At 46.7% G+C, this 115,070-nt stretch overlaps 1 protein-coding gene across 6 annotated transcripts; it reads right to left on the reverse strand.

Annotated features, from left to right (window-relative positions):
* Positions 1 to 5,443: 5,443 nt before the first annotated feature.
* Positions 5,444 to 95,748, reverse strand: STON2 (stonin 2). Of its 6 annotated transcripts, none has more exons than XM_040332159.1 (7): positions 94,255 to 95,748; positions 71,584 to 71,691; positions 68,723 to 68,935; positions 63,433 to 63,603; positions 11,280 to 13,097; positions 8,979 to 9,181; positions 5,444 to 6,089 (listed from the first exon to the last, which is right to left on the reverse strand). In XM_040332159.1, the coding sequence occupies exons 2-7, from the start codon at positions 71,648 to 71,650 to the stop codon at positions 6,006 to 6,008; spliced, it is 2,556 nt and encodes an 851-aa protein (XP_040188093.1). In that variant the 5' UTR covers positions 71,651 to 71,691; positions 94,255 to 95,748; the 3' UTR covers positions 5,444 to 6,005. The 6 variants fall into 6 exon arrangements, with proteins under 6 accessions (XP_040188093.1, XP_040188094.1, XP_040188095.1 ...); XM_040332160.1 differs by lacking the exon at positions 94,255 to 95,748 and adding an exon at positions 92,380 to 92,675; XM_040332161.1 differs by lacking the exon at positions 94,255 to 95,748 and adding an exon at positions 86,109 to 86,199.
* Between the last annotated feature and the right edge of the window lie 19,322 nt (positions 95,749 to 115,070).

A 115,070-nucleotide genomic window follows, 5' to 3' on the forward strand; every position in this document is an offset into this window, starting at 1 on the left:
GGGTGGCACTGATGGTCACTGATAGGTGGGCACGGATGGGCACTGATAGGTGGCATTGATGGACACTGATGGGTGGCATTGCTGGGCATCACTGAATTAATTTGTTCCATAATGGTGCCAGTCAGTGCCCATTTGTGGGCACTGATTGGCATAGATTGGGCATGTATTTGCATATGTGGATGGCCATGGGGGATGTACCTGGCCATCCACATGTTAGTAGTGTGAGGCTGTGTTCACACTACTACACTACTTTCATCCTACTTTGCTCTGCTACATTGGTCCTACATCCATCCTACTTTCATGAACAGGATACTACTTTGGTCCGACATCAATGATATTCAATGGGCCTGAAGTAGGACCAATGTAGGACCAAAAGTAGTACAGGGAGCATTTTCAAAGTCGGACCGACTTGTGTAGGACCAGTTAAGACGCCTCTCATAGGGAAACATTGATTTTCACACGTCATGCTACATGAGGCTCCCAATGTAGGGCCGTTTGTCGGACAAGTGTGAACCCAGCCTCAGGCTGGGTTCACACTACTACACTACTTTCATCCTACTTTGCTCTGTGTTCAATGTTTCCCTATGAGAGCGTCTGGTAGCGTCCTACACAAGTCGGTCCGACTTTGAAAATGCTCCCTGTACTACTTTTGGTCCTACATTGATCCTACTTCAGGCCCATTGAATATCATTGAAGTCGGACCAAAGTAGTATCCTGTTCATGAAAGTAGGATGGATGTAGGATAAATGTAGGATAAATGTAGGACCAATGTAGCAGAGCAAAGTAGGAGGAAAGTAGTGTAGTAGTGTGAACACAGCCTCATAGCCAAAGCTTGATTGAAAAAAGCTGAAGTTAGAAGCTGATTGGCTCCCATACACAGCTGGACCAGATTCCGAGTTCACCGGTTTTGGTAAATCTCCCCCAGTGTCTGAGCAAATCAGTGAGCCAATCACACAAGCGGGAAATTATATTTGTGGGGGCATTCCGTACACTGGCTGTGTAAAGAACGTCTCCAGGTTGCCGTATTGTAATTTGTTTTAGAAAATTTCAGCGACGGGATTGAAATAGAAAGGTCATTTTTAATCACATGGTTTGTGTACGCTATATTATTATTATTTTTTTTGAACAAAGTTGAAGTTGTTTTTTAGACGCACTATATAGAGGACAAAGGGACAGATAAACTATTGTCAGCAAATATTTGGCACACAGAAACCTGCACAATAAGAGGATGATGGCGCAAGACAGTTACACATTCTACTATGTGCCAAATAAATGATATGCTCTGCAACATAAGGCCAATATTTTTCCCACGGGTTGCAGGAAAGAAATCTTTGGCATTCGGTGCACCAAAGGTCACATGGGACATTTTGCATTCCTTAACAACCGTCAAATCTTCGTTTATCTGGCTTTGTGTCTATCAGCTCAAAGGAAAGGTGGAAGAATATCCCCAGAATGCTGACTCTAAAGCCTCGTACACACGGATTATCGGATTATCCAACGCAAATTGTGTGGTGACAGGTTGTTGTCGAAAAATCCGACCGTTTGTATGCTCTATCGGACAATTGACAGATTTTCCGCGGACAAATGTGGGATAGCATGCTTTAAAATTGTCCGCCAGCAACTGTGTGTTGACGGATTATCCGATCGTGTGAAGTAAAAACACGCATGCTCAGAAGCAATGCTCACCATAACACAGGGTTTGACAAATTTGCTTGGAATCTAGGAGCCAGCTAAAAAAGTTAGGAGCCAGAAAACGCGCCCCGTCCCGACGAGCTTGCGCGCAGAAGCGAACACATACGCGAGCAGAGCCCGCATATGTAAACGGTGTTCAAACCACACATGTGAGGTATTGCCGCGATTGGTAGAGCGAGAGCAATAATTCTAGCCCTAGACCCCCTCTGTAACTCTAAACATGCAACCTGTAGATTTTTTTAAACGTCGCCTATGAAGATTTTAAAGGGTAAAAGTTTGTCGGCATTCCACGAGCGGATGCAATTTTGAAGCGTGACATGTTGGGTATGAATTTACTCGGCGTAACATTATCTTTCATAATATTAAAAAAAATGGGGATAACTTTACTGTTGTCTTATTTTTTAATTTAAAAAAGTGTAATTTTTTCCCAAAAAAGTGCGCTTGTAAGACCGCTGCGCAAATACGGCGTGACAGAAAGTATTGCAACGATCGCCATTTTATTCTCTAGGGTGTTAGGATAAAAAAAAATATATATAATGTTTGGGGGTTCTAATTAGAGGGAAGAAGATGGCAGTGAAAATAGTGAAAAATGACATTAGAATTGCTGTTTAACTTGTAATGCTTAACTTGTAATACCAACGGCCACCACCAGATGGCGCCAGCTCACACAAGGAAGAGCTGGGGACTTCACAAAGAAAAAAAAATGTTTTTTTTTTTTGTTGCCCACATTCAAAGCCAAGTTGCCAGGGTGCTATTTCTAGTCGCCATGGTGACCTGGCGACCGGCCCTGCCATAACACAACACGGTGAGCATTGCGGGCTCCCTGGACAGGTAAGCGTCCTTATTAAAAGTCACCAGCTACAATGTTTCTAGCTGTTGACTTAAAAAATAAAATGTGGCTGGAACTCCGCTTTAAAATCATCCAGGGGGAATATTTTTTCCCAACAAAAGTGGAGTTACACTTTAAATAAGAAATGTAATAGCAGGCATTCTACAGTGTCTGCTCTTAGGCAGGACATTTACTTGTAAAAGTTGACAGCAAAGTACAGGATTTTTTGTGCTCATTACAATGTGCTGAGAATAACATTGATGGGTGATTTTCACACCTAGGAACCCACACGCACATGCAGACACACGCACCACAGTTTGCGGTATATGTGCATCGCCACCCCAACTACACATACACAGTATAAACAAACGCTACTGCCCTTGTAAGCACCATAATGCACAGATGTTAATGCAATGTGAGTTGTGGCGTGCTGTGTTGCTAATAAAATAGGGTATGATTTGTTTTATTCATATGTTAAGGCTTGTAAAAGACCCATTAAAAGGGGTTTTCCACCCATTTTTTACGTTTATTAAAAGTCAGCAGCTACAAAAAGTGTAGCTGCTGGCTTTTAATAAACAGACACTTACCTGCTCCAGCGGCGCGCCGGCCGGGGCTCCGCTCCTTACCCCCCCTCGCCGGCCGGCGTCTTCATTCTCAGTGTGGGCACCCGGCAGTGACAGCTTTCGGCTTCACGGCCGGGCACCCACTGCGCATGCGCGAGCGGCGCCGTCCGATTGGACAGGCGCTCCCCTACAGGGAGGGGCTGTGAAAAGGCGATTAAGCTAATCGCCTTTCCTGCCCCTCGGCGGAAGGAGGAAGTGGGACAGGAAGCCCCCTTCTCCTGAAGCCCCCACTCCCCCCCCCCCCAAAAAAAATTACATGCCAAATGTGGCATGTAAGGGGGCGAGGAGTGGGTTAAGCGGAAGTTGCACTTTTAGGTGGAACTCCGCTTTAAAGTAAATGAGCTGCTTTAACACAACATGCGCTTACATGCCTGAGGGCTTATTCACACCAAAAAGGCAGTGTGCTGCATGCATTCTAAATAGTTTTTTTTTTGTGACGCAGGGAAACCGAGCATATGCATCCGTGCAGTGCATTAAAACACAGGTGCGTTGCAGTGCACTGTGAATGCTGGCAACACACATCCATGCTTTGTGCTGTGAATAAACCCTAAGGGGTCTGTTTTAAAAACTATTTGCTGGGCGAATGTTACAAGCAACCACCCAGCCACCATGAGTTATCTCTGTATTTTGTCTAATATGAATATTTTCTTTTGATTTTCAGTGCCATCCAGTGGCCATAATGTGGCATTTTCCTGGAATACCATGATCAGAAAAATACCAGATTATGGGGCCAGATTCACATACAGGCGGCGCAGCGTAACGTAACGTAACCCGTTTACGTTACACCGCCGCAAGTTTTCCGATTTAGTGCCCGATCCACAAAGCACTTACCTGGAAAATTGCGGCGGTGTATTGTAAACACGTCCGGCGCAAGGCGGCCCAATTCAAATGGGGCGGGTACCATTTAAATTAGGCGCGCTCCCGCGCCAGACGTACTGTGCATGCTCCCGTCGCAAATTTCCCGACGTGCTTTGCGCAAAATTACAAAGTGCTGACGTTTTGTGAATCGCGACGTCAACAAAGCACTTACGCCGGGAAAAATAAAAAATTAAAAAAGAAATTCAAAAGCGACGTGGGAAAGACGGCATACTTTAACATGGTGGAGTACTTTTACACCATATTAAAGGTGCCCTATCTTTGCGATGAAAATCTAACACTTGCGACGACGTAACTGACGGGAAAAACCTTTGTGGATCGCAGTAACTCCTAATTTGCATACCCGACGCTGGTTTACGACGCAAACTCCCCCCAGCGGCGGCAGCGTTATTGCATCCTAAGATCCGACAGTGTAAGTCCATTACACCTTTCGGATCTTCTGGCTATCTATGCGTAACTGATTCTATGAATCAGTTGCATAGATACGCTGAGAGATACGACGGCGTATCTGAGATACTCCGTCGTATCTCTTTTGTGAATCTGGCCCATGGCCACTAGATGGAGTTGACAATCATAAGAAGTAAAAATATTCGACAAATTGCCATGGTTATTTGTGATGGTTGGGTGAATGGTTGTAGCAATCGCTCAGCAAACATTTAAATAAGCCCCTAAATGATTCCCAACCTTATTGCTCAGTTGGTCATTTTTTTAGCAGGAAAAGCTGTGATAATTACTGAACCTGTAAAAAAAAATGATTGCATCATCTGAGCAAGGTGAGGAAAATCATGAAAATATGGCCCTGCTTGGGGCTACTGAGGATGGGGGATATCACCGTAATGTGAAGGGCTTGAGGGTTTAGAATGACTGTAGGTGACGATGCTGTTGCAGTGATAGCACACAGCAAGCTCAATTCACAAAGCTTTGACCCAAGGCACTCTATTTTTCAGCCACGTGACTAAAGTTTTCATATATCAAACTGAAAAGAACTGTCACTTTAAAAAAAAAAGTTAACTATCCTGATGTGTAAACTTTGTGAAATGAGCCTAGTGTTGGGTGTGAACAACAGTCCATTTAATAGCTCTGCAGCAGGGAGGACAAGGGAGTCGTGCCCATGGCCGTACCCAACTCACAGCTGAGTTTCTATGACGAGGAGGGTCCGGAGAGGAATGGACTGCATTAATAATATCCAGTGTTTGTGGAACAGATGATGCTGGACACATAACAGACACTGATCCATTCACAGCTGGGCCGTGATGCTGGCCGAGTGGGTGTCGGTGCACAGAGCAGCCCTTGATAAAGGTCAAATGATATTCCAGAGTGAAGTCACCCAGTACAATGTAACAAACCTCACCCAATAAAACCCTGTTACTGAGATGTAGATGATGGTGCTACAATCTCACCAATAAGTAATCTGATCTGTAAATCAAGAGATAATTCAGCCCTTTACTGCAAATCCCTAAATATTCCCTAATAAAATATGAAAAAACTTCTGTGCAAATTGATTCTACAAGAAAAAAAAAAAAAATCTTTCCCTGTGTTTTCCGACGCAGGATGTCATTTAATTGTCCTTGAAGGTTTGTTTTCTGTGCATTCACAGATAAAATGTCCGCACTGTGCCGAGAACAGGTTGTGAAATGGTCCGAACTTTGGAAATGGTAAAAGAGGTGATCGAAGACTGACTTCATATCAGACAACCAACACCGCAGGAACCTTCATGGAGAACCTAGACCACAGTCTGTGGTGGTAGAACGGAGATGTGGTCCACCTCCGCCATCATGTAGAATCCCAAAAACTAGACTTCTAATGTTTCATCCACAATGATCCCGGGGTAGAAGTCCAGAGAAAAGGCCACCAACAAAATGTCACCATATTTGTAAATCCAGCTATAGGAAGTATTTGTTCCATCACTGCCTGGCAAGTCTGGTGTGTGTGGTCGGAAGTCATGATGACCAGGTTCATCCTCTGTTTATTAGTTCCCAGAAAATTTACTGAGTGACACATTCCAGAGGGTTGTCTACCATTTCACTGTCCATGTCTGGGTTCAACGTCTTCTTCTGTTCAATCTCCACCTGGCCAGAAAAGAAGAATGGTAATTACTGATGGCCCAATATATCAATTCATCAAAGTACAGATGCAGCGATTGTCATAAACCGCGTGAATGAGAATTTAGAGAAAAACAACAAATCCAACTGAGAGATCTGCTAAATTCACAGGCCTAGATTCACGTACGGCCGCCCTACGTTGCGCGGGCGTAGCGCATCGTATTTACGCTACGCCGCCGCAACTTAGAGAGGCAAGTGCTGTATTCACAAAGCACTTGCGTCCTAAGTTACGGTGGCGTAGCGTAAATGGGCCGGCGTAAGCGCGCATAATTTAAAGTAGGCTGGTAGGGGGCGTGTTGTATTTAAATGAGGCTTGACCCCATGTAGATGCATGGCCGAACGAACGGCGCATGCAGGCCCGGATTTACTCCCTTTGCCACCCCAAGGCCGGGTCCTTCAATGCCGCCCCTGCAGTGGGGGACATTATCCGCCAGGGGACTTTTTTTGGCAGGACACTGAGAAGTGGGGGGGTGCTGACATTGAGAGGCTGGGGGGGGGGCTTGCTGCTGAAAATTGCAGAAATTGAGAAGCGGGGGGTGTTCACCTCCTCTTCCCTCAGTTTTATCTCCTCTCACAATCTGTGACATGACAGGGGGGAGCTCCCGAAATGAAAGTGAAAGTGGTGAAAGTGTCCTCTCCTCTCAGCCACAGTGCCACCCCTGCACCCTGCACCCACTGCCGCCCCGAGGCCTGGCCTTGTTGGCCTTGTCTGGAACCCGGCCCTGCGTGCATGCTCAGTATCACGTCGTATTTACGCCCAAAGATACGTCGGCTCAATGCCTGTGACGTGAACGTAACTTACACACAGCCCTATTCGCGTACGACTTATGCAAACGACATAAAAAGATACGCTTGTTCCGACGTCCATACTTTGCATGGGATGCTCCACCCAGAGACATGCTTTATCTTTACGCCGGCGTATGTCTTACGTAAACGGCGTAACTAATTGCGACGGGCGTACGTACGATCGTGAAACGGAGTATCTTGCTCATTTACATATTCAACGCGGAAATCAAGGAAGCGCCACCTAGCGGCCAGCGTAATTATTGCAACCCAAGATACGACGGCGTAGGAGACTTATGCCGCTTGTATCTTGGCCAAATCTATGCGTAACTGATTCTATGAATCAGGCGCATAGATGCGACGGCTGCCATTCGGACTTACGACGGTGTATGTGGAGATACGCCGTCGTAAGTCTTTGTGAATCTGGGCCACAGTGTTCTGTGTACAGCACCACCGAATATGTCAGAGCTATAAACGTAGCATGTAACTGTGGTACAATGTTAGACTGTAAGCTCTTCTGCTGCAGAGATTGATGTGATTGGCCAAGTGTTCTTTGTACAGCACTGTGGAAAATGTCAGAGCTATATAAATGTATAATTATAGCGTAACTGTGGTGAGATATTAGAGTGTAAGCTCCTTCGCTGCAGACTGATGTGACTGGCTCAGTGTTCTCTGTCCAGCACCACAGAATATGCGAGACATATATAAATATATACAGTAATAAATAATAATAGTGTGTGACTTTGGGGGGTCATTAGAGTGTAAGCGCCTCTGCTGCAAAGACTGATGTAAATGGCTCAGTGTTCTCTGTACAGCACTACGGAATATGTTGGTGCTATATAAATGTTTAATAACTATAGCATGTTACTGTGGTACAACCTTAGACTGTAAGCTTCTCTGGTACAGAGACTGATGTGACTGGCTCAGTGTTCTCTGCACAGCACTGCAGTATATGTCAGAGCTATATAAATGTATAATAATAATAATAATAATAGTGTGTGACTGTGGTGAGATATTAGAGTGTAAGCTCCTCTGCTGCAAAGACTGAAGTGTCTGGCTCAGTGTTATATAAATGCATTATAATAATAATAATAATAATAATATTGTATGACTGTGAGTGTAAGCTCCTCTGACGCAAAGACGTGACTGGCTCAGTGTTCTCTGTACAGCACTATGGAATATGTCAGAGCTATATAAATGTATAATAATAATGGTGTGTAACTGTGGTGGGATGTTAGAAGGTAAGGTCTTCTGGTGCAGAGACTGATGTGACTGGCTCAGTGTTCTCTGTACAGCACTATGGAACATGTCGGTGCTATTTAAATGTTACATAACAGTAGCATGTAACTGTGGTACAACGTTAGACTGTAAGCTCTTCTGGTGCAGAGATTGATGTAAATGGCTCAGTGTTCTCTGCACATCACTGTGGTATATGTCAGAGCTATATAAATGTATAATAATAAGAGTGCGACTGTGGTGGGACTCTAGAGTGTAAGCTCCTCTGCTGCAGAGACTAACGTGACTGGCTCAGTGTTCTCTGTACAGCACTACGGCATATGTCAGAGCTATATAAATGTATATTAATAGGACAAGACCGTGGGGTAACATTAGAATGTAAGCTCTTCTGGTGCAGAGATTGATGTAAATGGCTCAGTGTTCTCTGTACAGCACTACGGCATATGTCAGAGCTATATAAATGTATAATAATAAGAGTGTGACTGTGGTGGGACTCTAGAGTGTAAGCCCCTCTGGTGCAGAGATGGATGTAAATGGCTCAGTGTTCTCTGTACAGCACTACGGCATATGTCAGAGCTATATAAATGTATATAGGACAAGACAGTGTGGTAACATTAGAATGTAAGCTCCTATGGTGCACAGACTGATGTGATTGGTTCAGTGTTCTCTGTACAGCACTACGGGATATGTCAGAGCTATATAAATGTATAATCATAATAGTGTGCGACTGCGGTGGGACATTAGAGTGTAAGCTCCTGTGCAAAGACTAATGTGAATTTTGCCTCCTTTTATATCATAATATTTTCCCCATAGGAAATAAATCTAATCAGGTCTCACCTTGTAGAGATAATGGGCGGAATAATTCACCCACTTTTTGATTTCTGTCCTGTCCTCCACAGAGATGGAACGCACAGCGATCTTTGATGCCGAGGCTGCTGGCATGTGGTATTCTACCTCCACGTGTTTTGCAAAGGTCCGTGGCACTTCCCGGTCAGATCCGAGCTCCAGGCGGCAGTAGAAGCAGTGGGGATGACCCGATCCTTAAAGGAACAACAGAAGTCAGTGATACTCTGCACAAAGGTATGATAAAATATTACAAGTTGTTTTTTTATTTTTATTTATTTTTTATGAACAATACAGGGATCTGTAAATAATCTTATCAGCAAATTATTAGTGTAGTTCAGCGGGAACACGGGGGAACACAGTTCTGGCACCTCCAACACTGAATGTATGTAATAGCAAGGGGTGCTGGGGTGAGAAAAGAGAAAAGGAGAGTAAGAATGAGAGAGAGAGAGGGGGGGGCAGGGAGAGGGGGAGAGATAGAGGGAGGGAGGAGAATAGGAGAGAGAGGGGTGGAGAGAAGGATGAGGGGAGGGGGGAGGTTGAGAGAGATAGATGGGAGGGAGGGAGAGATAGAGGGGAGAGAGACAGGAGAATAGGAGAAAGAGCAGGGAGGGAGAGATAGAGAGGAGAGAGAGAGGAGGGAGGGATAGAGAGAGGGGAGGGAGGGAGGGATAGAGAGAGGGGAGGGAGGGAGGGAGGGATAGAGAGAGGGGAGGGAGGGAGGTAGGGAGAGATAGAGGGGAGAGAGACAAGAGAATAGGAGAGAGAGAGGGGTGGGGAGGCGGGAGAGAGGGATGAAGGGAAGAAGAAAGAGGGGGAGGGGAGGGAGATATAGAGGGGAGAAAGAGGGAAAAAAGGAGAGAGCGAAAGAGGGAGAGGGATGGAGAGAGAGAGGGGGAGAGGAGGGGGTAGAGAGGGGAGAGGAGGGGGTAGAGAGGGGAGGGAGAAAAGGAGAGAGAGAGAATTATAGAGAGAGGGAAGGGGTGAGAGAGGAGAAAAGGGGAGAGAGAGAGAGGGGGGAGAAAAGGGAAGAGAGGGAGGGGAGAAAAGGGGGGAGAGAGGGAGCGGGAGAGAGAGGGAGTGGAGAGAGGGTAAAAGGGGAGAGAGAGGGGGGGGGGGAGAGGGAGAGGAGGGGGGAGAGGGAGAGGAGGGGGAGAGAGGGAGAGGAGGGGGGGAGAGAGGGAGGGAGATAAATAAAAACAAAAATCTATCTACACTGCTCTCTCTGTTCTCACGGAAAGGCTGAAATATTTAATAATACTTGTTTTTTCTGCATTGTGGGCATTTAAGAGGGTCTCCTGAGGTTATCTGTGAAAAAAAGCAAACGCTCATAACTGCCACTAAACGCGCATAAACGTGGTATGTAAAAGCGGCAAACCTGACGTTTTTAAACGTTGGTTACTAGCTGTCAGGTTTCCAGCATTCTGAAGAGGTTTTCAAACACCCTGTGTACATAAAGCCTTAAAGAAATGGGCTATGGCAGTGTATGGCAGTGTTTCTCAGCTCCAGTCCTCAAGACTCCCCAACAGGTCATGTTTTCAGGCTCTCCATTATTTTGCATATGTGATTTGATCAGTTTCACTGCCTTAGTAATTGCCACATCGGTTTCATCTGAGGGAAATACTGAAAACATGACCTGTTGGGGCGCCTTGAGGACTGGAGTTGAGAAACACTGGGCTATGGGACTGATCCTGTTATCTCAATAGCCAATCTGCAGGGATAATAAATATACTGCCTAGTATATAGATGACCACTAGAGGGAGACTTGCATTTCAGGAAAACAATTGGGTGTATGTGGGAATATGAACAGTCAATGTTAAATGAATCAGCCGGTGCAGGCTCACTCATGAAGAATGTATTCTTTGCTCCCTTTATGTAACCTTATAACTCTGCTTACTTTGTCAGAGACTAACACATTAGGCCTCACGGTCCTGGGTCATCTAAACTCTGACAATTATTGGTCTGTTAACTGCCTGACCCACTGTCTTTTGAAAGTGAATTACAGTTTCAGATAAGACCTACACATAAGAATGTAAACAGCTATTATGCACATTCAGGAGCTGGTGGATAGTGTGTTGACAGTACAGCAACCGTCACACATTAGATAACCTCTGACTGCTGACTCTCAAGTTGAAGAATCAGACTCAAAGTAAGTTAAAGCCCGAAGATGAGAGTCGGGCTTTAAGGATAAATACATACAAGTCTCAGGAGATTTACATACCAGAAATTAAAGTGTACTTGTAATACAAGTAGTAAATCAAGTATTGGCAGGAATCCCAGAACAAAGCTTCTCACCTGAGTTCTTATCTGGCAGTCTGTTTATCCTCCACACGATGGCGCTATAGGCATGTTCGTACTTGGCTGTTCCCAGTGTTACTCTCATGGCTGGCTCTGTCCCAGATAAGCTTGGAGAACCGAAGCTGGCCTCCCTGTTGACTTTCGCCTTCAAGGACTTCTCTCCCAATACACTGTCTCTCCGGAAATAGTTCACCCACTCTGGTGGTACTGGGTGCCGAATAGTGATGTTCTCACAAGGGACCTGCGACAGACTGTCTCTGTTGGAGGAGAAGCCCGAAGACATGACCAACCAACTCTGTAGCTCAACCTCGGCCCCACGAATGCAAGCCATGGTCCTGAGCGTGAAAGGCAAAGTCTTTTCAGAAAATATTGTCCTTACCCTCATTAGTTCAAACCTACAGGCATCCAACGGGGTGAACATCACCATTCTGGAGCTGGGAAATGCTTCCTCATCTACAGACGAGTGGAATTGGCAATCATGGAGTCTCACCCACTTGGTGGTAGTGGTTGGCATAATGTCATGTCTGGAAACAACTTCATTGCCTTTAATAAGGATGTCATTAAGCCCTAGGCTACAGTCCGCCATACCTGAGATAAAGCTAAGAACTTGGACGCGTGTGACCACAGAGTGTTCGAGAAGCTGGCTTTCCCCCTTACCAAGGATTCCACGGAATTCATCTTTCACGTCCACAGTGATCTCCTCCTCTATGTAATTTTGGTGCACAGTGCTAAGGTCTACTATGGCCGGAAGGCGGAAGAGGACATCCTGGACAGAGGCGGTCATGCTTATGAAGTCTGAATAGTCTGTTGTCCCCAGTTTGACCACCTGCTCTCTCTCCCCTGTGTGACTGACCAGAGGCATTGGCTGGTACTTGCGTTTCTCTTTGTACAGCACCCGGTCAATACGGACAGTGTGAATCCTGCCATTTTCATCATAGTTTTGAAGTTTAGAATCTGCAATCTCATGGTTGACTTCTAATTTAAATTCCCTAAAAGGCTTTTCCAAACCCTTTTCATAAAAGAGCTGCAGAAACCCAGCTTCGGTGACTTTGACGTAGATAGGGCCCCAGTGCCTAGAGGACATAATGTTCTTTTTCTCCGGAATCCTAAGCATCATTGGCCAGCCATCCTTTGGCTGGGGCTTGGTAAAAGTCAAACAAGGGCCAAGGGGTTCATCGTATTTCAGAGGGTCGTCTGGCAGAGTGGGGCTACCAGGGGAATCTGGGTCTTCAATCTGAATCTGTTTGAGATGTTCTACAGCATCAGCTTGCAAAGCCTTCTTTCTGTAATCCTCAAACTGATCGGTATCGAGTTCTTCAGCAAGAAGGGAAATGGAATTCCTTTGGCTTGAGTCCGGGCCACTGGATACCGAAGAGTGTTGAGAACGCCGTTCTTGCTCCTCAAACCACGAGCTGAACGGATTGATTGGTGACGGCTGGACATCTTTCAGGGACTCATCTAAAAACGGGTTGGGAGCCTTTGTTGGGGTGGAATTTAACGAGAGCTGCCTGTGCAAAGATGAAATGTCAAGCCTTTGTGTCCTGTTTAGGTCAACAAATGAGCTCTTAGGCCTTTCCCTTTTTTTTAAGGCTCCAACAGGTTTAGAGACAAAGTCCGTTGTTGAAGGAGATTTTGGGCTCTCTGGTGGTTTTTGAGGAACGTCCCTTGGGGAAGATGGAGCAGTTTCATCTTCAAAAGTGACCCAACTGGGAAAACGAGAAGTGGTTCCGGTGTGACCATTAACTGGACAAGTGTTGGATGGCCAACCGACGGTCTCCATGTCTAGCTCATCATCATCTTGGAGAGAAGAGTTATCTGAAGGATGAAAAAAAATATTAAAGATATAACATGAGGCAACAAAGATGAGAGTAAAGTGTCAAAAAATGTCTACTAATGGAAACTTTATAGGAATAAAAAAGTAGGTAAAAGTTGATATGGAACTCTAGCCAGGAATGTTTGATGCAGGTCATGGCCATTCCCCTTCCTGAGCATGTCATAGCTGAGCAGCTTCTATGATGCAGTAGAGGGATATAAAAAGAGACACTTAAAGGTGTCATTCCCAAGACTTTAAAATTGGCTGCACTCCCACCGCAAATCAAAACAGTTATATATAGTGATGCCGACGGCCTTTACAAATGTCTTACCTTTTAATGAGCTCTTTGACGTCCTGCAGGCTGCGTACTATATAAACAGGACGCCTGTGTTTTTTTGCATGCTGCTTCCCAGAATCTCTGGGGCTGAGAATCGGCATTGGCGCTGACCGCACAACGGCCGGAACCAGGAAAAGGCTGAGATAAGAGTCTCGCAACCCTCAGCTGCAGGAAGAACCCCTGACACTTACACCCAACTCCCTTAACCCTTTACACTAAAGCACTGGCACAAAAATAAAACAAAACAAGAGCACACCAGTAAGACCCATTTTACACTGAAGTGCCGCTAAAACGCCGATTATTTTTGTGGTGCCTTTGCGGCGGTTTTTGGGCGCTAGCTGGTCACTTTTTTTAAAGGTCTCGTGACAACGGGACCTTAAAAAAACAAAACAATAAAGACCGATCTTTATGCCGCTTTCTAAACGCTTTTGCAGCGTTTTTTGGGCGCTAGCAGGTCGCTTTTTTTAAAGGTCTCGTGACAACAGGACCTTAAAAAAAACAAAAACAATAAAGACCGATCTTTGTGCCACTTTCTAAACACTTTTGCAGCGTTTTTTGGGCGCTAGCGGGTCACTTTTTTTTAAAGGTCACGTACAACAGGACCTTAAAAAAAAAAAAAAACGTTAGAAGCGCTACCCATTAATTTTAATGAACAGGGGCATGTTTGGAGCACTATTTACAGTATGCTCCAAAGATGCTGCTTGCAGGACTTTTTCTACCATCCCGCAAGCGCACCGCCCTAGCGTGAAAGCACACATTCAAATGAATATAAGGGCAGTTTTCAGGCGCTTTTCCGGCGCTATTTTCAGCGCCTGAAAACTGCCTCAGTGTGAAAGGGGTTGTAGTGTGCACAAAACACCCTTTAATCAATAAATTGTAGACAACTTACAAAGTAACTGGATCAGAGCATACTGTATAACCAGGAGCATCAAATCCTTTTGGATGTCAAGTCCCTAGTGCAGATCCAAAAACGACCACTTCCAACAGCCGCCAAAATGGGGACACCCGATGTCAGGGAAGACTCTAATGGGGACACTTGATGTAAGGGGGGACTCTGATGGGGACACTTGATGTAAGGGGGGACTCTGATGGGGACACTTGATGTAAGGGGGGACTCTGATGGGGACACTTGATGTAAGGGGGGACTCTGATGGGGACACTTGATGTAAGGCGAGTACTCTGATGGGGACAGCTGATGTAAGGGGCGACTCTGATGGGAAATTCGATGCAAGGGGGGACCCATTCATACAGGGCCGGACTGGCCTAGCGGGACAGCGGGAAATATCCCGGTAGGCTGGCTGCTGTGAACAGGACTCGGGGCTGGATGAGGAAATAAATTCCAGCAGCAGAGCGGAGGTCTGGAGGAGCACGTGACTATCGTGCGGCAGGCACTGTCAGGTCTGTGTGCTGTGGAGGAGGATAATGCAGGAGGGAACACATACTGGGTGTTCTCTGGCCACTGGCCAGTCATTTCTCTTGTAGGGAACCCACAGCCAATAGCGCTGCATAAAGGAGTTCAAGGGAGGACCTGCTCCTCCTCCGGTCCATCCACAGCCAATCAGCAGGCAGTGTAGCTCTTCCCCCGCTCACATTTGATTGTAAGTGTTGGAGTGAGGCTGAATGGGGCACGCTAGGAGGGAGATGCAGGAAAGGAAAGGTAGGATGACAACAATCCATGTTCTGCAGCCTCAGGACACACAAATCTGAACAGTAACATGTTGCTGGCCGGCTGCAGTGTCTTTCAGATATGTGATCAGGCAGTGTGCAGGTTATCAATCAGCCTCCCCACACACACACCTCTTGTCTCCCTGTTTCTGCCTATAACCTGACCTGCACATTGTCTGATCACACTGATAAGATCTCTGGAAGACGCTGCAGCAGTGTTCTATGAGACCAGGGACACATTTAACCATTTCAGACTATAATCAGCTATCTAGGCAGAGCTCTGTGTGTGCTGCACACATTGTTTGATAGGAGTTTGTTTTTGTTGGAGGATTTACTGCTGGATGAGGCTAAAAGCTTAACAGACCAATTAACTGGTTACTGTCCTCCATTAATCCTGAGCAGTTCAGTTTTTGCAAGAGAATTTGTATTTTAGAAATTGGATGTGATTATTTCTTCTGTCACTTGGTTGTACTTTCAAAGGATAAAGACTGCCTTGATCCTGCAGAGATAGTTTAAATAGAGTGGAGCAACCCTGCAATACTATATACAGTACCTGTACATTGAGTTCATCTTTAAATGCAGCCTCTGACCATCTCCTGAATCAATCATGTCTGCAATCCTTAACCGTCCCCTGTACCATGTCTGCAATCTCTGACATTCTCCTGTACTATAATCTGCAGTCTCTGACCATCTCCTGTCCTGTAACTACAGTCTCTGACCATCTCCTGTAATATATATCTGCAGTCTCTGACCATCTCCTGTAATATATATCTGCAGTCTCTGACCATCTCCTGTAATATATATCTGCAGTCTCTGACCATCTCCTGTCCTGTAACTACAGTCTCTGACCATCTCCTGTAATATATATCTGTAGTCTCTGACCATCTCCTGTAATATATATCTGCAGTCTCTGACCATCTCCTGTAATATATATCTGTAGTCTCTGACCATCTCCTGTAATATATATCTGCAGTCTCTGACCATCTCCTGTAATATATATCTGCAGTCTCTGACCATCTCCTGTAATATATATCTGCAGTCTCTGACCATCTCCTGTCCTGTAACTACAGTCTCTGACCATCTCCTGTAATATATATCTGCAGTCTCTGACCATCTCCTGTAATATATATCTGCAGTCTCTGACCATCTCCTGTAATATATATCTGCAGTCTCTGACCATCTCCTGTAATATATATCTGCAGTCTCTGACCATCTCCTGTAATGTCTGCAATCCCTGCAGGAGAGGGTACACATATGATACACACACACTGTACACACTTCCTCATCTGCCACAGCAGAATTATATTAGAGCCCCCAGTACAGAATGAGGATGCTTTATGGTGGGTGCTATGGCCATGGCACATTTTACATTGAAATCCATCCTCCCCCATAAGACAATCATTCATTGGGTGCAATATACATATAGGTGTAAATACATACACTGTGCGTGTGTGTGTGTGTTTAGATATAGAGTTGAGAGAGGAAAAAAACAAGGAGTAAGAGAAGGAATTAAAAGAGGGGGATAAAGAAAGAAAACGAGTGAGAAAGAAGATGAAAGATGGATAAAGAGCGATAGATAGGGGGTGGGGACAAGACATTAGGATAGAGAGAGATAAAAGTTAAAGAAAGGAGAACAAAGAGAAAGAGTGGTACATCCTAATGCCACGTACACACGGTCTGATGGACCGTTTTCATCAGACTAACCGATCGTGTGTGGCCCCCATCAGTTTTTTATCCATCAGTTAAAAAAATAGGAGCTTTGTTTTAAAATTACCTGATGGTTAACTAACCGATAGAAAAAAACGATCGTCTGTGGGCACGTCCATCAGTTAAAAATCCACGCATGCTCAGAATCAAGTCGATGCATGTTCGGAAGCATTGAACTTAATTTTTTTTTTTCAGCACGTCGTAGTGTTTTACGTCACCGCGTTCTGACACAATCGTTTTTTTAACTGATGGTGTGTAGGCACGACTGATGAGCTTCAGCTTCATCGGATATCTGATGAAAAATCCATCAGACCGTTTTCATTGGATGAACCGATCGTGTGTACAGGGCATAAGGGGTTTAATACTGTACGAGTGGAAGGGACTCGGCATGCTAAATGTCCGCGGGTTAGGGGTGCAAATTACTTGCCTTGGGTGCTGACAACCCCCGCTACGCCACTGGGGCTGCTATGAAAGAATTTCCAGGGCTGGTTTTTATGCCCAGTCCGGCCCTGCATTCATATATAGACCTAATATTCTTTTCAGCCCACAATTATTATTGCACTTTTTAATGTGGTCCTCGTAATGAAAAGTTTGGCGCCCCCTGCTTTAGACCTTTTGTACTACATATTTGTAGGTGGATGTAATGAAGATTGTACAATCTGAGTGTAATGTGCGCGTGTGCGCAGCGACTCAGGAGAACAATGATCGCGGCTGTCACAGAGCTGAAGGACGCTCCTAGTTGGGGATCACAGATACAATGACATCCTTTCCGATTGTCACTTTATTAAAGGACACACGGAAGTGATGAGGGACAGCAGATTTGGTGACAGCAGCGTTGGCGGCGGAGGCGTGACTCCCGTTTCCGTGTCTGTTTACAGATGGGACATGAAATGCTGAGCGATGACTGAGATCTGAGACAGCTGCTCCTGTTTAGAAACCCATCTGTGGATCAGACCCAATTTTTGGTATAAATAGATTGTCAGCTTCAAGGATTACAGAAAGGGACCTCCCCCATCACACGGGAGATACAAGACTCATGGATCAGTGAGATCAGTCGTAACATTGTATAAGAAAAAATCAAATCTGACTTCCAGCCTTCCCCTCAGTCTAGCTTCTCTCCTGGGCTGAAATGGTTTACTGTGATTTCCTGCACACTGTGAGCTTCTTACAATGTGCATTAGAAGCTACAGCAACACACCTCATTTCCTGGCTGGAGGACTTCCAGCATCACCCTTACTGTCCCTGGCCCACCCCTTTCAATCATTGGATTGCAGTTTTTTTCAATCATGGAGGCTCAGCATCACATTTAAGCATGACCTAGGGCAGTCGGCATGCAAATTCAGCGTGCCTAGAAATGCCAACTCCTCCAGACTCACCTCCACCCATATTGGCATTGCATAGCTCCAGAGGCGTTGCAAGGGGGGTGCGGTCCGCACCGGGTGACACCCGCTAGAGGGGTGACACCATCCCGTTTTTTTTTTATTCTTTATTTTTTTTTTAGCCGACATGCCCAGCCTGCCCTGTGCAATCCCAGCCTGCCATGTACCACCCCAGCCTGCTCTGTGCCACCCCAGCCTGCCCTATACCACCCCAGCCTGCCCTGTATCACCCAGCCTGCCTGTACCACCCCAGCCTGCCCTATACCACCCCAGCCTGCCCTATACCACCCCAAACAGCCCTGTACCACCCCAGCCTGCCCTGTACCACCCAGCCTGCCCTGTACCACCCCAGCCTGCCCTGTACCACCCCAAACTTTCCCATGCCACCCGACTTGCCCTGTGCCACCCTAACTTGCCCTGTACCACCCCAATCTGCCCTATGCCACCATAACTTGCCCTATACCACCCCAATGCCACCCTAACTTTCCCTGTACCACTCCAACCTTTCCCATGCCATCCCAACTTGCCCTATGCCACCCTAACTTGCACTATACCACCCAACCTTCCCTGTACCACCCTAACTTGCCCTATACCACCCCAACCTGCCCTATGCAACCCTAACTTGCCCTATACCACCCCAAACTACCCTATATCACCCCAACATGCCCTACACCACCTTAACCTGTCCTATACCACCCCACTACACCAACCTGTGACTATACCACTCTATACTGCCCTATACTATCATTTACAGGGGCTGGTTTGGGGTGCGCCCCGTGCCCATGCGCTGCCTGCTTGGTGCTGGGCAGCCTAGACAGAGGGGGGGTGACACCATGTTTTACCGCACCGGGTGACACCAACCCTAGTGACGCCACTGCATAGCTCCCAACTGTCCCTGATTTGGAGCAATGTCCCTCATTCCTCCTCCTTTGTCCCTCATTTTGGTCTGATCTATATGGTTGTATATAAAATGCACTTTTTATCTATCAAAAAGTGTTTCCCAGTGCTAAATCTTAATTTGTTGTACAATTCTCCGTTAAAGGGGTGTGGCAATGGGGGTGTGTCCTATGCCTGCATACTTTTGCAGATAGGTGTCCCTCATTCCCATCTCAAAAAGTTGGGAGGTATGCCGACACAGGTCGGCGCTCCATTAAAGATCTGAGGTATCCTATGAGATCAAATGTCTAAAAAGCAGGCCAACAGGTATACTGGCGCGTTTCATCTGCTCCAGGCCTTACTCCTAGCTCATTTTACTGCTTGCATCTGGGTTGAGGGCTCCTAAGAGGAGTACTGAGGCTGGGTGCTGTAATGTGTACAGTACCCTACTAGCCCCTCCCAGCATTTATATTCTGCTATCAGAATACAATGACACAGGAGGGGGATTGCCGCATCCACATCGAATGTGAGGATGGTGAATCAAATCAGGTTATTTTTGGTCAGTCCATTGGCTGAATGAAACAAACAGAACCATGTATGACCAGCTTTACAACACTCACTGCTCAGTGAAGCCTTCTATGTTGCCCAAACATGTAGTTAGACTTGTTTTGCTTGATCGCTGTTCCTTCGCGGGAAACCTTCCGGGAAAATCTCTACACCCAGGTATGTTAACTACTTGCCGACCAGCCGCCGCAGTTCTACGGCGACAGGTCGGCTCCCCTGTGCGATAGCCCGTACTATAACGTTGGCTCTCTAAGCGGCCACTAGGGGCGCGTGCGCGCCCCCCGCTCGTCTCTGACTCCCGTGTGCGTGCCCCGCGGGCGCGATCGCCACCGAAAAACCCGCGATTGCTCGTTACAGAGCGAGGACCGGGAGCTGTGTGTGGAAGGGGAGAAATGCCTGACCGTCTGTTCATACAAACGTTTATTGCATTTTTTTTTTACAGGAAATATGTAGAAGAATAGGTATCGGCCCAAACTGAGTATTTTTTTTTTATATTTTTGGGGGATATTTATTATAGCAAAAAGTAAAAAATATTCATTTTTTTCAAAATTGTCGCTCTATTTTTGTTTATAACGCAAAAACTAAAAACCGCAGAGGTGATCAAATACCACCAAAAGAAAGCTCTATTTGTGGGGAAAAAAGGACGCCAATTTTGTTTGGGAGCCACGTCGCATGACCGCGCAATTGTCAGTTAAAGCGACGCAGTGCCGAATCGCAAAAAGTGCTCTGGTCTTTGACCAGCAATATGGTCTGATGGGTTAAGTGGTTAAAGAGTCAGTCCACCCAAAAGTTGCATATAAAGGTAGAGCGTGGTATGCTGAGTCGGCCCTTACTTCTTATATGTCTTGGATACTTTAACCCCACCAATGTTTCTACACAACTAGGATTTTTTTTGTGTGCTCCGGCATACCGTGGGGTGTCCTTGCCCACCTGTGTGTGCGTTCTTATGAACTTCTGTTACATTCTTCATAATATCAAGCAAAAAACAAGGATGGTGGGAACCCCTTATAATGGGTACAGCGGGTGTACAGACTAGGGAACTCAGCACAGAGATGGTGGGAACCCCTAATAATTGGTACAGTGGGTGTACAGACCCGGGAACTAAACACAGGGAAGGTGGGAACCCCTTATAATGGGCACAGCAGGTGTATAGACCTAGGAACTCAGCACATAGATGGTGGGAATCTCTCATAATGGGCACATCAGGTGTACAGACCCGGGAACTCAACACAGGGATGGTGGGAACTCCTCATAATGGGTACAGCCGTTGTGCAGACCCGGGAACTCAGCCCAGGGATGGTTAAAACACCTCATAATGGGCAAAACAGGTGTACAGACCCAGGAACTAAGCACAGGGATGGTGGGAACCCTCATAATGGGCACAGCAGGTGTGCAGACCTGCAAACTCGGCACAGGGATGGTGGGAACCCTCATAATGGGTACAGCAGTTGTGCAGACCTGGGAACTCAGCCCAGGGATGGTTAAAACCCCTCATAATGGGCAAAACAGGTGTACAGACCCAGGAACTAAGCACAGGGATGGTGGGAACCCTCATAATGGGCACAGCAGGTGTACAGACCCGGGAACTCAGCACAGGAATGGTGGGAACCCTCATAATGGGCACAGCAGGTGGACAGACCCAGGAACTCAGCACAGGGAAGGTGGGAACCCATCATAATGGGCACAACAGGTGGACAGACCCAGGAACTCAGCATAGGGAAGGTGGGAACCCTTCATAATGGGCACAGCAGGTGGACAGACCCAGGAACTCAGCATAGGGAAGGTGGGAACCCTCATAATGGGCACAACAGGTGGACAGACCCAGGAACTCAGCATAGGGAAGGTGGGAACCCTTCATAATAGGCACAACTGGTGGACAGACCCAGGAACTCAGCATAGGGAAGGTGGGAACCCTTCATAATGGGCACAACAGGTGGACAGACCCAGGAACTCAGCATAGGGAAGGTGGGAACCCTTCATAATAGGCACAACTGGTGGACAGACCCAGGAACTCAGCATAGGGAAGGTGGGAACCCTTCATAATGGGCACAACAGGTGGACAGACCCAGGAACTCAGCATAGGGAAGGTGGGAACCCTTCATAATGGGCACAACAGGTGTACAGACCCAGGAACTCAGCACAGGGAAGGTGGGAACCCTTCATAAAGGAAACAACAGGTGTACAGACCCAGGAACTCAGCATAGGGAAGGTGGGAACCCTTCATAATGGGCACAGCAGGTGTACAGACCTAGGAGCTCAGTGCAAGGATGGTGGGAACTGCTTGTAATGGGCACTATAAGTGTGCACACCCAGCACAAGGATGTCACTAATACAGTCCTTGAAACCCCTAATTCTTTGGCACCTACACTGAAATATCAGTTTTGGGTAAAGTGACCCTTTAGGATGAATTTAGCATATTCTAATACTCATCCCAGGTAAGTGCTCCAGTCTATCTCATACATGAGGGGACAATATACGATGATCCCCCGCACACTGCCATTATACATTGAAGATTCTGCACATTTTACGGTCATTTGGATGGAAGAATTCACGGAGGACACAATGGGGGTCTCGGAGGAGATCGCTGAGCGGAACGTTCTGCGGTTATCGGCACAAAGGTCTCATCTCCCAGTGTCACTGCGACGCGTCGGGCATGGCGGCCAGATGTGACACTTTCCTATGGCTTCCCGCTGCGATGCGGTCCCCAAATAAGAAAGCAGATTAATTAGCAAGCGGAGGACTTATTACAGAAAAATCAGGGATATTACTATAAATTACACACATGTGACACAATTTCCCTGGTCGGAAAATCTTCTCGCTTCCACGCCACCGGATTTCTCATATCGGTGTGTATTGTCGCTGGCTGGGACAACATCTGATCGTTTAACTTCGCTGATACAAAGAGGTGACACGTCGCCCCCCGCTCCCAGCAGATGTCAGCGTGGACGGTGGCCAGAAAATAATTAAGTGTGACAGTTGTGACTCCAGGAACTTGCGGTGTCACAGTTTGAACAATTATCCCCTTTCCCAGAGTTCTTTGCTGCATCTGCTCTTGTTCAAAGGCAACCAGCCGAATCCTAACTCGGAGCAGTGATTTATATAACGATCTTTCAGGGTAATTGAATTCTTTGTGGGCCAGATCTAAAAGTTTGCATAGATGTTAAAGTGCCATCAAACCCTCGTTAACAATTTTTATCTGTACCGCCGCACCTAAGGCACTTCTGTTGTTGATGTGCCCTTTGTCTTTGCAGCACAATCTCGCTACAAAATTGATGAATCTGTTATTTCCGCCTATAGGGTGTTTATGCTGCCATACAAGTAGGGTTGCCACCTGTCCAGGATTCACCCGGACAGGTCGGGTTTGGAATCATGCGTCCGGACACAAATAGGTAGATTCAGAGAGAGTTAGGCCGGCGTATCAGTAGATACGCCGACCTAACTCAGAATCTGCGCCGACCTATGTTTAAGTGTATTCTCAAACAGAGATATGCTTAAACATATCTAAGATACGACAGCTTGCGCCGTCCTATCTTAGGTTGCAATATTTCTGCTGGCCGCTAGGTGGCGCTTCCATTGCGGTCGGCGCAGGATATGCAAATCACTAGATACGCCTATTCACGAACGTACGCCCGGCCGCCGCAGTACATTTACACCATTTACGTAAGAGATAGGCCGCCTAAAGTTATAGCTAGGCCCTAGGTGGCGTAGCCAATGTTAAGTATGGCCGCTGTTCCCGCGTCGAAATTCTAATTTTTTACGTCGTTTGCGTAAGTCGTCCGTGAGTACACTAAGGTAAATCAGGGTTCTCAGAGCACCCCTAGCTTTAGAGTTCCCTTTTACACCAGAGGCCACAGTGTTCCCCCTTACATGAGAGCCCTCTCCGTTCTCAGTGTTCCCCCTTAAATCAGGGTTCCCAGAGCATCCCTTATGTTAGAGTCCCCAGAGCTCTCCCTGACATCAGAGTCTGCAGAGTCCCCCCTTACAGTGAAAGGGAACTCTGCATATTCAGATGCAAAAGGGGAACTGTGGCCTCTGATGTTAAAGGGGACTCTTGTGATTAACTTCATATGATTAGAAATGTTATTTAATTGCAAAATATATGTATAGTTTATACTGTAAAAAAATATATAAATGCCGTGCGCCACTAAAGTGTTTGGGTTTGACTTGAAGAAAAGGTGGCAACACTACATGCAAGGTCTTCCTGAAGCCCCATTGTAGCCACCCTGATATGCCCTCCTGGTTGGGACGATGAAGGTTTGGGTAAAAGGACCGGTTGAAGCTCTGTTAGGATGGGGATGCATACACATTATGGGTTGGGCATGAGGAATCTTCATCTGCCTGAAGTTCTGCTGCAAGAACATGACAGCCATTTCTGGAGGGGGCAGCGATGGCCCATTTCTTGTACACTCACATGAACAGGCAGTGAGGGGAAGTCTTTCCAATGGGGTACAAGCGTGACAAAAAATTGAACTCTTGAAAACAAATCTTGGCTGGAGTTGGCTTCTTCCATCACAACCAAATGGTGCCCTGAGCATGAAAAACAGTATTTTTTATGCAATGTCTATCTACCTGAGAGATACATGTGGCCCCCTAAGGCAGTGGTCATCAACCTTGTCCTCAGGGCCCACTAACAGGCCAGATTTTATGTATTACCTTGGGGAGATGCAGACTAGAATTCTGCAATCACTGAGGAGCAAATGATATCAGCTGTGATGTATTTCAGTTATCTTGCAAACCTGGCCTGTTAGTGGGTCCTGAGGACAGGGCTGATGACCACTACCCTAAGGAACAGGAGAGAGACAAGGACTAAGCTATGACCCCCTAAGGGAAGCACTGCCATCACAACCAAATCAGGCCATTGTCCTAGGATATAGAGCGGTATAAGTGCCCCTCCAGGGAGTCTGTGTCTGAAAGGTGGAGGATCTCCTTGCGGGGGCCCTGGCTGTGACACAGACAAAGGGGGACCTCGATGAATAGAGCCGCCTTCAGTACAATGGTGGGATGAATCCCTCTAGAAGAAGATGAATGTGGGATACAGAGCATTAAATCCATGAGGCAGTGAGGCAAAGGAAATGAAAGATCTTATTGAAGCTCCAAGTTCCTCTTAAGCCTGGAGGGCCAACACACAATGGTTCCTAATGGCCCTCCAACATTCACTTTCCTACAAGAGGCTAAGCATACTAAATGACTCAGAACTGTTCTGTGAAGGGTTAATCTGCCCTCCATGTACGAGGAAAGGTTAACCTACCCTACATGGACCGGGAAGGTTTATTCTGCTAACATGGACAGCAAAGGGTTAGCTCTCCATGCACAGGGAAGGATCAATCTCTCCCCCCCCCCCATGACAGGGAAGGGTTAATATGATTTTCATTGACCGGGAAGGGTTATTCTACCCATCATGAACAGTGGAGGGTTAATCAGCTCTCCATGCACAGGAAGGGTCAATATGCTCTCTGTGAACAGAGGAGTATTAATCTGCCCTCCATGTACAAGGAAGGGTTAATCTGCCCTCCATGGACAAGGAAAGGTTAATCTGCTACCCATGGGCTGGGAAGGGTCAATTTGCCTCTATGGACAAGAAAGGGCTAATTTGCCCCCCATGAACAGGAAAGAGTTAGTCTGCCCGCAATGGACATGAACAGGGGCGGACTGACAACTCATGGGGCCCCCGGGCAATAGATTATGGGGCCCCTGGGCAATAGGAGATTATGGGGCCCCCGGGCAATAGGAGATTATGGGGCCCCCGGGCAATAGGAGATTATGGGGCCCCCCGGGCAATAGGAGATTATGGGGCCCCTGGGCAATAGGAGATTATGGGGCTCCCAGGCAATAGATTATAGGGCCACATAGCATACACACACGCATACAGTATACACACACAGACACACAATATACACATATTATACAGGTATCTGCACCCCCTTCCCCCCTGAAAGGTGCCAAATGTGACACCGGAGGGGGGGGGGGAGGCTTCCGAAAAGAGGAGGTTCCATTTTTGTGTGGACTTCCACTTTAAAGCGGGAGTTCACCCGGAAAAAAAATTTAACAGTAGATTGGGCCTAATTACGGGAAGCAGAATCGGGTGTTTTCATTCAAATCAATGCCGTACTTACCTTTTTTGAGATAGATGTTCTCCCGCCGCTTCCGGGTATGGTCTTCGGGACTGGGCGTTCCTATTTGATTGACAGCCTTCCGACGGTCGCATACAGCGCGTCACGAGTTGCCGAACGTCGGTGCGGCGTTATACGGCGCCTGCGCACCGACGTTCGGCTACTTTCGGAAACTGGTGACGCGCTGTATGCGACGGTCGGAAGGCTGTCAATCAAATAGGAACGCCCAGTCCCACAGCCCATACCCGGAAGTGGCGGGAGAACATCTATCTCAAAAAAGGTAAGTACTGCATTGATTTTAATCAAAACACCCGATTCTGCTTCCCGTAATTAGGCCCAATCTACTGTTAAAAATCAATCATATAATGTACCTGTAGTTTCAGTTTCGTTTTTGCAAGTTATCCTGCCTCTGTGCTGTATAGAGCCATAGAGAAGTGATGGTTTGGAAAACGCAACTAGAAGCTCTCAGTACTGTGGTCATCAGGAAACAGACAACCAGGAAGTGTCCAGAACAGAGCAGAATTACAGCAACATCAGAGCAAAAACGAACAATGAGGACATGAAACCAGGACTGCAGTAAGGTAAAGGAAGCTATTTACCGTATTTATCGGCGTATACCGCGCACTATTTTGCCCTGAAAATCAGGGCAAAATCGTGGGTGCGCGATATACGCCGATACCCGCGCCGAGTTTGAATACTGCGCCGACATATACCGAGCGCAGTACACTCGTGTATAGTCGGGCAGTCTCGGCTACACTCGAGCTCAAGTCCTGTACGTCCAGGACGTCAGCGCGAGCATTGCCGACTATACGCGAGTGTACTGCGCTCGGTATATGCCGGCGCAGTATTCAAACTCGGCGCGGGAAAGCGGGAAACGAGGACGCCGCAGAAGGACGCCGGACTCGACGAAGAGGACACCCGAAGCCGCAGACGGACGCCGGACCCGACGAGGCCGCCGATGGACACCGCGCAAGACACCAAAACTGTAAGTACTAAAATCTTTTTTTCACAGGAATGTTGGGGCAACTTTAGAGGTGCGCGCTATACGCGGGAGCGCGCTATACCCCAAGAAATACAGTAGCTAAAGAAATAAATTTCCTTTAGTGACCCTTTAGGGCTCCACTATTGTAACCCTAAAGTCATGCGATTTTGCGGAAATTTTTTGCAGTGATTTTGATGCAACTTGAAGCAATGTCTGTGTATTCTTGAGGTTTATGGAGCTCAAGTCACATCAAATTTGGACCAAAGTAGTGCAGGGAATACTTTGAAGTCGCTGCAATATGAACGGTACTCATTGGAAATCATGGGGTACGACTTGTCATGCGACTTTAGAGTCCAAAGTTGCATGACAAGTCGCACTAGTGGAAACGTAGCCTAAATCCCATTTAAATGATCATGTTATGTTTCACATAGATTTTGCAAAACAAGTTTTCAGAAAATGATGTTTTTTTTGAAAAAATAAACTGATTATTTTTCTTTCTGGGACAGGTTGTCCCCTTTGTAGAATAATGAGACCAGAAGCGGCCGTCACACCTCCTTGCAGACTCTCCTGCAGCACAGAGGGTCACTGTCTGTATACAGAGAGGAGGCCAAGCACACACTGTCCTCTTGTTGGATCTCCAGAGACAGGACGGAGGGACAGGCCGCTGCACTCAGGAATGGCGTGATGTATGAGAGAGGAACAGATGGAAGAGGACCGGGGACCACATGTCACAGACAGAACTTATCACCGATAGGAAAATACAAATATTATCAAATATAGGATTGTGATCGCGCTGTCACCTTGCATTAGTGCATGCATGCTATGGTGCCCGTGACGTTAAGGCATTCATTTGCATGGGCTGCCAAATGCACCAAAAAAAAAGAGCATTGAATATTTTGGGGAGCGCAACTCATTGGAGATACAAGTGAGAAGGTGCAGTGTGAACATCACCTAAATATCACAGATAGAGAACTAAAATTATCAACGCAGATTTATTTGTAGTCCTATAGCGCTTTCCTCTGGGGACTTGAAGCAATTAGGTGAGGCACCATCATGTGCGCACTCAATTGAGGCAACTAATCTACCAGCATGTCTCTATGGGAGGAAACCCACAAAGTACATGAAAACTCTATGCAGGTAGTGTCCTGGTTGGGATTTGAACCAAGTACCCCAGTGCTGCAAGGCAGAGGCACTAACCTATAAGCCATTGTACTGACAAGCTTGTTACAGATAGAGAAATATTAAATATCATCATCATAGGTGTGCGCACAGGTGCAACCTCTGCCCCACTGACACCATCCACTGCTCTACTGATACCAAGCTCTGCCCCACTGACACCATCCACTGCTCTACTGATACCAAGCTCTGCCCCACTGACACCATCCACTGCTCTACTGACAACAACATCTGCCCCACTGACACCATCCACTGCTCTACTGACACCAACCTCTGCCCCACTGACACCATCCACTGCTCTACTGACACCAACCTCTGCCCCACTGACACCATCCACTGCTCTACTGACAACAACCTCTGCCCCACTGACACCATCCACTGCTCTACTGACACCAACCTCTGCCCCACTGACACCATCCACTGCTCTACTAACACCAACCTCTGCCCCACTGACACCATCCACTGCTCTACTGACAACAACCTCTGCCCCACTGACACCATCCACTGCTCTACTGACAACAACCTCTGCCCCACTGACACCATCCACTGCTCTACTGACAACAACATCTGCCCCACTGACACCATCCACTGCTCTACTGACACCAACCTCTGCCCCACTGACACAATCCACTGCTCTACTGACACCAACCTCTGCCCCACTGACACCATCCACTGCTCTACTGACACCAACCTCTGCCCTACTGACACCAACCTCTGCCCTACTGACACCAACCTTTGCCCTACTGACACCAACCTTTGCCCTACTGACACCAACCTTTGCCCTACTGACACCAACCTTTGCCTGCTCATCTGTAACCCACCAGGCAATAAAGAGGCCCTGTCACTTACTATATGTGATATTAGGTGGGGTATTGCAGAGTCCTGATTCATGATAATCTCACTTCTTGTCGCCTGCACATCCATGATGAGAATCTCCCGTTTCACCAAAATCCCAAAGGTGCCCTATTGGATGAGATCTGGTGAGTGTGGAGGCCATTGGAGTACAGTGACCTCATTGTCCAGTGGTGAGATGATTGGAACTTTGGACATGGTCAGCAACAATACTCAGGTAGGCCGTGGTGATTAAAACAATGGTCAATTGGTACCAAGGGGTCCAAAGTGTGCCAAGAAACTATTTCCCACACCATTACACCACCACCATCAGCCTGAACCGGTGATACAAGACAGGATGGATCCATACTTTCATGTTTTTTATGCCAAATTCTGACCCGACCATCCGAATGTTGCAGCTGAAATCCAGACTCATCAGACTAGGCAACGTTTTTCCAATCTTCTATTGTCCAATTTTGGTGAGCCTGTGAGAATTGTAGCCTCAGTTTCCTGTTATTAGCTGACAGGAATGGCTCCCGGTGTGGTCTTCTGCTGCTGCAGTCCATCTGCTTCAAGGTTCCATGTGTTGTGCGTTCAGAGATGGTATTCTGCATACCTTGGGTGTAACGAGTGGGTATTTGTTTTACTGTTGCCTTTCTATCATCCGGAACCAGTCTGCCAATTCTCCTCTGACCTCTCCAAGGCATTTTCCTCCATACAACTGCCACTCACTGGACATTTTCTCTTTTTTGGACAATTCTCTGTAAACTAAAGAGGTGCTTGTGCATGAAAATCCCTATAGATCAGCAGTTTTTAAAATATTCAGACCAGCCTGTCTCGCACAACCAATGCCACGTTTAAAGTCACTTAAATCCCCTTTCTTGCCCAATTCGATGCTTGATTTGAACTTCAGCAAGTCGTCTTCACCACGTTTAGATGCCTAAATACATTAAGTTGCTGCCATGTGATTGGCTAATTAGCAATTTGTGTTACAGAGCAGTTGAACAGTTGCAACTATATAGTGCTATATAGAAAGCCATAATGCCCAATGATACCATATACTGTTATACAGAACAATATACAACGCAATGCCCTATATACTGCCCTGTAGGGTAATATACCATTCATTCATATAGTGCACTGCAGAGTTATACATAGGCTGTCCCTATATGTGGTGGCTGCATTAGTTTTCTTTTTTCCTGTCTTTTCTTTACTTTAATTTCACATGCTGATCCTGCAAGTAACACAGGGGGCCAGATTCACAAAAGAGATACGACGGCGTATCTCCTGATACGCCGTCGTATCTCTGAGATACGATTGTCGTATCTATGCGGCTGATTCATAGAATCAGTTACGCATAGATAGCCCTAAAATCCGACAGGTGCAACTGTGTTAGACCGTCGGATCTTAGGCTGCAATTCTAGGCCGGCCGCTAGGTGGCGTATCTATTGCGGTCGGCGTAAAATATGCAAATGACTAGTTACGCCGATTCACGAACGTCCGCTTTGCCCGTCGATCTAAATTTATGTTGTTTCCGTAGAGATGCGTCGCGTAAAACTAAGGCTGCCCTCTAGGTGGTGTAACCAATGTTAAGTATGGCCGTCGTTCCCGCGTAAACATTTTAAATTTCACGTCGTTTGCGTAAGTCGTCCGTGAATGCCGCTGGACGCCATTTACGTTAACGTCGAAACCAATGATGTCCTTGCGACGTCATTTAGCACAATGCACGTTGGGTAATTTTACGGACGGAGCATGCGCAGTACGCTCGGCGCGGGAACGCGCCTAATTTAAATGGTGCCCGCCCCATTTGAATTAGGCGGGCTTGCGCCGAGCGCAAGTTTACAGGTAAGTGCTTTGTGAATCAGACACTTACGCTGTAAACTTGCGGCGGTGTAACGTAAATGGGATACGTTACGCCGCCGCAGCGTAACGTAATTCTATGTGAATCTGGCCCACAGTTCCTGTCCTACAGTGAAATTCCTCATTTATCCTACTGTCTCTATGGAGAAGCAGCATTGTCATCCTAAAAAAAACACTTTCAATGGTAAACTGAACACACCAAAAGGAAGCAAACAAGAGAAGTTTGTGGTCAGTGTTCGCTATATACTGCTCTGTATATATCCCTCTAAATTGCATCTTTAAAAGTAGCAGCCAAATACATCATAAAGTCATGGATGGGTAGTCATGGATAAAGGTTAAATGCCTCCTTCAAAACAAACAAAAAAAAAAGAATAACGGTTGATTTATATTTATGGAGCAGGACGGCGACTGGGATCATCCCTTAAAAGCCCAGCTGGCGACTTTGTACATTGTGTCGCACCATTACAAGCTGTTCGGGGAAGGTTCACGCAGAGGCTGTGCACCTCGTGTTCTCTGGTCACACGCAGCCTAAAAGTTGTGTGAGGTCAGATGGGCAGAAAGAGGGGGTGAGTCTTCTGATCTCCCCAGAGGAGGGGTGCTGTGTGCTGATGTATCCCCCATTTCATTGTACCCAGCTCTCCTCCCTCCCCCATCTTCACAATACACAGATACAAAGAGTTAGGAATAAAACCAACAGTTACCATAGCAGCACAGGGACCAAATCCAAGCTATGCAGGAGACTGGCAGACCCACCAGATCTAGCCGGAGGCGAATACAGGGACAAGGAGAATGCCCAGCTGTCCCTGTTCAGGACCCCAAACTCCTCTGTCCTTCTCCCCTCCTTGTCTTTCTTTTTACAGTTCCCCAAACTCCTCTGTCCATCTCCCCTTCGTGACTGTCCCTCTTCAGATCCCTAAACCATGTCCCTCTTCAGATCCCTAAACCATGTCCCTCTTCAGATCCCTAAACCATGTCCCTCTTCAGATCCCTAAACCATGTCCCTCTTCAGATCCCTAAACCATGTCCCTCTTCAGATCCCTAAACCATGTCCCTCTTCAGATCCCTAAACCATGTCCCTCTTCAGTGCTTTAAACCTCTCTATGACTGTCTCTCTTCAGTTGCCCCAACTCCTGTGTCTATCTCACCATCATGACTGTCTCTCTTCAGTTCCCCATACTCCTCTGTCTCTCTTCCCTCCATGACTGTCCCTTTTCAGTTTCCCATACACCTCTGTCCCGCTTCCCTCCATGACTGACCCTCTTCAGTTCCCCATACTCCTCTGTCTCTCTTCCCTCCATGACTGTCCCTTTTCAGTTCCCCATACACCTCTGTCCCTCTCCCCTCCTTGACTGTCCCTTTTCAGTTTCCCATACACCTCTGTCCCGCTTCCCTCCATGACTGACCCTCTTCAGTTCCCCATACGCCTCTGTCTCGCTTCCCTCCATGACTGTCCCTCTTCAGTTCCCCATACTCCTCTGTCCCGCTTCCCTCCATGACTGACCCTCTTCAGTTCCTCATACGCCTCTGTCTCGCTTCCCTCCATGACTGTCCCTCTTCAGTTCCCCATACTCCTCTGTCTATCTCCCCGTCATGGCGGTCTTTTTTCAGTTTCCCAAACTCCTCCTCGACTGTCTCTCTTCAGTTCCCCAAATTCCTTTGTCCCTCTCCCCTCCTTGACTGTCCCTCTTCAGTTCCCCATACTCCTCTGTCTATCTCCCCATCATGACTGTCTCTCTTCAGTTCCCCAAATTCCTTTGTCCCTCTCCCCTCCTTGACTGTCCCTCTTCAGTTCCCCATACTCCTCTGTCTATCTCCCCATCATGACTGTCTCTCTTCAGTTTCCCAAACTCCTCCTTGACTGTCCCTCTTCAGTACCCCAAACTCCTCTGTCCCTCTCCCCTCCTTGACTGTCCCTCTTTAGTTCTCTAAACCTCTTCAAGCCTTCTTTAGGTACCCAAACCCCTCTCTTATGCATGATTGTTCCTTCTCAGTTAGCAAACTCTTCTCTCCCTCTTCTGTTTATGATTGTCCCCTTCAAATTCCCCAAACCTCTCTACTTTAATGATTGTCCCTCTTTAGTTTTCCAAACCCCTCCTTCCCTCTTCACTCCATGACTGTCCCTCTTTAGTTCCTCAAACCCCTCTCTACCTCTCCCCTCCATGACTGTCCCTCTTTAGTTCCCCAAAACCCATTCTACTTTCACGATTGTCCCTCTTTAGTTCCCCAAACCCCATTCTACTTTCATGATTGTCCCTCTTTAGTTCCTCAAACCCCTCTCTACCTCTCCCCTCCATGATTGTCCCTCTTTAGTTCCCCAAACCCCTCTATGATTGTCCCTCTTTAGTTCCCCAAACCCCCTTTGTTCTCCCCTTAATGACTTCTACTGGACTTATTCGAATTGTGTGGTGTCTCGTTTTTCATATTGGGATCAAAGTACTCCAGGGACCTTCAAGGATACCCCATGTAACAGAGAGCTGCCTCTCAGCACAGGGAAATCAAATGTGATCTTTCCAAGGTGCTTCAAGGTGTCCCTCCCTTTTTCCAATCAATGACCCATTCATGTTTTTCTAGATATCTCAGATCTGTTCAGAAGATGACTCCAAGATCAAGGACATTTCCAGGGACTAATCCCCACATGCCGTAGCTCTTCAGTTGAAATTTGGCACTACTGGCCATTATGCCTGAAGCATGATGAGGTTTACAGTCCTCACTGTGGAACAGAACACAGATAAGGACCTGAGTGTGATCATTCTGATCTCCATGAAATAATTCCATGTTATCATAGATCAGGGGTCTCAAACAGGCGGCCCTCCAGCTGTTTGAAACTACAAGTCCCATGAGGCATTGCAAGGCTGACAGTTACAAGCATGACACACACAGGCAGAGGCAGAATGGGACTTGCTGTTTTGCAACAGCTGGAGGGCCACCAGTTTGAGACCCCTGTTCTAGATGCTTGGACACATAACATCAGAAGATGATAACCCCGCCTGGGCCCTGAACAAAATCCAGGGCCCCCTCACAGAGGTGAAAGAGAATTGCCATTTTCATTCAGTACTATTCTGTGATTCCGGCAGTGAGGGGGTTAACGGGAGGCCTCTACCTCAGGCTCTGGGCGCAGTGTACATTGAAAAGTCCCCAGAGCAGGAAACGCAGCTGTGATTACACCCCTTCCTAACAGGTGACATCACCGCACAAGCTATGATGTCACCATTGCCCGGCCTGCCAAGTAGATGACTACAGCGATTAATGACCCATGTGTCACCATTGCCAGGATTTAGGGTATATGTTAAAAATTATCAGACAAATCAGAGAGAATCCCTGCAAATTAAGAGAATTCTTTGGGAACCCACAGGTCACCAGAACTAGTGTCCCCATTGGAAGATTTCCACTCTATTACTTTCCTGGGGACAACCCAAAATTCTGGATTTTCTTTTACTTTCAATGAGAATGGAAAAAATGACAGATGGAGAGGGTGAATCTCCCTAACGGGGGAACAGACGGCAATAAAAACTGTCTGGGGTTCTAATCTACCTCCACTCTATCCAACACTTAAAAAAAAGTTTTGCCTTTAGTTATGTGTTGCCTTGTGATGTTTTTTTTTTTTGCTATTTGTGTCCCATTGGGGAGAATTACTTTAACTTCCTGTTATGTAGACACAACAGGAAGTTAGAGAAATATCTGTGATTAAAATCCCCTCTTAGCCAGTAGTACAAAAGGCCAAACTTCTTCTTTTTTTTTTTTTTTTTTTAACAGAGTAATTGAGGATTGTAATTAAATTTTTTTGCCTTCTGTGTCCCACTGGGGAGATTTCCCTTTACTTCCTGCCCCATGGCCAAAACAGGAAGTGGGAAGAAATCCCCCCCAAGTGATGGAATCCTTGGTCGTCACACAAATAAGTGTCCCCATTAGAAGATTTCCCCTATGTTCCTGTTCTGGTGACAACCCAAAATGTTGGGGTTTTCTTTAACCATCGGTGATAACGGTCACCAGGAGGGAGAATCTCCCTAGCGGGAGCACAGGCTACGATGGAGACCTGAAAGATGTTTTAATCCTTCATTACTCTATCCACAACTAAATAAAAGTTATACGTTCAGTTATACATGAGCAGGTGTCCCCTTTTGAAGATTTCAACTCTCTTCCTGTTTCGGTGACAACGCAAACATTTTTAGACGCTCAGTCCCAGAGGCAGTGGTCACCCAGACAAGAATGGCTTTGCAATTTTGGCCCGGAGTGTATCGCTAAATTCTAATCTCAGGTTACATTTCACCTGCGCTGACCTGCAGTCATTTCACAATAAAGCAGAGGTAAGAAGAACTATTACCAGTGCAGACACCTGGAGTGAGTACAGATGCCACCCGCCAGGCCTGAATTCCCCAGAGGAGGCTGCAGGAGGAGAGACAAGCCTGGACATGGGGGGAGCGCAGACACAACAACAGGCACTGAGGCTGCGCACATCGCCTGTTAGGGACACACACACACGAGGAATGCAAACAATTCCCACTACGAAAGCAGAGCCAGAGATCAGGAAGCAGCTTGAGAGGGCGATTTATCCTGATACCCCGGCCAGGTCTTCCACGGCCTACGCCAAGCGGGTAGTGCGCCAAACAGGAGACGGGTCACTATCTGCGTTATCTGTTCCGACTTCCTGTGACTCCTCGCCCAGATGCTCAAACTTACACAATTCAGGCAGTCGTTTATATTTTATCGCCGTTCGCTCGTGAATTGGGCCGGCACAATTGGCGTCTTTTTTTATTTATTCCAGTTACAGAATTATTTTCAGGTGTCTTGTAGGCAATTCTGCCCACGATCCCAAATCGTGCGGTGATCACTAGCGCAACGCATGTTTGGGTGCCATTACCCCTTAATGGCACCTCAAACCAGATGCGATTCTGCGCGCCATTCATAGTCGCATGAAGCTTGTCTCACAAAAAAAAGAGCAGGGGCTTTTTATTTCAGGTGACAATACAAAGTAGTATACCCCGCTAAAGTAAAAAAATAATAATAAGGCCCCTTTCACACTGCCGCGATTATGCAGTGATTTGGCGGTGCAATTTTGCCGCGATTTCAGGGAATGCCTGGGTAAACGTAAGGTCTATAGACCTCAACTTGCATGAAACTCGGACCAAAGTAGTACACTGACTACTTTGAAGTTGTCACGACTAGAAGTTGCACAGATATGAATGGTTATCATTGGAAATCATGGGGAATGACTACTTGTCATGCGACTTTGCAGTCCCAAGTCGAAGGACAAGTGGCACAAGTGTGAAAGGGGCCTAAGTGGAAGCAGCAACAAACCATGTGAGATAAAAAAAAGTAAAATAAACAAACAAAAAGTCGCGCAAGTCAAAGTGATAAAAATGCAAGTATTAAGGCAAAATGACCCAATAAAAAGGTACTGAAATAAACCCAATATCCTTAAACTTGCACTAAAATACACAATCAAGTGAAATGGCAAGATACAGTTGCAATAAAAAGTATGTGAACCCTTTTGGAATGATATGGATTTCTGCACAAATTGGTCATAAAATGTGATCTGATGTTCATCTAAGTCACAACAATAGACAATCACAGTCTGCTTAAACTAATAAAGAATTAAATGTTACAATGTTTTTATTGAACACACCATGTAAACATTCACAGTGCAGGTGGAAAAAGTATGTGAACCCCATAGACTAATGACATCTCCAAGAGATAATTGGAGTGAGGTGTCAGCCAACTGGAGTTCAATCAATGAGATGAGATTGGAGGTGTTGGTTACAGCTGCCCTGCCCTATAAAAAACACACACACCTGTTCTGGGTTTGCTTTTCACAAGAAGCATTGCTTGATGTGAATGATGCCTCGCACAAAAGAGCTCTCAGAAGACCTACGGCTAAGAATTGTTGACTTGCATAAAGCTGGAAAGGGTTATAAAAGTATCTCCAAAGGCCTTGCTGCTCATCAGTCCACGGTAACACAAATTGTCTATAAATGGAGAAAGTTCAGCACTGCTGCTACTCTCCCTAGGAGTGGCCATCCTGTAAAGCCTGGCCGTTGATTGGCTACACTGGATGGATTGAAAGCAGTGCAGCCACTGGCTGGCGCTGCTGTCAATCACATCCAATGACGCGTCGCGCTGGGGGGGCAGGGCCGAGTGCTATGGCCGCCACTGTATCACGGGAGCGCGCCGCAAGAGCTTTCCACCATGCAAGCTCGCTCGCATGAGGGTGGAAAGCTCTTGCGGGGGGGTAGCCATGACAGCCACCGAGCGACCCCAGAAGACGTGGATCGGGGCCACTGTGTACAAAACGAGCCGCACAGTGGGGGTAAGTATAACATGTTTGTTATTTTTTTAAGAAGAAAACATTTTACTTTAGTGTTCCTTCTAGGATGCAACAGTCGGCTTCCGGGCCCGCTCCTTAGCAACCACAGCCACAGCCACAGCCACAGCTATACACAGTAGGGTAGATTCAGGTAGGGCTGCGCACTCTTACGGAGGCGCAGCGTTCCGTTTTTACGCTACGCCTCCGTAAATTACTTGCGCTACGCTTCATTCACGAAGCAGTAGCTCCGTAATTTGCGGGGGCGTTTCGTAAAAGTGGCCGGCGTAAGCGCGCGTTATTTAAATGATCCCGTAGGGGGCGTGGATCATTTAAATTAGGTGCGTTCCCGCGCCGAACGTAGTGCGCATGCTCCGTCGGGAAACTTTCCTGACGTGCATAGCGGTAAATGACGTCGCAAGGACGTCATTTGCTTCAACGTGAACGTAAATGGCGTCCAGCGCCATTCACGATTCACTTCCGCAAACGACGTCATTTTCAAAAATCCCGACGCGGGAACGACGGGTATACTTAGCATTGGCTGCGCCTGCTAATAGCAGGAGCAACCTTACGCAGAAACCGACGAACGCAAACAACGTAAAATTCGAACGCCGGGCGCGCGTACGGTTGTGAATCGGCGTGAGTATGCAATTTGCATACTCTACGCTGACCACTACGGGAACGCCACCTAGCGGCCAGCGTAAGAATGCAGCCTACGATACGACGGCATAAGAGCCTTATGCCAGTCATATCTTAGACTGCAGTCGGCGTATCGAGCTTTCTGAATACAGAAAGTCGATACGCCGGCGCTACTTAGCAATTACGCTGTGTATCTATGGATACGCAGGCGTAATTGCTACCTGAATCTACCCCAGTGTATTAAAGTGAAACAAAAAAGAAAAGGAAAACGCATCAAAGGTGTTCAAAAACGCAAAACGCACCGCAAAATGAGCCTGAAAAATGCATCAAGCGTAGCCTGCATTGATGTGAACCTAAACTTAAACGAGGGGCCCGCTCTACTCACACCCATGTAGGGGCCCGCTCTACTTACACCCATGTAGGGCCCCCTCGTCTCACACCCATAGGGGCCCCTGGCAAAGTGTCCCCAGCCTGAATAAAGTCTCCCCAGGACTGAGACTGGTCACAGGAGAAATGTGTGAAAAGGAGGAAGATAAAGAGGAACAGATAGAGGAAGGAGTGTGGGAAATGGGAGGGACGCCAACTCCTCAGAGACCTTTATCAGCACGAAGACTGCAGACAGCGCCTATTGTCCCTGACCGCCAACTGTCCCCTCCCCCCCACTGCAAGACAAGTGCCATCACCTTCATTCTCCCCCGACGCATATTAGGACACCTAAGAATTCCAATATACTCCCCATAACTGCCAATCACATTCCAGATAGTGAAGGAAAATAGAAAAAACAGAATTCATTGCCATAAAGACCACAGCATGGACCTCTGTGTGCCCCTCTGTATCATGATCTCTACTGCACTGTCATCATTTATAAACCACATTGCAGACTGGATACAAAAGTACAAAACATTTCTCAGGACATTTCCTTTCTTCACACACAATAAACTGTCTGGTCTATAGAGGAGTACAGAGTCTGGGGGCCACAACCTGCTATAGTAAAAAGAACTCAAGGAGGACACAGCCTGCTGGGGCAAAGAGAACCTGAAGGGGGTCACAACCCGCTGGGGTGAAACAAACCCGAAGGGGCAAAATCTGCTGGAATAAAAAGGACCTGAAGGGGAAACAACTGGATGGGGTAAAGAACACCTAAAGGGGCCACAACCTGCTGGGATAATTGGAACCTGAAGAGGAAAAACCTGCTGGGATTAAAAGGACCTGAAGGGGAAACAACTGGCTGGGGTAAAGACACACTAAAGGGGCCACAACCTGCTGCTGCGGTAATAGGAACCTGAAGGGGCCACAACCTGCTGGGGTAATAGGAACCTGAAGGAGCCACAACCTGCTGGGGTAATAGGAACCTGAAGGAGCCACAACCTGCTGGGGTAATAGGAACCTGAAGGAGCCACAACCTGCTGGGGGTAATTGGAACCTGAAGAGGAAAAACCTGCTGGGATTAAAAGGACCTGAAGGGGAAACAACGAGTTGGGGTAAAGACACACTAAAGGGGCCACAACCTGCTGCTGCGGTAATAGGAACCTGAAGGGGCCACAACCTGCCGGGGTAATAGGAACCTGAAGGAGCCACAACCTGCTATTATAAAGAGAACCCGAGGGGGCCACAACCTGCAGTGGTAAAGACAACCTGGAGGGGCCACAATTGGATGGTATAATGGGAACCTGAAGGGGCTCCAAACTGTTGGAATAAAAAAGACCTGAAGGGGAAACAACTGGTTAGGAGAAAGACAACCTGAAGGGGCTATAACCTACAGGGGTAAGGGAAAACCAAAGGGGCCACATCCTGCTGGGATAATGGGAACCTGAAGGGGCCCCAACCTGCCATTGTAAAGAGAACCTGGGGGGGGGGATACAACCTGCTGGTCTAGACAACCTGAAGGGGCCAAACCTCCTGGAATAAAAAGGGACTGAAGGGGAAACAACTGGATGGGGTAAAGAACACCTAAAGGGGCCACAACCTGCTGGGGTAATAGGAACCTGAAGGGGCCACAACCTTCTATCGTAAAGAGAACCTGAAGGGGCCCCAACCTGCTGGGGTAATTGGAACCTGAAGAGGAAAAACCTGCTGGGATTAAAAGGACCTGAAGGGGAAACAACTGGTTGGGGTAAAGACACACTAAAGGGGCCACAACCTGCTGCTGCGGTAATAGGAACCTGAAGGGGCCACAACCTGCCGGGGTAATAGGAACCTGAAGGAGCCACAACCTGCTATTATAAAGAGAACCCGAGGGGGCCACAACCTGAAGGGGTAAAGACAACCTGAAGGGGCCACAATTGGATGGTATAATGGGAACCTGAAGGGGCTCCAACCTGTTGGAATAAAAAAGACCTGAAGGGTCTGAAACAACTGGTTAGGAGAAAGACAACCTGCAGGGGCTATAACCTGCTGGGGTGAGGGAAAACCAAAGGGGCCCCAACCTGCAATTGTAAAGAGAACCTAAGGGGGATACAACCTGCTGGGCTAGACAACCTGAATGGGGCAAAACCTCCTGGAATAAAAAGGACCTGAAGGGGAAACAACTGGTTGGGGTAAAGACAACCTAAAGGGGCCACAACCTGCTGGGGTAATAGGTACCTGAAGGGGCCACAACCTGCTATCGTAAAGAGAACCTGAAGGGGCCACAACTTGCTGGGGTAATTGGAACCTGAAGAGGAAAAACCTGCTGGGATTAAAAGGACCTGAAGGGGAAACAACTGGTTGGGGTAAAGACACACTAAAGGGGCCACAACCTGCTGCTGCGGTAATAGGAACCTGAAGGGGCCACAACCTGCTGGGGTAATAGGAACCTGAAGGAGCCACAACCTGCTATCATAAAGAGAACCCGAGGGGGCCACAACCTGAAGGGGTAAAGACAACCTGAAGGGGCCACAATTGGATGGTATAATGGGAACCTGAAGGGGCTCCAACCTGTTGGAATAAAAAAGACCTGAAGGGTCTGAAACAACTGGTTAGGAGAAAGACAACCTGCAGGGGCTATAACCTGCTGGGGTGAGGGAAAACCAAAGGGGCCCCAACCTGCAATTGTAAAGAGAACCTAAGGGGGATACAACCTGCTGGGCTAGACAACCTGAATGGGGCAAAACCTCCTGGAATAAAAAGGACCTGAAGGGGAAACAACTGGTTGGGGTAAAGACAACCTAAAGGGGCCACAACCTGCTGGGGTAATATGAACCTGAAGGGACCACAACCTGCTATCAAAAGAGAAGCTGAGGGAGCCACAGTCTGCTGGGGTAAAGACAACCTGAAGGGGCCTCAACCTGCTATCGTAAAGAGAACCTATTATCATAAAGAGAGCCTGAGGGAGACACAACCTGCTGGGGTAAGGTGAAATTGAAGGGGCCACAACCTGCTGAGATAAAACGAACCTGAAGGGGCAAAACCTGCTGGGGTAACAAGAACCTAAGGGGGGCCAAAACTTGCTGGGATAAAAAAAACTTGAAGGGGCCACAACCGGTTGGAATAAAAAAGACCTGAAGGGGAAATAACTGGTTAGGGTAAAGACAATCTGAAGGGGCTACAACCTGCTGGGGTAAGGTGAAACCGAAAGGGCCACATCCTGCTGGGATAATGGGAACCTGAAGGGGTCCCAGCCTGCCATCGTAAAGAGAACCCGAGGGGGATACAACCTGCTGGGGTAGACAACCTGAAGGGTAAAAACCTGCTGGAATAAAAAGAACCTGAAGGGGAAACAACTGGTTGGGGTAAAGACGACCTAAAGGGGCCACAACCTGCTGGGGTAAGGTGAACCAAAAAGGGGCCACATCCTGCTGGGATAATGGTAACCTGAAGGGGCCCCAACCTGCCAATGTAAAGAGAACCTGAAATGGCCACAACCTGCTGGGTAAGGTGAACCCGAAAGGGCCACAACCTGCTATCATAAAGAGAACCTGAGGGGGCCACAGCCTTCTGGGATTAAGACAACCTGAAGGGGCCACAACCTGCTGGTATAATGGGAACCTGAAGGGGCACCAACCTGCTATCATAAAGAGAAACAGCATTGAGAGCCAATCCTTTTTTATTGGCCTTCCTGAAGCAACGCACGTTAATACGCAACATAACGCACCACGGGGAAGTTAAAGGGCCCTAGAAGTAAAAGATATCCGCGACTTACGGTAAACCGATCTCCTTTAACATTTCCACCTTCAAAACATCAGACCAGAGTTTTTCCTCCATTCATACAAACATGAGCAGGAACAAAGTTGGAGGTGGGAGGGGCCCAGACACCCTGCAGATAATTCCGCCCCCCATCTGCCAGCCAGCAAAGAGGAATGGAATTTAAAGCTTGCTTCTGCATTGGGTAACCCGTGATCTGCATCACTTTCCTGGCTGCAGGCTCAGCTGCACCTTCAGCAAACACAGGACGTCATGCCTTCGCACTCACTACTCGGGGGGGGGGGGGGGGGGGGGGGGGGGGGGGGGGGGGGGGGGGGGGGGGGGGGGGTGTGTCCTTTAAGGATCTCTCAGTGCAGATTAAACAGACAGAACAGGTTTTTCCTCTAAGAGGTGAATGGGAGGCCTGTAGTACAATCAGACTCAGGACTCGGCCATCTCCAACAACAGATTCATTCACCTCCGACCAGAGCGCAAATAAATAACGACTACAACAAATAACCAACAAATCACGATGCATGTCCCTGCGAAATGCGACACGTGCATTGGAATAGCATTATTCAGCGCAGGCGCAATCAAACTGCATCCACGCTAACAGTTTACATTTTTGGGAACTACATGTCCCAGCGTACCCCCTCAGGGAACTACAGGTCCCAGCGTACCCCCTCAGGGAACTCCAAGTCCCAGCGTGCCCCCTCAGGGAACTCCAGGTCCCAGCGTACCCCCTCACGGGAATTACAGGTCCCAGTGTGCCCCCTCAGGGAACTCCAAGTCCCAGCGTGCCCCCTCAGGGAACTCCAAGTCCCAGCGTGCCCCCTCAGCGAACTCCAAGTCCTAGCGTGCCCCCTCAGGGAACTACAGGTCACAGTGTGCCCCCTCAGGGAACTACAAGTCCCAGCGCGCCCCCTCAGGGAACTACAGGTCCCAGCGTACCCCCTCAGGGAACTACAGGTCCCAGCGTACCCCCTCAGGGAACTACAGGTCCCAGCGTGCCCCCTCAAGGAACTACAGGTCCCAGCGTGCCCCCTCAAGGAACTACAGGTCCCAACGTTCCCCCTCAGGGAACGCTAAGTCCCAGCGTACCCCCTCATGGGAATTACAGGTCACAGTGTGCTTCCTCAGGGAACTACAAGTCACAGTGTGCCCCCTCAGGGAACTACAGGTCACAGAGTGCTCCCTCAGGGAACTACAGGTCACAGCGTGCCCCCTCAGGGAACTACAGGTCACAGCGTGCCCCCTCAGGGAACTACAGGTCACAGCGTGCCCCCTCAGGGAACTACAAGTCCCAGCGTGCCCCCTCAGGGAACTACAAGTCCCAGCGTGCCCCCTCAGGGAACTACAGGTCCCAGCGTGCCCCCTTAGGGAACTACAAGTCCCAGCGTACCCCCTCAGGAGACTACAGGTCCCAGCGTACCCCCTTAGGGAACTACAGGTCCAAGCGTGCCCCCTCAGGGAACTACAGGTCCCAGCGTGCCCCCTTAGGGAACTACAAGTCCCAGCGTACCCCCTCAGGAAACTACAGGTCCCAGCGTACCCCCTTAGGGAACTACAGGTCCCAGCGTGCCCCCTCAGGGAACTACAGGTCCCAGCGTGCCCCCTCAGGGAACTACAGGTCCCAGCGTGCCCCCTCAGGGAACTACAGGTCCCAGCGTGCCCCCTCAGGGAACTACAGGTCCCAGCGTGCCCCCTCAGGGAACTACAGGTCCCAGCGTGCCCCCTCAGGGAACTACAGGTCACAGCGTGCCCCCTCAGGGAACTACAGGTCACAGCGTGCCCCCTCAGGGAACTACAGGTCCCAGCGTGCCCCCTCAGGGAACTACAAGTCACAGCATAAACTTAGAAATCTGGTTAATGTTCTGCCATATTTCGATGCTCCATAAATCTGATACTCATTTAACACCGGTAAAAGTTGTCCCCCTGCCGCTTGCTTTTACTGCAGCGAGTCGCACACGTGATGCGCAAACGATGACAACATTTCGGGTGCCAGATGGCTCGCACCGTTGATGTATTTTTACATGCACTGTGTGGACATATGTCACCGAATTCGGAGTCCTTCATATGAACAGAGAGAAGATGAAATCCCCTCCCAAAGAAAAGCCGAAGATTTGCCGCAGCGCATTGAGCCTCAGCCCCGGGGCGCTCGTCCTGCACAAGACGCCTCCTCCCATTATAAAGTGTAGCTGGCAACGTCTTTATGGTAAATGTTTGATAAATGACGTAAAACACACGACTGCATGTAAACGCAACACGGCTGAAAATAACGATATAAAAAAAAAATTTTTAGTAATTATTTTAATCCTTTCAGGGATCTGTTGCTTCAGAAAAAAAACGCATGCCAACGCGCATTACAAAACAAATCAGCACAGCGCGCATTAAAATGCATGTTAAATGCACATCAGCACACATGCATTTTTAATGCACTGCAGTGAGTTTTTATGTTCCTTAACCCCTGTTCACACCGGTGCGACTTTTCATGCGATTTGTGCATGAAGTCGCAGATATCCATCTGTGCATGAAGTCGTACATAGTCGTCTGTGCATAAAGTCGCACATAGACGTCTGTGCATGAAGTCGTACATAGTCGTCTGTGCATAAAGTCGTACATAGTCGTCTGTGCATAAAGTCGCACATAGACGTCTGTGCATGAAGTCGTACATAGTCGTCTGTGCATGAAGTCGTACATAGTCGTCTGTGCATGAAGTCGTACATAGTCGTCTGTGCATGAAGTCGCACAGAGACGTCTGTGCATGAAGTCGCACATAGACGTCTGTGCATGAAGTCGCACATAGACGTCTGTGCATGAAGTCGCACATAGACGTCTGTGCATGAAGTCGCACATAGAGGTCTGTGCATGAAGTCGTACATAGTCGTCTGTGCATGAAGTCGTACATAGTCGTCTGTGCATGAAGTCGTACATAGACATCTGTGCATGAAGTCGCACATAGACATCTGTGCATGAAGTCGTACATAGTCGTCTGTGCATGAAGTCGCACATAGTCGTCTGTGCATGAAGTCGCACATAGTCGTCTGTGCATGAAGTCGCACATAGTCGTCTGTGCATGAAGTCGTACATAGTCGTCTGTGCATGAAGTCGTACATAGTCGTCTGTGCATGAAGTCGCACAAAGACGTCTGTGCATGAAGTCGCACAAAGACGTCTGTGCATGAAGTCGCACATAGACGTCGGTGCATGAAGTCGCACATAGACATCTGTGCATAAAGTCACACATAGACGTCTGTGCATGAAGTCGCACATAGTCGTCTGTGCATGAAGTCGCACATAGACATCTGTGCATGAAGTCGCACAGACGTCTGTGCATGAAGTCGTACATAGTCGTCTGTGCATGAAGTCGTACATAGTCGTCTGTGCATGAAGTCGCACATAGACGTCTGTGCATGAAGTCGCACATAGACGTCTGTGCATGAAGTCGCACATAGACGTCTGTGCATGAAGTCGCACATAGACGTCTGTGCATGAAGTCGCACATAGACGTCTGTGCATGAAGTCGCACATAGACGTCTGTGCATGAAGTCGCACATAGACGTCTGTGCATGAAGTCGCACATAGACGTCTGTGCATGAAGTCGCACATAGACGTCTGTGCATGAAGTCGCACATAGACGTCTGTGCATGAAGTCGCACATAGACATCTGTGCATGAAGTCGCACATAGACATCTGTGCATGAAGTCGCACATAGACGTCTGTGCATGAAGTCGTACATAGACATCTGTGCATGAAGTCGCACATAGACATCTGTGCATGAAGTCGTACATAGTCGTCTGTGCATGAAGTCGCACATAGTCGTCTGTGCATGAAGTCGCACATAGACATCTGTGCATAAAGTCGCACAAAGACGTCTGTGCATGAAGTCGCACAAAGACGTCTGTACATGAAGTCGCACAAAGACATCTGTGCATGAAGTCGCACATAGACATCTGTGCATGAAGTCACACATAGACGTCTGTGCATGAAGTCGCACAAAGACGTCTGTGCATGAAGTCGCACATAGACGTCTGTACATGAAGTCGCACAAAGACGTCTGTGCATGAAGTCGCACATAGACATCTGTGCATGAAGTCGCACATAGACGTCTGTACATGAAGTCGTACAAAGACATCTGTGCATGAAGTCGCACATAGACGTCTGTACATGAAGTCGTACAAAGACATCTGTGCATGAAGTCGCACATAGACATCTGTGCATAAAGTCGCACAAAGACGTCTGTGCATGAAGTCGCACAAAGACGTCTGTACATGAAGTCGCACAAAGACATCTGTGCATGAAGTCGCACATAGACATCTGTGCATGAAGTCACACATAGACGTCTGTGCATGAAGTCGCACAAAGACGTCTGTGCATGAAGTCGCACATAGACGTCTGTACATGAAGTCGCACAAAGACGTCTGTGCATGAAGTCGCACATAGACATCTGTGCATGAAGTCGCACATAGACATCTGTGCATGAAGTCGCACATAGACGTCTGTGCATGAAGTCGCACATAGACATCTGTGCATGAAGTCGCACATAGACTTCTGTACTGGAAAAAGTCGGACCTGTTCTATGTTGTTGTCAGCGCACATCAGCGCAGCACACAATTGGCGTGCGTTGATGGACGCATGTCAGCTCATCTGGTGTGAAAGGACCCTGAAGTAAAAAAAAAGCAGCAACAAGTGATAAAAGGGGCCCAATAAACTCAGTGGCCAACATTAAAATAGTGCAGATGGCGAGATTTTTACTACTGCGATGTATAAACGATAAATTTCAATGCACATTCCTGCAGAATGCGACCCAAACAGCAAAAATAGGAAAATTTGTGACACTTTGCCCAAACGTTTACAATAGGGCCAATAAGATACAATATCAGCGGTGTGACATCACAATAGCGCAGACAGCGACATTTTTACTACTGCGGCAAATATAAGAAGATTCGCAATGCATGCTCTTGGTGCGTTGGAAAGAGGAAAATGTGCGACATGTCGCCCAAATTTTTATGATTGGCCCCATAAGTTATCATTTGGAAACATAAATTATCTGCGGTGCAATAATTAAAAACAGCGCAAATTGCGACATTCTTAATGGTGCGCAAAATAATGGTTTGCAATGCATGTCCCTGTGGAATGTGATCCGTGCGGCAAAAATAGCAAAATCCTTATTTGTTACACTGCGCCAAAATTGTTCACAATGGACCCGAAAAATTCTCAGCGGCACGACATTAAAATAGCACAGATTGCACCATTAGGACTAATGTGACCAATAAGCAATGATTTACAATGTATGTTCCTGTGGAATTAGACAGGTGCTTCGGAAATTGTAAAATTTCTATTTGCGACAATTTGCCAAAATTTCTACAATGGGTTTAGTAAACTATCAGTGACGCCACCATAAAATAGCGTTGACTGCGACTTTTTAGTAGTGTGACCAATAAGCAACGATTGTATGTTCTTGTGGAATTCGACAGGTGCTTCAAAAATTGGAAAAATTCTACTTGCGACAATTTGCCAAAATTTCCACAATGGGCCCAATAAACTATCAGTGGCATGACCATAAAAAAAAAAACGCACACTGCGCCATTTTTAGTAGTGTGACCAATAAGCAAGATTTACAATGTACGTTCCTGTGGAATTAGACAGGTGCTTCGGAAATTGTAAAATTTCTATTTGCAACAATTTGCCAACATTTTTACAATGGGTCCAACAAACTATCAGTGACGCCACCATGAAATAGCGCCGACTGCGACTTTTTAGTAGTGTGAAAAATAAACAATGATTTACAATGTATGTTCCTATGGAAATTCGACAGGTGCTTCAAAAATAAAAAAATGTCTATTTGCGACAATTTGCCAAAATTTCCACAATGGGCCCAATAAACTATCAGTGGCGTGACCATGAAAAAAAACGCACACTGCGCCATTTTTAGTAGTGTGACCAATAAGCAAGATTTACAGTGTACGTTCCTGTGGAATTAGACAGGTGCTTCGGAAATTGTAAAATTTCTATTTGCAACAATTTGCCAAAATTTTTACAATGGGTCCAACAAACTATCAGTGATGGCACCATAAAATAGCGTTGACTGCGACTTTTTAGTAGTGTGACCAATAAGCAACGATTGTATGTTCCTGTGGAATTCGACAGGTGCTTCAAAAATTGGAAAAATTCTATTTGCGACAATTTGCCAAAATTTCCACAATGGGTCCAACAAACTATCAGTGACGCCAGCATAAAATAGCGTTGACTGCGACTTTTTAGTAGTGTGACCAATAAGCAATGATTTACAATGTACGTTCCTGTGGAATTCGACAGGTGCTTCAAAAATTGGAAAAATTATATTTGCGACAATTTGCCAAAATTTCCACAATGGGCCAAATAAACTATCAGTGGCCATGGCATGATAATGAAAAAAAACGCACACTGCGCCTTTTTTAGTAGTGTGTCCAATAAGCAAGATTTACGATGTATGTTCCTGTGGAATTAAACAGGTGCTTCGGAAATGGTAACATTTCTATTTGCGACAATTTGCCAAAATTTATACAATGGGTTTAGTAAACTATCAGTGACTCGGCCATGAAATAGCGCCGACTGCGACTTTTTAGTAGTGTGACAAATATACAATGATTTCCAGTGTATGTTCGACAGGTGCTTCAGAAATTGTAAAATTTATATTTGTGATAATTTGCCAAAATTTCCACAATGGGTCCAACAAACTATCAGTGAGTGACATGACCATGAAAAAAAAAAACGCACACTGCGCCATTTTTAGTAGTGTGACCAATAAGCAAGATTTACGATGTATGTTCCTGTGGAATTAGACAGGTGCTTCGGAAATTGTAAAATTTCTATTTGTAACAATTTGCCAACATTTTTACAATGGGTCCAACAAACTATCAGTGACACCACCATGAAATAGCGCCGACTGCGACTTTTTAGTAGTGTGACAAATAAGCAATGATTTACAATGTATGTTCCTATGGAATTAGACAGGTGCTTCAAAAATTGTAAAATTTCCATTTGTGGCAATTTGATGAAATTTCTACAGTGGGCTCAATAAACTATCAGTGACTCGGCCATGAAAAATAAAAAATGCACATGTGCGTAGGGCCAGTCCATTCATTTGAACTATGCGACATGCAGAATCGCTGCTCCAGACAAAATGCGAATCTGCTGCGAATGTTGCGCGATTATCGTTCCTCTCAAAACCGTGGGAAGCTTGTCGCTGGAAAAGTAGCAGGGGCTTATTTTCGGGGGACAAACGCGTGTAGGGTCACCCCCATTCAAGTGAAAGGGCTGGCCCTATGCGACACGCAGAATTGCTGCTTCAGACGAGATGCGATTTTGCCACGAATGTTGCGCGGAAATTGCGCCTCTCAAAAATCACATGAAGCTTGTTGCCTGAAAAGGTGCAGGAGCTTATTTTTCGGGCGAGAAACACACGTAGGGCCGGCCCTATGCAACACGCAGAATCGCTGCTTCTGCCACGAATGTTGCGCGGGAATCGCGCCTCTCAAAAATCACGTGAAGCTTGTTGCCTGAAAAGAAGCAGGAGCTTATTTTTCAGGCGAGAAACGCGCGTAGGGCTGGCCCTATGCAACACGCAGAATCGCTGCTTCTGCCGCGAATGTTGCGCGGGAATCGCGCCTCTCAAAATCATGTGAAGCTTGTTGCCTGAAAAGAAGCAGGAGCTTATTTTTCAGCCGAGAAACGCGCGTAGGGCCGGCCCTATGCAACACGCAGAATCGCTGCTTCTGCCGCGAATGTTGCGCGGGAATCGCGCCTCTCAAAAATCACGTGAAGCTTGTTGCCTGAAAAGAAGCAGGAGCTTATTTTTCAGGCGAGAAACGCGCGTAGGGCCGGCCCTATGCAACACGCAGAATCGCTGCTTCTGCCGCGAATGTTGCGCGGGAATCGCGCCTCTCAAAACCATGTGAAGCTCGTTGCCTGAAAAAGGAGCAGGAGCTTATTTTTAAAGCGACAAACGCGTGTACGGCCAGCTGATTCAACGGAATGTGCTGGCCCTCTGCGATACGCAGAATCTCATGAAAATCGCACAGCAGCGACGCTCATTCCCGCTACACGATAATGCGAATGGGGCCGCTGGGGTTTCTTTTCAGTGCTTGTCGCACTGAAAAGAATGGGCTGCCCTACATGCGACGCTCAGGAACGCACAACCGCGCTCAGTCGCACCTGCAGACGCAAACCGAGCCTTCCGTTCCTTTCCATCTAGGGACAGCGTTTTCCAGGGACATGCGATGAAAGTCTGGGACTGTTCCAGCAAATCAGGGACGGACGGAAACCAAATTGGAGGTGAATCGCCCCTCGCTGCACTTTGCATGTATGAAATAAGCTGCAAAGTCGCCAAAATTTTAACGAGATTTATAAAAAAACACAAAGCAGCCGGAGAGAACCCCCCCTCCCCTCCCCCCTCTTTTTGGCACAGACACCTCGTGCCTCATTGCACAACGGCGAGAAAAAGTTACCACTCACCTGCGTCGCAAGTCCTCCCGAGTCCGAGCCCCCCCGACATCGGGCGCCGAGCCCAGAGCGGGCCACGGAAGGGGAGAAGCTGCGTCTAGCGGGGACGGAGGAGAGGGACGGAGAGCCGGACGCAGACACCCCGGGCGGTGTGTGAGCGGGGAGAGGTATGCATTGTGCGTGTCTCTGCAAGAAGCCTGTCAGTCAGGGGAGGACTCTGCCTTTCATGTGTGTGTGTGGGAAGGAGCAGGCTGCACCGAATAATTAAACAGGGAGAGCCCAAGAAACCGCGCCGCTCCGCCAAGACGCTGCTCCAGAGATCGCAAGCTCTTGGGCCCACTCGGGTCAGCGCAACCTCATCCGTCCAGAAGGGCTGTAATGCAACCTAACCCCCGACCTCGCAGTAACTGCCAGACCCAATTCTGACATTTGTTGTTTACAAGAAAAAAATCTGTATTTTTTGCTAGAAAATTACTTAGAACCCCAAACATTTTGGGCCAGATCCACGAAGCGTTTACGCTGGCGTATCTATTGATACGCCGCGTAACTTCTAGTTTGCTCCGGCGTATCTTTGTTTTGTATCCACACGCCTGAAGCTGGGCTAGATCCGACTGGCGTACGTCTTAGTACGCCGTCGGATCTAAGGTGCATATTTACGCTGGCCGCTAGGTTGCGCTTCCGTCGATTTCCGCGTCGATTATGCAAATTAGCTAGATACGGCGATCCAGGAACGTACGTCCGGCCGGCGCATTTTTTTACGTCGTTTCCGTAAGGCTTTTTTCGGCGTATAGTTACCCCTGCTATATGAGGCGTATCCTATGTTAAGTATGGACGTCGTTCCCGCGTCGAAATGTGAAAATTTTACGTCGTTTGCGCAAGTCGTTCGCGAATAGAGCTTTGCGTAGAATGACGTTCACGTCGTAAGCATTGGCTTGCTGCGAGTTAATTTGGAGCATGCGCACTGGGAAACCCCCACGGACGGCGCATGCGCCGTTCAGAAAAAAATTAATTTACGTCGGGTCAAGTAAAATTAACATAAAACACGCCCACATCTTTATCATTTGAATTCCGCGCCCTTAGGCAGATTTACGCTACGCCGCCGTAACTTTAGAGGCAAGTGCTTTGTGAATACAGCACTTGCCTCTCAAAGTTGCGGCGGCGTAGCGTTACTACGATACTCTATGCCGGACTACAATTACATACGCTACGCCCGCACAACTTTAAGCCGCCGTACGTGAATCTGGCTATATATATATATATATATATATATATATATATATATTTAGCAGAGACCCTAGGGAATAAAATAGCAGTCGTCCCAATATGTTATGTCGCACTGTATTTGCGCAACGGTCTTCCAAACACAATTCCCCCCCCCCCCCCAAACATTATATATATATTTTTTTTAGCAGAGACCCTAGAGAATAAAATAGCGGGTCCTCCCAATTTTTTACGTCACACTGTATTTGCGCAACGGTCTTTCAAATGCAATTTCCCCCCCCCCCAAACATTTTTTTTGACAATAATGCACTTGAATGAATAAAAAAATAAAGAAAAAAGCAGTAAGGTTAGCCCAATCTTTTGTAGAATGTGAAAGATGAAGTTATGCCGAGTAAATGGATACCTAACATGTTGCGCTTTAAAATTGCGCACGCTCGTGGAATAGCGACTCCATAGGCAACACTTTAAAGGTCTTTACAAGTTACCAGTTCAGAGTTACAGAGGAGGTCTAGGGCTAGAATTATTTCTCTCGCTCTAACGACCGCGCTGATACCTCACTTGTGTGGTTTGAGCGCCGTTTACATATGCGTCCGCTTCTGCCTGTATTGCATAGAGAAGCACAGAGACCTAGTGATGATGTCACTGAGTCTAAAATAAGGTAAGTAATGAGCGCCTCTAGGTGCGCGGGAAGGCAGGCAAGGACTGCGGGGGTAAGATCTCACCAATAGAAGTGGCAGGACGGATAGGACTGTCGCAGGTGACTCCGCCCCCTCCAGACTCCACCTGTAGTTGATAAAAACAATGGTGGCTGATCTGGCTGTGAGAAGCGGACATTTTCCAGCACGCGGGATATCTTTGTGACCACTGGCCTATAATGGTGGGAGGCGGGGGCTCCATGCCTCTCACACAATGTCTGTTTCTGGATTCCCGCTGGAAGAGTTCACACCTGAGAGGGCAAAGGTCACTGGAGGGGGTAGCTCCGCCCCCAGGTGACACCTGTGAGTGACAGGTGGTAAGCACCAAGCTCCGCCTCCTCTGGTCAACTCCGGATAATACTCTATATGGGAAAAACAGCTGAATCAACATCAACAGTGTGCTTGGAGTGTGAGCTCTGAGGTCCAGCCATGTATAAAGAGGGGAGCGAGGAGTGAGAGGATTGTAGATCATCCACTAACCCACTACTAACCATACCACTAACCACCTACTGACCTCACCACTAACCACCTACTGACCTCACCACTAACCACCTACTGACCTCACCACTAACCACCTACTGACCTCACCACCAACTACCTACTGACCTCACCACCAACTACCTACTGACCTCACCACCAACTACCTACTGACCTCACCACTAACTACCTACTGACCTCACCACCAACTACCTACTGACCTCACCACTAACTACCTACTGACCTCACCGCTAACTACCTACTGACCTCACCACTAACTACCTACTGACCTCACCACTAACCCTCTACTGACCTCACCACTAACTACCTACTGACCTCACCACTAACTACCTACTGACCTCACCACTAACTACCTACTGACCTCACCGCTAACTACCTACTGACCTCACCGCTAACTACCTACTGACCTCACCACCAACTACCTACTGACCTCACCACCAACTACCTACTGACCTCACCACCAACTACCTACTGACCTCACCACTATCTACCTACTGACCTCACCACTAACTACCTACTGACCTCACCACCAACTACCTACTGACCTCACCACTATCTACCTACTGACCTCACCACTAACTACCTACTGACCTCACCACCAACTACCTACTGACCTCACCACCAACTACCTACTGACCTCACCACTAACTACCTACTGACCTCACCACCAACTACCTACTGACCTCACCGCTAACTACCTACTGACCTCACCACTAACTACCTACTGACCTCACCACTAACTACCTACTGACCTCACCACTAACTACCTACTGACCTCACCACTAACTACCTACTGACCTCACCACCAACTACCTACTGACCTCACCACCAACTACCTACTGACCTCACCACTATCTACCTACTGACCTCACCACTAACTACCTACTGACCTCACCACTAACTACCTACTGACCTCACCACTAACTACCTACTGACCTCACCACCAACTACCTACTGACCTCACCACCAACTACCTACTGACCTCACCACTATCTACCTACTGACCTCACCACTAACTACCTACTGACCTCACCACTATCTACCTACTGACCTCACCACCAACTACCTACTGACCTCACCGCTAACTACCTACTGACCTCACCACTAACTACCTACTGACCTCACCACTAACTACCTACTGACCTCACCACCAACTACCTACTGACCTCACCACTAACCCTCTACTAACCTTACCACTAACCCTCTACTAACCTTACCATTACCTACCTACTGACCTCACCACTAACTACCTACTGACCTCACCACCAACTACCTACTGACCTCACCACTAACTACCTACTGACCTCACCACTAACTACCTACTGACCTCACCACCAACTACCTACTGACCTCACCACCAACTACCTACTGACCTCACCACTAACCCTCTACTAACCTTACCACTAACCCTCTACTAACCTTACCATTACCTACCTACTGACCTCACCACTAACTACCTACTGACCTCACCACCAACTACCTACTGACCTCCCCACCAACTACCTACTGACCTCACCACTAACTACCTACTGACCTCACCACTAACCCTCTACTAACCTTACCACTAACTACCTACTGACCTCACCACCAACTACCTACTGACCTCACCACTATCTACCTACTGACCTCACCACTAACTACCTACTGACCTCACCACCAACTACCTACTGACCTCACCACCAACTACCTACTGACCTCACCACTAACTACCTACTGACCTCACCACCAACTACCTACTGACCTCACCGCTAACTACCTACTGACCTCACCACTAACTACCTACTGACCTCACCACTAACTACCTACTGACCTCACCACTAACTACCTACTGACCTCACCACCAACTACCTACTGACCTCACCACCAACTACCTACTGACCTCACCACCAACTACCTACTGACCTCACCACTAACTACCTACTGACCTCACCACCAACTACCTACTGACCTCACCACTAACTACCTACTGACCTCACCACTAACTACCTACTGACCTCACCACTAACTACCTACTGACCTCACCACCAACTACCTACTGACCTCACCACTATCTACCTACTGACCTCACCACTAACTACCTACTGACCTCACCACTAACTACCTACTGACCTCACCACTAACTACCTACTGACCTCACCACCAACTACCTACTGACCTCACCACCAACTACCTACTGACCTCACCACTATCTACCTACTGACCTCACCACTAACTACCTACTGACCTCACCACTATCTACCTACTGACCTCACCACCAACTACCTACTGACCTCACCGCTAACTACCTACTGACCTCACCACTAACTACCTACTGACCTCACCACTAACTACCTACTGACCTCACCACCAACTACCTACTGACCTCACCACTAACCCTCTACTAACCTTACCACTAACCCTCTACTAACCTTACCATTACCTACCTACTGACCTCACCACTAACTACCTACTGACCTCACCACCAACTACCTACTGACCTCACCACTAACTACCTACTGACCTCACCACTAACTACCTACTGACCTCACCACCAACTACCTACTGACCTCACCACTAACCCTCTACTAACCTTACCACTAACCCTCTACTAACCTTACCATTACCTACCTACTGACCTCACCACTAACTACCTACTGACCTCACCACCAACTACCTACTGACCTCCCCACCAACTACCTACTGACCTCACCACTAACTACCTACTGACCTCACCACTAACCCTCTACTAACCTTACCATCAACTACCTACTGACCTCACCACCAACTACCTACTGACCTCACCACTAACCCTCTACTAACACTACCACTAACTACCTACTGACCTCACCACCAACTACCTACTGACCTCACCACCAACTACCTACTGACCTCACCACTAACTACCCACTGACCTCACCACTAACCCTCTACTGACCTTACCATCAACTACCTACTGACCTCACCACCAACTACCTACTGACCTCACCACCAACTACCTACTGACCTCACCACTAGCTACCTACTGACCTCACCACTATCTACCTACTGACCTCACCACTAACTACCTACTGACCTCACCACTAACCCTCTACTAACCTTACCATTAACTACCTATGACCTTACAGATAACTACCTACTAACATTGCTACTAACCTTATTATTAACTATCTGCTAACTTTACCATTAACTACCTACTGACCTTACCACTAAGAACCTACTAACCTTACTGCTAAGTACCTACTAATCTCAATACTAACTACCTACAACCTGTGCCGTATGTCTGGTCTTTACATTTTCCCCAGTCAGCCTGGACAAAGAGAAGAGCAGTAAAGTACAATCACAGTGTAGCGCCATCGGAAACTTGCATCACCCCACTCAGGATACATCACCCCACAGAGGATACATCACCCCACAGAGGATACATCACCCCACTCAGGATACATCATTCCACTGAAGACAATACACCCCACCAATCCCACCATTACCCTACAGAGGCCAGATCACCCCACAGAGAATACATCACCCCACCGAAGAGACATTACTCCACTGGGAAGACATTACTCCACTGAGGACAAATCACCCTACTGGGGGGACATCACCCCACCGAGCACACATCACTCTACTGGGGAGACATCATTCCACTGAAGACAATACACCGCACCAATGTCACATCACCCCACTAAGGACACATCACCCCACTGGGGAGACATCACCCCACTACTGAGGACACATTACCCCACTGGGGACACATCACCCCACTGAGGACACATCACTCCAATGACTCTTCATCCCTCTGAGGATACATCACCCCACCAATGCCACATTACCCTACAGAGGCCACATCACCCCTTTGAGGCCACATCACCCCTTTGAGGCCACATTTCCACACTGTGTACTTCAAACGTAAATGTTGAAATGGCTGTGCATCAAAGTGGGTGTTGTAGTGACCATGGAGGCCACATCACCCCATGGAGGCCACATCACCCCATGGAGGCCACTTCACCCCACAGAGGTCACATCACCCCATGGAGGCCACATCTCCCCACGGAAGCCACATCACCCCACCAAGTTCACGTGGCAAAGACGCATATCATACCCTGGACGTTGGTGTCCTCGGTATACTCAGCACACATCATCATCCTAACACTTTACTGTCAGTGTGCCAACCCATCACACACCCCCGAGAAAACCCAAACAATGTCTGCGGAATAGAGCCGGAGGATATATAATTACCACCTGATTCATAGCGTTATATGTGATCAGAACACGTATTCACATGTACATACACCGCATGAGCCAAGATCATCAATCAGTGACATTCATAAGGGAAAATAATGAGAAGTGATGTCACAGGTGTTGGATATACCATCACGGTGTATGACAAGTTTTGGTTAAAGCCCTGATTGGCTGTTATAGGTTCCTATAGACAGCGTTAGTAAATAAGCCCCATAGCATCACCCCCAGTACATAAATGATACATTGTATTACCTGATCGGAATCTCATGGCTTCTCTCTGGTCTGTAGATCTCTGTAGAGTGAATGTCCACAAAGTGGTCAATGGGCTCCAGACCCCCGAGACCTCCTCCCCCTCCTATGTACAGTACTAAAGAGGGCTCTGACCCCTCACCCGCAGGAGACCCCCCCCCCCCACCCCAGACCCCTCCCCCCCCCCTGCACAATGCACACAGCTGGGTTATCACTTATCACATACAGCACAATGAGACCCCCAACCTGGTGGGACATCTTATGGGTCACCTCTGCCAACCATAAATGTAATCACTTTCATTTTATATATAAATAAATGAAATCCCACAAATTCCCCTGAATGTTGAATGAACGAGCTAAGCAGGTATCTGCATAACACAGACATAACACCCTTCACCCCAACCCACAGAAACTACTGCTATGTAAATCCCAACTTTCCAAAAGAGCCTCGGGGGATGGTGGCTGCAGGGATTTTAAAGCAGGTGAAGTTTCTTCGAAAATTCACTTTTTCCTATTAAAAGCCATAAATGATGAGCCGGCAGGGGAACGGTCATTTATCAGCCAATGGTATTTCTTTCCTTTCCTTTATAAATGTCGCTTTTGCTGTAGTACTTTTTTCAGGTGTTTTTTAATGTATTTTTGATGCATTACAATTGCGTGTTCAATGTGTTTCAGTGCGTTTTTGGTGTGTTCCAGTGTATTTTTGATGTGTTTTAGGGCCAGTTCACACCATAGAAACGCAGTCCAGATGCATTCCGGATGCTTTTCTACATGCGTGTTTTTGTTGCATTTTTGGTGCGTTTTTAATGCAGTCCAGTGCAATTTTTTCCCTCTTTTTTCTTAACCTTAAATAAGGACATGCATTTTTGTTGCGTTCCGGTGCATTCCAGTGATGCGTTTTACATCGTTCCAATACAGTCTATTTCCGGAAAAATGAAGCATGTTCTACTTTTTTTCTGGAACTGGAACTCACTGGGACTATGCCTTTTAAAACAATATAATCTGCGTTTTTTATGCAGAAAAAAAAAAGTAACAGGTTACCTGTTTAGAATTACAGAGGAGGTCTTGGGCTAGAATGGTTGCCCTCGCTCTAACGTTCGCGGTGATACATGACATGTGTGGTTTGAACGCCATTTTTTTTTTTTTTTATTGTTTATTTTCTTAGAATTTTTTTATTTTTACACTTTCCCTTATATATAAAAAACATTATTTGATCACTTTTATTCCTATTACAAGGAATGTAAAAATCTCTTGTAATAGGAATAGTGCATGACAGGTCCTCTTTATGGAGAGATGTGCAGTCAGTTTCAGTGTGTTCCCTGCAACTGACTGTACCGGAACACTGTAAAACACACTGGAACGCACCAAAAACACACTGGAACACACACGTCCTTACTTAAGGTTAAGAAAAACTAGAGGGGAAAAAATGCACCAAAAACACATCAAACGTTAGAAAAGCGCATGCAGAAAAGCATCTGTAACGCATCCAGACTGCGTTTCTATGGTGTGAAGTAAACTGGCCCTTCTACTTTTTTTTCTGGAACGCACTGGAGCTGCAAGCACTGGTGAACTATGCCATTGGAAACTACCATATTAATCGGCGTATAGCGCGCACCCCTAAAGTGGACCCGCATTCCTGTAAAAAAAAAAAGATTTTAGTACTTACAGTTTTGGTGTCTTGCGCGGCGTCCATCGGCAGCCTCGTCGGGTCCGGTGTCCGTCTGCGGCTTCGGTGGTGTCCTCCTCGTCGGGTCCGGCGTCCTTCTGCGGTGTCCTCCCCGCTCGATCCCCGCTTTGCGCGCGAATATACAGAGCGCAGTACACTTGTGTATAGTCGGGCAGGCTCGGCTCCTCTCGCGGTCACATCCTGTGCGTCCTGTACGTCCAGGACGTGACTGCGAGAGGAGCCGAGCCTGCCCGACTATACACGGTATATGCCGGCGCAGTCATTCAAAATTGGCGCGGGAAGTGGGTATCGGCGTATATCGCGCACCCACGATTTTGCCCTGAATTTCAGGGCAAAAAAGTGCGCGGTATACGCCGATAAATACGGTATATAACCTCATTTCCATTGCGTTTTTGATGCAGAAAAACATGTGGGCTGCATGTGGTGTGAACACTGAGCTGCGGGAATGAAGCTGCGCGACTTCAGCTGAACTCGCGCGATTTCACTCCCGCATGTCAGTCACGGTTTCGGCTGCGATTTCAGAGACATCCGTGCAGGTTTCTGTAAATCGCAGCCCGAAATCGCAAAAAGTAGCACAGAAACGACTTTTTGAAATCGGTGCATCGTCGCAGATGCAACGTCGCACCGTTTAGGATGGTGCCATTGACGCCGATTTGACAGTGTGAACCAGGGCTTGGAGTGTATGACCTGGTGCAGCTCTATAAGGAAACCAATCAGCTTCCAGGTTTTATTTTCAAAGCTTAATTGAAGAATCTGAAGTTAGAAGCTGATTGGCTCCCATGCACAGCTGCACCAGATTTTTCTCTCTACAGTTCTAGTAAATCCCCCCCACAGTACGGGGTTTTTTATTTTGCACGACAAGCACCTTTCATCAAAGGGGTTAGGCCCCATGCACACGAGACGCTGCTAAACTCGAGTTCAGGGGCATTTGGGCATTCTTTTCAACTGCCCCTGAACACATTTAATGTTATCCTATGTGTCCATGCACACAATCACGTTTTTTGGCGTTTTAAAGCAGTTGGGTTTATGTCCGTTTTTTCAGACGCAAAATTTTGGGTTCAGAAGCGTTTTATTTTTGCGTTTTAAACTTTGGGAGGGTCTACAATGTCTTTGAGATTTGCAAACGCGGTAAAACGCCGCTAATCGCGGCAAAACACTGTGCAATTCGCGGCAAAAACGGGCGTTTTAAATGCCGGTTTTTGCCTTTGAAAACGTGAGTTTAGAGGTGTTTGTAATTGCTTCTCGTGTGCATGGGGCCTTACTCTTGCGTTGCTAAGCGCTTCGTAATCGCCCGTATAGTTTGCTGTCAGTTTCACGCGGTGGAGTATTCCGGTTCGAATGTTCCCGCAAAAGGATTTTCCACCATGACTGAGACGGTTAACGCTTCTTCCCTAATAAATAATGACAAAGTGACCTGAAATCCTGCTGGCGCGGTGACCGATCTCCCAGCATGCTCTCCTCGGTCGGGTATCCTGGCAGCGGGCTCACCCAGCATAGCGGCAGGATTTCAGGCAGATCCAGCTGGAGTCCCTGACAAAACACATTGTTGGTGGGAGAAGGGGCCATCACCCAGGAAACCGTCCCCCTCCCCACCGCCCGTGCCACGCCATGCCCAGGGCTGGCCCCCACCAACTCCAGGGGCCCGGGAGGAAGGGGGGGCAATACCAGCCCACCGAATACACAGAGCGTCTCCGGGCACGGCGGGCGATGCAACAACCGCCATAGAAATTCAGCTTCCATCAGGGTCACCTGCTTACCGCAGAGTCTGCCGACTCAATCCCTGTGTATTAGGCCGAGTGATTGGTAAATACAAAAGATAAAAAAGTAACAAAAGAGAAAGAAAAGAAAGTAACAAAAGAGAAACATTGTTCTTCCTTTTCAGTTGTTTTTATAAAAACACAGAGCATTGTTTGTAAAGTGCAGACACCCACCTAGGGAGCGCAGACGAGATCCGTGTAAACACGTTACAGATAAAATAACAAACAGCAGGGGGCGCACGGTAAATATTTTCTCTAATTAAAGAGGAACTCCACCCTTCCCTGCTAATATTTTACTTATGCTTGTGTATAGAAATGGAAATGGAAAAAACAAACAAAAACGTAGTAATCCATGGAGTCTAGCTTTGCCTCTTCGAGCCCAATGTTATTTCTCCAGGCTCTGCTCCTGCGGGTCTCTGCCAGCCTATAGGACTTTACAAGACTTGTGTCGTGTCTGCGCATGCGTGGGGTTTAAGGGCAATTAAAGTTTGTTTTTGTTTGTTTTTGTTTTTTAAACAAACATGTCACACTTATCTCATCTGTGCAGTTGGTTTTGCACAGAGTGGCCCCGATCCTCCTCTTCTGGGGTCCCTCAGAGGCACTCTTCTTCTTAAGTGCCCCGTTGGAGAGCCGCTGTCCCTTGGGGCACTCACGCGGGCACGCTCAAGTGTCCAGCTGCTGCATCTATTGACACAGACAGCAAGACTCGGCCCCGCCCCCACATCGTTGGATTTGATTGACAGCAGCGGGAGCCAATGGCTGCGCTGCTATGGACCCAATCAGGACCCAAGACACCGGCTGGTGTGCTGGAAAGACCGGGTTCAGGTAAGTAAAAGTGGGGCTCGGGGGGGCAGCTGCATCACAGAATGCATTAAGGTGAAAAACCTTGAGGGTTTATAACCCCTTCAACTGAGATTTAATGGCGGCCGGTGCTAAACTTTGGGGGGGGGGCAGTAATCTCCCCCCCCCCAGTCCGCACTCACCACTCCACGGTCCCTCCACGGCTTCCTCGACTTCTCCTCCCTGCCAACACGATCCGCCTCCTGTCCTGATTTGCCGGGAGGAGAAACCGGAAGACAATAGCGAATATTGATTTGCTATTGTCACAAGTGGGTGGGCTCGCTGCGCCCCCAAGCCCAACCTTTTTCAAGCCATTTAGAGCCTCAGGCTCTAATAACGTGCTTGAAAAGGAAATAAAATAACTCATACAAAACGTATGAGTCCCGTGCTCTCGCATGCTGCAAACCAAACGCGGACACGCCCAACCCCCCCACCATCACCATCCACACACACAGTTTTTCTACCCATAAACCATACTAAACCCCTGTGCACAGTGCTGGGACAAGGTCATCTAGAGCCCAGGGTGAACATGCCAAACTGCGCCCCCCCCCCCCCCCCCCTCAAAGATGCATGAGCATTATGGGTCAGCAAAACTCCCAAGTGCTAAAAACTGAGAATCTTTATAATTACACCTAAGAAAAATCCCCCCCCCCCCCCCCCCCGAGTACAAATGACGTATTTTTTGTTTTAACCCAGTAAAAAACATTCGATCAGCACAAGAAATAGCTCAACAACATTCGCTTTTTTTTTTTGCAGAGAATGAATGTACATGCACTTTCACCGGGCGAATATCTGAGGATTTTTTTTTTATTATTAATAGACCACATGGGGGAGTCTATTCTTTTTTAAAGAAAGTTGAGAAGCGGGGGGAGGGGGTGTTCTGCTGTCGGAAATGACATCTTACATTAAATTGAGAAGCTGGGGGTGCTGACTTCTTACCTCTTCTCCCATGCAGCCAGTGAGTTGAGAAGCGGGGTGAGGGGGCGAAAATGACTTCTCACCAGGCCCGGCCTCTAGTAATTTGGGGGGCCCTTTGCAGCTTTGCGGGGCCCTAAGCAGCTTGCACAGTGAGCCTATAGGGCGGATCGGCCCTGCACACAGGCATACCCCACTTTTAAGTACACAACGGGACCAGAGCATGTATGTAAAACGAAAATGTCTAGGGTGTGGTGGGGGGTCAGGAGCTGTAGTTGAGGTCTCAGGGGCTGTAGTGGGGGTGTCGGGGGCACACTGGAACAGAGCAGGCTATGCTCTCGAAGCTTCAGCTCCTTCTACTGTGGCTGCAAAATGTCTGTACAGTACTTGTAAGGCACTTCACATACACTCGTATGTATGCCCCTACTCACGAGTGTACGTAAAGTGAGTGTACTTAACGTGGGGTATGCCTGTATATACATACACACACACACACACACACACACACACGTGTTTGAGCTTTGGGTGTGCACCCTAATGCCATGGTCTGTGCACACCTATGGCCTAGGCTTATGACATCATGCACAGCTGTCTCTCACTCTAGTGAGTGTTTACCAGAAAGGGAGGGGGGATGGGTCATAAGAGGGCCAATGAGAGCTGCAGAGCTGGAGGTGTGCCCCTGTGTGTCTGTAAATCCAGGAAGTGAACAGGCAGCAGCTCCAGCTGCCCACAGTTAAAATGGTTGCAGCCAGACTCAGTGGAGGGAGATTTCTGCAGCATATTTGGCAAGTACAGAATTGCAGTATATATAAAATAATATGCAAAGTGGTTGGAGGGAAGCTCCAGAATGGCAAAGATGTTTTTATTACAAATTACGTGAGCAGGCTGCAGTTCCTCTTGAAGTTATAAGCTGATTGGCTACCATGCACAGCTGCACCAGATTCTGAGTGTTCCAGTTTTAGTAAATCTCCCCCATTGTGTCCCTTTAATGATTTAAGATTTCATGATATTGACTAATTCTGTGAAGAATCATTCGATGAGATCATTACACCTATTGCCACCATCAGAGGCATGTCTATAAAATGAAATATTGTATCCATCTTATGATTGTATCTGATGTGTGTGCTCCGCTATACAATCCCAGTTAGGATGGATGGGGCATGCTGGGACTTGTAGTTCCCAAGCCATCGTGGTCACCCCAGGCTTTCAGCTACTGGTGTCTGTTTCTGGCACAATGCATTTAGTCCCTTACCTGCAGAGCCGGTCCCTGAAGCATCCTCGCTGGCAATGTCTGTGTAGGGGGGCCCCATACTCGTACCGCTGTCTTCATAATTGGCCTCTGAGCTGCTCTGCGATGGCAACGCAGGGCGTCTGTATGGGCTGCGACCGGGGGAACGCCATTCCGACACTCTCGAAGGGGAGCCTGATGTACAGAAATATCACAAAGAAGCGCACTTTAGAACCCGTTAGAACAAAATACAGTACTTGCTAAAATCTTCTTCATCTAAGAGCAACTGGCAGTTGTGCACAGTGCAAATAACAGCAGCCTCGGGAGACAATCTGTGAACAATGAGAAGTAATTTTCCGCCATAACAACTGCAACAAGGCTTGAAGCATCAAAGTAATTACAAACATAAAATGAAAAGATAAATGAAGTATGATATGGTGATTTGTTCAGTTATTTGTAAGGCCATTGGTGGTCAGTGGGTGGGGCTATGGTGTCTTTATCCCACCCCTACTATGAATATGTTAGCTCCTCCCTTTAATAACACCCAGAATTATTTGTAAGGCCATTGGCAGTCAGTGGGGGAGCTACAGTGGGGTAGATTCAGGTAGCTTTGCGCTTTTCTTACGGAGGCGCAGCGTACCGTTTTGCCGCTGCGCCTCCGTAAATTACCTGCGCTACGCTTGATTCACGGAGCAGTAGCTCCGTAATTTGCGTGAGCGCTCCGGAAAACTGCCCGGCGTAAGGATAGAAACAGCCATGATAGTGGTGGGCCACCTGGATTAAGGGGGCATTTAGCCCCTACGGGATAGGAGTCCTCGTAGGACAACAAGCCTCTCTGTTGGCTGGATTCCATCTCTAATGCCACTTTGTTTTCTCCTGTAAACAACCATCGGTACTCGTTTATCACTAAAGCAAAAAACAAGGCCGCAATACGCCGCATATCGCCTACGCAAAGGTGTGAATGCAGCCTTACAGCGGTTTTTAATTAATTTCAATGGAGGGGGCATGGGGAGCGTTTTATGAGCATTTTAATAGCGCTATTTTTACCGCGAAAACGCGGCAAAAACGCGGCAAAAACGCACCAGTGTGAAAGGGCCCTAAATCTCAGGACTGGCTGACCAGGAATACGAATCTTCTGCAGATAAAGCAGAACCCATACATGAAAGGTGTATTCAGCTGTGTGTCCAGAGTTCCCATTTTATTTCCCTGGCAGAAACGGTAACAATATTTTGTGACCAATGAGGGAGGGGGTCTGAGCGAGACGCGGCACGCATTTATGAAGTTCCAGCCGGCGAGTTCGTTTAGCTGAAGGTAATAACAGGCTGAAAAATTACTGCGCGGGATATATTTATATGTTTCTATCTGTCCGCCATCGGCACACGCCGTCCTATAACTGCAGCGGCATTTTTATCTACAATGTAATTTCCTGATGGCGTCTTGGATGGCGCGGGCGGCCATGATAATGAGATCGCAAAAAAAAAAAAACAACAATCTTTCCTAAGGAAAACTCGGTATTCAACCTCTTTTTTGCTCAGGCTGGAGTTGGGGGATTTCCAGAACACGTTATGTAGGGGCTTATTGACACCTCCCAACGCGCATTATTGTGAGCGCAGCACGTGCGCGTTGTTAATTGCATTTCACTGCTCGTTATTTTCCCTTCTTGTTTTATTTCTGTTGCACACCTTGACGTATATTGTGGGGCGTCTCTGTGCTGCTAAACAATGCAGCATGCTTCCATTTCTCCAACGCAATGCTTTGGTCGGCCTTACAGACAACAATTGTATTTGCTGTGTCTTTGATCTCATCGACCGACAATAAAAGGGATTTATACAAAATCTGCAAAGCTATTCATCTCAGGAAACTGCAGGTTTGGAACCCTTGTTCTGTGTGAATGCCGGCAAAATCAAAACTTACTAGGCTATTTTCTCTCCAGGTCAGATGTTCTTCATATAAATCAGTGATCTCCAAACTGTGGACCTTTGCTTAGTTATATCCAGACCTTGGGGCACAATTTCATCCATTGACACCGACAATGGGGCAGAATTCCTCACACTGACACCAACGACGGGGCACAATTCCTCACACTGACACCAACGATGGGGCACAGTTCCTTTCAATGACACAAACAATGGGGCACAATTCCTTTCAATGAAACCAACGATGGGGCACAATTCCTGCCACTGACACCAACGATGGGGCACAATTCCTCCCACAAATGATGGGTCACAATTCCTCCCACTGGCACCAACGATGGGGACACAATTCCTCCCACTGACACCTACCATGGGGCACAATTCTTCCCACTAACACCAATGATGGGGCACATCTTCTCCCAGTGACACCAACGATGGGGCACAATTCCTCTTACTGACCCAACGAAGATACACAATTCCTCCCAATGATGGGGCACAATTTCTCACACTGATACCAACGATGGGGCACAATCCCTCTCACTAACACCAATGATGGGGCACAATTACTCCCAGTGACACCAAAGATGAGACACAATTCTTCCTACTGGGCCATATTCTCATAGAAGTTACGATGGAGTAACTCAGGATACTCCATCGTATCTCCCTTTTTTGGCCCGTGTATCTATGCTCCTGATTCTTAGAATCATTTTCGCATAGATACACTTAAGATCCGCCATCTGTAAGTCACTTACACTGGCGGATCTTAAATGTAATGACGCCGGCCGCCGCTAGATGGCATTTACGTGAAGGACTCATTTGCGTATGCAAATGATCTTTCTACGCCGATTCCCGAACGAGTTTGCGTCGCGTAACCGTCGCTAACGTCGTTTGCGCAAGCGGAAATTTAGTCCTGCTATATGAGGATTACATTTCCGCAAGTCCCACGTAGGCCATGTTACGGATGGCGTCGGGTCCGCGTCGTGTTTTTTCGTCGGGTACGTCGTTTCCGTAAGTCGTTCTTGAATACGACTTTACGTCAATGACGCACACGTCGGCGTCATTGACGTTTTCCGCCGAGAACTGAAGCATGCGCACTTGGCTTTTTGAAGCCCGGCGCATGCGCAGTTCATTAGAATCGGGGGCGCGCTTAATTTGAATACAAGCCGCCCCCTTGGAGATCCGCCAGGCTACGCCGGGGCATTTACACTCCGCCATCCCAACTTACGGAGCAAGTGTTTGGGGAATACAACACTTGCTCCTGTAAGTTGGGACAGCGGAGTGTAAATGCCTTAAGCGCAGCCCACGGATTTTTAGAGAGAATATGGGCCATTGACACCAAAGATGGGGCACAATCCCTCCCACTGACACCAACGATGGGTCACAATTCTTCCCACTGACACCAACGAAGGGACACAATTCCTCCCAATGATGGGGCACAATCCCTATCACTGACACCAACGATGGGACACAATTCTTCCCACTGACACCAACGAAGGGACACAATTCCTCCCAATGATGGGGCACAATCCCTATCACTGACACCAACGATGGGACACAATTCTTGCCACAGACACCAACGATGGGACACAATTCTTGCCACAGACACCAACGATGGGGCACAATTCCTCCCACTGACACCAAAGAAGGGGCACAATTCCTCCCAATGACGCCAACTGTGTGGCACAATTCTTCCCACCGACACCTAGGATTGTTTTTCCCCACTGATGTTGAGACCAATAACCACAGTCTGGCCCCCTCAAAGTCTGAGGGCCAATAAACTGGCCCCTTGTTTAGAAAGTTTGGAGACCCCAGATATATATATATTAGATTCGGAAATATACTTTATTACATCCAGTAAATCGCACCACATTGACTAGAAAGAGGAGGCAGGTCCAGGCTGCTAACGCCTTAAAAGTCCACCTTGGAAGCTGGTAGTTCGGTTCTGGGTGAAAGCCAATCTTTGTATCAAGATTCTACGTATAACTGAAATACAGGTTTTGGGGTTCAGACTTTGCTGGCATGCCCAGAGCTCTAGTGTATGTTGTAGAATGTTCTCCTGTCCTCAAACATGGTTCAGGTTGGCCATAGAGAATTGCAGGTGATTTAGGGGCATGTACTGCGGTCATGCACAACAACTAGGCTTGACATCTGTAAGGGCAAGAGAACACTATGGCAGGAGGCTGTAACTATCAGGCATGCCGAGCAGAGCTGGAACCTGAAGTCTGTTCCTCTATGGTAAATCAGGAGGAGGGCCCTTACACAGCTTCAGGCATGGGTCCCCTGGAGCAGAGAACTGGGGGGGGGGGGGGGGGGCGGGGGGATTTGTGCTGCCGCCTCAAATTGAGAAGCGGGGGGCTGCCGTGAATTGAGAAGCGGGGGTGCCGCCGCTAATTGAGAAGCGGGGGCTGCCACGAATTGGGGGGGGGGGGGGGTAGCCCTGGGGACCTCTGGGCCCCTTACAATGAAAAATTATTATTAAAAAAAGGGGGGTAGCCATCCCCTTTAATAAAAATATATATATATAAAAAAAATGAAAACATTTTTTTTTATAAAAAAGAAAAAAAAAGGGGGGGGGTCCTGGGGACCTCTGGGCCCTTTAATAAAAACAAAACAAAACAAACAAAAAAAAAAAATATATATATATATATATATATATATATATATATATATATAATTTCGTTTTTATAAAAAAAAGGGGGGGTTGCCATCCGGGGGCCCTGGGGACCTCCGGGCCCCTTACAGGTGTACTGCCTGTACCCCCCTGATGGCGACCCTGGTGCTGAGGTCAGGAACAGCATGGATTTAGTTCAAACATTGGTGTACAATAATCCATCACTAGTCCATAATCAGACGTCAATGGGCAGGTAAATCTGGTTGTTACAAATCTCTGGACCTCCAATATATCAAAAAGTTCCTTTTTCTGACCTCCAGAACCCAGCACTTCAATCACCCAGGATAGAAACAGCCATGATAGTGGTGGGCCACCTGGATTAAGGGGGCATTTAGCCCCTACGGGATAGGAGTCCTTGTAGGACAACAAGCCTCTCTGTTGGCTGGATTCCATCTCTCGTGCCTCGTATACACAACCGGGGTTTTCTGACGGGAAAACTGCGAGGAGAGCTTTTGGCCGGGAATCCCACCATGTGTATGCTCCCTCGCAGTTTTTCCGACGGGAAAACTGCCAAAATCCGCCGGCAAAAAAAAGAGAACCAGCTTTCTTTTTTTCCCATTGGGAATCCCGACTGACTTTTTCCCCGTCGGAAATCCCGAGCGTGTGTACAGGGCAATAAGGCCATCTGATCCTAATTCTGTATCAAAATAAAGTCCATTCTTTATAAGAAACTCCATCTCACCCAAAGAAAGACCTCCTGGAAACACCAACACCTATCTGGACTTATTACCTGCCTTACTTTTCCCCGGGGAAGGGGGATGGTGAGGCTCCTCAAAGTGAACCCAGGATGAGACATCGGTCCTTATGGGCTTTGGAGATCCGTCTGCTCCATCAGATTGGTGAAGGTGGGAGGAACCAGTCCCAGCGGAAGCTCCACTCTGTATCTCTGCAGCTTTCTCTTGCTCCGTTGATTGGCGGCTCGGTTGGTGTTCCTTTTCATCACCTAAAAAAAATAGACAAAACGTTCATCTCACAGGTCCACATTCAATGAAGAACAAGACACTGGAACACTAAGGCCCGGATTCTCGTACGAGTTACGCCGGCGTATCTCCAGATACGCCGTCGTAACTCTGAGTCCGAGCTGTCGTATCTTTGCGCCTGATTCTTAGAATCAGTTACGCATAGATTTGTATTAGATCCGCCCGGCGTAAGTCTCTTACGCCGTCGGATCTTAACTGCATATTTACGCTGGCAGCTAGGGGCGTGTACGCTGATTTACGCCTAGAAATATGTAAATCAGCTAGATACGCAAATTCACGAACGTACACCCGGCCGACACAGTACAGATACGCTGTTTACGTTAGGCTTTTCCCGGCGTAAAGTTACCCCTGTTATATTAGGCGTAGATGAGGCATACCAATGTTAAGTATGGACGTCGTTCCCGCGTTGAATTTTGAAAATTTTACGTAGTTTGCGTAAGTCGTTCGCGAATAGGGCTGGGCGTCATTTACGTTCACGTCGAAAGCATTGGCTTCCTGCGGGTTAATTTGGAGCATGCGCACTGGGATACTTTCACGGACGGCGCATGCGCCGTTCGTAAAAAGCGTCATTTACGTGGGGTCACATTAGATTTACATAACACACGCCCACATCTACCACATTTGAATTAGGCGGGCTTACGCCGGCCTATTTACGCTACGCCGCCGCAACTTTGGTTTGAGAATACGGCACTTGCCTGTCAAAGTTGCGGAGGCGTAACGTATATAGGATACGTTACGCCCGCACAAAGATACGCGGTTCTACGTGAATCCGGGCCTAAATATGTCTGAGCCCTTTCATCCTGGCTGGTGCTTATACCAAACCTTAGGGGAACATCCTCTTATTGGGTCCAGGGAAGATATGACTGGACTCAGGGCCGTCCCTAATGTTGATTGGACCCTGGGCAAAATTTTTCTTGGGGCCCCCCATGCAATTTTGCTCTCCACCTGCTCTGAGACATACAATAAATATCAGCTAGACTTAAAATCAGTTTACTGTATCAGATCAGGCGATGATTGCGATTGGTTGCCAGAGGTTACAGCACATCATTACCATTATGGCTCAGGCCTCGTACACACGAGGGGACATGTCCGATGAAAACGGTCCGCGGTACGTTTTCATCGGATATGTCCGCTTGGAGATTTCTGTCTGATGGTTGTACACACCATCAAACAGAAATCCGGGCGGACAGGATACGCGGTGACGTGGCCGCACCGTCGCGGCGACGATGACGCGGCGACGTGCGCGACCCTGGAAGGTAAATGCTTCCGCGCATGCATCGAATCACTTCGACGCATGCGAGGGCTTTTCGGCCGAGCAGACATGTCCGGTGAGTCGTACAGACGACCGAACATGTCTGACGGACAGGCTTCCAGCAGACAGGTTTCTTAGCATGCTAAGAAACATTTGTCCGCTGGAAACTGTCCGATCCGCCAGACCAGTTTCAGCGGACATGTTCGGTCGTGCGGTTATTTACATGTAAACACATGGCCTGCAGGTGAGTCATCTGTACAAAACAATAGGGCAGAGTTGGGCAGCATTAGTAACAGCACTTCACACTGATCCCAGTTTAAAGGGGTTGTAAAGGTACAATTTTTTCCCCCCTAAATAGCTTCCTTTACCTTAGTGCAGTCCTCCTTCATTTACCTCATCCTTCAATTTTGCTATTAAATGTCCTTATTTCTTCTGAGAAATCCTCACTTTCTGTTCTTCTGTCTGTAACTCCACACAGTAATGTGAGGCTTTCTCCCTGGTGTGGAGTGTCGTGCCCGCCCCCTCCCTTGCACTACAGGAGAGTCAGGACGCTCTCTACGTTGCAGATAGAGAAAGGAGCTGTGTGTTAGTGGGCGTCCTGACTCTCCTGTAGTCCAAGGGAGGGGGCGAGCACAACACTCCACACCAGGGAGAAAGCCTCGCATTACTGCGTGTAGTTACAGACAGAAGAACAGGAAGTGAGGATTTCTCAGAAGAAATAAGGACATTTAAAAGCAAAATGGAAGGATGAGGTAAGTGAAGGAGGACTGTACTAAGGTAAAGAAAGCTATTTAGGGAAACAAAATTGTACCTTTACAACCCCTTTAAACTGGGATAGTTGGCAAGTATGAGGTAGCTGCTTTGGTCCCCACAACAATGACAGGGCCCAGGGCAGCTGCCCCCTTTTGCCCTGCCTTAAAGACGGCCCTGACTGGACTGTGTAAATTACCCGATGGCCGTAATCTACCCGCGCTGCTCGCCCCCAGGAAGTGACGGGATCTGATTTATATTTTGTATGTCTGTACAAATTATAACTTTCTTGCACAACTTCTTACAATTTAGCCATTGGGCCCCTCAGAAGATTGTACATTGCTGACTTACAGGTCCTCTGTAACTGGAGTCCTCCAAGATGCTTATTAGAGAGGGGCCAGATGATTTCCCTACACTTGACTAGGCAGCTAATTTACATCGTCCAGGTTCCCCAAAAATTTGACAAAATTTGCCTTCATTTGTCCCATTGGGACTGCTTAGACAAGGTTTGCTTGAAAATACAATCACATGGCTTTGTTTTCTAACGAAGCCTTGTGAACACCATTTCAGTGAACATTATGGTGATATGGACTGCTGGAATCTCCTTACCTTGTAATTTGGTGTCATCATTAAAGGACACCCACTGCGACTTCCGAGTGGCGACAGTTTCAGTCATTGTGTCATCTTGCGGCCTCAGTCATGGTGAGAGGGAGAAAGCTGGAGGAATAAAAGGATGAATGAATGAATGAATGAAAAACTTATATAGCGCGGCACATGCGAACTAAATCGCCTCTAGGCGCTCGTTGTTCCTGTCTCTCTTGATATCAAAAGAGATGAGTTTTGATCAGAAGAAAGAAGGTCAGGTGGTTTTTCTCCAACCGAATGCTGGTTGGTAAAGCATTCCATAGTCTGGGACCTTGGAGCGCAAATCTTCTTTCTCCTTTGGACTTGAATTTGGCTTTGGGTATCTCAGATGTAGCAAATATATGAATAACAACAGTAATAATGTAACAAACGGAGAGGCTCCCCATTCACCATCACAGGGTAGTACAAGGGTAAGTTAGTATTGTTGTAGGGTGAGTTGATCTGCCGAGTCACTGCTGGAAGACGGAACAGGGGGCGCTGAGTAGCTGAATCACTGCTGGGAGGGTGAACTGATCTGCTAAGTCACTGCTGGCAGGGGGTGCTGATTTTCTGAGTCACTGATGGAAGGGGGAATGGCTGAGCTTCTGAATCATTGCTGTTGTATGGTGACATTAGGTAGAGGGGAAAAGGGAATCAGAGTCTCTTTTATGAAGTGAAAACAGGGTGAGTTAAACTGCCAAATCACTGTTGGGATGGGGGAAGCTGAGCTTCTGATTCATTGCTGGGAGAAAGGGAGCATGGTGAGCCAAGCTGCCGAGTCACTAATGAGAAGGGGGGAGCTTAGCTGCTGAGTCACTGTGAGAAAGGGGAGCTTAACTGCTGAGTCACTGCGAGAAAGGGGGAGCTTAGCTGCTGAGTCACTAATGAGAAGGGGGAGCTTAGCTGCTGAGTCACTGTGAGAAGGGGGAGCTTAACTGCTGAGTCACTGCCGAGAAAGGGGGAGCTTAGCTGCTGAGTCACTAATGAGAAGGGGGAGCTTAGCTGCTGAGTCACTAATGAGAAGGGGGAGCTTAGCTGCTGAGTCTCTGCTGAGAAAGGGGGAGCTTAGCTGCCGAGTCACTGCGAGAAAGGGGGAGCTTAGCTGCCGAGTCACCGATGAGAAGGGGGAGCTTAGCTGCTGAGTCACTGCCGAGAAAGAGGGAGCTTAGCTGCTGAGTCACTAATGAGAAGGGGGAGCTTAGCTGCTGAGTCACTAATGAGAAGGGGGAGCTTAGCTGCTGAGTCACTGTGAGAAAGGGGGAGCTTAACTGCTGAGTCACTGTAAGAAAGGGGGAGCTTAACTGCTGAGTCACTGCCGAGAAAGGGGGAGCTTAGCTGCTGAGTCTCTGCTGAGAAAGGGGGAGCTTAGCTGCTGAGTCACTGCGAGAAAGGGGAGCTTAGCTGCTGAGTCACTGCAAGAAAGGGGGAGCTTATCTGCTGAGTCACTGATGAGAAGGGGGGGCTTAGCTGCTGAGTCAAGCCAAGTTTCACAACTCGCATTCGGCGCTCTATAAGTATTTATTCCAATCCAATCCAATCCAAAAAGTGTTTCCCAGCGCTAAACCTTTCATCCAAATGATAAATTGCTGCATTTGTAAATGTTAAAAGCCAATATAAAGGAATAGCAGTGGTAAAAAAAAGCACTTGAGGATTTAATTAACCTTTTTTTTTGCTATTTTCCCTTTAAGGAGGTGTGGCAGGAGGCGTGTCCTATGCCTGCCTACGTTTGCTAGTAGGTGTCCCTCATTCCCATCTCAGAATATTGGGAGGTATGATATAGTGTATAACGGTGTGATGTTAGAAGTACTGTAGCGTGTCCAGGGCGGTCTTAATGAGAGGGCACACCAGGGCACTGCCCAGGGGCCCCAGGTGCACGGGGGGCCCCTGCACTTTCCCCAAAGCAGCTGGTCCTTGAGCCCACGCTGCCCCAAAATTGTTGGCCCTATGATGGCACTGAGAGAGATAGATGCAAAGGGGAGGAAGTCTGTCTCCTACCTACTTAATGTCTGTTTACCTGCACTGTCATCATTGTAGGGGCCCCAGAGCATTTCTTTGCCCAGGGGCCCATGATGCTATTAAGACGGCCCTGAGCATGTCAGGTTGGCACATCTGTAGGGCAGGGAATAAGGTATTTTGACTTATTACCCTATCATTGGACATAATAGGAATTTTACCCTTGAAGGGGGGGGGGGGCACTGCAGGGGTAGGTTGGCACCACTCTAGGACAGTGCTGGTTTGGCCTGGCTGTGCTACAATGCGCTGTATTGAGCTCTGGCACCTTGTGGCAGAGTGGGATTGCTGGGCGAGGTGTCACAGGGCAGACATTCAGCAAGGAGCGTCTCTAAGTTTTATATTGATTTGGGCAGACGCCCCCCCAGGGAGGGACACCATACCTCCACACCACCACCAGCGGTGCCCCAGGGAGCCTCTAACCTTTCCTGCCAGCGCTCCAATTAATGCGTGCGGAGGTGGAGGCGGAGACCCCAGGGCCTGTTGTAATGCCAGATAGGCCTCAGCTCTGTGCTCGGCCGCCTTGTATTGACACATCCGATATTGACTGAAAATGCCAACACTGCTGAGCGCACGGAAGGCGAGAGAATAAATATTTACCGCAGAGCGAGGAATCTCCTGACTTATACAGTATGTTATGTGCTGCGCACAGGTCTGAGTACATTATATATACTGTAAATATTCACTCGTGTCAATGCCGATCTGACTCATGCCGACCGCCCGCTGGTGATCCGCGCTACGCCTGCAGAGAATACAACAGTACAAGGAGAAGATTGCGGAAAACCAAATACAAACCCAACACAAGAAGGATACAGATTGTCTGCTACTCTTCAGATTTTCTCCTGGCATCTAGCGTACTATAAAGTGGCATTAACCCAAAACAATAAAATGTTATATATTTTGGATCTTACCAATCATTGGATGTGGTGGCTGCATTTCTTTTCTTTTCTTCAGACTTTGTTCTTTTATTTTCCCCTGGTGATTGGCTATAGTAACACAGCTTCTGTATTAGGGTGGCTACAATCACTCCTCCGCTGTATCTATGGAGGAGCAACAGAGCCAACCTTGGACAGCAGCATTGATCATCAGTGGAGAGGGTGGTGTTGGATAGACTAGTAGATTTTTTATTTTATTTTTTTATTTCCACATCAGACTCAACCAAGAAGCAGGTCAGCGAGATATGCTCACGGTAACTCCGCCCTTCACGTCTACTCTGTGGTCTCGCATCATGTGTGGTTTATCAATTTATTTACCTCTTTTTTCTTATTTTATATTATTATTTTTTTTTTTTTTCCTTCAGCTATTTACCAACAAAAATCACTCTTGAATGAATGAATGACTTGTATAGCGCTACACATGCGAACTGAATCGCCTCTGGGCGCTTTTTCCAGCCAGTGTCTGCTTGGCTGGTGCGGTCATTTTACCCCGTAGGATCTCGACACGCTTGGGACACACAGTCATACACACAGAAATACATACTGGGCCAATTTTGGACAGGATCCAATTGACCTACCAACATGTCTTTGGAGTGTGGGAGGAAACCGGAGTACCCGAAGGAAACCCACGCAGGCACAGGGAGAACATGCAAACTCCAAGCAGATGGTGTCGTGGTCGGGATTCGAACCAGCGACCCTTTTGCTGCTAGGCGAAAGTGCTACTCACTGCACCACTAAATGAACATTTTTGGTTATGACCCTCATTGCATCGAGAGAGTCCCGCCCCTGAGTTACTACTCTTCTTTCATCCTTTAGTCCCCCCCCCTAGTCCTCCCCCCCCCCCCACCTCCCTTCGGTTCTGTCGGTCACTGTTTGGATTTAATTTCTCTGTTTATATCTAGGTTTCACCTGTCTATTTCTATCATTGCCTGTACGAATTTTTCTGACGTTTTGAAAGCTCTCCATTTCTCCCAGACTGTTCTGCTTCTAGCCTCTCCTCCCGTTTCTCCTCGTCCCAGACTAGTAGATTTAGATAGACTTTACACTAGTGACTAATAAATGATAGTCATGGAGATGCGACATTGCGCAGTTCGTTCGGCGAGGGGACGCGCTTCATTTAAATGAAACACGCCCCCTACTCGCCGCATTTGAATTCCGCGCCGTTACGACGTGAGAGATACACTACGCCGCCGTAACTTACGGCGCAAATTCTTTATGGATTCGAACCAAAGCCAGGTAAGGTACGGCGGCGTAGCGTATCTCAGATACGCTGCGCCGGGGGAAGATCTTTGTGGATCTGCCCCAGAGGCTGCAGTTGATGGTGCACAATGGCTGCATATGATGGGCACAAAGGCTGCAGTTGATGGGGCACAGTACCTGCATATGATGGGCACAGAGGCTGCAATTGATGGGGCACAGTACCTGCATATGATGGCCACAGAGGCTGCAGTTGATTGGGCACAGAGGCTTCATTTCATAGGCACAGAGGCTGCATATGATGGGGCACAGTGGCTGCAAATGATGGGCACAGAGGCTGCATTTCATGGGCACAGAGGCTGCATTTCATGGGCACAGTGGCTGTATATGATGGGCACAGAGGCTGCATTTCATGGGCACAGTGGCTGTATATGATGGGTACAGAGGCTGCATTTCATGGGCACAGAGGCTGCATTTCATGGGCACAGTGGCTGTATATGATGGGTACAGAGGCTGTATTTCATGGGCACAGAGGCTGCATTGCATGGGCACAGAGGCTGCATTGCATGGGCACAGAGGCTGCATTTGATGTTTTTGTTTCAGTATTTTTCCTGAATTTTTCAGTTTGTTTGTGCCCCCCCCCCAAAAAAAAAAATTGGAGCACCAGCTGCCACTGAGCAGATCCATGGAGATGGTTCTAATTCTGTGCTCAGGGATGAGGAGATGGTGAATTCTCTTCCTCACAATCTTTCTTTTTGAATTCTCTGCTTTTCAATCTGAAGGCTCTGAGGTCATGTGCGGCCAGGCAACTCCATCACCCCCTCCCTCCCTCCTGAGACACCCGGCCCAGACTTTCATCCACTCACACACTGAGATAACATGACATCACAGCTTTCCTCCCGGAGCTTCCCACAACGTTCAGAAATAAACAACTAATCTGCATCTGTGTGTCAATGTTTTCACCCAAGATTCACACTTAAATTTGAATCTTATGCGGCGTACAGACGGTCGTTTTTCGGCATGAAAAAAAACGACATTGTTCAGCATGTCCAAAAAACGTTGTTTTTCCAACTGAAGTTGGAAGTCATTAAAAACGATGTTGCCCACACACCATCGTTTTCAAAAAATGATGAACAAAGCGCGGTGACGTACAACACGTACGACGGCACTCTGAAGGGGAAGTTCTATTCGCCTTTGGGCTGCTTTTAGCTGATTCCTTGTTAGTAAAATACGATTCGCGCTTTTCTGTCTGTTACAGCGCGATGAATGTGCTTACTCCATTCTGAATGGTAGTTTTACCTGAACGAGCGCTCCTGTCTCATAACTTGCTTCTGGGCATGCGCAGGTTTAAAACTTTGTTTTAGCCCACACACGATCATTTTTTACAACCCGAAAAATTACATTTTAAAAAACGACGTGAAAAAAATGCAGCATGTTCGAACTTTTTTTTGGTCGTTTTTCAGAAGCCGAAAAATGATGTGAAGCCCACACACAATGATTTTAAATGACGTTTCTAAAAATTTAATTTTTTTTTCATGCCGAAAAACGACCGTGTGTATGCGGCATTAGGTGAAATTTGTTATAAATGGATCCCTGAAGAATTTGTAGTGGGGGGGGGGGGGTGTTATTTTTCCCACACACAACCAACTTCAAGTACAGCTTCTAGTGAGACTTCAATAGCCTCAAATTGTTGAAGGCCAACACTTGCACATTAGGAGAGAACTACAAGTCCCAGCATACCATTGGATAAAAAGTGAATCTGCCTACAATAAGGGTGAAAAGGCAAAGAGTATGCAAATTAAGACTTCAGGTTAAAATCCTGATTAGCTGGCATTGAATGTGGAGGATGTCTGAGTGAGGGCAAGCGCAGAAGATCTTCATCAAGTGGGCAAATTAATAAGTACAGTGAATATGTGAAAAAATAGTCAGCATCGGCCAATGAGCACAAGCCATATTATAAGGAAGGTTGCTGGGACTCGGAAAGGACAAGAGAACACAGATGTTGGTCAAGCAGCATTATTTGTGACATAACTGGTGGAGCATGCGGGCAAATACTTGTTATACAGTGCCTTGCGAAAGTATTCGGCCCCCTTGAACTTTGCGACCTTTTGCCACATTTCAGGCTTCAAAAATAAAGATATAAAACTAATTTTTTTTTTGAAAAATCAACAAGTGGGACACAATCATGAAGTGGAACAAAATCTATTGGCTATTTCAAACTTTTAAAAAAAATAAAAAACTGAAAAATTGGGCGTGCAAAATTATTCAGCCCCTTTACTTTCAGTGCAGCAAACTCTCTCCAGAAGTTCAGTGAGGATCTCTGAATGATCCAATGTTGACCCAATCGAGAATCTGTGGAAAGAACTGAAAAGTGCTGTTCACAAACGCTCTCCATCCAACCTCACTGAGCTCGAGCTGTTTTGCAAGGAGGAATGGGCAAAAATTTCAGTCTCTCGATGTGCAAAACTGATAGAGACATACCCCAAGTGACTTACAGCTGTAATCGCAGCAAAAGGTGGCGCTACAAAGTATTAACTTAAGGGGGCTGAATAATTTTGCAGTTTTTTATTTTTAAAAAAAGTTTGAAATATCCAATAAATTTTGTTCCACTTCATGATTGTGTCCCACTTGTTGTTGATTCTTCAAAAAAAATTACAGTTTTATATCTTTATGTTTGAAGCCTGAAATGTGGCAAAAGGTCGCAAAGTTCAATGGGGCCAAATACTTTCGCAAGGCACTCTATCTATCTATCTATCTACCTACCTACCTACCTATCTATCTATCTATCTATCTATCTATCTATCTATCTATCTATCTATCTATCTATCTATCTATCTATCTATCTATCCATCTTATGGGGCAGATCCACAGAGAGAGTACGCCGGCGTATCTACTGATACGCCGGCGTACTTTCAAATTACCCGCGTCGTATCTTTGTTTTGAATCCTCAAAACACGATACGACGGCATTTGGGTTCGATCCGACAGGCGTACGTCTTCGTACGCCCTCAGATCGTAGATGGAATACTTTGGTGTCCTCTTGGTGGCTTTCCCGTCGTTTTCCGCGTCGAGTATGCAAATTAGCTATTTTCGTCGTTTTTTTTTCGGATTTTTCCAGCGTATAGTTAAAGCTGCTATTTGGTGGCGTACTCAATGTTAAGTATGGCCGACATTCCCGCGTATAATTTTAAATATTCTACGTCGTTTGCGTAAGTCGTCGTGAATGGGGCTGGACGCAATTCACGCAGTTCATGTTGAAAACACTGACGTCCATGCAACGTCATTTAGCGTATTGCACGGCGGGAAATTTAGGGACGGCGCATGCGCAGTTCGTTCGGCGCGGGGACGCGTTTCATTTAAATGAAACACGCCCCCTACTCGCCACATTTGAATTAGGCGCCCTTACGCCGCGAGAGATAGACTACGCCGCCGTAACTTTGGGCGCAAATTCGTTGTGGATTCGAACCAAGTCTAAAAAGTTACGGCGGCGTAGTGTATCTCAGATACGCTGCGCCGGGGCAGATCTTTGTGGATCTGTCCCAATATCTATATATTTATATGTATATAGATATATATCTATATAGATATATGTACTGTATATCCACTTGCGGACCGCCCACCGCGCATATACTGCGACAGGGCGGCATAACTTTTGCGCAAACCAATTAATATCTGCTTACTGGGATTTTTTTTACCAAAAATATGTAGCAGAATACATATTGGCCTAAATTGATGAAGACATTTTATTTTTTTTTTTAAATTTTTTTATTGGATATATTTTACAGCAGAAAGTAAAATATATTGTTTTATTTTTTCAAAATTGTCCGTCTTTTTTTGTTTATAGTATAATATGAACACTATGGATACTAGGATTGTGGTTGGACGCCCAGATATTGTTTTATCCATCTGGATTTTCTAAAAATGCGGAAACACTCATGGGGTTGGGCAAAGGTCGGCGCTCACATTGCGCACAGGGCTGGGTGGATTGTAGTTACACCTCTTAGCTGTAAAGAGAATAAGATTATCTTGCCAAACCTCAGAAAATATAGAAACTGTGCAGCTCTCAAAGACATGGGTGAGATAGATCAATAAATATTCTTTTTGTGGTTAAAATATTATTAATAAATTCTGACATCGTATTACAGATGAAAAAGATAGGTGCAACTTCTGAATCCTTTTTTCATGAGATCAGTAAATTGAAAGAGACCGGGGTGGTCAAAACCTTTGTGAAAAACAATGTTCTGTTTAAAATGCTGCTTTATGCATTGACATACCTCCTTAGACCCAGTCTGTCCGGACAGTATGGTCCCCTGTTGACTTGGCACCATCCACAGGCAGTATAACTCTTTAATATGCCACAGATGACTCCAATGCAATTTAACTTTTACAGTACAGCTGAAGTTTTTCTGGTCGTTTTGAAGTGTAGGAAGGCAATGACTCTCCTAAACCCTGTCTCTGTGATTGGCTAACACTGACTGAGGAAACATGGAAAAAGTTGTGAGGAACTGAACTAACCAGCACTAAACAGGAGGAGTTTACAAAGGAAGCTACCAAAATCACATTGTAAACAAGTTGCAGTGGCCACAAACTACCACTAGATGTCAACATGCAAAATACTACAGGAAAATTATAACCTCAAGCAGTTCAACCACAAGACATAAAAAAGTATATGAAAGTGGGGCAGAACTAAAATAAATAAATATGATCAAATCAGGACTACATTCAAATGAAACTCCAATTTTATTTTAAATATACCCAAAAAGGTGAGCATTAAAGCCCAAATGAAGTCTCACACCTTTAAAAGAAAATGCTGCTTCCTGCTCTTCCTCTCCATTGCTTTGTGCTGGCAGAGCTGAGTAACAGAGCAGTGTAAGCAGTGTATGGACAGGGGGCAGTGTATGGACAGGGGGCAGTGTATGGACAGGGGGGCAATGTAGGCAATGTATAGACAGGGGGCAGTGTATGGACAGAGGGCAGTGTAGGCAATGTATGGACAGGGGGCAGTGTAGGCAATGTATGGACAGGGGGCAGTGTATGGACAGGGGGCAGTGTAGGCAATGTATGGACAGGGGGCAGTGTAGGCAATGTATGGACAGGGGGCAGTGTAGGCAATGTATGGACAGGGGGCAGTGTATGGACAGGGGGCAGTGTAGGCAATGTATGGACAGGGGGCAGTGTAGGCAATGTATGGACAGGGGGCAGTGTATGGACAGGGGGCAGTGTAGGCAATGTATGGACAGGGGGCAGTGTAGGCAATGTATGGACAGGGGGCAGTGTATGGACAGGGGCAGTGTAGGCAATGTATAGACAGGGGGCAGTGTATGGACAGGGGGCAGTGTAGGCAATGTATAGACAGGGGGCAGTGTATGGACAGGGGGCAGTGTAGGCAATGTATAGACAGGGGGCAGTGTATGGACAGGGGGCAGTGTATGGACAGGGGGCTGTGTATGGATAGGGGGCTGTGTATGCATAGGGGGCAGTGTAGGAAGTGTATGGATAGGGGCAGTGTATGGACAGGGGGCAGTGTAGGCAATGTATAGACAGGGGGCAGTGTATGGACAGGGGGCAGTGTAGGCAATGTATGGACAGGGGGCAGTGTAGGCAATGTATAGACAGGGGGCAGTGTATGGACAGGGGGCAGTGTAGGCAATGTATGGACAGGGGGCAGTGTAGGCAATGTATGGACAGGGGGCAGTGTATGGACAGGGGCAGTGTAGGCAATGTATAGACAGGGGGCAGTGTATGGACAGGGGGCAGTGTATGGACAGGGGGCTGTGTATGGATAGGGGGCTGTGTATGCATAGGGGGCAGTGTAGGAAGTGTATGGATAGGGGCAGTGTAGGCAGTGTATGGATAGGGGGCAGCATAGGCAGTGTATGGACAGGGGGCAGTGTATGGATAGGGGGCAGTGTATGGACAGGGGGCAGTGTAAGCAGTGTATGGATAGGGGGCAGCATAGGCAGTGTATGGACAGGGGGCAGTGTATGGATAGGGGGCAGTGTATGGACAGGGGGCAGTGTAAGCAGTGTATGGATAGGAGGCAGTGTAGGCAATGTATGGACAGGGGGCAGTGTAGGCAGTGTATGGACTAGGGGCCAGTGTAGGCAGTGTATGGACAGTGGGCAGTGTATGGACTAGGGCCCAGTGTAGGCAGTGTATGGACACGGGGCAGTGTATTGAAACAGGGCAGTGTAGGCAGTGTATGGACACGGGGCAGTGTATGGACACGGGGCAGTGTAGGCAGTGTATGGACAGGGGGCAGTGTAAGCGGTGTATGGACAGGGGGCAGTGTATGGACAGGGGGCAGTCTAGGCAGTGTATCGATAGGGGGCAGTGTATTGACACAGGGCAGTGTAGGCAATGTATGGACAGGGGGCAGTGTATTGAGTGAGTCTGGTGAGTGTGGTGTGGACTCCTGAATCGGGTGGAGTCTGGGTGGAGTGCTGTGTTTTCCTTCCACTCGTAGATATTGCTATGGTTATGTACACACTATTCTGTTTGCAGAAGGTAGGTACTAAGTGCTCTCATACACACACATTGGACACCCCCAGCATAACGGCGCCTCTCCTCAGTTCTGCTTCCAGCATACAACATCATTTCCCAGAAGCCATAATTCAAAGCATGACCATCGCCCTTACATGCCCTTTCCATACATGTACAGTGCATTTAATCAGAGTTACAAAGTTTCTTACCTGAAGGTCCTACCAGTAGCTGCACTCCCTGTTGCAGGCTGACAACATCTATGTATAAAACATTCGCTGTACAGGTGTCTTAAACATTCACATGGGCACCACAAATTGGTTGTAACATGGTTGTATCCTATGATCGTCAGCGCCATCTAGTGCCCATAATGTGGTATTTTCCTGAAATATTTCTTTAAAAAAAAATATTGCATTAAGGCCACTAGATGGAGCTGATGTCAATAAGAGATGAACATATTACAAATAATACAGCAAACATGATTGCTGCCCATGCGAATGGTTAAGGCAACTGCACAGCAAATGTTTTATACCTAGACGCATTTGTCTCGCAATTATCAGCAGCACTGTCAGCCTGCCATGTGCACTCCTTCAGTTGGCTGTTTGTGTTGTCTGTAATATGATTATCTCCCATCATCGCCGGCTCCATCTAGTGGCCATAATGCAGAATTATGTTCAGGATTAGACTATTTCAGGAAAATACCACATTATGACCACCAGATGGAGCCGATGATCATGGGAGACAATCACATTACTAACAATATGGCAAACGCTTGTTGTGCTTTTGTGAATGGTTAAAGAATAACTAAAAGCAAAACTTTTTTTTTGTTTAGTTTTGGATAGAGTGGAAAGGGATTGGAATATCATATAGTTTTTTTTTTATTGCTGTCTGTGTCCCCATTAGAGAGGTTCGCACTCTATATTTGTCATGTTTACTTTTATCACCAAAAGTGGAAGAAAATGACACATTGTGAGTTGACCCCTAGAACAGGAATATAGGGGAAATCTTCCAACGAGGTCTGTGGTTGTAGTGACAACCAGGGATTCCCTCAATTCGGGGGGATTTCCTCTCACTTCCTGCCTATGAAACAGGAAGTGAAAGGAAATCTCCCTAATGGGACACGGATGGGCAAAAAAAAAAAAAAAAGAGCGTTTGTCCGACCCTGACTTTATTCAAAATTCAAAAAACAGTTTTGCCTTAAGTTCTACTTTAAGAAATCTGCACACTGAATGTTTTATACATCGATTCGTTAGTGTGGTCCAACTGCAATGAAGAAGTGCTGCTTCTTACAGGATCTCCAGGTAAGAAACCAAAATATTCACCTTGGGGCAGATTCACGTACAACCGCGCAAAATTGTGCGGGTGTAACGTATCTGATTTACGTTACGCCTCCGCAACTTACACGGGCAAGTTCTGCATTCTCAAAGCACTTGCTCCGTAAGTTGCGGCGGCGTAGCGTAAATCGGCCGGCGTAAGCCCGCCTAATTCAAATTTGGATCAGGTGGGCGTGTTTTATGTAAATGTACTGTGACCCGACGTGATTGACGCATGCGCCGTCCGTGGAATTTCCCAGTGTGCATTGCTCCAAAGTACGCCGCAAGGACGTCATTGGTTTCGACGTGAACGTAAATGACGTCCAGCCCCATTCACGGACGACTTACGCAAACAACGTAACTTTTTCAAATTTCGACGCGGGAACGACGGCCATACTTAACATTGTTACGCCGCACTTATGCCACCATATAGCAGGGGCAACTATACGCCGGGAAAAGCCCAACGTTAACGGCGTAACTTTACTGCGTCGGCCGGGCGTACGTTCGGGAATTCGCGTATCTAGCTAATTTGCATACTCGACGCGGAATTTGACGGAAGCGCCACCTAGCGGCCAGTGTAAATATGCAGTTACGATCCGACGGTGTAACACAGTTACAGTCGGATCTACGGGAAATCTATGCGTAACTGATTCTAAGAATCAGGCGCATAGATACGACAGCGCAAAGCAGAGATACGACGGCGTATCTGGAGATATGCCATCGTATCTCTTCTGAGAATCTGGGCCCTTCTGTCCAGAGTTTTTACCTGCAGTACTTTTTTCTGCCATTAGATGTCCTCAATCTGACAGCCAGCATCAGTCAACCCACTACCCACTTCATCCCGGATGTGCCCCCAGCCTGGGACTTGACAGTGAAAGGAGAAGCAGCACAGTGATGAGTTCATCTCTCTGCACTCCGCTCGCTCCTCCTATCAGCGTGCTTCTTGTCAGCACGTGAACTTATTGGCTCCTTGCGCTTGCCTCTTCTTCCCACACGCTCTGTTCCCCGTCTTTATATCATCAGCTAAAGAGCACCATTCCCCGCATATGAGACAGTCCTGAACTCTGCGCCTCTGGAACATAACACAGCACATAGGTGGCTGTATCTGTCAGGGGAAGTGCCGTGTTCTGCAGAACTCTAGAGAGCGCAGTGATGGAATAATCTGCAGAATATTTCAATATAAAATTGTCATAGGAGGATGGGATCAAGGAATGTTCTGCAGATTTCTAGAGTGATCAGTGATTAAATAATCTGCAAAACATATGAATTAATCAGGGGGGAGATGGGATGGAGCGATGTTCTGCAGATCTATAGAAAGGTACGAGATGGAATAAATGGCAGAATATATTCATATGTATCTGTCAGGGGGAGGTGGGATGGAGCGATGTTCTGCAGATCTATAGAAAGTTAGTAATGCAACAATCAGCAGAATATATCAATATGCATCTGTGAGGGGCAGATGAGGAGGGAGTAATGCTCTGCAGATCTATAAATGGGTCAGAGATGGAATAATCTGCAGAATAGATCAATATGTATCAGTCAGGGGGAATATAGGACAGAGCAATGTTCTGCAGATCTTTAGAAAGGTAAGAGATGGAATAATCTGTGGAATATATTTATATGTATCTGTAAGGGGCAGATAAGGAGGGGGTAATGCTCTGCAGATCTCTAAAGGTGTCAGAGATCTATAGAAAGGTAAGAGGTGGAATATTCTGCAGTATATATCTGCCAGGGGGGATATAGGACAGAACAATGCTCTGCAGATCTTTAGAAAGGTAAGAGGTGGAATATTCTGCAGAATATATCAGTATGTATCTGCCATGGGGGGATATAGGACAGAGCAATGCTCTGCAGATCTATAGAAAGGTAAGAGGTGGAATATTCTGCAGAGTATATCAGTATGTATCTGCCATGGGGGGATATAGGACGGAGCAATGCTCTGCAGATCTATAGAAAGGTAAGAGGTGGAATATTCTGCAGAGTATATCAGTATGTATCTGCCATGGGGGAAGAGCAATGCTCTGCAGATCTATAGAAAGGTAAGAGGTGGAATATTATGCAGAATATATCAGTATGTATCTGCCATGGGGGGGGGGGGGGATATATGACAGAGCAATGCTCTGCAGATCTATAGAAAGGTAAGAGGTGGAATATTCTGCAGAATATATCAGTATGTATCTGCCATGGGGGGATATAGGACAGAGCAATGCTCTGCAGATCTATAGACAGGTAAGAGGTGGAATATTCTGCAGAATATATCAGTATGTATCTGCCATGGGGGGATATAGGACAGAGCAATGCTCTGCAGATCTATAGAAAGGTAAGAGGTGGAATATTCTGCAGAATATATCAGTATGTATCTGCCATGGGGGGGATATAGGACAGAGCAATGCTCTGCAGATCTCTGGACAGCCAGGCATGGAGTAATGTACAAATTATTAGCAGAGATGGATGTAGCAGATCCTTTCCCTTACATAAGACTTCCCCCATCTGCCCCCTCTGGAGATGGTAGGTGAGTGGTGGGCAATCTTGTTGCCCCCTATACTCCCCCTCCCCCCATGGGGCCCCCCCCTCACCTTGGTTCAATGCTGCTGGATGGATCTGCGGAGGGAGGTGATTCGCAGGTTCACATCTGTCAGTGAATCCGGGAGGGTGAGATGGGGGAATTTGATGTGTGTGGGCGGATGACAGATAGAAGAATATTCTCTATTCCAATCTTCCCGATCCCCCTCACACATGACTCCTCTTACTGCATGCTGCGGAAACAATTCACCTCCAACAATATCGCCTTCTCGCTATCGGCTGTGGAACCACAAGTCCCAGCAATGCCATCAATAAAGACACATGAACCCTTCCCCCTGGGCTGTTCCCCTGGGGCAGCAAGGCGCTGGAGTAAGTGGGCTCACCAATGCACACAGACTATACAATCAGCACCCGGGGGCTTGCAGCACTGGGGTAGTGGGTTCTTGTTCCATCGGGGTCACTACCTGTATGGAATTCATAGATCCCCCCTGTGTTCAGCTGGCCTTTCCTACAACCCAATAACACACACTATATTAGCAAAAGTTTTGGGACGCCTGCCTTTACACGCACATGAACTTTATTGGCATCCCAGTCTTATAGCTAGATTCAGGTAGAGTTAGGCCGGCTTATCAGTAGATACGCCGACCTAACTCAGAATCGGCGCCGTCCTAAGTTTAAGTGTATTCTCAAACAGAGAATACACTTAAACCTATCTAAGATAGGATGGCTTGCGCCGTCGTATCTTAGGGTGCAATATTTAGGCCGGCCGCTAGGTGGCGCTTCCATTGCGTTCGGCATAGAATATGTAAATCACTAGATACGCCTATTCACGAACGTACGTGCGCCCGTCGCAGTAAAGATACACCGTTTCCGTAAGAGATAGGCCGCCTAAAGAAAAAGCTGCCCCTAGGAGGCATAGTCAATGTTAAGTATGGCCGTCGTTCCCGCGTCGAAATTTGAAAATTTTACATTGTTTGCGTAAGTCGTCCTTGAATGGGGCTGGACGTAATTTACGTTCACGTCGAAACCAATACGTACTTTGCCGCAATGCACACTGGGATATGTACACGGACGGCGCATGCACCGTTCGTGAATAACGTCAATCACGTTGGGTCACAGTTAATCTACATAAAACACGCCCCCACATCCTCATTTGAATTTGGCGTGCTTACGGCGGCCTATTCAGGCTACGCCGCCGTAACTTAGCAGGCAAGTACTTTGTGAATACAGTACTTGCCTAGCTAACTTACGGCGGCGTAGTGTAAATACGATACGCTACGCCGCCGCACAGATGCGCGCCCCTACCTGAATCCAGCTATTAGTCTGTAGGATTCAATATTGAGTTGGCCCCGCCCTTTGCAGCGATAACAGCTTCAACTCTTCTGGGAAGGCCGTCCACAAGGTTTAGGAGTGTCTATGGGACACACCCCAAACGAGTTCATCCATGTCTTTAAGGACCTCACTTTGTGCACTGCTGGGCAGTTGTTTTTCTGGGGTTGGGCCCCTTAGTTCCAGTGAAGGGAACTCTTAAGCCGTCAGCATACCAAGTCATTTTGGACAATTTCATGCGCCCAACTTTGAGGGAACAGTTTGGGGATGGGCCCCTTCTTGTTCCAACATGACTGCCCACCAGTGAACAAAGCAAGGTCCATAAAGACATGGATGAACGAGTTTGGGGTGGAAGAACTTGACTGGCCTGCACAGAGTCCTGACCTCAACCCGATAGAACACCTTTGGGATGAAATAGAGCAGAGACTGTGAGCCAGGCCTTCTCGCCCAACATCAGTGCCTGACCTCACAAATGTGCTTCTGGAAGAATGGTCAAACATTCCCATAGACACTCTCCTAGCGGGTAACTGGCGGCGAGGAAGAAGACAACGGAACAGGAGAAGAGAGCTCGGGAGAGACGGCGGCGGGATAAGACAGCTCGGGGAGAAGACAGAGCTGTTATATTTTAATAAAGGACTTGTCAAAAACTGTCTCTTATTTATTTTTTTATATTTCACTGCTTTTTTTTACATGGGGGGGGGGCAGGATCTGGGGACCCCATTTGTTAGGGGGCTTTCAGATTCCGATAAGCCCCCCCATCCACAGACTCCGACAACCACTGGCCAGGGTTGTCAGGAAGAAGCCCTTGTCACCATCAACATGGGGGAAAAGGTGCTTTGGGGTGGGGGCCAAGATACGAGCGGCGTAAGTCTCCTACGCCGTCGTATCTTGGGGTGCAATAATTAAGCTGGCCGCTAGGTGGCGCTTCCTTGCTTTCCGCGTCGAATATGTAAATGAGCAAGATACGCCGATTCACGAACGTACATACGCCCGTCGCAATTAGTTACGCCGTTTACGTAAGACATACGCCGGCGTAAAGATAAAGCAGGTCTCTAGGTGGCGCAGCCCATGCAAAGTATGGACGTCGCAACAAGCGTATCTTTTTACGTCGTTTGCGTAAGTCTTTGTGAATCTGGGCCAATGTTGACAATTGTTATAAAAGTGACAATTCAAATGAATCCCTTATGCACCCCATCCCGCCCATGGGTCTCATGGGGTACCGGATGGGTGATTGTTGGTGGGTACGGTGCACTCGCTGCTGATCCTCACTCTCTTCAAAGCGTTTTCTTAGTTAGCGGCCCCCGGTTCAGTGAAAGCAGTGTTACCATGGAGCCCGAGAAATCCGGCAACCTTCACAAATCCAAGCATCTTTCATCCCGGCTCTAATTGGAAAGTTTACTGAGCCGCGGGGCGGGTGGTGAGGTGCCATCATTAACCTTCTCTCTGCTGGAAGAAACGCGGCGTAATGAGGCCCCTGACCCGCCTAAAGTGCAGACATTATCCGTACAATACAAACTGTCTGTGTTCAGAGACTCTCGCGTGAACGGTTATACGCCAACAACTAGTCGCTTAATTCGTTCGGGACACAAATTTGGCTGCTGGCCACGGCTGTGAGCGTACGACGTGCGCATGGGGCTGGATTCTCGTCCGCCCGCCTAAATGAGCCCTAAACACATCTAAAGGATCAACTCCGGGAACAGAAATATATTTTGGATAATGTCTTAGCTAATTATTGCTAGATTTACACTTATAGTTGCGGAGCAAGAAAAACAGGCGGTTGAGCCACTTTTATACTGCCCCCCCCCCCCCCCCCATGCTCTCCTTGCCCGGCCTGTCAGTTTAGGTGGACGGCCATGTCTTGGTAGGTTTGCGGTTGTGCCATACTCTTTCCATTTTTCGATGATGGATTGAACAGAGCTCCGTGAGATGTTCAAAGCTTGGGATATTTTTCTATAACCTAACCCTGCTTTACACTTCTCCACAACTTTATCCCCGACCTGTCTGGTGGGTTCATTGGCTTTCATGATGCTGTTTGTTCGCCAAGGTTTCCTAACAAACATCTGAGGGCTTCACAGAACAGCTGTATTTAAACTGAGATTAAATTACACACAGGTGGACTCTATTTACCAATTAGGTGACTTCAGAAGGCAATTAGCTGCACTAGATTTTAGTTAGGGGTATCAGAGTAAAGGGGGCCGAATACAAATGCACCCCCCACACTTTGCACATATTTATTTGTAAAAAAATGTGAAAACCATTTATAATTTTCCTTTCACTTCACAATTATGTGCCACTTTGTGTTGGTCTATCACATAAAGTCCCAATAAAATACATTTACGTTTTTGGTTGTAACATGACAAAATTTGGAAAATTTCATGGGGTGTGAATACTTTTTCAAGGCACTGTACATGGGTCCCAAGAGCCACAAGAAGCCCCTGGTCAGCCTCTGTCCTTTCACAGGAAGGCTGCCATTCATCCAATATTACACTGGGTTTAGATGGAAATACCGTATTTATCGGCGTATACCGCGCACTTTTTTGCCCTGAAAATCATAAATAAAATATACACCGATACCCGCGCCGAGTTTTGAATACTGCGCCGACATATACCGAGCGCAGTACACTCAGGTATAGTCGGGCAGTCTCGGCTCCTTCCGCACTCAGCGCGGGTAGCCAAGCATTGCCGACAATACACGAGTGTACTGCGCTCTGTATATGTCCGCGCAGTATTCAAACTCGGTGTGCGGGAAACGAGCGGGGAGGACGCCGCAGAAGGACGCCGGACCCCCTGAAGAGGACACCCGATCCACCGAAGACAGACGCCGAACCCCCCGAAGAGGACACCCGAAGCCGCAGAAGGACGCCGGACCCGACGAGGCCGCCGATGGACCCCGCGCAAGACACCAAAACTGTAAGTACAAAAAAAACAAAAAAACTTTTTTTCCACAGGATTGGGGGCCACTTTAGGGGTGCGCGGTATACGCGGGAGCGCGTTATACCGCGATAAATACGGTAAGTGAACTTCTCATAAGAACGCGGCCTGCAGAGAGTAACAGAACCGATTGCCAACCCCCCTCCAGCTATCAGAGGTGTAGAAGCCATGTATGAGGAATACAGGTGAGCCATAGATGGTAATATTGGAGACGTTCTTTCATTCTACCGGAGTGAAGTCATGTACGGGCGCATCGATCCCGGCGCCGTGGTTTTCACTGTGACTCACAACGTCCCGTAACCACTTATTAAATGAAAGTTTTACACCCTGACTCAGCATATATACACGTCTATCTGATCTGACATGTACATACATGATCTACCTATTAACCCTTCAATTAGTCGCAGATGAGGAACAATGAAGAATTATACAATGGGAGACACCAGCATCATCCTGACATAAGAATTGGGTGCGCAAAGGAAAGTGCCAAAAACAGAACATATAGGGGCAGATCCACATACATCTGCGCCGGGCGCAGCGTATCTAAGATACGCTACGCCTCCGAAACGTATCTTTTTTATTTTGAATCCACAATGAATCCGCGCCGTAAGTTACGGCGGCGTAGTGTATCTCTCGCGGCGTAAGGGCGCGGAATTCAAATGGCTGTGATGGGGGCGTGTTTTATGTTAATACGTCGTGACCCGACGTAAACGCCGTTTTCTTTGAACTGCGCATGCGCCGTCCCTGGGGGTATCCCAGTGCTCATGCTCGAAATTAAACCGGAACCAGCCAATGCTTACGACGGTGACGTCATTCTATGCAAATTCCTATTCGCGAACGACTTACGCAAACAAATCTAAATTGTACACGGGAAGGACGGCCATACTTAACATTGAGTACGCCTCAATAGCAGCTTTAACTATACGCCGGAAAAAGCCGAACGGAAACGAGGTAAAAAAATGCGCCGGCCGGACGTACGTTCGTGGGTCGCCGTAAATAGCTCATTTGCATACTCAACGCAGATTTCGACGGAAACGCCACCTAGCGGCCGCCGAAAAATTGCATCTAAGATCCGACGGCGTACGAAGACGTACGCCTGTCGGATCTAGCCGAGATGCCGTCGTATCTTGTTTTGAGGATTCAAAACAAAGATACGACGCAGGAATTTTGAAATTACGCCGGCGTATCAATAGATTTATATATATATATATATATATATATATATATATATAAATACACATACACACTGGGCTAGATTCACGTAGAGATACGCCGTCGTAACTCTGAATATACGCCGTCGTAAATTTAAGCGTATTCTGGAAACCAGATATGCTTAAATTAGGCTAAGATACGAGCGGCGTAAGTCTCCTACGCCGTCGTATCTTAGGGTGCATATTTACGCTGGCCGCTAGGTGGCGCTTCCGTCAATTTACGCGAGGAATATGCTAATTAGGTAGATACGCCGATTCACAAATGTACGTACACCTGGCGCTATTTTTTTTACGTTGTTTACGTTAGGCTTTTTCGGCGCAAGGTTGCTCCTGCTATTATGAGGCGTACTCAATGTTAAGTATGGACGTCGTTCCCGCGTCGAATTTTGAAAATCTTACGTCGTTTGCGTGAGTCGTTCGCGAATAGGGCTTTGCGTAAATTACGTTCACGTCGAAAGCATTAACGATTTGCGGCGGAATTTCGAGCATGCACACTGGGATTCTTTCACGAACGGCGTAGGCGCCGTTCGTTAAAGACGTCATTTACGTGGGGTCATGTTTTATTTACATAAAACACGCCCACCTCTTCTCAATTTGAATTTGGCGCGCTTATGCCGGCTGATTTACGCTACACCGCCGCAACTTACGGAGCAAGTGCTTTGTGAATACTGCACTTGCCCGTCTAAGTTGCGGAGGCGTAGCGTAAATAGGATACGCTACGCCCGCACAAAATTACGTCCCCCTACCTGAATCTAGCCCACTGTATATATAAAGCTGGTCTGTTTTACACATGAAAAAGAGATCTAGAAAACCTTTCCCCTTCACAGTTCAGTCTAATGAAGAGAAGCCTCACCTTATACACACAGCTGGTGTTTGGGGCATGCTGGGGCTTGTAGTGCGCAGGCAGTCAGATTATCGGGAGCTGGGTGTGCGATTCTCACCTCTCCGCCATTCCACGACACATAAACAGCAGACGGTACAAAGTCCTCACAGCTCACAATCTAATTTTAGCATCTGAGCTCGGTGATAAAAACAGAGAATCTCTCACATACAGAGCCCCCCGACCCACCAGAATACGACTAAAACTAAAACAATTGCAGAAGACTAAAATTTTACTAAAACTAAAAATGCCAATTTAGTCTTAAGACTAATGCCGCGTACACTCGATCGGAATTTACGACAAGAAAAGTTTGATGTGAGCTTTTGGTTGGAAATTATGACCGTGTGTAGGCCCCATTGGACATTTGCTGTCGGATTTTCCGACAGCAAAAATTTGAGAGCTGGTACTCAACTTTTCCGATGGTAAAAGTTCTTGTCGAAAATTGTGATTGACTGACGCACAAAAATCCTACGCATGCTCGGAATCATTGAACTTCATTTTTCTCAGCTCGTCTTATGCCCCGTACACACCATCACTTTATGTGATGAAAAAAAACGAAATTTTCTGTGAAGTAAAAAATTACGTTTTTGAAACTTCAATTTTCAAAGACGAAGTTGCCTACACACCATCGTTTTTCTCACAATGTTCTAGCAAAGTGAGGTTACGTTCCACCACGTTTTTCCATTGAAGCTTGCTCCATAAGTAGCTTCTGGGCATGCGCGGGTGAAAAAACGTTGTTTTAAACGACGTTTTTTGCTACACACGGTCAATTTCTGTAAAGTAAAAAATGACGTTTTGAAAAACGACACATAAAATTGAAGCATGCTTCAATTTTTTTTTGTCATTTTTTTACAAGACATAAAACAAAGTTTTCCCCCACACACGGTCATTTAAAGTGACGTTTTTAAAAACGTAATTTTTTTTCATCACATAAAGTGATGGTGTGTACGCGGCAATAGTGTTGTACGTCATCGCGTCCTTGGCGGTGGAAATGTCCGACAACATTTGTTTGACCGTGTATATGCAACACAAGTTTGAGCCAACATCCGTCGGAAAAAAATCCACGGTTTTCTTGTCGGAAATTCCGATCGTGCGTACGCGGCATTAGACTAAACTAAATCAAAATTTGGTGCCAAAATTAACACTGATTTATAGTCGTTTCTAGGCAGTTGAGTTTAGAAGCATTTTTTGGAAAGCAAAAAAATGCGTTCAGGACGGATGTTCAGAGGCATTTGAAACGCCAAATGCCTGTAACAGCTTGTAAACGCGTGCAAACGTGGTAACTCACGTTTAGCTGCGTTTCGTTTACAGGCATTTTTAATGGAGATACATTTTTGACTATTTGAAAAAAAATAAAAAATTTAAAACGCTCCTAAACGCAAACGAGGCAAAACGCGGCATGTAAATGTGGCAAAATGGACGTTTTACTATCTGTCAAGTTAAATCATTCAGGGGAGGTTGTAAAACGTCCCGTGTACATTAAGCCTAAATGTCTGAAAAACGCGACTGTTCGGTGTTTAAAAAACGCGGCTGCTCTGTGTTTTTAAAGCCATAAGCTTTTGTGGGAGTATAAGTTTTGCTAAAAAAACGCTAATGCCAAAATGCTGCAAAACTTACGTTTTTATTGCGGCATTCTACAGCTAAAGCTACTGACATTTTTTTTTTCATTTCCAGTGTGCATGAAGCCTTATTGAGATTTATTTTTATTAAAGACATGTAGCAGAATATATTTTGGCCAAAATGTTTGAAGAAATTTAGATTTGTTTACATTACAGCATTACACAACGCACAGCAACAATGATATCAGAGATAAATATGTCTCATGTGCAATGTAGACTGGTGACCTACCTGCTCTGGTATTTCTCACAGTACCAACTGGGGACAGAGATGAAGGGTGCAGGGGAGTTAGAAATCGGGGAGTATAGGGGAAAGAGATCCGGGTGTGCAGGGGTGAAGAGCAATCAGGGGGTGAAGGGAGAGATATTTTTGGGGGCAAGGGAGTGAAAGAGATAAGAGGGTGCAGGAGAGAGAGAGATCAGAGGGTGCATCAGAGGGTAAAGGAGAGACAGATCAGGAGGTGCAGGAGAGTGAGATTAGGGGGTGCAAGGGAGAAATCATTTTGGAGGGGGGGCGGGCAAGAGAAAGATCAAGAGGTGCAAGAAAGAGAGATCAGGTGGTGCAGGGGAGATAAATCAGGGAGTGCAGGGGAGAAAAAATTTGGGAGGGGGGCAAGGGAAAGAGATCAAGGGGTGCAGGAGGGAGAGATCGGGGTGCAGAGGCGAGAGATCGGGGTGGCAGGAGAGATAATTCAAGGGAGGCAAGGGGGAGATCAGGTGGTGCAGACGAGAGATCAGAAGGTATAGGGAGACAGTGATTAGAGGGTGCAGGGTTTATATTGTGGGGTATCAGGTGTGCAGGGGAGATAAAAGTTCGGGGGCTTAGGGGTGATATCAGGGAGGCGCAGGGCAGATAAAGATCAGAAGAGGGTAATGAGGGGGTACAAAGAAGGCAGGCGTTTGGGGTGCTGGGGATTGGCAGTGAGAAAGAAAGGCAGTAGTTGGGGGTGCAGGCAGCAAGCAGTCAGAGTTGCACCAAGCAGAAGAAGGCAATGCAGGCAGCAAGAACCATGTAATACAGGAAAGGAGAATCCGTTTTCAGGGGTTTCAGGAGAGGTGAGAATCACAGGGTGATGGAAGATCCACTGGTGAGATTGTGCAGGGCAACCAGTGATCAGGGTGGCATGGAGCAGGAGAGAGAGGAGCTTAGGAGATGCAGAGATCAGGAGGTGCAGGGGAACCAGTGATCAGGGGGTGCCGGAGATGCAGAGATCAGGGGGTGCAGGAGATGCAGAGATCAGGAGGTGCAGGGGAACCAGTGATCAGGGAGTGCAGGAGATGCAGAGATCAGGGGGTGCAGGAGATGCAGAGATCAGGGGGTGCAGGAGATGCAGAGATCAGGGGGTGCAGGGGATACAGTGATCAGGGAGTGCAGGAGATGCAGAGATCAGAGGGTGCAGGGAATACAGTGCCCAGAAGTGAAGGGGCTCCAGGGATCAAAGGTGCAGTAAATCCAGTGATCAGGGGGTGCAGGGAATCCAGTGATCAGGGAGAACAAGGGATCCAGTGATCAGGGAGAACAGGGGATCCAGTGATCAGGGAGAACAGGGGATCCAGTGATCAGGGAGAACAGGGGATCCAGTGATCAGGGAGAACAGGGGATCCAGTGATCAGTGAGAACAGGGGATCCAGTGATCAGGGGTGCAGGGGATCCAGTGATCAGGGGACACAGGCCAGTCAGGGATCACAAGGTGGATGAAGCTCAGAAGATCTTCAGAACTGCAGATCCAGGGACAGCTGGCTTCTTAGTGAGATGGGGAAAATAAAAGACACACCCACTGCCCCAGACTGCCTCCTGATTGGTCGCTCAACAACATCTGGACTGCAGTTAACTCTTGGCTGGCTGTGTGTGAGCTGGGAGCGAGGCAACTTTGTATAAAGTTTTCCCTTCTGCCATCAGTATGTGCAATATCTGACATTATACAATATCCCCTTCTACAACCTCCCCGGCCAACACCAGATGTAATATCCTCTGCAGAGAGTCACTCTATATCTTACATCACTGGACGGTGTATGACAACATGTAGGAGAACAGTATTTTCTACCTTATAGGAGGTTATGTTGGAAGATATGATCTCGCCATAGTGGGTGCAATCAGAAAAGCAGAGGGAAGGTCAGGAGAAGAGTATTTTCTACCTTATGGAGGTTCGAGGTATGGTATCCTGGCGGTGGGCATAATCACAAAGGTAGAGAGAAAGTCAGGAGAAGAGTAGTTTCTACCTTATGGAGGGACATGTTGGAGGTGTGATATCTTGGTGGTGGGCATGATCAGAAAGGTAGAGAAGGTAGGGAGAAGAGTAGTTTCCACCTAATGAAGGACCATGTGGAGGGTGTGATATCCCAGTGGTGGGTATAATTGGGAAAAGTAGAGAAGACGGTAGGGAGAAAAGTAATTTCTACTTAATGGAAACTCATGTTGGAGGTGTGATATTACGATGGTGAGTGTAATCAGAAGGCAGAGAGAAGAGTAGTTTCTACTTTATGGAGGGTCATGTTGGAGGTGTGATATCTTGGTGGTGGGCATGATCAGAAAAGTAGAGAGAAGGTCAGGAGAAGAGTAGTTTCCACCTAATGAAGGACCATGTGGAAGGTGTGATATCCCAGTGGTGGATATAGCTGAAAAAGTAGACAGAAGGTAGAGGGAAGAGTAGTTTCTGCTTTATGGAAACTCATATTGGAGGTGTGATTTTCTGGTGGTGAGTGTAATCAGAAAAGTAGAGAGAAGGTCAGGAGAAAAGTAGTTTCTACTTTATGGATGGTCATGTTGGAGGTGTGATATCTTGGTGGTGGGCATAATCAGAAAAGTAGAAGGTCAGGAGAATAGTAGTTTCTACCTAATGAAGGACCATGTGGAAGGTGTGATATCCCAGTGTTGGGTATAATTGGAATAGTAGGGAGAAGAGTAGTTTCTACTTTATGGAAAATCACGTTGGAGGTGAGATTTTTCCGAGGGTAAGTGTAATCAGAAAGGCAGAGAGAAGGTCAGGACTCAGGAGAAGAGAATTTTCTACCTAATTGAGGATCATGTTGGAAGTGTGATATCCTGGTGGCGGGTGTAATCAGAAAAGTAGAGGATAGGTCAGGAAAAGAGAATTTGCTACCTTATTTAGGGTCATGTTGGAAAATGTGATCTCCCCGTGGTGGGTTTAATCAGAAAGATCGGGACAAGGTCAGGAAAAGAGTAGTATCTACTTCATGGAGGGTCGTAGAAAAGGAGTTGACGCCTCACTACCCAATAAAAGAGCAACTTACCACACACCTCACCCGGTCTTAGTTATAGCCCATCAGTGTTCAAAGACCATCACATTAAATTAATTCAACAATTGACCCATTTCAAACCCAGAAGATTCATCCTGCTACCAAAAACTTATAGCAGAAGAACCACGAACATGTGGGGGACAATCCCTGGAATCAGAGTTTTAATCACTCAACAACAACAAAAATGATAGCTTAATGTGAAAAAAAAGTACCGTATTTATCTGCGCACCCCTAATCTAGAAGGGAAATTCCTGGAAAAAAAATGAATTACTTACAGTTTTGGTGTCTTGCCCGGCGTCCATCGGCGGCCTTGTTCGGTCCGGCGTCCGTTTGCGGCCTGGCGCGGGGTCCGTCCAGCCTTTCCGTCTGCGGCTTCCTCGCGGCGTCCGTCCAGGTGTCCGTCTGCGGCTTCCTTGCAGGGTTCGTCCAGGTGTCCTTCTGCGAGTTCCGTCCAGTCCTCCATCCGCACGTTGCCCGGGGTTGCGGCGGTGTTCATTTTTGAATTAGGCGCCGAGAGGAGCCGGATTTCCGGTTTGTTCGGCTCCTCTCGCGTGGCTGCGGGCATAGCCGAGTGCACAGTACACTCGGATCGGCTAGGCGCCTAATTCAAAAAACAAACACTGCTGCAACAGTATCGGCGTATATATCGCGTAACCCATGAATTTCCCCTGATTTTAAGGGGAAAAAAGTGCGCGGTATACGCCGATAAATACGGTAACTTTTTCTGTTTTATTTCATTTATAAAGCACCCTCCTCTTTGAGGAAACCTTTGGGTTCAGCATGCAATGCTGGGTTCACACATATGCAAATTGGATGCGGGCTTCCCCTGTTCACACGTGTCTGTGGTGGCCACGGAAAAAGGGTTCGGTGGCTCTTCGGTTCTGGTTCAGGTGCAAATTCAGGCTAAAATTCCGACCTGAATTACACCTGAACCGGTGTATAGGAATGCACTGGATCCCAGGCATGAACCCACGGCCACACATGTGTGAACCCGGCCTACAGCACTCAGCAGCAACAGAAATGTTAGCTTCTCACCATAAGGTGCACCCAATTGGGCTTTGCTTGTGCTTTCGCTGCACGTTTAGAACAGCCCATTCATTTAATAAACAGTGTAAGGATGTTTTTTCCACCGTGGTGCACGATTTGGTTTCCAGGAACGTTTGTGCATTTGCCAGAAGTGTGGGGGTGCCAGTGAGAAATAATGGTACCTGTGTGTGTCTGCAGAGCGTTTTCATGCCGTGCCGGAAAATGCTACATTTTTTGCATGCTCCTGCAACCGCACCTGGTGTGAGCAAGCTCTAATGCCGCGTACACACGATCGGAAATTCCGACAAGAAAAAACATGGATTTTTTTCCGACGTCATTTTGGCTCAAACTTGTGTTGCATACACACGGTCACACAAAATGCCAACCGCCAAGAACGCGGTGACGTACAACACTACAACGAGCCGAGAAAAATTAAGTTCAATGATTCCGAGCATGTGTGTTTTTTTTGCACGTTGGAATTGCATACAGACGATCAGAGTTTCCGACAAGAACTTTTCCCGTCGGAAAATTTGAGAACCAGCTCTCAAATTCTTGTTGTCGGAAATTCCGACAGAAAAAGTCAGATGGAGCCTACACACATTCGGAAGTGTGTACGCGGCATCAGGGAATCTGTAGATCAAAAGAGTGTTAAAAAGATACAGTCCAGTTTCTTAAATAATACATTTTATGTTCACATCCTGGATATAAAGAATTCTCAGTTCACCTGCATTTGTTACCAATTCCCTGGCCTCCTTATCAGCTAGAGGAAGATGCACCACTGCACCCAGCAAGTCTTCGGAAAGCAAAGGGCGAAATCCAGTTATTGGCAGGCAGTGAGCTTACCCTTGGAGAGGGTCAGTTTTTATAACCAGATACCCCTCACTCCAAATCCACTGATTGGGGTACCACAATGCCCAGCGGGTCTTTCTCTATGATAGAAAAAAAAGGAGCTTTAGATCTCTTTTACATATGCAGGAACGCTTACTGCACTCTGAACAGTGATCCACTGTGGATCACTTTTCTAGGATGGTATAACAGTTCATGACAGGCATTCAGGAGGCACTATTTACTTACCTCTGACATCACTGTGGGAGAGATCTACCTAAAAGGGGCCTAACACCTAGGGGTTGATTTACTAAAGGCTCTGCATTTTGTAAAGCAGTTGCTTCAGAGCTTAGTAAATGAGCAGGAGCTCTACTGACTTTCATCTTCCAATCATGTGCAAGCAAAAAAGCAGATTTTTTATTTTCCTAGCATGTGATTGGGTATACTTTGCAAAGTGAAGTTGTACCTAATTTACTAAGCTCTGGAGCAACTGCAAGTCTATTTACCTTTAATATATCGCCCTCTAGTGTCGCTACCTGCTGTTCCAGACACTATTCTGGTACAGAGACACCTAGTGGTAAAAGTGGCTAACTGCATCTGCCTACACTGACATGTTTTTTTTTTTGTTTGTTTTTTTGTGCTTAAAGTGGAAGCAAAGGCAAAACCCAACACTAAACCTACTCTCAGCTACATTCTAAGCCTAATCTTTCTAGCCATGTAAAGCAAAATTCGCTATACTTACCTTCTGCAGGCACTCTGGTCCAGTCTCCAGTGGTGTCCTATGTGTACAGGATACAACTAGGAAATGCCTGGGAAGTGACTTCACCCATAGAGTTATTATGGGGCTTCCGTTGTCAACCGTCTCTCTTACACAGGCCTGCACACTGAAGCTGCCGCTGACAGCTCAGAAGCGGGAATGGCTGCAGAACTGGTAAGTATAGAAACTAGGCATAGAAGGTGAGGATGAAGGAAAAAAGCTGGGACAGCCGCACTCCAAAAAAACTCCTCCTTTAATTAAAAATCACAAAATACATGCCACAGCAAAAAACAGCACAACAAAAGAAAAGCTGACGTTTCGCACTATGCCTTAGTGCTTCTTCATAACTAGCTATGAAGAAGCACTAAGGCATAGTGCGAAACGTCAGCTTTTCTTTTGTTGTGCTGTTTTTTGCTGTGGCATGTATTTTGTGATTTTTAATTAAAGGAGGAGTTTTTTTGGAGTGCGGCTGTCCCAGCTTTTTTCCTTCATCCTAACCTGCATTTTGATTGCACCGCCTGCACCCTTGGCTCAGACCACAGGAATCAGATTACCTGGTTCTCTTTGAGCGGTTACCCACTCTCTCTAGGCATAGAAGGTGGCTGAGAGTAGGTTTAGAGTTAGATGGGTTTTGACTTTACTTCCACTTTAAGTTGTGGGACTGCGCAAAGGATTTGGCTTGCGGTTGCAGAGTAGCTCCATTGAACGCAATGGTCACGTTTGACAGGCGGTGCTGCCATGCCATGTCTACATCCTTTTCAGGCTGTATTGTTAGGATTCAGGGGCTCAACTACCTGTTCGAAGTAGAGAGAAGGTCAGGAAAACTGTATAGCATTTTTTAGCTTATGGAGGGTCATGTTGGAGATGTGATATCCCAATGGGAGGGGGTGTAATCGGAGAGATAGAGAGAAGGCCAGGAGAAGAGCATATTCTACCTTTTAGGGTGTTATGTCCCTTTTTTTTACTCTTGCAATCACTGTATCCTGAACTGCGTCCTGAAGAAGCCCAACGGCGAAAAATGCATTGATGCATTCGGGTTCTCATCATATATTATGTACCCATATGTATGATTTATGTTTGCACTGTATCTCATGTATGTGTCTTTTTCTATTAAAATTATTTTTATATATCTCTATTGTTTACTGTGCCGTTAAAGTCCGAACAGGGTTTACCTTTGGGTTCCTTTTTTGCTCTTAATCCGAGGTTCCTCTGTACATAAAATCTGGCCTGTTAGTGGGCCCTGAGGACAAAGTTGATGACCACTGCTCTAGATCCTTGTTAGAGAGCAATGCGATTAGTATACTCTTACTGGGGTCAGACAATTCGGAGTTAAGCCAGCCAGTGAGATGCTGTAGTTGTGCAGCTAAATAATAATAATAATAATAATAATAATAATAATAATAATAATAATACAGGTTAGGTAGTGCTAACCCTCCTGAATCCTTTGACTATTACAAGATTTCAAGTTTAATATGAGAGGTCTGCTTCCTCCAAATCAAAGCACAAAATATAGTATTACATAAAAAGATATATATGAATAGGCAGCCATGTCAGTGCATTATGGAGAGCATATAAAAGTTGGGGGCCCCAGATCATTTTTATCAAGTTACAGCATCCAACCACTGCCAACGGTAACTTGACCCAACTAGCTGTTTTTTGTTGAAACACATGAATCAGGGGGTTAATATTCAGCTTGACATAACTATCAGCAGCGCTGTATCCTGGCCTAGGCCAACAAGGCCCAGGCCTAGGGCAGCATGGAAAGAATCCCCATAAAGCGGCCGCACTGCTTCTGGTATGCAGGCGGCCGGCATTCTGCAACTGTGGGGGGGGGGGGGGGGGGGGGTTCTGCTGCACCATTGGCATGGTTATATCTTCTAAGTCCTCTCCATAAAATTATCAGAAATTTGTGCTTAAAGTAGAACTATAGGCTACACTTTATTTTTAATTTTGGATAGATTAAGGGGGGGTTATAATAGCCCCTGTCAGTTTAATTTTTACCATCCCCGTCCCATTGCAGAAATTTCCCTTCACTTCCTACCCCATAGCCAAACAGGAAGTGAGAGGAAATCTATGCAAATTAAGGGAATTCATTGCCCCCCCCAACCGGCCCTCAGAACTAGTGTCCCCACTCAATTCTTTTAGGGCGGGTCTTGAACAGAAAGGGGCGTGCCCTTGCCAGGAAGGGGTGTGTCGTATTTAAATTAGGGGGTGCACGAGTTTAGTCAGGCCTAGGGCAGCACAAAACCTAAATACACCTCTGCTAATTTGGGATGTACAACTATGCCTAGATCTCGAAAAGTCTCCACTACTTTAATCTGTTCTGCCACCCGAGGCATGGGTAAGTCCATTGGATCCAGGCGTAAAAGCCTGGATTTGTCCCAATTTTTCTGGAAGCCAGAGAAGGACCCAAACCTGTGTAGCAATACCATGAGATATGACAAAGAATTGGAGGTGTCCCCCATAAAAAGGAGAGCATCGTCCGCATATAAAGCCATTTTACCCCCTTCTTAAACCAATGATGTTCGAGTTCCCTGAATAGCCGCCACCAGAGGTTCAATGACCAGAGCAAAACGCACATGAACTTTAATGGCATCCCAGTCTTAGTCCGTAGGGTTCAGTATTGAGTTGGCCCACTCTTTGCAGGTATAACAGCTTCAACTCTTCTGGGAAGGCTGTACACAAGGTTTAGGAGTGTGTCTTGAAGAGTTGAAGCTGTTATAGCTGTAAAGGATGGGTCAACTCAATATTGAACTCTATGGACTAAGACTTGGATGCCATTAAAGTTCATGTAAAGGCAGGTGTCCCAATACTTTTGACAATGTAGCGTATATAGCGGGGTGTATATATAAAAATACCATAGATAGATAAAGGTGAGGGTAGTCAGATAGGAAGGTTTCTAAGAATTTGCAGCACAATCATCCATGCAATTAATATGGAGGAAAAGTAGCGATTGGCAGGGAACACCCATCCAGGCCAGCTGTATCTTCCCCTGAGACAGAGGGAGGAATACTTCCCATTGTAGAATGTCTATGTGTCTGTGTGAGGAGTCATTGTGGTTGCCATTGTGTTGCAATGCTGACTTGTTTTTTTTCTGATGAAAGCCATAAAATGAACACAAACTAAACTCTGCAACTTCTGCATTCATTTATACTGTGACATGTCGCCACCTAGTGGTAGATTTTCTGAACTGCAGGAAAACCAAAAATGTAACATATTGCAGCTTTTTATGGCGGTTGCTTTCGTTTCATCCCCCCCCCCCCCCCTTATTTTTACCTAGTTATCTGGGCAGTAACACACTTACCATTCTAGGGTGGCTTCACTCTTTGAAACAGCTTTGTCAGCCTGTGGAGAGGGTGGTGTTAGATTGCGCCACATATTTATATGGACTACATTACATTGGTGAAGAGCACATTACCTGGGAGCAGGTAAATGACATGGGAACAAGGCACGTTACATGGGGGCAGTGAACCTTACATGAGAGCAGGGTAAATTACATGGGAGCATGACACATTACATAAGAGTAGGGCACCTTAAAGAGAAGAAGGGCACATTGCATGAGAGCATGGAACAGTACATGAGAGCAGGGGAGCAGTAGGGCACATTACATTGGAACATTTCACATTATAGGGCACACAGCAGGGCACATTACAAGGGGCAGGGCACATTGCATGAGAGCATGGAACATTACGTGACAGAAGGGCACATTACATGAAAGCAGGGCACATGACATGGGAACAGAGCACATTACATGGAGGCAGTGTAGATTACACAGGGGCAGGGCACATTACATGGAGGAAGGGTAGATTACACAGGGCAGGGCATTACATGTATCTCTGAGTTCCGACGGTCGGATCTATGCTCCTGATTCATAGAATCAGGTTCCGCATAGATCTCCCTTAGATCCGACAGGTGTAAGTGACTTGCACCGTCGGATCTTAGGCTGCAATCTCCCGCTGGCCGCTAGGTGGCGTTTCGTTTTTTGTACGCGAATATGCAAATGAGGAGTTCCGCCGATTCAGAAACTAACGCCCGCCGCTTTTTTTTTACGTCGCTTGCGTTCGGCTTTTTCCGGCGTATAGTTACCCCTGCTATGTGAGGGGTATCCTATGTTAAGTATGGCCGTCGTTACCGCGCCGAGTTTTGAATTTTTACGTCGTTTGCGCAAGTCAATTCAGAATATGGCCGACGCAAGTTACGCTCACGCCGAAACCAATGACGTCCTAGCGACGTCATTTGGAGCAATGCACGCTGGGAAAAATTGCGGACCGCGCATGCGCTGTTGGATCGGCGCGGGGACGCGCCTGATTTAAATTGTAGACCCCCCCTAGCCGCGGAATTTGAATTCCGCCGGGGGATTTAGGATACGCTGCCGCAAGTTTTGAGGTAAGTGCTTTCTGAATACAGCACTAACCTTTAAAAACTTGCACCGGCGGATCATAAATCGGATAGATTACGCGGATCTAAAGATCCGCTAATCTATCTGAATCTACCCCATTGACTTTAAAAGGGAGCACATTTTTTCAGGTTCTCCAATAATAAAAATCGATGGGACCAAAAACACTTGATCATACCCCAAATAAGCCCCTGTATGGCACTTTGTGCTTTAAAATGTATGAAAAAAATATATGCGATAAAGTCAAGTGTGAATAGGGCTTAGACTTTTGATTGCGGTTCTCTGCTTTTACAAGACATGCAAGGCAAAACAGCTGGCCATCTCCTCACTTATCCATCTGTAGCACGTTCCTAGACATGTTCCTAGGAAAGCCAAGTACATTTAGTTCTTTTGGCGCCACTGTTATCAATGGTGCAGTTCAAAATTTCATTGGGCTGTTCTGAGCTCCACTAGCTGCAGGTTTGATGGTTTCCCCTTGCCATCTGAAGGTTTCCAGAATGTAGTGGAACCTGAATAATTATGTCGTCTCAGCCAATCCCTGCGGGAAGGTGACCAGGAGTGGTGCATAAATAGTTTTGAGCCTGATGTAGCTCTGTTCTTATCCAGGAGGATAAGTTCTCAGCCTGAGAGGGTTGCTGCCCTTCTGTCCCACAGCTGCCTGGAAGCACTGCATGCTTGGACTACACAGCTTAAATAAGCTGGGTGTGCGCCAGAACATTCGTGCGCAGTCCCGGCGGACGAGCATGACTATATTTACATACAACGCGAATATTTGTGCACCCAGATAAGGCTCCTGCACATATGTGGCGAAGCCGCATGCGCCATGGCCCACAAACAAACTGATTAAGTCCAGCGGTGCTTCTGCAAATGCATTTTCGCCACGAATCATATGCCATCATACAGGTAAAAAACAGCCAGGCATAAGCAAGAAAAATAAGTACACTTTGCAAACAGCCACAGCTAGCCCAAAACTCCCCCGTATGGTCACTGCACACAGTGGTCCAGCCTTTAGCTAGCTTGACTGATTGTTACAATCACTGGGACATCCCAAAATAATAAAGGGGTTTCACTTACCCATCCGGGCGCAGGGCCCAATCTTCACCATTTCACGGCGGGTTCCTGTCACTTGGACCTTCAAGGACTGGGTACCCTTTTCATGTTTAGGGTCCACTCCCTTGGACCTGTACACCACCCTGCAGGAAATGCCTTAGCGCTGTTGCGTCCGGGATTTCCACTTTGCAGGGTCCATCGCCTGGAGGCCGCAATACAGGCAAAACCTCGTAGGATCTTGAGTCTTCTTTGCGAGGCTTGGGTACCATTTATTCAAGCATAAAAGTCTGTGTCAAATGAATCCGATCGGTCAATCCCTTGATTCATTTTGGAACCATTTGTGGGACTAGAGACCTGGAGCTCAGAGAGCTCAAACAAATCATGTCATCCACCTTGCAGACACTGGTAAAAACCGAAAGTACTTCCTGTATGGGAGAGGTTATATAGGGGATCACTTCCTGTCTGAAGACCTTTGGTCTACCAGTGTCCATTCACCTGGAGATGGAGTATAGCCCAGCAGGTAATGAATATTAGCCTGACTCTGTGTCCCATGATGTATGAAAAATATATATATATTTCTTTTAAAGGCTTTGATTACGTTGTGGTGTGTGGCCATCCCTTTTCCTTCATCTGTATATTCACGGTAGCAATACAGGGCGAACACCTACAGCCCTCAGCAGCTCATCAATTGCCTGAGCGTTGTGCACATTATGATTGGACTATATAGTATTTTACCTTTTATTGTAGCGGTTTTATTATAGAACGTTTATACTTTTAGTCCCATTTTTTGTCCCATGCAAAATTCAATACCAATTGCATTATTCCTCATAAGTGAAAAAGGTAAATGTGAAGATACAACCGTATTCTCTGTTGGTCTAATGTAGCAAGACAGAAAATAATGATCCAAATTTCAGAGAAAGCAGACTTCCAAAAATATTCTTTATTAATTAAAAATATATAGGCAAAACATACAATGAGTGTATTCTTCACATAACATGAATCTGGCATGATAAATTTACAAAGACATTTGGGAAAGACATAGAACAAGATGTAAAAAAATAAAATATAAAATACTCAGCTTTCAGTTACAACATGTAAAAATAAAATCTGCAGAGTTACTCCAAACATTAGATTAAGTATTGATGTGAAATAGAAGGTCTAATGTTAATGTGCAATGAAAGAGAAAATTCAAAAGCCAAATCCACCCAAAGTTGATATTTCACTGTTGGATGGGTATTGGAGGTTTTGGAGCCCTGCCAGATGCGCACATCCCTCCAGGCCTCCCACAAGCAGATTTGTTCAATTGATGTTGCTGGCGTGTTGAAAGTGATATTAACGGATATTTTTTTTTCTCTAAAATTATAAAGGAGGTTATACTTAGCTGCTCTGTGCAACGATATTGCTCGGATATTACCTCCCCTTTGGCGGTCCCCCTACCAGTGATGTCCATTCCTTTTTAATGCCCCTTTAAAACAAGCCAAATGGTATGGTGAGCACTGGTGTGACATGCATGTGTGCGTTATTTTTGTGCAATAGTATGCCTTGAATGGGATGTCCTATGCACTTCCATGTAGCTACTGCACCTTTTTTGGTGTATGCCGACTTTGGGGGTTCCATTAGGAAAAAATGGCACCACAATCACAATGGGAAGAGAGGTGTGAATGGGGTCTAAGATTCAGCAATGGTACTCTTCAAGGGGGTGCTACAAAACACAAAGGCCCAGATTCTCGTCCGAGTTACGGCAGCGTATCTCCAGATACGCCGTCGTAACTCTGAGTCTGAGCCGTCGTATCTTGGCGCCTGATTCAAAGAATCAGATACGTCAGAATTTGTATAAGATACGACCGGCGTAAGTCTCCTACGCCGTCGTATCTTAAATGCACATTTACGCTGGCCGCTAGGGGCGTGTACGCTGATTTACGCCTAGAAATATGTAAATCAGCTAGATACACAAATTCACGAACGTACGCCCGACCGTCGCATTACAGATACGCCGTTTACGTTAGGCTTTTCCCGGCGTAAAGTTACCCCTGCTATATGAGGCGTAGATGAGGCGTACCAATGTTAAGTATGGATGTCGGGCCAGCTTAGAGATTTTTCGGTCAATCACGTCGTTTGCGTAAGTCGTTCGCGAATAGGGCTGTGCGCAATTTACGTTCACGTCGAAAGCATTGGATTTTTGCGGGTTAATTTGGAGCATGCGCACTGGGATACTTTCACGGACGGCGCATGCGCTGTTCGGAGAAAGCGTCATTTACGTCACCACACATTAACATAATACACGCCAACATCTTCCACATTTGAATTAGGCGGGCTTACGCCGGCCTATTTACGCTACGCCGCCGCAACTTTGCTTTGAGAATTCTGCACCTGCCTCTCAAAGTTGCGGAGGCGTAACGTAAATAGGATACGTTACGCCCGCCCAAAGATGCGCGCGTCTACGTGAATCCGGGCCAAAGTTCCTGGGGGACTTTGTGTTTGCATTACATATTTGGGCATCTCTGTGGTGCTCAAGTTTTGTCCTCAGAGCTGCGAAGCATTGTGTTCTACTAATTTTATCTAAGTATCATTTGTATAGTGCCTGAATATTTTGTTTGTTTCAAGGAGGAGGTGCCATTTAACCCTCTAATGACTAAGCGCTGATACTTGTGCTAAACTCATCTACCTCTTTGTCCCCTGCTCCATCTGTCAACCACTTGTCATATGAAACTTCAATAAAAAGGATTTTTGGAAGTGCAGCCGTCCGGAATTATTTCTTCACGTTACGGTGTGAAGGACATGCCCCCTGGTGGACATCATCAAGTCACACTGGGCCAATAAGATTATTCTGCAGACTCTATATGTAGTGATGTTCTTGGCAGCCTTCAGAATAGGGGAAGCAAAAACCATGATTCAACTAGGCTGAAGACTCAAGGAAAAAAGGTGTGTACAATATTGTTTAGTTGGAAAAAAAAGCAGCCAAGAGTGGGGGCAACCTGGACTTGGGTTTGCCATAAAACCCAGTAAGTAATGACACCTGTAGCAATGGGTAGAGTTGGGTACTCCAAAAAAAATCCGACCTTGGGGGGCTACAGAGACCAGCATCCACCAAGCGATTCAAACACTGAACTATCAGTTTTTGGGTGGAACGGACTTTTGTTTAACGTCATAATTCCCAAATACTATTGAAGACTTATAAATAGAAATATATTTATATATATATATGTACATACATACATCACAGCACTACAAAAAGAACAGTAAGGCTTTCTGTACAGATATATTAATTCACATTACTTTTAGTAATATAATATTTCTGTAATAAATTTTGTAAGAAGCTGCAAAACTATACAGACAACAATACACATTCAATTTTAAATTTGTTTCCCAGCATGCTTTGAGATAAACAAAGGTCCAGGCAAACGTATAAAGAAAATACAAAAGTTGTATCGCTATAGGTGTACCTGCATTAATAACAGCTACATTTAAAGGCCAACTGCAGTCAACGCTTTTGTATTGAGTGGGGAAAAGTCAGAACCTCTGTCAGGTTTTTATTGGTGGTCCGGGTCCCCTTCTGGGGAGAATTCACATGACGTATTGTCAAATCAGGATTTGATGGGAAATCTCCCCAACACAGCGGCCGGTACACGTTGCTGTGTTTGCAGTCCCTCTTTCCTCATTGGCTCACTGACTTTGACAGCAACGGGAGCCAATGGCGCTTCGCTGCTGTTTCAGTCAATGAGGAGAGAGAGTCCCGGACAGCAGAGTCTCTCGTGGAACCCTGCTGGATCGAGATGGGGCTCAGGTTAAGTACTGTATATGCTACTAAAAATCAATGCTTCATAAATAAGCCGAGATTGACATAAATCCTTTATAAGAGACATTCAGTGCCTTGTGTTACAGTTCTGAAAGGGCAGCCGCTACTGAACTATACAGCTGTAAATGTATTTAGTGTCTAAATATGTCTCTCTATGAAAATTCAGACTTCATTAGTAATGGATGGAAGGTGGAGTAGGATTGCCCACTTCGAAAATAAGTCTAAGTAAACATGGACATCAAATTTCAGCACCAAAAGTCTCTTGCGTTTCCTTTTAAAGTATACTCAGCCAAATCACACAATGCACACAAGTGCAAAGTTACCGAAGGTGACCTGCACATCAATTTAAGACTTCTGCCCTTGTTCCCTCAATGACCCAAAAGCCAGGCTCCCCTCTTGGCTGGCTCGCCAAATAACACAATACACATACGTGTTAAAATGACCAAAGACTGAACCATACACCGTGTTGGAACTTTGCCCTAGTTCTCTCAATGTCCCCAAAGATAGCCCTCTCCACTTGCTGGTAGTCCATAAGATGGCCTGATCTTTCCCCAGTTCTGGGAGGGGAATAGTCAAACTATTCAAAGGACAATAAGAACTCCCAACATCAAAGAAGCTTATCACATACAAAGACTTTTCAATTAGTTGAAGAATCCCTGTACAATCTGGAAAAACCTTTTCTCCTCTTAACTCGTGGACTCTGCTTTAGTCTGCTAAATGAGTTGCACAGGAAACAGCAACAGATTTCAACACTACAGAAGACTGATAAGCATCTACCTGACCCTCGTTTCTTGCGAAGCATCTTCATGGCTGGCCTAACTTGCTGTATCTACAGCAGAAAACAAAGAACCCCCCAAAAAATTGAGAGTCATGACTGGGAATAAACAATTTTTTTTAATTAGAGTATAAAATGTATAATTATTTCTGGTATAATTTGAGATTTACAAAACCCAACAGGACAGCCCTTGACAGATTAGCGCCATTACTTTAACACAAATGCAACTATCGATTTGTGCAGCATTCGACACAGCTCTGTTGTATGCACTGAGCTACCCAGCTATAAAGCTACAAAATACTATGTATTAAAATGTTTATTGTTTATATCTTCTCCTATTACACTTAGGCCTCGTACACACGATAGGTTAAACAGAGGACAATGGTCTGATGGAGCGTTTTCATCGGTCAAAACCGATCGTGTGTGGGCCCCATAGGCTATTTAACCATCGGTTAAAAAAAGCCAACGTGCTTTAAATTTAACCAATGGATTCCTAACCGATAGGTCAAAACCGATCGTTAGTAGGCATGACCATCGGTTAAAAATCCACGCATGCTCAGAATCAAGTCGATCCATGCTTGGAAGCATTGAACTTAATTTTTTTCAGCACGTCGTTGTGTTTTACGTCACCACGTTCTGACACGATCGCTTTTTTAACTGATGGTGTGTGGGCGCGACGGACCTTCAGTCAGCTTCATCGGTTAACCCAGTGTTTTTCAACTCCAGTCCTCAAGGCACACCAACAGGTCATGTTTTCAGGCTTTCCATTATTTTGCACAGGTGATTTGATCAGTTTCACTGCCTTAGTAATCACCACAGCCGTTTCATCTAAAGGAAATCCTGAAAACATGACCTGTTGGTGTGCCTTGAGGACTGGAGTTGAAAAACACTGGGTTAACCGATGACAACGGTCCTTTAGACCATTCTCATCGGATGGACTGATCGTGTATACGAGGCCTTAAAGTTCATTAAAGTGCCACTGCAAATGTTTTACATTCCGACAAAGTTTTTACAACGTATGTGAAATAAAAATGTATGAAGCTGAAAAGTCAAAATTAATCAACTTACTCCCCCCTCATGGCCTCCTTATCCACAATGTCCCATTTATTAACCAAATGTACCATGGTCATAATTATGCTTAGAAAAGAAAATAGAAGAACATCGTACCTACTGTGATACACGAAAGGAGGCTTAGTAATGTTTTGGGGCAGCTTTGCTGCATATGGCACAGGGTGGCTTGAATATTGAAATCTCAAGACTATTAAGGAATTCTGGAATGAAGCTTACTGCTGAGTGTCAGAAAGCTCTGTCTCAGTTCAAGGTCATGGGTCCGCCAACAGGAGAATGACCCAAAACACAAAGCTAAAAGCACCCCAAAATGGCTGAGAACAAAAACACAGGACTATTCTGAGGGTGCTTACTATGCACCCTGATCTGAATTCCATTGAACATCTATTGAAAGAGCTACAATATGCAGTCTGGAGAAGACATCCTATGAAGCAGAGTCAGCTGAAGCAGTTGGCGTAAGAAGAGTAGGGCCAATCTACCTGCTGGCAGACACTGAAGTCTTGCTTAGCGATATAGAAAATCACTTGTTTACCGCAATTGCCTCTAAAGGTTGTGCAACAAAATATTAGGGTAAAGAACCCATCATTTTTGTCCATTCTATTTGATCTGTTTTAATATTTTAAATATTCTGTTTGAACAAAAATGAAAAGCAAAATCTAATTATTATTATTATTATTAATAATAAATACAGAATAGACCACGATGGATGCCAATTATTTTGGCCAGTTTCAAGTCATTTCAGAGAAAATTGTGGGTTCCTCTTTTTTCACGGAAAGTTACCAAACAATTTTGCCGACATCTGTATAGTAGCAGTGTAAGGATCTATGGGTTTTCCCATTATAACCTGGGCACCCACCCGTTTCTACTAAATGCTTTCTGGAGCCAACTAGGTGAATGCCATGGGCCTTTTTTGTCAGTTGGATTGGCTGTAGAACGGGAGGGGGGTGAATTAATTATTACTATTATTATTATAATTATTATTAATTCAGCTTCACTTTAAATTGAATTCTTAATATATAATGTACATCAACATAAATCTGGATTTAAAAGAAAGTAGTTTACCCCAACGATAAACATTTAAGTTGGTAGAGAATTTCAGTTTAGAAAAGTTTAGAACTACCGTATTTACTAGCTAAATTATTTAAAAAAACAGGCAGCGCTAAACTCAAGAAAAGCTTGTGATACATTTTAAGTGGACAAATTTTCAGCGGCTACCCTTTAAACACGAAAAAGTTGTAAAATTAAGAAAGTATATACCAAGGCAGCGCTAAAACACACCAATACAATTTTTAATATAGACATTGTTGGTAATGGATGGAAGGTGGAGTAGGATTGCCTACATCTGCCAAAAGTTGAGAACAACAATAAGTCTAAGTCACAGGTCTTCAAACTACGGCCCTCCAGTTGTTCAGGGACTACAATTCCCATCATGCCTAGTCATGTCTGTGAATGTCAGAGTTTTACAATGCCTCATGGGATGTGTAGTTCCGCAACAGCTCGAGGGCCGTAGTTTGAGGATCCCTGGTCCAAGTACACATGGACAACAAATTTCAGCACCAAAGAAGTCTCTTGCCTTTCCTGTTAAAGTTTACATAGCCAACTCCCACAGTGCATACGTGCAAATTTACCAAAGGTGACCCTTAGACATCTGGCCTTGTTCCCTCAATGACCTCCAAAGCCAGGCTCCTCTCTTGGCTGGCTTTCCAAATCACACAATACACATACATGTTAAAAATCGCCAAAGACTGAACCATGCACCCATGTTGGAACTTTGCCATTGCGCTCTCAATGTCCCCACAGATAGCCCTTTTCACTTGCTGGTAGTGCATATGATGGCCTGGTCCTGCCCCAGTTCTGGGAGGAGAACAGTCAACCTAGGGGTATGTCTGCCTTGGTATATATACACATTTTCTTAAAGTGGTAGTAAACCCTCCTATCGTTTTCAGCCAAGGAAGCTGCCATCTTGGCCTCGGTTTAATCTACAACTGTCATGCTGCACATGTGATCAGTTAGGACACCGGCCAAGCCATTGGATGGCTTGACAGTTTGGTTGAGAGCACAACCAATGGGAGTGTTACATTTCCGGTACGTGACGGAAAGGTAACTGTTTAATGGATGGGTTTACATCCGCTTTAATTTTACACTATCACTAGCTGGTTCCTGTGGCATGGAACTATGTTGGTGGCTTACTGTTCAGTACTGCCAATAATCCTATGCCAACATTTATTCCCCGTTATTGTAGCAGCATGACCACTGAATAAACAAGATAACTGTGGAACTTCACAAGAAAGTATAGAAAGAGCTAAGCATGTTCACTATGCCAAGCATAGTTTTTATAGTCAACAAAAGTGAAGTGCATTCTGGAGCTGCATTATTTATTCATGCTCAGGCTGTGTGAAAGTATCTTACATACTAAGGCCCGGATTCACAAAGCACTTACGCCGACGTATCTCCAGATACGCCGCGTAAGTGCAAATATGCGCAGTCGTATCTATGCGCCGGACTCAGAAACTAAGATACGCCTGAAAATAGGCTTCATCCGACCGACGTAACTTGCCTACGCCGGCGTAGAGTGGGCGCATATTTACGCTGGACGTATTTGGCGCTCCCATTGATTTTCTATTCACATATGCAAATGAGGGAGATACGTCGATTGACGAATGTACATCCGTCCGACGCAGTGCGCGTAAAGTCATACGTCCGGCGTAAAGTTATGCCCCATAAAGGAGGTGCAACTCAGCAGCATCCATGCAAATGGCTGCACCAGGGAACACAAGCCAACGTATTTTACGTAGTTTACATAGGACGTGAATATGACTAAGCGTAGGTTACGTTCACGCCGTAGGCAGTGATCCGCCGTATCTTAGGGAGTAGTTCCGACGTGATTCTGAGCATGCGCACTGGGATTCGTCCACGGGACAGCGCATGCGCTGTTCATTATACGTATCTGTCTGAGACTCAGCCCATCATTTGCATGGGGTCACGCCTCATTTGCATGGCTCACGCCCACTTCCACCTACGCCGGCTTACGCCTAGGAAACCCAGCGCAGATTTGGCAGCACTGGCTTTGTGAATCCAGGGCTTGTCTCTCTGCGCTGCGTCGGCGTAGCGTAAAGGAGATACGCTACGGCGGCATAAATATGCGTCGATGTATGTGAATCCGGGCCTAAGTGTATACTTCCCTTTTGGGGTTTTAGATACAGAGAAAAATATAGTCAAGGCTGGGGATGCGGGAGATTACCGACATCACACGTCACATGACCAACAGTCCAAACAATCTGGACTGGGTTATCGGTTCTGCATTCAGGCATGCAATAAAGAAACATCCAAATTGTAACATAGGTTAGGATTTTACACATCTTACCCATATTACATACACTATATTGTCAAAAGTATTGGAACACCTGAACTTTAATTGGCATCTTAGTCCATAGGGATCAATATTGAGTTGGCCCACCCTTTACAGCTATAACAGCTTCAACTCTTCTGGGAAGGCAGTCCACAAGGTTTAGGAGTGTGTCTATGGGAATGTTTGACCATTCTGCCTTGAAGAGCATTTGTGAGGTCAGGCACTGATGTTGGACAAGATGGCCTGGCTCGCAGTCTCCGCTCCTCTTCATCCCAAAGGTGTTCTATAGGGTAAGGGTCAGGACTCTGTGCAGGCCAGTAAAATGCCTCCGCCTCAAACTCGCTCATCCATGTCTTTATGGACCTTGCTTTGTATTCAGTCATGTTGGAACAGGAAGGAAACATCCCCAAACTGTTCCCACAATGTTGGGAGCATGAAATTGTCCAAGATGTCTTGGTATGCTGACACCTTAAGAGTTCCCTTTACTGGAACTAAGGGGCCAAGTCCAACCCCTGAAAAAACAACTCCACACCATAATCCCCCCTCCACCAAATAATTTGGACCAGTGCACAAAGCAAGATCGGTAAGGAAATGGAGTGAATTTGGGGTGGAGGAACTTGACTGGCCTGCACAGTGTCCACCCGATAGAACACCTCTGGGATGAATTAGAGTGGAGACTGGGAGCCAGGCCTTCTCGTTCTACAGAAGTATCTGACCTCACAAATACACTTCTGGAAGAATGGTCCAA

Source organism: Rana temporaria, chromosome 13 (assembly GCF_905171775.1).
Source record: "Rana temporaria chromosome 13, aRanTem1.1, whole genome shotgun sequence".
In the NCBI taxonomy this organism is placed as follows: Eukaryota; Metazoa; Chordata; class Amphibia; order Anura; family Ranidae; genus Rana; species Rana temporaria.

Excerpts from the sequence above, each read along its gene's own strand:
- STON2 (XM_040332159.1), bottom strand. The coding sequence starts at position 71,650 with ATGACTGAAACTGTCGCCACTCGGAAGTCGCAGTGGGTGTCCTTTAAT. Across the intron at positions 68,936-71,583 it reads TGATGACACCAAATTACAAG|GTGATGAAAAGGAACACCAA; the intron begins GTAAGGAGATTC and ends TATTTTTTTTAG. Across the intron at positions 13,098-63,432 it reads TTCAGGGACCGGCTCTGCAG|ATAACTCTTCTCTCCAAGAT; the intron begins GTAAGGGACTAA and ends TTCATCCTTCAG.